This window comes from Balaenoptera ricei, chromosome 14, assembly GCF_028023285.1.
Source record: "Balaenoptera ricei isolate mBalRic1 chromosome 14, mBalRic1.hap2, whole genome shotgun sequence".
NCBI lineage: Eukaryota > Metazoa > Chordata > Mammalia > Artiodactyla > Balaenopteridae > Balaenoptera > Balaenoptera ricei.
The window spans coordinates 66,534,634-66,678,812 of NC_082652.1; the positions used below are offsets into that span (position 1 = coordinate 66,534,634).

The window sequence follows — 144,179 nt, forward strand, 5'->3', positions numbered from 1 at the left end:
GTAAACCTGGGTCCAGAGGGCAAAGAGAAGTAGACTAGGTCATGGAGGAGTCAGGGGCATGGCTCAGGCTGACAGTCCGTCCATTTGTAGATGTGCCAGGAGGGATGTGAGGTGTGGGCAAGCAAGCATCTAAAGCAGCCCCTAATTAAACCTTCTTGCTCTAATTCCATTTCTAGGTCTCTAACCTGCATATTTCTTGGAAATATCAAATATACCCATATGTATGGGTGTGTGTGTGTGAGCGGGACCTCTGTTCTTTTGTCTGTAGTCTGTAGTTTTGTCTGACTGCATGTCTGTCTATGAGAACCACAGCCCTACCCCGACATACTTCTGCATTTATCTCCAATGAACAAAGACACTGTTGGATAATCACAGCAAAATGATCAAATTTAGGAAATTTAACATTGATAAAATTTTATTATCTAATATATAGTCCATACTCAAATTCCTCCAATTGTCTCAAAGTGCGTCGTAACAATTGTTTTTCCAATCCAAGATCATACATTGTATGTAGTTGTGTCTGTCTTAATCCAGTTTTTGATATCTGATTCTGACCATTTTGCCTTTACTGTTTCATTAGACCCGCATTTCTAAGTCTATGAAACTCCCCCCACTCCAGTTCAGCTGTCTGAGCGAGTCCAGTCAGGGTGGCACAGACCTAGGGACCATTGCATATATAGGTCCAAGCCCTGCAGAGTCACTATCCTTTGCCCAAAGTTCTGCCCTGTGGGCGGGGGAGGGGGAGGTGCTGTACTGTCAATAGATTCGCCTTTGCCTATACTAAATTAAGAACTCATGACCTTGGCAGGGGCTTGAGTTACCAGCAGAATGGGATTAGCTATTACAGCTTCTGCTCCTTGGGAAGCATGTGAAACTGAATATTGGGTAAGAAGTGCAGCTTGAATGAAAAGATGCTCCTCATCAAATGTGTCTGAAGCTATTTTAAGAGAAGACTGAGGATTGTGTGTGGATGTCCTTGGAGCCTGTTTGGTTGCCAGGGGAACTTGTTCTTGTGAGTTATCACAGGAGCACGTGACAGCTGGCTCACCATAGTCTGGCTCTGACCCTGTGCCAGGACTGCTGATGCCCAGGCTTTGAGGACACACCACTCAAAAAGGCTGCTCTGCCAGCTTTATTTAGTACTATGATGCATGGATGTCCTTCTCTTATTAGCACAGCTTCCTCTCACATTGTGCAGGTTTATGTTTTCAGGTTTATCTTACAGTGCTCAGATCTCATATTTACAGTTTTCTTTTAATTCTGCAGCAACAGCTGTGGGCTGACAGCCTGCCTCCACTGCGTTGGGAGGGAGAATTGCTGTATTTTCCACAGCATGTTCAGACACTGAGCATAAAACCTGGCTCTTATACTACCTAGCAATGTGACCTTAAAGACATCATGTAAACTTAGGTATCGAATGGATATGAGTCGCCCTACCTGCCCTGTTATTTGTTCTTTCACTTATTTATTAACAAATTTTATTAAATACTATGTGTTGGGTACTGAGGCCACAAAGATAAATAAGAACTTCCCCTCAATCTCAGAGAGGCAGCTTATACATTCACAGAATATCAGACTGGAAGTGATTGTTCAGTCCAAATTTTAGTCTTATAGACAAGGAAATTGAGGCCCAAAGAAATAAAATGACTGCCCAGATGTCACACCCAGTCACTGACCGAGTTGGGATGGGAACCCAGATTGCTTATTTCCCAACCCAAAGATCTTTCCTCTGTATCACCTACTTTTGGCTAAACCATAATAAGTCTCAATTTCCCTGCTTAGCTTTCTTTTTTTTTTTAAATAAATTTATTTAGTTATTTATTCGTTGCTGCACGCGGATTTTCTTTAGTTGCATCGAGCGGGGGCTACTCTTCGTTGGGTGCACGGGTTTCAGTAGTTGTGGCACGCGGGCTCAGTAGTTGTGGCGCAGGGCTTAGTTGCTCCGCGGCATGTGGGATCTTCCCGGACCAGGGCTCGAACCCATGTCCCCTGCACCAGCAGGCAGATTCTTAACCACTGCGCCACCAGTGAAGCCCTCCCTGCTTAGCTTTTAACTACTTTAGAAATCTAGACTGGGGATGCCCAAGCTCCTCAAATGTTAGAAAAAAAAAATTTCCTTAAGAAAATAACAAAAAACTCCAAACTACTTGTAACCACAAAAGTTATACCTGTTTAATACAAATAATTCCAACAATTAAAAAGTATATAAAATTTGAAGTCTAAGCTCTTTCCTACTCCTAGCCCCAATTCTACTTCCCAAGAGTAACTGACTACTTATTCTCTACTATCATTAGAGTGAATCATTCTAGACTTTTATCTATGCAAATCCAACATGTACATATATATATATATTTTAATATTTATTTATTTGGCTGCATCGGGTCTTAGTTGGGGCATGTGGGATATTTATTTGTGGCATGCAAACTCTTAGTTGCAGCATGTGGGATCTAGTTCCCTGGCCAGGGATTGAACCCGGGCCCCCAGCATTGGTAGCTCAGAGTCTTAGCCACTGGACCACCAGGGAAGTCCCCATATATTTTTATATTCTTCATAACACTGTAGTATTTCAATGTACAGATATATTATACTTTATGACTTTCAGATGGCTCCAATTCAAAATACTTTATAAACATGAAAAATTATCAGATATTCCCTCCCCCTTTAGCGTTGTAAAATTAGTAACCAATGATTGAGAAAGTATACAATAACAAAAAGCTAATATTATTCAGAAATTAAGACTTTTTATACCAATTTGAACTTATTCATCAAACAGCAGCTCTAGATATTTGAAAAATAGTTGTCATATATGTGTGTGAGATATGGTATATATTCAGCCTGAAGCTTTTTCTGTGTGTATGTATAGATTCTGGGTCCTTTTGATGACTTTGTTGCCCCTGTCCCATCCCCTGTTCCTTTGTTAGGGGCCACTGCTCTAATGCTGCCAAGGATCATTAGCACAAGTTTATACTGTAGTACCAAATGCTCTCTATCGGCCAGCAGGTCCCTCTGAGCCATTGTGTTGGTTTTGAATTGCATTTAGCTGCATATAACAAAAAACACAAAGAAATGGCTTGTCTCTTTCTTGTAAAATGCCAGAAGCAGGCAGTTCAAGGTAGAGATGGGGACTTCTCTAGTCATCAGGGAAATCGGCTCCTTCTTTGTGGTTCGCATGGTTTTAGCACTGGTTTCTATCCTCAAGGTCACCTCACAGTCATATGATGGCTGCTGTAGCACCAACTTTCATGTCTACATCACTTTGGACAATCCTACCTGCAAAGGGTAAGGGGCTGGAAAATGTAGTATTTTTATGGGCACATTGTTGCACAGAATAAATTTGGGTTTCTATTAGTTAAGAAAGAGTGAGAATGAGGATTAACAAGTAGGGACTTCTAGTTACCCACCCTAATTACACACAAAATTCTTTTACCTACCAGTCCTGGGTTGAATTTTCTTTTAGCTCCCATTTTCCTCTTTGTGGAAATAAGATTTCCTTTCTTTTTATTCAGCTTTGTCACTTCTCTTTCTGCCATTTTTGTTCTAACAAAGCTCAATTATTCTTTCTCTTCCAATTTGAGACGTCGAGCTCCCTTCTGTTTGTATTTATTTATTTGTTTGTTTATTTATTTATTTATTTATGGCTGCATTGGGTCTTCGTTGCGGTGCGTGGGTTTCTCATTGCAGTGGCTTCTCTTGTTGTGGAGCACGGGCTCTAGGCATGTGGGCTTCAGTATTTGTGGGCTCAGTAGTTGTGTGGCACGCAGGCTCAGTATTTGTGGCTCGCAGGCTCTAGAGTACAGGCTCAGTAGTTGTGGCGCACGGGCTTAGTTGCTCTGCAGCATGTGGGATCTTCCTGGACCAGGACTCAAACCCATGTCCCCTGTATTGGCAGGCGGATTCTTAACCACTGTGCCACCAGGGAAGCCCCTGTTTGTATTTCTAAAGTAAATCTTTTAGAAATAAATGTGAAATGAATGAGTAAGCAAGTCACAGAACTGTGGATGAGTAGTAATGATGAAATTATTAGAGGGGAGATGATTATAAGAAAAAAGCACATAAATTTGGAATTTTGTAAATGTGAAAACATCATTAATGAAAGGTATAGACCATAGATAATAGTAGGTACAAACTCATGTAAATTTAGTTCAAAGTTTTTGGTGCAATATAATCTAGAATACTGGGTGAGAAATAAATTTGGGCATTACATGTGACCTAAAAATAAATAAATAAGTAAATAAAGTAACTCTTTTTTTTTTTAAGTTAATTAATTTACTTATTTATGGCCGTGTTGGGTCTTCGTTTCTGTGCGAGGGCTTTCTCTAGTTGTGGCAAGCGGGGGCCACTCTTCATCTTGGTGCGCGGGCCTCTCACTATCGCGGCCTCTCTTGTTGCAGAGCACAGGCTCCAGACGCGCAGGCTCAGTAATTGTGGCTCACGGGCCCAGTTGCTCCGCGGCATGTGGGATCTTCCCAGACCAGGGCTCGAACCTGTGTTCCCTGCATTGGCAAGCAGATTCTCAACAACTGCGTCACCAGGGAAGCCCTAAAGTAACTCTTTAAAGAATTATTTCTCTCTTCAACTCTAGGTTTACAAATATGTATTATTCTTAAGTAACTTTTTAAAAAAATTAATTATTTATTTTTGGCTGAGTTGGGTCTTTGTTGCTGCGCGCGGGCTTTCTCTAGTTGCGGCGAGCGGGGCTACGCTTCGTTGCGGTTCGCGGGCTTCTCATTGCAGTGGCTTCTCATTGTGGAGCACGGGCTCTAGGCATGCGAGCTTCAGTAGTTGAGGCTCACGGGCTCTAGAGCGCAGGCTCAGTAGTTGTGGCTCACGGGCTTAGTTGCTCCGCGGCATGTGAGATCTTCCCAGACCAGGGCTCGAACCTGTGTCCCCTGCATTGGCAGGCGGATTCTTAACCTCTGCGCCACCAGGGAAACACTAAGTAACTTTTTTTTGAAGCAGAGCACATATAGCAAAATCATAAGGGTATATAGCTTGATGAATTTTCACACGGTGAACACACCCATGTGCACATCACCCAGATTACGTTGTGTATAGACTATCACCAAGGGACCACTTCCATATGCCCTGTTCCAGTCATTACTCTCACAAAGGTAATGAAAATCCCAACTTCTGTCACACAGATTAATTCACCCTGTCTTAGAACTTTAAGTGAAATCATACTGCATGTACTTGTGTCTAGCTGTTTTCACACATTATATATTTGACCTTTGTCTACAGTGTCACATATTGCAGAAGTTTGCTTATTTTGATTGCTTTAGAGCAGTGATTCTCAATTGAGGGGGTGGTAATAATCCCCCCAGGAGACATTTGGCAATAGTTGTAGACATTTTTGGTTGTCACAACTAGGAGAGTGCTACTGTCATCTAGTGGGCAAAGGCCAGGGGTGCTGTTAAATATACTACAGTCTTCACAACAAAGAATTATCTGGTCCAAAAGAATTATCCGTGCCCTACTTGAGAATACTTCGTTGTTTTATTTATCCATTCTACTGTGGATGGACGTTTGTGTTGCTTCCATTTGCGGTTCTTATGAATAAAGTTGCTATGTATGTTCTCATACATGTCTTTTGGTGCACATATGTTTGCATGTATGTGAAGAATACACCTTGAACATGTGAAGAATACACTTTGAACGTTTGATATGTTCAAATTTAGAAAATACTGAGAAAACAATCTCAAAATGATTGTATTAATTTACATTCTCACCAGCTGTGTGTGAGTTCCAGTTGCTCCACATCTTCATAAATCCTTGGTATTATCATTAAAAAAAATTTAGACCATTTTTTGGGTGGTATTATCCCCCCTGTAGTGTTAATTTGCAATTTCTTGATGACTACTGAGGGTGAAACATTTTCACATGCTTGTTGGCTATTTGGGTACTTTATTTTGTGAATTGCCTGTTTAGTCTTTTGCCCATTTTTCTGTTAGGCTGTTTGCCTTTTTCTTATTGATATGTAAGAGTAATTTATATCTTCTGGATATGAGTTTGTTTGTTTTTTTTATAAATTTATTTATTTATTTTTGGCTGTGTTGGGTCTTCGTTTCTGTGCGAGGGCTTTCTCTAGTTGAGGCGAGCGGGGCCACTCTTCATCGCGGTGCGCGGGCCTCTCACTATAGTGGCCTCTCTTGTTGCGGAGCACAGGCTCCAGACGCACAGGCTCAGTAGTTGTGGCTCACGGGCCCAGTTGCTCCGCGGCATGTGGGACCTTCCCAGACCAGGGCTTGAACCCGTGTCCCCTGCATTGGCAGGCGGATTCTCAACCACTGCGCCACCAGGGAAGCCCTGGATATGAGTTTTTTTATCAGCTATAAGTATTGCATATATCTCCTCTCATTCTGGGACTTGTCGCTTTACTCGTTTAATAGCAGCTTTTGATGAACAGAATTAATGTTAATATCCAGTTTATCAATCTTTCTCTTTTCATTAGTGCTTTTCACCTTCATTTTAAAAGCTGTTTTCACTGGGTTTATAGTTATAGGTTGGCAGTTATTTTCTTTTAACACTTTATTTTTTGTTTGTTTTTTTTAAAATATTTAATTATTTATTTTCGGCTGCGTCGAGGGATCTTTCGTTGCGGCGCATGGGCTCTTTGTTGTGGCACATGGGTTTCTCTCTAGCTGTGGCGCACAGGCTCCAGGGTGCGTGGGCTGTGTAGTTGGCTGACTGAGCCGCTTCGTTGCCCCGAGGCATGTGGGATCTTAGTTCCCCAACCAGAGATCGAACCTGCATCCCCTGCATTGGAAGGCAGATTCTTAACCACTGGACCACCAGGGAAGTCCCTTAACTCTTTAAATATATAATTCAAGTATTTCCTTACTTCCATCATGTATTTGTTTTCTATTGCTGTGTAACAATATTACAGCTAACTTAGCGTCTTAAAACAAAACACATTTATTATCTCACAGTTTCTGGGGGTCAGGCATCTGGACACAGCTTATTCGGGTCCTTGACAGGGCTACAATTAAGGTGTTGGTCAGGACTGGGTTCTCTTCTGGGGCTTGACTAGGAAAAGGATCCACTTCCCTGTTCATTTAGTTTGTTAGCCGAATTCAGTTCCTTGAGGTTGTAGGCATACAGGCAGCAGTTTCTTGCTAGCTACTAGCTGAGGCCACCCAAAGTCCCTTGCCAAGTGAGATTCCCCAACATGGCCACTTACTTCTCAAAGCCAGCAAGGGTGATAAGACCTCAGTAAGAGGGGCACCATGATCTTATGTAATATAATCATGCAATCTCATAATTAACATAATGTACTCACACACGTAATCATGTACATCTTGTCACCTTTGCCTTATTCTATTGGTTAGAAGCAAGTCACAGGCCCTGCCCATACTCAAGGGTGGATGACACAAGGATGTGAACACCAGGAGGCAAGGATCACGGGGGACCCCCTGAGTCTGTACACACATTTCTGCTAAGAAGTCACCTGTGTTAACATTGTTCATTTGAAAGTAATGTGTGTAGTTTTTCTGTGACTGCTTTTGGTTCTCAGCAATCCCATGATGTTCTAAGTGTGTTTTTCTTTGAACTTCTCTTAATTAGGGATCATAGAACTTCTTGTATTAGTGGCTTGATATTTTTCATCTATTTGGGAAAATTCAACCATTGTGTCTTCAAGTACTGCTTCTGCTTCATTTTCTCTTCCCTTTCTGGTAATCTCAATTACCTAGATGTTAGACTGTCTCACTGTAGCTCATATATCTTACATGCTTTTCTGTATTTTCCATTCTTTTTTTCTTTCAAATTTTTTTCCATCTTTTTTCTCTCCTTCAGTATGGATGTTTTTACTAACCGATCTTCCATATTACTAATCTTGTTCTCAATCTGCTGTTAGACACATCTATTTCATTAAGCTCAGTTATTGTATTTTTCAGTTTATAATTTCCATTTTGTTCTTTTTAAAAAACATGTAACTTCCAGTTCTCTGGTGAAGTTCTCCATTTTGTCTTTTCTTGAACACATCAGTCACATTTACCACCTCAGTTCAAATCCTTTTATAGGAAGCAAACATCATCTCACTATCCTGATATCAATTGGGCTGTGAGGTAATACATACATCAGTACATATATTTATAACTTACAGACCTCAGCAACACTTTGAACGTATAAAGTGCAAACACTGTAATTCATCTTTCATCTTCCATTTTATTATTCACATAGGACACCAGTAATAATACACCCATTCACTTCAACACTGGCTAGATGAAAACCTAGTGGGAAAACCTCTGAGCCCTTGGTTCATCTAATAAAATCATTGCCCAAGGAAGAAATTCTGGAGGTGGGGTACCCAGGCTTGCTCTCTGAGCAACAGTGTCTATTTGGAATAAAATGGATTTCTCAGGAAAATTTACTAAGGAGGGTATGACAGCAGCCTCTGGATGGCCCCAAGGACCCCTGCCTTCTGGGATCCTCTGTGTTGTCTACACCTCTCCCTCTGAGTGTGGGCTGAGCTTAATGACTTCCTTCTAACAAATAGAACTCATGAGGCACAGTTATGCTAAAACTTTCTTTGTTGTTTATCTGATATTCAAAGTTAACAAGGTGTCTTTTATTTTATTTGCTAAACTGACAACCAGTGTGTCTTCGCCACTGATAATGTCTCTAAATCAGAATTCCAATTGTGAGTAGCCAACGTTACAGAAATCTTGACAATGGGAGTCACAACTTTGGTCATTTATGCAGGTAAAAATAGAAAGAAATTAGGTTTTGGACTTCCCTGGTTGTCCAGTGGTTAAGACTCCACGCTTCCACTGCAGGGGGCATGGGTTCAGTGCCTGGCTGGGGAAGTTCTGCATGCCGAGTGGTGCGGCCAAAAAAAAAAAAAGAAAGAAATTAAGTTTTGAACCTAGTCCCTTATTGAATTCTCTCATTGTTCTAATACTTTTTCAGTTGAATCTCTTGGCTTTTCCAGATATGTAATTATTTCACATGCAAATAATGATAAATTTACTTCCTCCTTATCAATTTTGGTTCTTCTAATTTTTTTCTCAGGAAGTACTATCATACCAACGTGGTAACAGTAGTAACAGCAAAAGTTTTAGTAATTGTTAATGTGTAATGAACTATCCCAAACGGCATAAAACAATCATGGATTCTGTGGGTGAGAAATCTGGGCAGGGCACCATGAGCATTTTTCATCTTTGCTCCTTACTATCTGGAGCCTCAAGTTGGGAAGATTTAAAGGCTGGGGATGGTTAAAGAGCTGAGGGGTACAATCACCAGAGATGTCTTCAGTCACTGGCCTGGCAGTTTTTGCTGGCTTTGGGCTGGGTCTCAAGCTGTCAGCCTCTGGCTAAAACACTTACACATGACCTCTCTGTGTGGTCTCTTCATGATGGCTGGTTTGGGCTTCTTTCCAATATGATAGCTGGCTTTTAAGAGTGAACACTTTGGGCTTCCCTGGTGGCGCAGTGGTTGGGAATCTGCCTGCCAATGCAGGGAACACGGGTTTGATCCCTGGTCCAGGAAGATCCCACATGCCGTGGAGCAACTAAGCCTGAGCTCTAGAGCCTGCGAGCCACAACCATTGAAGCCCGCGTGCCTTGAGCCTGTGCTCCGCAGCAAGAGAAGCCACCGCAATGAGAAGCCCGCGCACCGCAAGGAAGAGTAGCCCCCGCTCACCGCAGCTAGAGAAAGCCCGTGTGCAGCAACGAAGACCCAACGCAGCCAAAAAAAAAAAAAAAAAGAGTGAACATTTTAACAGAGCAAGCAGAAGTGTAATAGCATTCTTATGATCAACTTTGAATGTCACAAAGCCTCACTTCCATCATTATTGTATCAAAAGTCCACCCACAGAGTCAAGAGAAAGGGACATAGACTCCCTAGCCAGTGGGTGGATTGTCGGGATTACATTCTAAGAAGAGCATGTGGGATGGAAGATATCACTGTGGTCATCTTTGGAAAATACAACCTGCCAAAAGGAACAGCTTTGTTGTGTTCCTGAGTTGAGTGGAGATTCTTCTACTAAAGGGGCTTTACCTTTAAGCCTGGGTTCAGATTTATTTATTAACATGTCAAGGAAGTCCCTCTATTCTGAAATTATCGAGTTTTTAAAAAATAAATAATAGATGGTGAATTTTTTCAAATGCTTTTTCAGCATCTATGAAGAGGCAGTAAAATAAGGTAAAAATGAGTGAGGTTGTGGTTGCTCCCTTTGAGGCAGGTCTGCAGTTCATCCATTCATTCAGTATGTTTCTGAGCACTTACTGTGTGCCAGACACTCTGCTAGACACTAGGATGAAACACTGAACTCAAACAGAGGTGGTTCCCAGCCCTCATGAAGTTTATAGCCGAAACGATCCAGATCCAATTAACTGCCTGATCTGGTTTTTGTGCCAGCAAGCACAGAAAAAGGTGTCCCCTTCTGCTCTCCTACCCTAGTCCCAAACAAACTCAGTAACCCGATCAGCAATTCTCTCATTCCTGTGACAGCAATCTCTTGTCTGGATTGTGTTTGAAGGACATTGGGTATGTACATATATAATTTTAGCCACCAGGGGGCAGTCATATTTTAAAAATACTTTCAAAGGCGAAGAAAACGGACAAACCCATTCCTTGAAAGGCTAGCCCTGGGGTTCTGGGGCCAGAGTCAAAAATCACATGGTGGGATTCACTCCAACTGGGACACAGCACAGCACTGTCCCACTTGAGGCCTGCAGATTGCATCAATTTGTCATGAGGCCCTGGCGCCTTGAGTGGAGGATGATGTAACGAAACCTGACCCAGGTTGTAATGAAGTGGATCAGAGGGTCTCCCAAACCAAACACTTCAGAGGAAGTTAACTGCACAGGAACCCCTGGAGGGAGAGGCCTAGAGCACCTCCCACCCCCATCACCTTTCAAGTCCTCCCTGAAGAGTGAGCATTTACTGAGCACTAGCTCTTCAGCTGCGCAGTCTGTATCGGGCGGGAGAAAAGCAGACGTTCTGGCTACAGAACAAGGCCTCGCTTGCACAACATGATGAGAGAGCAGTAAGGACAGCCGGAGCCAAACAGAGTCCAGTCAGGAGTCCCCCACCACGCCCCCCGGAGAAACACACAGAGCAGCCAGGCCCCAGCTTCTCCAGGGGCAGCATGAGCCCTCACCCGTGGGGTCCTGGCAGCATAGCTGTGCTTCCAGGAGCTCCAACTCTTCTCTGTTCTCTCTGTAGCCTAGGGTGAGGCATCTATTTCCAGTGTATTGATTTGTCTTATTTTGGCTTTTGCTTGTGTCCAAAGTGGTTTATCAAAACCCCACATCCCCTCCCCATCTGGGGCTGGAGCAGCTTTGGGAACAGAGAAGCAGGAGAGACTCTCAGGCTCCTTCCCCACCCAGCCTCCCCCTGTTAGCAAGGCTGTTGCCCCAGAATCATAGCCCTGGCCCTCCCTCGAATAGAAACCAATTGCTCTTATCTAAGTTTTAGGAAAAAGCTGCGAAGAGAAAATAACAGTTCAAACAATCTAGGCCCATTAAATGGTGGAATAACTATAGCTCTTCGTAATGCATTAGCAACTAAATGACACACCCACAGGCGCCATGACAATTGACAATTGCCGTGACAACTACTGGAAAAGCCCATACCAGGGCTGAAAAGGAGAGTTGTATCAGTACCAGGGCCAAATCACACCCTTGTTCTCAGATAATTCATTAATATTCCTCCCACTATTTCCAAATCCCTCCCTTTCACTTGATCCCGCTATACTGTATATTTGGTGTCTCTGCCCTAACTGGGTTGAGAAGTTGATTTCTGAACGAGGTTCCTGTCTCTCCATTCTTTGGCCATTGAATAAAGCTTGTGCTATTCCAGTCTTAGCATCGGTTTTGTTATCGGCTGCACAAATTCGATTGGAAAAAGAACCTCCCTGGTTGAGACAAGGGGTCTCAGCCTGGGCTGGGACCCCAGAGCAGGTCCAGTCAACCAATTTGGTAACACCCCCACCCCCAGGTCAATGAATGCAGAGCCCACTTGAATGAGAAGAAGGAAAAAGGAGGAAAATTGTTAATATCTTAAAAATATTCTCCGTCCACAGGGCTGTGAGAATGCACAAGTCTTAGCCCAAATCTGGTGTGAGCAAGAACTCAATGAGTTAGATGAGTTAGATTAGATGTCTACAATCCCTTACTGGAATTTCCGAAGCCCCAAAGCTCTAAAAACCTAAAACCCTTTCATACTTCATTTGGCAAAACCCAATCTGACCTGAACTTATTTTGTGGCAAAACCTCATCTGAACCACCATGCATCTAATTATGGTCTACATGTACCACTTGGTGTGAGTAATCATGTTTCACTGCAGAAATCTACAGTGTTTGATTAGAGTCCTGTCCCAGACTGCACCGTGGGTGTTGTGAGTCTAAGGTGTGGCTGATTGTCTTTTTGAAATCTGGAACAGTCTGAATCCTGAAACATAACTAGCCCCTGAAACCTGTTTCTGTATGAAACCTAGGTTCTATATCTTATTTCTGCTTTTATCTAGCTATGTGACATGTGATGTGGTGACCCTAAGCTCCATGTCTCTTGCATTTATTCCTGCCCTGTAAGATCCATGCCCTTTGAGTGTGGGCAGGACCTGTGACTTGCTTCTAACTAATAGAATATGGCAAAGGTGAAGAGATTTGGAGGATGTAATTAAGATCCCAAATCAGTTGATTTTTATTTAATCAAAGAGGAAATGATCCTAAGTGGGCCTGACTTAATCAGGTAAAAGCTTTTAAAGAGGGACTGGGCCCTCCCTGGGGCCAAGACTACTCACGTGTCGGCTTTGAAGAACTTGTCATGCTGTGAGAGGGCCTATGGAGAGGCCACGGGCGAAGAACTGTGGGCAGATTTTAGTTGCTGAGAGCACTTGGCTGACTACCAGCGAGGAAAAAAAGACCTCAGTTCTGCAACAGCAGGCAGAGGAAGTCTGCCAATAGCCTGAGGGAGCTTGGAAACATCTTTCCCAGCTTGAGACTCTGATGAGATGGCAGCCCAGTTGATACCTTGATTGCAACATATCAAAACTCTGAAGCAGAGGACCCAACTAAGTCAAGCTCAGACTCCTGACCCATGGAAACCGAGCTAGTAAGTGTGTGTTGTCTTCATCCACCAGATCATGGTTGTTGGTTATGCAACACAGAGAACTAGCACATTAGAGACAGTCCTTAACCTCCATGAGCCCCAGCTGCTCATCTGCACACTGGGGAAATGGGTAGACGAAGGTCACATCTAGGAGTCTTTCCGGCTGTAGCTTTTGGAGACTCTCTGAGATGCTGGGTGCTTTGGTTTGGGCAGAAGGGATAATGGTCCTTTAGTGGGTTAGCAGATGTGAGGCAGGGGGCTGTGGGTTCCAAAACAATGCACAGGCAGAGAAAATGCAGACAGCTGAGGACTCCCCCTGAGTCCCCGGTGACCCACCTGCCAGGCTGGACACTGCCCACAGCTGGCACCACTCCTGGCTGCAGAGGCAATCGTCTTTCAAAAGCAGGAAAAACAAACATCCTCTTTTCCCGGCTCTGTAAGGGAAGCTCCAACACGCTGGACACTGCCCCATCCCTATCAGTTTAGTAAGGGCAAAAGTCCATTCCCAGCAATCTTCATCTCAAGACACCTAAAGCTCTTGGGCTGGTGGCCTCAGGACGGGGAACTCGCAGGGAGCTGAGTCAGGGAGGGCGTCAGGTTTCCTGTGAGTTCTTGGCAAACCTCTGAAGAGGATAAGCTTTAACTTCCGTGTTCTCCCACTGAGCCCACTGGCCATGTGTCCCTGCTCTCTGCACTCCTGCCTCCTGTCACAGGGGCCCCAGAGATGGAGCAGCAGCCTTCCCTCCTGCAAAGACACAGCTGACACTCGCATTTCACTGGCTGAAGCGATGGTCCCTTATTAAATTCCTTGGAGGATGACCTCATTAAGCCTTGTTATGGGTCACTTCTATTTTAGGGAGAATAAATTTGCTGGAATCTTTCTATGTTCATCTAGTTAATTGAAAGCTGAAGTAGGGGTTGGGGGAAGGGTGGGCACGAGTGAGGAGGTGGAGAAAGCCTGAAAGGGTGAGGAGTGGGGAGCTGGTTGGAAGGAGGAGGCAGGGGGTACATATGAGGGGAAACGATAAGGAGGAAGGCACAGGCCGAGGAGGGGGAGGGAACACAAAACAAGCGTTCACTGCAGCCTGATCTGCTGAGATAGCCTCCTAGCTGCCTCGCAGGCCTCCGCGCTCAACCCTGCCCAGACACGTGAGTCCAGACCAGCGTGATACGATAAGGGCCTAGGCCAGGATATGGCAACAGAGATGGAAAAGAAGGAGATATGAGAGAACTTGGAAACAAATTTGATATAGGGCTGGAGGAGAGGAAAGAACCCAAGATGACCTTGAAAGATCCCTGCAGAATGGGGAGAGGTGCCAGAGTACAAGCCCAGTAGAGGCCTCAGGTCAATGCCAAGTTCAGGGCTCTATTGTTTGAAGAATCCCTCTTCACCCACTTCTGAAAAAATGACATTTCCTGTCTCCACTCTCCTGGTTCTTCAGCCATTCATGCATGCATGCAGCTAACGTGAATTCAGCACTTACCAGATTGGACTCAGGCTGAGGAGTGGGCAATGCAAATGCAAACAAACATACTTCTTAGGCCAAGCAACTTGAGTCCATTCAGAGCAGTTAGCGACTCAGAATCTCTTTTGCTTCAATTCGCTTTTCAAACAGTTGTGCTGATCCTTAGGATAGGTGCCGCAGAGAAGCGGATATAAAGAGGGAAGAAAGTTTTGTGTTGGGGACCTTAAAGTCAAGTGAACGTGTGATATGTGATAGTGCTGGAAGACAGGTGACCACTAATTAATTGTGTGGCTCTTGGCTGGACTCCAGCCAGGCCTGGGTTCTTTCATCTGTAAAAGGAGGGAGTATGGTTAGACGATTTCTGAAAACTCTCCTACCTTTGTTTTATGCTTTGTTTTTGATGTGAAAGTGTTATGAAAAGTTTGGTTTCCACATAGATGTGATGTAGTCCTTTATTTCAGAAAACAATAATAATGTGAGCACCCACAGAGGGATGTGGGGTGTGACCTGGAACTCTGCTCCTCACTCCTGTGCGTCCACACGGAGGGGGCTTCATGTGAGCCACAGTCCCGGTGTCGCTCTTCGGAAGAAAGACATCTGACGGCAAAGTTTGAGGGAAGGACCTGAGCATGCTCGGCTAAAACCAGCTGTGTACCTGTTATGGGCTGAATTGTGTTCCCCCCAAATCCATATGTTGAAGCTCTAACTCCCAGGACTTCAGAATGTGACTGTATTTGGAAATAGGGCCTTTAAAGAGATAATTAAGTTAAAACGGGGTTGTTGGGTTGGGCCCTAATGTACTATGATTGGTGTCCTTGTAAGAGGAGATTAGGACACAGACAATACAGACTGAGGGGTGACCATGTGAAGACACAGCAGGGAGGAGGCCAACTGTAAGCCTCAGAAGAAACCGAACCAGCTGACACCTTGATCTTGGAATTCTAGACTCTAGAACTATGAGGAAATATATTTCCGTTAAGTCACCAATCTATGGTACTACATTATGGCAGTCCCAGTGAATTAATATATCACTCTCTTTAGGGCCTGCCCCACTGCAGAGAGGGTATATTCTGGGCTGCTCACCAGGCAGTAAATCCACTACTTGGGGGAAGGGCTGAGGTTGTCCAGTCTGTCGACAGGGGCCGTGACATATCATGAAGTCCGCGGGGCCTGCACATTTAAACCGTGTCCTCCAATCTAGGTTTATTTATCACAAGGTTGACACTTAAATGTTCACCTGTTGCCTGTGTCTTATTTCTCAATTGGTTCCAAACTTTTATGCTTTTTTTGGTTCCAAACTTGAGGAGAGGGAGAGAGAGGGTTATTTATTGCACCTCCACCCCCCGACCCTAGCAAGAAAAAAAGAAAGAAAAAACCATCTCAGACCATGTTACAGATAAGTCTTCCTTGGGGATTTTGTTCTTTTTTCTAAACTCCTTTTTCACTGTTGCCCTCATCACTCCCAAATGAGCATTCTGACTCCGGCCAGGCCCACTCATTCCTAGAATGGCTTGGCTCTTTTTGATTCCATTGTGACATCTGCCTAGAAGCCTTTCCTCCTCTTTTCTATGCTGCAAATTCTCTTCATTCTCAGAGTCTTGGTTCAGAGTTCTCCTCCCAGGTGTGTCCTCCCTGGGCACAGGCCAAGTTTGCAGCTTCCTGGTCTCAGCTCCTATTATGACTCTGTGTGCACATTCCCATTATGTTGTCACATGCTTCTAATGTTAGGTGACATTGGGAGGGCTGTACCTGGAAGGGCTTCTGTGTCTTGTGTCCTCAGTGCTAGCACGGTGCTTGGCTGCAAAGCATATGTGCATAAAGTGCTGGAGAATGAATGAGTGGCAGGATTCTTTTTTTTTTTAAATAAATTTATTTATTTATTTTTGGCTGTGTTAGGTCTTCACTGCTGCGTGCAGGCTTTCTCTAGTTGCGGTGAGCGGGGGCTACTCTTTGTTGCAGTGTGCATGCTTCTTATTGCAGTGGCTTCTCTTGTTGCAGAGTACGGGCTCTAGGCTCACGGGCTTCAGTGGTTGTGGCACGTGGGCTCAGTCTTTGTGGCTCGTGGGCTCTAGAGTGCAGGCTCAGTAGTTGTGGCACTTGGGGTTAGTTGCTCCACGGCATGTGGGATCTTCCTGGACCAGGGCTCGAACCTGTGTCCCCTGCATTGGCAGGCAGATTCTTTTTTTTTTTTTTTTTTTTGTGACTTTATTTATTTATTTTTTAATAAATTTATTTATTTATTTATTTATTTATATTTGGCTGTGTTGGGTCTTCGTTTCTGTGCGAGGGCTTTCTCCAGTTGCGGAGAGCGGGGGCCTCTCTTCATCGCGGTGCGCGGGCTCACTGTCGCGGCCTCTCCCGTTGCGGAGCACAAGCTCCAGACGCGCAAGCTCAGTAGTTGTGGCTCACGGGCTTAGTTGCTCCGCGGCATGTGGGATCTTCCCAGACCAGGGCTCGAACCCGTGTCTCCTGCATTGGCAGGCAGATTCCCAACCACTGCGCCACCAGGGAAGCCCGGCAGGCAGATTCTTAACCACTGCGCCACCAGGGAAGTCCTAGGATGCTGTTTTGACATATTAATTTGTGTGTTTCTTATAGTATTCTGCCTGCCTCTTCCATTTCAAGTAGACAGCAAGGTTGGTAATTTCTTGTTTCCGTGATTCAGGTTGGGTGCAAAGCAGAAGGAGGTTGAGGTCAGTGACTTTTCTTGTCCTCTGAAAAAAATCTAAACTCACTGGGTTTCATGTGTGTTGTAGGGGGAGCGGAGATGGCCTTTGAGAGAGAAGAAATCATGGGGGCCTGGAAGGAAAGAGAGGTGTGGGTGACCTCCCTGCACAGCTGTCCATGATGGAGGTGGCCCATTCTCCTTCGTGGAGTGGGAGGCCTTTGGGGTTCCAGCCTTGGCAAAGATTTCTCCCCATGCATAACATGGAAACTGACCCCGGCTACTGCCCACCACTGGGCTTTGGCAAATGACAGATCTATATGGATGGGAGACCAGACCCTATCCTAACTTTCCAGGCACTTGTGGGTCCTGAGTGGGGAAGGGAAATGAAGCTTCAGCAATGACTGACATGGACTTTCCTGCCAGATGGGGCACTTAGAGTAGAAATTAAATTGGTTTATAGGACATAAAGAAAGTGAGCTGGCTACAGATGGCCAACAGGCCCATGAAAAGATGCTCAACATTGCTAATTATTAGAGAAATACAAATCAAAACTGCAGTGAGGTATCACCTCATACCAGTCAGAACTGCTGTCATCAAAAAGTCTACAAATAGGGACTTCCTTGGTGGTCCAGTGGTTAAGACTCTGTGCTTCCACTGCAAGGGGCACGGGTTTGGTCCCTGGTCTGGGAACTAAGATCTTATGTGCTGCAAGGTGTGGCCAAAAAATTAAAAAAAAAAAGAATATTTGGGCTTCCCTGGTGGCGCAGTGGTTGAGAATCTGCCTGCCAGTGCAGGGGACACGGGTTCGAGCCCTGGTCTGGGAAGATCCCACATGCCATGGAGCCACTAGGCCCGTGAGCCACAATTACTGAGCCTGCACATCTGGAGCCTGTGCTCAGCAACAAGAGAGGCCGCGATAGTGAGAGGCCCACGCACCGCAATGAAGAGTGGCCCCCGCTTGCTGCAACTAGAGAAAGCCCTCGCACAGAAACGAAGACCCAACACAGCCAAAAATAAATAAATAAATAAATAAATTACTGTTTATTAGTTTCTTAAAAAAAAAAAGTCTACAAATAATAAATGCTGGAGAGGGTGTGGAGAAATGGGAACCCTCCCTCACTGTTGGTGGGAATGTAAGTTTGTGCAGCCAATATGGAAAACAGTATGGAGATTCCTCAAAAAACTAAAAATAGAGTTGCCATATGATCCAGCAATCCCACTCCTGGGCATATATCTGGAAAACTATAATTCAAAAAGATACATGCACCCCTATGTTCATAGCAGCACTATTCACAATAGCGAAGACATGGAAACAACCTAAATGTCCATCAACAGATGAATGGATAAAGAAAATGTGGTACATATATACAATGGAATACTACTCAGCCATAAAAATGAAATAATGCCACTTGCAGCAACATGGATGGACTTAGAGATTATCATACTAAGTGAAGTAAGTCAGAAAGAGAAAGACAAATACCATATGATATCACTTATATGTAGAATTTAAAATATGATACAAATGAACCTATCTAGGAAATAGAAACAGACTCACAGACATAGAGAACAGACTTGTGGTTGCCAAGGGGGAGGGGGGTGGGGGAGGGATGGAATGGGAGTTTGCGGTTAGCAGATGCAAACTATTATATAGAGAATGGATAAACAACAAGGTCCTACTGTATAGCACAGGGAAGTATGTTCAATATCCTGTGATAAACCATAATGGAAAAGAATATTAAAAGAATGTATATATATATGTATACCTAAATCACTTTGCTGTACAGCAGAAATTAACACAACATTGTAAATCAACTATACTTCAATTTAAAAAAAAAGACTCAAAAAAGAAAAGAAAAGAAATTGAGTTGGAGGACTAGATTATCATCCAACTGAGGGACTTCCCTGGTGGTCCAGCAGTTAAGACTCTGCGCTCCCAATGCAGGGGGACCAGTTTCGAACCATGGTCAGGGAACTAGATCCCGCATACATGCCACAACTAAAGATCCCGTGTGCTGCAACTAAGACCTGGAGCAGCCAAAATAAATAAATAAATAAATAAACATTTTTTAAAAAAAGGAAAAAGAAAGAAATGAATTCTGGATCCTTTGTTTAGGTCCCGATATGTTGCTCCCCCTTCCCCATCTTCCGCTCCAGAATTTTTTTTTCTTTCGGCCTAACCGCATGCTTGCGGGATCTCAGTTCTGTGACCAGGGATTGAACCCTGGCCACGGCAACGAAAGCCCGGGGTCCTAACCATTAGGCCACCAGGGAACTCCCAGGAAATTTTGCTAAGGGCTGAACTGGCCCATAATTTACTTCATCGTCCCCTTACCTGTTGCCTGGAATGTGGCAGTTTGGGGAGTGTGTTATCATTCTTGAGACGGTGCAAGTGCCCTCACAGTAGCCTGGGGCAGCCCCAGAAGGAGAATCCTTCAGCCAATGGATGTTTCCTGCCGGAGACTAACTTTGTTTCGGCCCCAGTGGGGAGGGTTCTTCTATTTTCCCCTCAATGAGGTGGAGAGTGGAGCAGCTGGAGGAGAAGCTCCCCCCGGGGTGTGTGGGGGGGACTGAGCCTGGTGGGGTGGGGGCCGAAGGGGAGGCTGTGCAGGATGGGAGGATCCCTCCAGGGAGCACGGTGCCGGGGACCATGAGACGCACAGCTCTCTCTCCATGCTGAGCCACCTCCAGCCCAGTTAAGACTCCTTAGGAACCGCCAGCACCTCTCTTCTCTCTTCAGCCCCACCTTGTCCCCTCCGCTCTCCCCTCCCTCCATGCAGCGACCGGGCTCCCCAGGGACAGTGTGGTGAGGGAATCTCTGCCTCCCCCCTGGTGGTCGGCCTTGGGAACATACCGCCTGGTGGTGGGGAGGGGAGGGCAGGACAAACAGGAGCAGTCCCTGTTTTGGGGAGAGATAGGAGCTGGGCAGAGGCAGCCCATGAGAAGCAGAACTGGCACTGGCTGGGGCGAGCCCTCTATGTCAGTCTCTTCTGCCCCTACATTCTGGCAGGCCCTCTGGCAGGGAGAGGGTCACCTTGGCAGTGACTGTGCCTCCCACACCCTTGTAGACAGGGGCAATGTCTTTTGGGCCTCCCAGGAAGATAAGCTCTCTCCTAGCTGTTCCTGGCTTTTACAGTTCAACAACGTCAATTTAGGGTTTTGGCTGAGAATACATGTCTCCCAAGGGGCAGTTGAAGGCACGTGATTATACGAAAGGATGTGATCGGCCAGCCTGGAAGCAAGCTTCCTGCAGTCCTTGCGGCAATGGGAAATCCAGTTTGCGCGATATGAGGAGAGAGGCTCTTGAAACTTCTGAAGTTTCAAAAGCCTGGAACATTCCATATTTGTATTCTACCTACACTTTAGACCCAGTCTCATCCCACCACAGAGTGGGACTCTTCCCACACAACATCAATCTTTTCCTTCTCTGAGTTATAGCACTAATAACCAATAGCACAGACTTAGTTCTCAGCTCTCCTCCTATTGTTCTTTCTCTTTGAGTTATTTTTGATCTTTTGGATTGTAAATTCTAGAGCTTCTTGGTATTTCCCAGGTTCCTGGTATACCGGGAATGCAAAAACCGTTGGCTTTGGGGCTCGGTGAGAACACACAGATGACTGTTTGTTGGATTGGCTCTCCCAGGTCATCAGCATGTTGTGATTTGAGAATGTTGAAAAACCTGGTGAACCAAAAATATCTTCCTCTCCCCAACTGACCTGCCTTCCTTTTATGTCACTTCCTGACAGCTTCTAGAGAAGTGTTTATTTTATTTAAACATTCACCTTTTTAAAATAAATTTATTTATTTATTTTTGGCTGCATTGGGACTTCATTGCTGCGCGTGGGCTTTCTCTAGTTGCGGCGAGCGGGGGCTACTCTTCCTTGCGGTGCACGGCCTTCTCATTGCGGTGGCTTCTCTTGTTGTAGAGCATGGGCTCTAGGTGCGCGGGCTTCAGTAGTTGTGGCAGGTGGGCTCAGTGGCTGTGGTTCGCGGGCTCTAGAGCACAGGCTCAGTAGTTGTGGCACACGGGCTTAGTTGCTCCACGGCATGTGGGACCTTCCCAGACCAGGGCTTGAACCGGTGTCCCCCACATTGGCAGGCAGATTCTTAACCACTGTGCCACCAGGGAAGCCCAAGAAGTGTTTATTTTAGTTGGACAAAGTATTCTGTCACCTGGGAGGGGTAATATGTTAGTCAGCTACCACTCTAGCAAGAATTAGGTTCCTTAATTAATTGTTTTTAAGACAAAAAGAGTAGAAGCCTTAGAGACTGAGTCCTAGACCAGGAAGTTTTGGGTGTCAGAAGGTGGGGGAGAGAGGCAAGGAGGGCTAAAGTCCTAAGGCCTTGAGTGGTGGGAAGTAAAGGCACTGACTGGGTCAGGGAGGGTCCTGGACACGAGTAAACACACACCAAAGACAAACTGATTTTATAGTTTCGCCTTCCGTAAGGCCGCCTGTATAGCAGAGGTAACTCATTCAGGAGACACTGTTTTATCCATTGGTTCTCTGAGGGCAGGGACGGCCAGTATACATCCCTCAGTCTGACCCACGGTACGTGGCTGCATGTTCTCTTGGGTGACAAGAATGGAGCCAGCTTTGCACTGTTCTCCAACTTTGCAAACATACTGGACTTGTGGTGGGCCCGGCTTCACCCAGTGAGGCCTCCCCATTGCCCCAGAAAGGGATCTTGAGATGCCTTCCTGCAGAGCTGGACTCGTACCCTGCTAGTGATTCTGAAGGACTTGTGGCAGAAACCACAAGCAGAATTAAAAAGCCAAAACAGCTCTACTAAGTGCTTTAAGGAACACATTTTTCCAAAAAAGTATAATTAGTAAAAATATACTAGTTTTCTGCAAAACAAGAGGGTGATCTCTAAGCCTCCTTCTTAGGCCTGGTGGTTACTCGTGGTTCCCATTGAATCACAGTTGCTCAAGACGGGGGAGGCCTTTGGAAGCTGCCTGGTGTCCTGTGCTCCCGGGGACTTGTCCGCCTGGTTGGTAGGAGCGCTCCCAGCCTGCTGACACCCCCATAGTTTCTGTAAATCTCTGCTTTGTCTTTCTCCTCGGGGACCCTATCCTGTTTTCCCAAAGCCTGGTGCCTTTGCACTGACTCCTCAAGAGAGGAGTCACATGAGATACTCTGCTTCATTTAATTTTAGGTTATTGTTGCTGCTGTCAGTCTATTGAAGTTCTGTAATGAATGCCTGTATTGTTCTCAGGCCCCAAGCCTTTTTCAAATGATCAGCACATTATAAAACACACTAATGAGTCTAATTCCCCACCCCCCAATACACACACACACACACACAAAATGACACTGCTAAGTCCTCCAGATATGAACGGTAGTGGAAAGAGTCTGGGATTTGGAGGCAGCAGAGCAAGGTCACCAGCACTAAATGGTCATCCATTTAGTGCTGGTGACCTTGGGCAAGTCATTCATTCAGAATAAGCATTTATTCAGAATCTCCTTGTGTCAGTCTGCTACATAATCTCTGCAAAATGTTAACAACACCCGCCCCACTACCTTCCAGGACTGTTTGGAGGAGCTAATGGAGTCATACTTATGAAGTGGTCAAAGTAAACGCTAAACAAGAGTACGTTGACGGTATTAATCAGCAAAAAGATAAAAACAAAATTGGAGCGTGGGGGACAAGGGCCCAAACCACAACACCTGATATATGACTTGTGTGAGAAATACACCTATTCTGCTGTCCGGTGATACCTGCGCTTTCAGAGCCCAGCCTTTCCTCAAGCTGGACCTGCTTTGCCCGGGATACCTTTCTCTACATTTCTGTCCTTGGAAGCCCTGCTCTTTCTCCAAGGCCCTGGTCAAAACTTCCTCTTTGACGAGGAATTAATTTCTCCCTCCCTCATGCCCCTCCTCTGCTTCTGCGATTTGTTTCTAGATGGAGCCCTGTTACTACACTGACCAATGGTCTTGAGGGAGGTGACGTGTTCTCCGCCAGGAATCCTGGCTCTGCCCTTTAGCTCATGTGACCCTGGTCAGGTGCACTGTCTTCTCTGGGCCTCTGTGTCCTCTTCTGTAAAACCTCCCTCCCCTTGCTGACTGTTGTGAGGATTAATGAAATACCACGTTTAGGGCCTACAGTGTGCCTTGTGCTTAGTGGGCAGGCCTCTGATGGATGTCTTCTGAAGGAGACTGAATGGCACGCATACTTTGCTGGGTTCTCCTAAGACATGTAGAGGAGGTTCCACTTAACTGTGTGCAAGTGCAAATGAGGAATGCTAGGACATCCCCACCCAGCATTTGCTTCCTGTACTGCCACCAGGAAAGAGGAATTCCTCCTCAGAGGCACTCCTTTATGTTTCCATACCACTGTGCGAGGCAAGCATTAAACTACTCTGCCTTTCAGAGGCTTGGGGGTGGCCAGCATTGACTGCCAGCAAAGAGTTGGACGTGGTCACAGGGAAAGGAGGTGAGGAGTCTGAAGAGAGATTTGGCCTAGGACTGGTCTTGCTTAATGTCACATGTTTATTTGAAGCCAAATGTAACATATTTATTTAAAGTCAAAGTTTAGGATTCTGTGTGGTTTCTTTTCTGACACCAATTCTCCAACAACCGGGTGTGCAACCGTTCAGTTCAGTTGTGACACTAACTGCCCAGAATTAGTGCAGATCCCACAGGTTCAGGGCTCAGTCCCATGAGACTGTCCCACTTCAGACGCCAGCCACAAGCAGGGGCCCTGGGCTACCCACACTTATATTCTGCAGACTATAAATTCAGGGGTTCCCACGGCTCCTCCTTAAGTTTGATAACTTGCTAGAATGACTCACAGAACTCAGGAAAGCACTTTCCTTACTATTGCTGGTTTATTATAAAGGAAACAAGCCAGGAACAGCCTGTGGAAGAGGAATGTGGGAGTGGGGCTGCCAACCTGGCAGCTCTCTCAACTCCATCACGTAGGGGTTATTATCCAGGTTTTATTATGTAGGCATTGTTAATTAAATCATTAGCCATTGGTGATTGAACTCAATCTCCTTCCCGGAGGCGGGGAGGGGCTGAAAGTTCCAACCCTTTCTCTCTTCAAAGGATAGTTCCTCTGAGAAGCTGCCCCCCTCCTGAAGCTACCCCAGGGGCCCATCAAGAATCACCTCCTTTGCAAATCAACTATACTTCAATTAAAAAAAAAAAAAAAAAAAAAAAAAAGAATCACCTCCTTAGCATAAACTCAGGTTTCTGGCAAATAACAAAAGGCACTCCTATCACCCAGGAAATTCCAAGCATTTTAAAGGAGCTCTGTGCCAGAGACCTGGGACAAAGACCAAATACATGTTTTTAATTATACACAGATCCCCTGATGTTGTTCTCACTTAAATACTGCAGTTTTTGGAGCTGCAGGGGAGAAGGTGGAGGGCTGGAGATGTTCTCCTCAAAGCTGGTGTTGCTCAGAAGCTTTTACAAGTCCTTTCTTCCAGATCATTCTGTGTCTTCGGAATGCATCCTATCTGCTACCCACAGGGAAGGTCCCTAGGGCTGCAGGCCCTTCCCTTCTTTCCTAACACCTTCTTTCTCTCTTGCAGACAGCAGTTCTTGGCAGTTCTCGCTTCTCCCCTCCCTCCCCTCCCGGAGGTCCACATGTCTCCTGCTGTGGTCAGCCTGGGGTCAGTGCTCTCCTTCCTCTCCAAGTTGTTAGTGGGCCATGACAATATGCTTTCTGCTGGCCTTGACTGGAACATTCCCTAGAAGTCTGGTGAGAACTTCGGACCCTGCTTGCCCCATTAGTGCTTAAAAATGAAGCCCAGACTCCTTCCACTCACATTAAGCCCCCGACATACCTGTCGGCCGTCTCCTGCTTCATCCCTCCGCTGTCCAGTCACAGGCAGCCGGGCCCTTGGATTGTTGTCCTTCAAACATCCCAGGGGCTTTTCCACCTCTTGTTCCTTTTCCCTGTTGACTTAAAAAAAAAATGCACAACGTAGGGAGTGGCTGCAGTCTGATGGCTGTTAGATAGCAGGTATTCTTTTCCTTCCTGAGTTCCCTCAGGGCTCACCAGCTCACCATTGGCAGTGGCTGTAATTGCTGATGACTGTGACATCCTTTGTTTACTGATATGGCAGGAAAGATTCTACTTCTCGTCCCCCAAATGTCAGCTTCTCTGCACAGCTGTCCTTCAGTCACAGACATTGATTTCCTTGCTCTGTCAGCCATTCCCTGTGCTGGACACCAAGGGAGCTGTGAGGGAGGACTGCCTAAGCTTTGCCCTTGAGGCACTGACTCTTCTTCCTTTTCAACAACTGTCTGTCAGGCCTCCTGCCCTCCTCACAGCCTCTCACCCACTTGGCACCTGGTGCCACTTCCTTGTTTTGACATCTTTTCAGTTTCCTGTGTCTCCCCAGCTAGAGGCTTAGATGGATTTCCTCCATCCACACCTGTGTACTGAGTGTGTCCGCTACAGAGCAGGACAACATGACCCGGCTCCCTTGCTACTCTTTGGTGTGTCAGATGGATGAGAAAGAATATGCATGACAGGTGCAAAGGAGGGTAAATGTTATGAGGGGAACAAGCAGGTGTGGTGACGGGTGGTGGGTGCTAGCTTAGATGGGGTGTCAGAGGAACTCCTCACCCCTCCCACCCCAGAGGTCCCACAAAGCTATTCTTTTATTAAAAAAGAGGCCAATACATACTTGTTGAAAAATTTAATACTGTCCTTTGCATTTATTTCCATTTTTTAATAGACTTACAGACTTTCCATATAGAAGGGGTGTCACCTGATTGGAAAGAGGAACTTGGAGCCCAAGACAGAGGCGCCTCCACCATCCACCCCAGAGAACTGTAGGGGGGCTGCAGGTGGTACCGCTCCCAGACACCCCTGGCCGCCGCGTGACGCCACCTTCCTGGCATCCTTCTGCCCTGTTTCATTCTGGTTCCGCGTGAACGTGTTGCTCTGGAAATAGGAGTCCCTAGACACGTACTTGACCAGTGTGAGTCTGTGCTTGTAGGAGGTGCTGGCCTGGAGTGTTGCCATCAGAACAACGGCCTTGTTGAGTGTTCTCTCTGAGCCGAGAGTTGTGCTGAGAGCTTTACGCAAACTCATTTCACCCTCACCCCTCGTAAGAACCTGCAAAGTAGTATCAGGTTTCGCCGTGTTTGACAGGTGAGGACGCTGAGGCACAGTGAGGCAGCAGAAGTGCCCAGAGGTCACTCTGCTGAGGGAGGCAGAACCCGGTCCAAATCCAAATCTGTCAGGCTCCAGAGCTCTCGGTCCTGGAGACCATGTCACCTTCCACTACTTGGAATTCTCAGGCTGCTTCCGGATGGCCTTCCATAGGGAGGGCATAATTTAATTCTGTGGAATAATGCTGTGGGGCAGAACAGGTGATGTTAACTCTCGACATGGTGACTTGTCTGCAATTATGTGGCCACCAGGGTCAAGAGGTTCAACATCACCCCTCTCCCCCATTCAACTGTTCAACTGTCTTATAGCAGGTGCTGGGGGATTGTAGTGGATGCTGGTTATGTGGGTGGGAGGGGGGAGGTGAGGGTGGTTACACTGAGGGAGGGGTAGCCTAGAGCTGAGGTGAGGGTTCCATCCCTTGGATCCCCCATTTTCCTTATCTAACGAGTGGTTCTGAAAACAGCATCCACCTTACAGGGGCAAATTTTGGAAGCAGCCTGCTCAGTCAGAGAGAACAGACTCTAGTCAAAGCAAGGCCAGCCACATTGTGATGCTACTGCTCAGGCCACGGTTTCTCACAGGCACCTGCTGCAAGCCCAGCCCCAGCCCCAGTGGTGCATCAGGTGCAAGCAATGAAGCTGAAGGGTGATTCAGATGGGCTCGGCCTTGGCCTCCAGGGTTTATGAAAGAAATTGAGCGTAAAAACACTGATATGATCCAGTAGTAACACTACAGATAGGCCAAGGGGTGGACATGTTGGTAGGACAGTGTCTGTGAGCAGAGGAATCTTGAGAGAAATTTCTGTAGAGGCAACAGGATGGAGGGTGGGTGATGGTGTGATTTTGACTGGGCTGGTTTTATGGGGATGGGATTTCAGGGGCTTGGAGGGCTGAGTATGTACTGCAAAGGCGATTCTAGGAGATAATTCCAAGACAGAAGTAGGATCAACTGCCCAGCCCTTCCTGCTCCTACAGAAGGGGAAGAAGAAAGCAAGTGCCCTATTTAGCAATCTAAATATGGCAGTAATAGGGATGTTAGTAATTAGTATATCAAACATCCCAGACTCTGAAAAAAATCAGTCCATTTACTGTAGGGAATTGACTTGTTGTTATCAAACAGAAGGAGCCAAGATGGTACCTCAGTAGTCAGGGTCCTACTTCAGCATCTCTACAGCATTGATGAGATAAGACCATCGAGGGGCCATTTTAAAACTGAATGTATTTGTCCATATTTATTCATTCATTTCCAGACTGACAGCTGTGATTTTAGTAGTTAGTTCTTTTCTTTTCTCTTTTTCTCCTGAAAGAGACTGGGCTCTTGTCACTACCCCACAAACTCTCAAATTCCTTGAGGACTAAGGAAGCAGGGAAATAAATAAATAAATAAATAAATGAGTGAAATAACATACAGAGACAAAATGTTTATCTGGCACACAGTATGTTCTCAGTGAATTTCAAGGAGGCGGTTGGTCGTGGTGGTTGAGAAGGCAGGCTCCTGACACTTACTGCTGTGTGGCCTTGGGCAGGTCACTTTATCACTCTGTCTGGTTCCACTTTTGTCATCTGGGGCCAGGAATACCACCAAACCCATAGACTTGTGAGGATCAAATGAATGAATCCACTTAGATGCATAGTATAGTGCCTTGTACATAATAGGCATTCAGAGAAGTTAGCTATTAATTGTAAAACTATTTTACCACTTTACTCATTTAGGGATGGAAAATTCCCATGCTTGTAGGCAGTTAGCATAAATGAGAGAAATGGGGGAGCTGGGGGGCCTGATCTAAACGGGAGACTGATGTTAAGGAGAGCGCGGAGCCGGCGCTGTGATTTTCAGAATCTCCTCTAGGGGAGTGTCACCCCAGGTCCCAGCATGGCTCCTGAAAAGGTAAATACCTTTTACATTTTCTCTCCAAGCCCTTATGTATTCAATTATTTCTCAAAACCCTGCTTTTAGCTAGCGCAAAGCCTTGGCCAGATCTTGAGTTGTGAGGTTTGTTCTTTCTCCTTCTTAAGCCCACCTTACCTTTCTTCCGGGGAAGCGTCCAGCACGTTTTCTTCACGATCTCAGACCTCAACGAAGGGCGTCGAAAACTCAGCGCTCGCTGTTGCAAATCAGGAGTGACTGCAGAGGTGGAATTTGGGGCGTCTGCATCGCGCGTAGGGGCGGAGCGGGGTCTCCCTGGGGGACCCTGACTCACCAGCAGGTGGCGATCTGTCTGCGAGGCGTGCAAGGTTCATCCAGAAACTTGAACGGGATGTTGATGCCACTGCATGAGAGGAGCACAACCAAATCTCCCCGAGCCGAGCTGTCGGCATCCGCGAAAAGGTGGGGAGAGAAGGGAGCGCACTCCCTCCTGGAGTGACACCACAAGCTTCATTCGGGAAGGCTTCAGGAGGGGTGAGTACTGAGCAGCGAACGGAAAATGGAGCGACGTCCTTTTCTTAGGGCATTGTCCGTGGCTTGTATTGACTGGCTTTCCGACCCTCTGGGAAATTTCTGGAAGGGAGCTGCCTGAGCAGATGAAGGGAGAGCGGGAAAGAAGCCCAGGAAGCCGGTGCTCCCACGCCCGGCGCTCTGCAGCTGTAGGAGCGCGGGTCAGCCCAGCCAGATGGCGCTGTCTGGCTTTCTCTGGGCCTCCCGCTCCAGTCCCTAGAGGTCCCAGCCGCAGCGGCCCCTCTAGCCGACCGGCTCAGGCTCTGTGGTTCCGGGCGGAAGTGAGGCGCCGAGCGGAACGGCCTCTGGTGACATTTTCTCCGGGCGGTTCGGACGAGTGAAGGGACTTGGCGGTGGAGGCTGCGGAGGCGGTGAGATTCGCTTTGGCCCCGGTGGGGCTCTGACCGCGACCCCCTGCTCGCCGCTGGGGCTTGTGCCGAGGAAGAGAAGGCGGCGGTGGCCGTGACGTTCAGAGTCGCCGCGGCCCGGAGAGACCCGGCCCGGGGGGGTCGGTGTGTGCCCCGACGGGGCGCGCGGAGCGGGCGAGGAGGTGCGGGGCCGCCGCGGAGCGCAGGTGAGGCGGGAAGGGGCGCAGGGTCGCGGCCCGGCTACCGGTCGAGCCGCGGGACCCGGGCTGCTTCCCGGGAAGGGGTCGGGTTGAGTCGGAGGGGTGCGGGCCGCGGGCGTTGCTCTGCGGCGTCTGGGCGTCCGGGTCGTGACGGGCAGGGCTGTCGGACGCCGGGTGTTTGAGCCCGGGCGTGGCGGGAGGCGCGGCCCGGGTGGGGGCCAGCGAGAGGGGCGGAACAGTCCGACCGTTGGCTCGCCGGCTCGCTGGTAACCCTCGCATCCTCCGGGCCCGGCCGAGTTGGCGGGCCGAGCCCCCCCCCCCCCCCCTCTTCCCCGGCCCGGCGGGTTCCTTTACCAGGCGGCGGAGAGGAGGCTGGAGGTGCCGCAGCCCGTGGGCTGCGCGGGGGAGCGGCTTCGTCGCACTGGAGTTGTCTTCACGCAACTTTCCGGCGCCCCAGGTCGCTCGGGGAGCGGCGGCGGCGGCTTTGCCAGCTGCGTTGGCCCCGCGAGCCGGGATCTGGCGCCGACACCTGCCCCGACTCTTGAGAGCCCGGGCGGCCGCCCCAGCACCGCGGCTGCCGAGGCCTAGGAGGAGGGAGGAAGGCTCTCTCCGGCGTGGCGCCGCCTGCGTTTCGGCAGTGCTTCCACTACCTTCGGCCTCCGGTCAATGGGAGGGATGTGTCAGTCTCCAAAATTGACATCTTCTGGCGAGTTTGTCAAGTTTATTTAGAAACCCGGCGAGGATGTAAACTGACGAACCTCAGCTTAAAGATCATCGTCTCCTCTGACTCTTCTCAGAGAGAATTCTCTTTTCCCCAGTAGTACTTCGTACTTTATACTTTATTAATTGTAGCACCGATCTCAGTGTATTGTTGGGGCAGCAACCCCCAACAGAACCTCACGTCATTCATTCTCCCTTTTAAATCGTCCTCTCCGCTGTCACAGAATAGATGCTCACAGGTTGAAGGAATGAACGTCTGTACTTGTTCCAGATTGAACCGCTTGAACAGTTTGTGCTGGATGTGCTTTTCGTTTCTCGCCTGAGCTTCTGCTTTCTGAATCCTTCCACCCAGTAGGATGAAAAACCCACTGATGATGATACTTTGTCAAGGTTGGACCTTTTAATTACATCTGGCAGTTTTGCTTAGGCTGTTATTGTGTAGTGTCGTTGGGCACAAGTTAACAGTTTCAATTACTCCTTTTCTTCTCCTGGGATAGTTTAAGGATGGAGGCTATTAACTTTATAATGCGGTTTTGCTGATCCTGGCAATCAAGATTCCTTCAGTAAGAGCATTGCCTTTTGATTTAACAAGCATTTTTAGAGGCCTACAATTATTACCTGATGTTCTGAGAAGTCACAATGCTGATCTTTTTTAGTAGGAAGTGTAATATTTTGGCCAAATAATCTGGCTAATAAAATGCCTAATTGAGTGCTTTATGCACAGTAGGTGCCGAATAAATAAAACTATGAATTAAATTTGAAATCAGGAAACTAAGATGGTATTTACTGTGATGACCTGTATGCTACTTTATGAAGAACCTTAATGAAATTTCATGCAGTTCCATAAAATGAGAAATACAAATATTTTTAGACATTTCTAAATCAGATTCCTTCAGAGTGCTTTTCAGTAATCTTAAAACTTCAAACCATATCTTTTCCATAATGTTAACAAAGTTTCCAAATAGGTGATAAAATATGAAAGGAAGGGAGAAACTTCAAGGTAATTATACTTGAGGTATCAGCTAAATATGATTTCCTAATGGAAAATTTTTTTTTCTGACATCATTTTGTGAAAAATGAGATGGACTAAACTGGAAACTTACCCTACTGTTAGCTTCATATTAAGTTCACAGTGTAGTTGTTACGTTACTCACTAATTCAGTTTATATTACTCTTAATTGCTTTTATGAAAGTGTCATAAATGCTCTTTGTTTTATAGTCTTCATGATTAAAGATAGGTTTAGCTTTAGATTCTAATTTAATGCAGTTCTAAGAGAACTGAGTGCTCAATGTTTGTCCTTCAAAGATTTCTGTTTCATATATGACATTGGTACCTTAAGTGTCCTTAGTGTATGACTAGTAATTTCTGGGAGGTGGTGTAGTTACTCATTCAAGGGGTTGTTTTGCCAGGATCTTCAGTCTTATGGTTTTATTTTAATGTGTGCATGAATAGAGTTGACATATGGGCAATTAGAATGTTTTTGTTTTTTCTTTTTAAAGCTTGGAACTGGTTGTGTGTGTGTACACACACACACAGTAGAGACCGAGACCGTATGTTTGTAACTTTGGTAAATCATCTTAATTTTCCTCCAGGTAACTAGCAACATGAAAACAGTGTATATTCATGTTTACTGAATTGACAATACTTAAGAAAATCTGTAAAAGGTGAAAAATGTTGTACTATTACTGTGTTTTCTTTTGAACCGCACTGATTTCAGTATTCTGTATTATTTTAGAAAAGAGTTTAGGGCCAAATAAAGTTTCTTGTGTAATTAAGAAGTAAAAACGAAATAGACGTATTGATAACTGAGTAAAAAGCTATGAGACTATAGAAGAGGGGAAGAACTATTGAGAAAACAGACCAAAACATTCAGGTGGAACTTCTTTATTCTCACAACACTAATTGATTGATTGCTTACTGTGTGCCAATAGTGCTCTAGTTGCTGGTGCTCTAGTGGTGAATATGACTGTCAGGTCTTGATGCTAAAGAAACTTACACTTTTTAAAAAAATTTTAAGTTTCATTACTGTTTATGCTTTGTGTTGGACATTCCGTAGGTTTGGATAAATGTGTAATGACATGTATCCATCATTATGGTATCATACAGAGTATTTTCACTACCCTAAAAATGCTCTGCCTGTCCTTCGCTCCTCCACCCCACCCTACCCCCAACAGCCCCTGGCAACCACTGATCTTTTCATTGTTGCCACTGTTTTGCCTTTTCCGTGACGTCATATAGTTGGAATCATACAGTATGTAGCCTTTTCAGATTGGCTTCTTTCACTTAGTAATGCATATCTAAGCTTCTTCTGTGTTTTTTCATGGCATGGTAGATCATTTCTTTATAGTGTCGAATAATATTCCATTGTCTGGATCTACCACTGTTTATTTATTTATTCACCTCCTGAAGGATATCTTGGTTGAAGAAACTTACACATTTAAACCTGGAGGTTGAGATATATTTCCATGTGGGCATTCCAGGCTAGGGAACAGCCTAAGCAAAGTTGTGAGTATCAGTGATCTTGAATGGTGTTTGAGTTTACAGAGGGATAGATGTAAACTCTGTGGGGTAGAGGAAGGTAGGGCCAGGTTTATAAAAGTACCTTAGTCTGCTAGTGAGTTATTAATTTTTTTCTTTAAGGGGAATATGAAGGATGAGGTAGACATTCTTTGAAAGATTTTTCTTTATCCTTAAGTTCACTGAGTAGAAGTTTTGTTGGTATTATTTCTTTATTATGGGTTGATTCTTGATAGCCAGACTAAAGTAATTTGATAGTTATTTTTCTTTAGTTGTCAAATTCCAGTCTTAAGTTTAAATTTGATTGGTGTCGTGAAACTTTTCTCAATCCTATTTTAGCCTTTATTTATTTTTCTTTAAATATTTGTTTATTTATTTAGGCTGCTCTGGGTCTTAGTTGCGGCATGCAGACTTCTTAGTTGCAGCATGTGAACTCTTAGTTGCGGCATGCATGTGGGATCTAGTTCCTTGACCAGGGATCGAACCTGGGCCCCCTGCATTGGAAGCTCGGAGTCTTACCCATTGAACCATCAGGGAAGTCCCAGCCTTTATCTTTAATTGAAACTACTTACCTTACTCTTTCAGCACTAATGATGGAACTTAGGGAAGTAAATGTTTTCTGCTTCTTTGTGGACACCTTCTCTTAGCAGAAGTGGGACTGATGTTCAGTCAGTTTTCACACACAGCCTACCGGTCCTTGTGATGAAAGGAAGGAGCAGGGTGAAACTAAAATTATCTTGCTTGTTTTACTCTCTTATATTCCTAAACTGCTAGGAGAGAAAATGTGTATTATATATATTGTACATATTTATCATATTAGTAGAAGCCAATAATAGTAACTGTGATTTAAAAATGCTGTAAAGTGACCAGTATGACTCAGGTTTGATGGTTGTCTTATTTAAAATTTGTGGCGTTAATTTACAGTGTTTTTTATTGAAGTATAGTTGATTTACAGTGTTGTGTTAATGTCTGCTATACAGTAAAGTGATTCAGCTGAACATATATATACATTCTTTTTTACATTCTTTTCCACTGTGGCTTATCACAGGTTATTGAATGTAGTTCCCTGTGCTATACAGCAGGACCCCATTGTCCATCCATTCCACATATGCTAGCGGACATCTGATAACCCCAATCTCACTCCATCCCCTCCTGCCCCCTTGCCCTGGCAACCACAAGTCTGTTTTCTCTGTTACAGTGTTTGTTTTAAGTTTTGTTTCTATTCTCTTTCATGTCTTTATTCCAAATAGATACCTCATACCTCTTTGCTCAGATTCTGTCACTTAAAATAGCCAATAGATGGTGTAAGTCCTAAGTTACTAATTTGACTTTATTTAATTTAAAAACTACCTGGATGAGTATTTTCTAGTTAAGTGAAGATTAATCAAAAGTAGAAATTTATCCGAAGAACTTAATTTGTATGTGGGGGCAGTTATACCTGGTTAAATTAAAAACCCATTTACTGAGCACTCAGGTGCCCAGGTGGAGATGGGTACAAAGATAAAAGAAATTTCTGCTCAAGGAACTCAAATCTAGGGAACCAGATGATTTCTAAGTTTCTTTCCGGCTCTAAAATGTGGAGAAGAAAAGTAGGCTGTAGGACAAAAAGTACTGTACAAAATAACTAGAGTATGGAGTTAGTTGTTTTCTTTATAAAATAATTTAAAATTAGGTATTGGAAAATAGCATTTTTTTCTTAAATGGGTCTCTAAGATTAAAAGAAAATGATTGGAGACTTGAATGTTCATTTTTGTACTGCCAGTTCATGTATGAAATAACTTTTTCCTCTGCCTGGAATACAAGTCCATGTATTAGTAAATTAGTTCTGATTGTTGTCCAAAGAGCAACAAGATTAAATGTTAGAACTTATTATAGCAGCCATTCCCAAGAATGTGGATAAACTAGGATTGTGTTTAGTTAATCTAGAAATTCAAGTTTTCATTAGCATGGTTAACAATAGGGAAACCAGCTACTGACAAAAGGGATCGGTAGAAGTTATTTTTTACTGAGTTGTCTGGCTTAAAAAAAAATAACTTCTATGATGTTCAGAGTCAGCATTTTGTTAGGTGCCTTATAATTAGAGAAGGGTATTGTTGGGGATAGGGAAGTTGGGTATGGACTAAAACTCTAGGAAAACAGGACTGTTTTCCTTTCTGTACTAAGAGCAAAAACCTCATGTGGTTAGGATTTTAAGCAGTATCTTGTCTGCCTTAGTTTTAACCTAGCATAGAAGCATAGTTTAGTCTTAAATCAGCATTATATCATCAAGGGTTTCCCATTATTTATGTCCACTGCGATCCACTAAACAATTTGCTATGAGCCTGAGGTGAGGGCACGTATAGTGGATAGGATTTGGGCAATATTTATTTTGGGGACCTCAGATCCCAGCATGTGGTGACCCCTCTTTATTTGTAATGTCTTCTGAGGGAGATAGAAAATGGCCAGAGAGAAATCTTGGAGGAAATCTAGAACCTGTGTTTTAAATTATTCTTGATTTACACTGATGGTGCTTTTGAGTCTCTCATTAGCAATGGTGCATTCTTTGCATTTGGTAACTTCCTTGACTTCTTACTTGATGCTAGTTTATTCACAGCCCTGGTGCTAGGCCAGGTACTCGTCAGTAGTAATATCCGCAACATGAAGTGATTTGAGCAGCCATTATCACTCGTGGCCTATTTATAGAGCTTATATCAGTGGAGAAAAGGTTGGCTGGCAGGCAAGCAGAGCTGCTCTCTTCCCGTGGTTGCAGTCTTGCAATTTATATTTCAGTTCCAGGTAGGCCACACCTATTCATCTGCATTAAGTTTTAGTGTTCCCTTTCTGTACTCCAACCCTTTTGCACTCCAGTTTCTTTCTTTCTTTTTTTTAAAAATACATTTATTTATTTATTTATTTTTGGCTGTGTTGGATCTTCGTTGCTGCGCGCGGGCTTTCTCTAGTTGCAGCGAGCGGGGGCTACTCTTCATTGGGGTGCGCGGGCTTCTCATTGCTGTGGCTTCTCTTCTTGCGGAGCACAGGCTCTAGGCCCGCAGGCTCAGTAGTTGTGGCCCACGGGCTTAGTTGCTCCGCACGGGCTTAGTCACTCCGTGGCATGTGGGATCTTCCCGGACCAGGGCTTGAACCCGTGTCCCCTGCATTGGCAGGAGGGTTCTTAACTGCTGCGCCACCAGGGAAGCCCTGCACTCCAGTTTCTTAGTCAACTTTACTCTTGAAGGAAAAAACAAAATAACTTATCACACTGAAAAATAATTAGCAAAAATTTCTTAATAGCATATGATATTCAACGTTCACATTTCTCCTATCTCATAAATGTGTTTTTACAGTTATTCAGATTGAGTCAAATAAGGTCTGTGCATTGTTTTGTAATGTATAGGTGACCCCCCCATTTCTTTTTCCTGGCAAATTATTTGTTGAAGAAACAGTTTTCCCACAGTTTGGATTTCCAGTTAACATTGCTAGTGGTGTACCAGTCTCCTGGGGTTCTTGTTAATTGACATTAGGTTTAGAGGCTTGATCAGGTTTGATTTCTATAACGTATTGTCTCTCGTTTTTTATTTTTTTTCTTTGAGGGGGCAGAAATACTTTAAAGGTGATGCTGAGTGCTTGCATCAGAAGGCACATAATGTTTAGTTCTCTGTGATGTTAGCAGCTGATGATGCTCATTGCCTTGCTCCATTAATTAATTACTCATCATTCCTTACTCTGAATGCCTTTCATCATTCCCAGTTCTGAGTCTTTTATACTCTATCTTGTTTATAGTTATAGCCTCTTCAATCTCTTCCTTTTGAGAGCTAAGGGAAAGGAAGAGATGAGTTGCTGTGGAGAAAAGGGCTATTTCCACTGTACTGTAATTCTGTAGATGTTTTTATTTCAGTTTCAATTTTTGATTCCTGTATGGTCCACAGTATCCATGCTACAACTTCTCAGTGGAAAAACTTACCCTGAATCCTGACAAATAATTGAAAGAAGACCTTCGAAAGCAGAATGTTTTGAGATGGTGCTTATTTAAGATAAGAATACTGTTGTCATCAAAGTATTTAGTATTTATGTATACAAATTAGAAAAGAGGTTAATTTTTCTATTTCAGACGGTTTGAGAGCATCACTGTTAAAGATGCATAGAATCTCTTCCTAGAACTGAATATCTGGGGAGAGGGGGCTTCATTTTGATTTTTGATAAGATACTGCTTTTTACATTATTTGTGTTATGTAGCTTAAGATAGTTTCTGGTTTTGCATCTATAAATATACAAGCACTCTATATAGTGTTCTCAATGTAAGGAAGCAGCTTTACTAGGCTGTTAGCAGTTGTGTCTGTGTGTGTTTTTTTTTTTTTAGCACCTTTAATTATTATTTATTGATTGATTTATTTGGCTGTGTTGGGTCTTCGCTTCCGTGCGAGGGCTTCCTCTAGCCGCGGCAAGCGGGGGTCACTCTTCATTGCGGTGCGCGGGCCTCTCACTATCGTCGCCTCTCTCGTGGAGCACAGGCTCCAGACGCGCAGGCTCAGTAGTTGTGGCTCACGGGCCCAGTTGCTCTGCGGCATGTGGGATCCTCCCAGACCAGGGCTTGAACCCGTGTCCCCTGCATTAGCAGGCAGGTTCTCAACCACTGCACCACCAGGGAAGCCCATTTGTGTCTGTTTTGTCATATGATTTTTTTTTTTTAATTTATTTATTTAATTTACTTATTTTTGGCTGTGTTGGGTCTTCGTTGCTGCGCACAGGCTTTCTCTAATTGCGGCGAGCGGGGGCTACTCTTTGTTGCAGTGTGCAGGCTTCTCATTGTGGTGGCTTCTCTTGTTGCGGAGCACGGGCTCTAGGCATGCGGGCTTCAGTAGTTGCAGCACGTGGGCTCAGTAGTTGTGGCTCGCGGGCTCTAGAGCACAGGCTCAGTAGTTGTGACACACGGGCTTAGTTGCTCCGTGGCATGTGGGATCTTCCCAGACCAGGGCTGGAACCCATGTCCCCTGCAGTGACAGGCAGATTCTCAACCAGTGTGCCACCAGGGAAGCCCTTGTCTTATGTTTTTATCTGGAAAGATAAAAGGGGAGTTACTCTATCAGGAATCATGCTGATTCTATGTAATGGAATATATATATTTTTAAAACTTCCCTATTTAATTAAATTAATTAATTAATTAATTGGCTACCACGTAGCATGCGGGATCTTTAGTTCCCCCACCAGGGATTGAACCCATGCCCCCCTGCAGTGGAAGCACGGAGTCTTAACCATTGGACCACCAGAGAAGTCCCTGTAATGGAATATATTTTTATATACAAGTCACTAGTACTATTAAACAAACAAGGTATGTGTTTCATTAGTGGTCTTGGTGATATTTAAAAATGATTCGGTTCATCAATTCAACCAATATTTATTAAATATTATGTGTTAGGAACTGTGAGCGAACCGAAGACGATAAACATAATCTCTGTTTTCAAAGAAGATTGTAATATAATGGGGCTGAGGAGGGTGAGTAAAACATTTATACCAATAAGTTGTATCTTTTTAATTGCTTTCCTCATGGTGTGTTATTTCCCTTCTCCCTCATGTATAAGGTTAGCTCTTAATTTCTTGGGGTTAAATGTTCTCAGTCATTGTGTGTGTGTGTGTGTGTGTGTGTGTGTGTGTATGTGTGTGTGGTTTGCTTTAAAAATCACCCTCTTAGAGCAGTGTATTTGTGTGCCACAGTTAGAAAATTCAGGTAATAATTGTTAGGTGCTAATTTTTTTTGATGATTACTGGTATTGTGATTCTCTCCCACCATTAGAATTAGATTGTCACAATGTCTATTTTGATATTGAACTTGTCTAACACTGTAGAATAATATTATAATCTTTCTGTGACAGTTGCCCACACCAGCAGGAAGTAGGCACACAATACTGTTTGAAAGCCTTGCTTCATTCTAGTTTTATCTTCACAGGTTGCAATTTGTCCTGGTCCTGGTCTCCTGTTCTTGTTTATATTTGAAAAACAAAACCAAGCAAAACTTCAGAACTCTTCAGGACTTTTTTTTAAGTTTCTGGTGTAGAGTAGGCAAATTTTGACAAAAACCTAAGAGAGTGGTTTTAAAAACCCATGACTGATTGTCATGGATTTTTTTTTTTTTTAAACCTTGGTCCCAGTTACATACTAGGGAAGTTACTACTGCTTAAAAAAATGAGTTAGCAGTAGACGCAAGCTATAATCTGTTTCATATCATAACTGTCGCGAAAGCAGGAACTTCTGTTATCTTAGAGTTAGCTACATTCTTATTGGTGGTTTCATGACTTTCTTTAAGTCTCATCCTTATAAGAAGTAAATATTTTAACAAAAGTATAGAAACAGTCCAATTGATATGATTTTTACTGCTGGGAGAGTGCATCATTTTTGAATCGTAAGTTCAGTAATAAACATGCATAGTTGAATATTTGAACTGTAAGGCAGCTAACAATTTTTAGATTTTGAAGCTAAGCCTATTTAAAAAAAAAAAATTTAGAAAACTTGTTTAGGGACGTCCCTGGCGGTTCAGTGTTTAGGACTTGGTGCTTTCACTGCTGTGGCCCTGGGTTCAGTCCCTGGTAGGGGACCTAAGGTCCCGCAAGCTGTGCAGTGCGGCCAAATAAAAATTAAAAAATAAAAGTAGGGACTTCCCTGGTGGCGTGGTGGTTAAGAATCCGCCTGCCAATGCAGGGGACACGGGTTCGATCCCTGGTCCGGGAAGATCCCACATACCATGGAGCAGCTAAGCCCGTGCACCACAACTACTGAAGCCCGCACGCCTAAAGCCGGTGCTCCGCAACAAGGGAAGCCACTGCAATGAGTAGCCTGCGGACCGCAACGAAGAGTAGCCCCCGCTCACCGCAGTGAGAGAAAGCCCGCGCTCAGCAATGAAGACGCAATGCAGCCAAAAATAAATAGAAAATAAATTTAAAAAAATAAATAAATAAAAAATGTGTTTAGACTAGATTGCTGTGAGGCTATTTAAACTGCAACTCCTTTGCTTCATAATTCCTCTTTTCCCTCCTTACATGGCATAGTTTTTACTTTCATTGATTAACCATTTCACATCATTGGGCATAACGTTAAGTAAATGCGTATGGAAAACTATACCATTTTCTTCAGATATAAAGATACCAAAGAAATGGTGGTTGTGTGGTTTCTGTAAGATGAATCAAAACAATGGATGTTTTGTTTTTAGGGAGAACTGTCAAAGGAGCAGTCTTGTGTACCTTCTTAAGTGTAAAATGTAGATATACCTTGATTTACACAAAAGATGTATATTTGTGGGCAAAGCCAAATTATGGAGTGGCTTGGGTTTTTTTTTTTCGGCTACGCTGCATGGCATGTGGGATCCTAGTTCCCTGACCAGGGATGGAACTCGTGCTCCCTGCAATGGAAGTTCCTCAGAGTCCTAACCACTGGACTGCCAGGGAATTCCTGGTATTTGTTATTTAAATATTTCTAGCTTGTACTAATTGAGCCATAGATCTAAGCAAAGATATGGCATGCATTTGCATATCTGGTAGCTGCTGTTTTGAAAAAATAAATCATTTCTAAAGCCTTGTATCATTATTATGCATATCTGAAAGGACACATGCTATGCTAATGATGCGTTTGTAGTTAAAGTCAGTGCTGAAGTAACTGCACTGTAGCAGAGTTTGTACTTAAAAGTTTTAAATGGTTTGGACGTTATTAACAAATATGTGAGATTTTAAAATGTCCACTTAAAAAAAAATTAAGATGTCCTTAAGATTCTATTTTAGTAAAACATTTAATTTTTAAGTGATATGGGACTTATCCACAGGGCCTAGCAAAATGTCTTTTGCTTAATAAATACTGACTGTAAATATATGTTCAAGAACGGGACTTCTCTGGTGGTCCAGTGCTTAAGACTCCGCGCTTCTACTCCACGGGGCACGGGTTCCATCCCTGGTTGGGGAACTAAGATCCTGCATGCCGTGTGGCACAGCCCCCACCCCCCAAAAAAGTATATGTTCAAGAAATATTGTGTCTCCTGTGTGTTGGGTATTTTTCTAGCGGTGCTGGTATAGTAATCAATGAGACAAAATCCTTGCCCTCTTGTGTCTTATATTCTATGAAGCAGGTAGGCAATAACCTAGACACATAAATAAGCAAGATAATTTTAGACACTTAAAAAAAAGAATAATGGGGTATGGTGAGAGGATGCACTTAATGCATTCAGGGAAGGCCTTTGTAATGTAAATTTGAATTGATACCTGAAATATGAGAGCCAGCCTGAAAAAGAGCTAGGGGAGTGCTTTCCTGGCAGTGTGAACAGCAAGTGCAAAATACCCTGAATCAGAAAAATTGAAGATTTTGGAGCCTAAAGAGACAAAATGATGCTGAAGTGAGGATTGAGCAAGACATACCTTGTAAGCCTCAAAAAAAAATTCAAATTTTATTCTAATCGTAAGGAAATGTATATAAAGAAACTGGGGGTCTAAGCAAGGAGCAGTCTTGTTTACCCTCTCCAGTGTAAAATGTAGATGTGCCTTGATTTACACAGGAGATATATTCTTGTATATTTGTGGGCAAAACCAAATTTTAGCACCAGGTTCCCCACAAATGTGTGTGTGTGATGGGTGGCCTTTCTGGCTGCCCAGAAACAGGTCATCTACAAGTGGTTTAGCAACAAAAAATGAATTTTAAATATCAGGCTTCAAATATATTACAAAAACTTGATTTAAAGGAATCTGTATTAAAACCTTATCTTTTAAATATATAACCTACTTTATCTTTTGTAAAGATCCACGTGTTCAGAACTTTTATTTCGGTTAAAGGAGGCTACTTGTGTAGCATGATCTAGTCTTAGGTTAAGAAGCAGGTTGGAAATTTGGAAACAGTTCTAAATATATCTGTCTAAATATATCTAAATATAACTTGGCCATTGACCTACATATTCTTTTCTTAGAAATGAGGATTATACATTTCAGGTTAACTATGAGCAATAATTAATAAAAATAATTAAAATGCTCTGAAAACCTAAATAGAATTGTTTAGGTAAGTTGTCAGTGTGGGTAGACCACTTATTCTGTGTATCCTTTTAAATTACAGCTTTTATAAAAGCCTACAAATAAGCAATAAAATATTTATCAATTTCTTTTTAAAAATCATTAGTGACTGAAAGAAACATTCTTTTAGTGGGTTTTTCAAATGGAATTGACTCTATCTTTTTAAAATAATCCTTGAAACTTTTTGAAAACATTGAGGTCTTGGCTAATTCATGGTTGAGTATTTTATGCTGTGGCTAAAATTGACCAGCAGCACCCGTAGTGCCACTTGGAGGCACTAGTTTTCTGATGCTGAGAAGCAAAGGCCAGGGTAATGCAGATTGCGCTCATGTTAACTTTTCCATGAAGTCTACAAGGAGAGCCACTAACTACAGGGTTTTCTATATGCTGTGACCCTAGTTCCTATGAAGCTGTTTATTCAGGAGATGACTATAACATGTGGGTGTGATCATACGCATTTTTTAAAAAGCAAAAATGAGATTTAATAGGTTAATTTAACTGTGGTAACTCCAGTGTGCAGCTGGCCTAGCTGAATCTAGGAGTTCATTTGATGTCATCTGGGCACTGTTTTTCTCTCCTGTATACTGGCTCTTTATTGCTTTTCTTTGTGGGCTTCGTTTCCAGCCAGGCTTTCCTCTCATGAGGACAGAGTTGGCCCCCTCAGCAGCTCCATGCCAACAAGTTTCCTCAGCATTAAAAAAAAAACCGAATAGACTTTATTTTTTAGATCAGTTTTAGGTTTGCAGAAAAATTTAACAGAAAGTACAGAGAGTTTCTTTAACCCGCCTCCCCAGTTTCTCCTGTTATTTATTAACATCTTGCATTAGTTTGGTACATTTGTTACCATTGATGAGCTAATATTGATACATTGTTAAAGTTCAAGTTTATATTAGGGGTCACTCTGTGTTGAAAAAGAGATACTCTGTTGAATAATGCGAAATAACAGTTCTGTGGGTTTTGACAAATGCCTATCCATCATTATAGTATCTAACAATAGTTTCACTTCCCTGAAGATCTCCTCTTATTAATTCCTCCCTCTTCTCCACCACCCTCTGGCAACTTCTGATTTTTTTTTTAAACAGACTATTTAGTTATTTAATTGACTTAATTTTTTAAGAGCAGTTTTAGGTTCACAGCAAAATTGAATGTAAATTCAGAGATTTCCCATGTACTCCCTGCCCCATACATGCATAGTCTCCTCTATTATCAACGTTCTCCCCCCACCCCCGCTCCCCCAGTGGTACATTTGTTACAACTGAGGAACCTACATTAACACATTATTATCACCCAGAGTCCATAGTTGACGTTAGGGGTCACTCTTGGTGTTGTTTATGGATTTGGATAAATTTATAATGACATGTTTCCACAATTACAGTTTCACTGCCCTGAAAATCTTCTGTGCTCTGCCTATCCATCCGTCCCTACCCCGACTCCCTGGCAACCACTGATGGTTTTACTATCTCTCCATAGTTTTGCCTTTTCCAGAATGTCATACAGTTGGAATTATACACTATGTAGCCTTTTCAGATGGGCTTCTTTCACTTAGTAATATGCATTTAAGTTTCTCCAGTGTCTTTTCATGGCTTGAGAGGTCATTTCTTTTTAGTGCTGAATAATATTCCATTGTCCAGATGTAACAATTTATTCATTCACCTACTAAAGCAGCGGTCCCCAACCTTTTTGGCAGCAGGGACTGGTTCGTGGAAGACAGTTTTTCCACTGATGGGGTTGTGGAGGGGATGGTTCAGTAATGTGAGCGATGGGGAGCGGCAGATGAAGCTTTGCTCGCTCACCTGCCGCTCACCTCCTGCTGTGTGGCCCAGTTCCTAACAGGCCATGGACCGGTACCAGGGGTTGGGGACCCCTGTACTAAAGGATGTCTTGGTTGCTTCCAGTTTTGGGCAGTATATTCTTAAGCATTTTTGGCTGAAAATCAGTGTTAAAAGTAGAATTATAGCAGAAGCACCCTTTTTTTTTTTGATTATTACTATCACCAATAGTAAATATTTATTGAACAGCATATTATTTTAAGGTATAGTGCTAGGTGGGTTATACTCTGGAGTGATGAGTAGGGAAGAACTTGGACTCTGGAGTTGCTTTGGTTAAAATTCCGACTCCAGTATTGGCTCTGTGAGTTTGTGCAAATTGCCTAACTTTGTACCTATCTGTAAAATGGGTTAATAGTACAGTTGATCCTTGAACAACATGAGTTTGGACTGTGGGGGTCCACTTATGGGTATTTTTTTTTCCAGTAGTAAATATTACAGTACTACATGAGCCAAGGATACGGAGATCCCGAGGATATGGAAGAAAGGAGTATAGGGAAGGCTGACTATATTATACTGGATTTTTGACTGCGAGTAAGGTTGGCACCCCTAACCTGTTGCTCAGGGGTCAACTGTATTTACCTTACAGAATTATTGGGGGTGGGTTATGCATTTAAATGCTTAGCTGATTTTCTAGAGAGTAGAGAGTGCTTGATTTTAATAGTTACTGAGCATATATGCACACATCCACACCCCCACCCCCCACAGATATATTGTATCCTTGGCCATCAGTCGATCCAGTCATGCCAAAGGCTGAATTATTTGCAGTTATTTTTACAAGAATGTAAGATTAGTACTAAAATACTACTAAAACAACTGTTCTGCTTTCCTACACACATACAGGGTATATATTGAGAGGTGTCTGAGCTGTGTAGTGCTTTAGACTTTTTAAAGCATTCTGTAAACATTGTCATGTGTACATGTTTGTTGCTCTTAATAACCATTAGAGTCTGTATCCTTACTCCCTACTTCTTCTTTTTTTCTTTTTTAAGGCTTGTAGATTAGGAACTAAAAAAAGATACTCATCCTTATTTATGCAGTTAATGGTAGACCTAAGATTAGAATTCAAGTTTCTTAAATTATTTTTCTTCTCTACTTTGCTGCCTTTATTTTTCATCTGTCATTACTTTTAAGTATGATGAGAGTCAGCTGCAGAGAAATAGAAGAAAATGGTACTGATTCTCAAAGATTTGAATTTTTCCAATTCATGATTTTGTTTCATGTTTTCTTAGGAATGCCAAGGATATTTTAGTATTATTGGCAGGAAAATTCATCCGCGCCTCTCCCAAGCATTAGATCTAAATATTAAATATCTTAGTGCCTCCTCAGCATTTCTTTACATGTCTCAAAGGTACTTTTTAAAAAAATTGAAGTATAGTTGATTTACAATGTCTTGTTAGTTTCAGGTGCACAGCACGGTGATTCAGTTTTATATATATATATATATATATATATATATATATATATATATATATACACACACACACACACACACACATCTATTCTTTTTCAGATTCTTTTCCCTTATAGATTATTACAAAATATTGAGTATAGTTCCTTGTGCTATACAGTAGGTTCTTGTTGGTTATCTACTTTATATATTGTAGTGTATATATGTTAATCCCATCCTCCTAATTTATCCCTTCCCCCACCTTTCCTGTTGGTAACCATAAGTTTATTTTCTGTGTCTGTGGCTCTATTTCTGTTTAGTAAATAAGTTTATTTGTATCTTTTTTTTTTTCAGATTTCACATATAAGTGATACCGTATGATATTTATCTTTGGTTTACTTCACTTAGTATGATAATCTCTAGGTCCATCCATATTGCTGCAAATGGCATTATTTCATTCTTTTATATGGCTGAGTAATATTCCATTTGTGTGTATATGTGTGTGTGTGTGTGTACCACGTTTTCTTTATCCATTCATCTGTCGATGGACATTTAGGTTTCTTTCATGTCTTGGCTATTGTAAATAGTGCTGCAGTGAACATTGGGGTGCATGTATCTTTTCGAATTAGTTTTCTCCAGATACATGCCCAGGAGTGGGATTGCTGGATCATATGGTAAGTCTCTTTTTAGTTTTTTAAAGAACCTCCATATCAAAGAAACTTTAAACTCCCTATGCCTAATATTAAAGTCTTGATGTCCCTTTCCCCTCTCCATTCACTACACAGGTCTTTCATGTTCCCTTAGTGATTGGTTCTACCATCAGTCTAGTTGCAGAATCTCGAAACCAAGGACTTTTCGTTGATACCTGCCTTTATTGATTGATTGATTGATTGTATTGGGTCTTCATTGCTGTGAGCAGGCTTTCTCTAGTTGCAGCAAGCGAGGGCTACTCTTTGTTGCGGTGCGTGGGCTTCTCATTGCAGTGGCTTCTCTTGTTGCAGAGCGCAGGCTCTAGGCATGTGGGCTTCAGTAGCTGTGGCTCGCAGGCTCTAGAGTGCAGGCTCGGTAGTTGTGGCGCACGGGCTTAGTTGCTCTGTGGCATGCTCTAGGCGTGTGGGCTTCAGTAGCTGTGGCTCGCAGGCTCTAGAGCATAGGCTCAGTAGTTGTGGCGCATGGGCTTAGTTGCTCCACGGCATGTGGAATCTTCCCAGACCAGGGCTCAAACCCGTGTCCCCTGCATTAGCAGGCGGATTCTTAACCACTGCGCCACTTAACCGATACCTGCCTTTTTCACCTCCCGTATTTGCTCTATGATCTCTCATATTCACTCATATCTCTCTGTTGCCACTGCGGTCAGTCTAGAGTTACTGAAATTTTTAGCCTTGCCTTTGAATTGTTCAGCTGACATTTACTCTTACCTTTTCCATCCATTCTCCACTATGCAGCCAGAGTGGTCTTTCTATATTTATTTATTTATTTGTTTATTTATTTGACTGCGTTGGGTCTTTGTTGCTGCTTGTGGGCTTTCTCTAGTTGTGGCGAGCGGGGGCTACTCTTCTTTGTGGTGTGTGGGCTTCTCATTGCGGTGGCTTGTCTTGTTGCGGAGCACCGACTCTAGGTGCGCGGGCTTCAGTAGTTGTGGTGCACAGGCTTAGTTGCTCCGTGGCATGTGGGATCTTCCTGGACCAGGGATTGAACCCGTGTCCCCTGCATTGGCAGGTGGATTCTTAACTCAGAATGGTCTTTTTAAAGTACAAATCAGCTTAAATCTATGTCTGCCTTCCCTATTTGAAACAGTGAGTTCCTATTTATTCCTCAGGAAGCCTTCCTAGATCTCCTAGTCTATGTTACATTCCTCTTCTTTTTCTCCTTTCATGGTGCCAACATACCTTTTCTCTGCTGGACTTATCGCAGAAATAAATTTAATATTTGCGTGATTATTCACTTGTGTGATTATTTGATTGTCTCTCCCTTAGACTCTAAGTTCCATTAGGAATGTACCATATATTTCCCAGTGCCTGGCATAGTAGCTAACACTAGGTACTCAATAAATATGTGTTGAAAGCCTGAATGAATCCTCATGACTTTGGTTGTAGAGAAGTGACTTGTTTGTTCTGTGATGGACTTGAAGTAAAGAGGAAGAAGAGAGAATAAAAATACTAAAAAACACTATTTCTTGAAATTTGACTTTGTGCTTGTTATGTACTAGGTGCTTTAAGTGTCATTTATTTCATCCTACCAAGAACTGAAGTTTTACAAACAAGGAAAACCAATGTTAGAGAACATCAGTAGTTTGCCAGTGGACACAGCATTTCCCTTTTCTCACCTTAAGACTGGTGTTTTTATGAACTTTTATTTTCATTTTTGAAAGACATTGCATCACCATATCTCATGACTATTACCATATTGTGTTAGTGCTTAGAGTGACATTGATGAAAACTGGCAGCAGTTTTGTTTCTGTAGGATTACTGTCTTTGCCAGAATAGACCTGTCATCTAAATGTAATCAACTTTTAAGGTAACTCAAATGAAACTTTGAAGTTCCTTCTTGGGTTTTAAGTCAAGTAAGTGTGACCTTTCTTGTTTCCTTTGATTTTTTTTTCCTCATGTCTCTCATTATGGAATTTAGGTTAAGATTTTGTAGTAGCCCTTTTACTCTTGTTTTTATTTTTTATTTTTTAAATAAATTTATTTATTTGTTTTTGGCTGTGTTGGGTCTTCGTTGCTGTGCGTGGGCTTTATCTAGTTGCCGCGAGTGGGGGCTACTCTGTTGTGGTGCCCAGGCTTCTCATTGCGGTGGCTTCTCTTATTGCAGAGCATGGGCTCTAGGCGCGCGGGCTTCAGTAGTTGTGGCTCGCGGGCGCTAGAGTGCAGGCTCAGTAGTTGTCGCGCCTGGGTTTAGTTGCTCCGTGGCATGTGGGATCTTCCCAGACCAGGGCTTGAACCCGTGTCCCCTGCATTGGCAGGCAGATTCTTAACCACTGCGCCACCAGGGAAACCCTCTTGTTTTTATTTATTGAAATCATTCTTATTTTTCCAACCCAGTTAAATTATGATCCTCTTTGTAGACACTTTTTCTAGTTTTGATCTTATGAATGTCCAGAGTTCTTTATACTTTCCTGTAGTACTTACTTAATTCTGTCCTACTTGTACTCAGCCAGTTCATTTGTGTGAACTACTTACTGTCTTTAATTGCCCTGAAACATTTGAATAGTAGGTTTTCAACAGATCTTTATTTTTTTTTATTTTTTATTTATTTTTAAAATTTATTTATTTATGGCTGTGTTGGGTCTTCGTTTCTGTGCGAGGGCTTTCCCTCTAGTTGCGGCAAGTGGGGGCCACTCTTCATCGTGGTGCGCGGGCCTCATTATCACGGCCTCTCCTGCTGCGGAGCACAGGCTCCAGACGCGCAGGCTCAGCAATTGTGGCTCACGGGCCTAGTTTCTCCGTGGCATGTGGGATCTTCCCAGACCAGGGCTTGAACCCGTGTCCCCTGCATTGGCAGGCAGACTCTCAACCACCGCGCCACCAGGGAAGCCCCAGATCTTTATTTTTGATTACACTTGAGTGTGAGTACCGTGACTTTTTCATTTTGTAATCCCAAAGCTAGCATGTTGCCTGACACAATAAGTACTTAATACATATTAGCTGAATTAAATAACATCTGTCCTCGTCTTTTAAAAATGGTTTTAGTACTTTGAAGAGTTTAACCAGAGGTATAGCAAGATCAGATTTTCATTTTTAAACAAAAACAATTCTGGCTGCAGTTGTAGTATGTCTTTTGCAGGGCAGAAGTTTTAAATTTTAATAAAGTCTACTCATCAATTTTTTTCTTTCATTGGTTGTGCTTTTGGTGTTGTATCTAAAAACTCACTGCCAGGACTTCCGTGGTGGCGCAGTGGTTAAGAATCCACCTGCCAATGCAGGGGACACGAGTTTGAGCCCTGGTCCAGGAAGATCCCACATGCCATGGAGCAACTAAGCCCGTGTGCCACAACTACTGAGCCTGCACTGTGGCGCCTGCGAGCCACAACTACTGAGCCCGTGTGCTGCAACTACTGAAGCTCGCACGCCTAGAGCCCGTGCTCCACAACAAGAGAAGCCACCACAATGAGAAGCCCGCACACCGCAACAAAGAATAGCCCCCGCTCGCCGCAACTAGAGAAAGCCTGCGTGCAGCAGCAAAGACCCAACGCAGCCAAAAATAAAATAAAATAAATAAATTTAAAAAATAAAAAAAACAAAAACTCATTGCCAAACCTAAGTTCACCTAAATTTTCTCCTTTTTCACCTAGAAGTTTTATAGGTTTGCATTTTACATTTATGTCTATGATCCATTTTGAGGTAACTTTTGTGAAAGGTGTAAGTTCTGTATCTATATTTTAATGTGGATATGCAATTGTTCCAGCACCATTTAAAAAAAAATTTTTATTGGAGTATACTTGATTTAAAATGTGTTAGTTTCTGCTGTACAGCAAAGTGAATCAGTTATACATATATCCACTCTTTTTTTAGACTATTTTCCCATATAGGTCATTGCAGAGTATTGAGAAGAGCTCCCTGTGCTATGCAGTAGGTCCTTATTAGTTATCTACTTTATATATAGTAGTGTGTATGTGAACCCCAGTCTCTCAATTTATCCCTCCCCAGCACCATTTGTTGAGTAGACTTCTTTCTCCATTGAATTGCCCTTGCTGTTTTGTCAAAGGTCAGTTGACTGTTTGTATGGGTCCATTTCTGGACTTTCTATATTCTTTTCCATTGATCTATGTATCTCTTCTTTGGCTAGTACTTCACTATCTTGATTACTGTAGCTTTATAGTAAGTTGGGCAATGTCAGTCCCCCAGCCTTATTTATTGTGTTGACTATTCTGGGTCTTTTGCCTTTCCTTATAAACTTTAGGATCAATATGTCAATATCTACACAATAGCTTGTGTATTAAGGAATACACTTAACCTGTGGATCAAGTTGGGAAGAATTGACATCTCAACAATAATGAGTCTTCCAATCCACGAACATGGAATATTCCCCCATTTGTTTATATCATAAAGGTTTAGAGCAGGCAAAGTTGATCTGTGGTGATAGAAGTCAGAATAATGGTTACATTTGGGGGGCAGTTAATGACTAATGGTGGCATGAAGGAGGCTTCTGGGATTGGGGGAATATTCTGTATGTGATCATGGATATATTCATTTTGTAAAAATTCAAGTTGCACGCTTATGTGTACACTCCTCTATGGAAATATTTCAATCAAATATTTCTTTAAAAAAAAGCCCCGAAACTTAGAGGAGAGTCTGACTGCTTTGAATTAAAGAGCGGAGAACCCAGTACCCAAATTTGTTTTTTAGTGGTCTGATGCCTATGTACTAGTTTTGAAAATTTGTGGGTATAGATGTTTTTGGGGGGGAGAGAAGTGACTAAAAAAATCTAACTGTTGAAATTAAGAGCAGACTGACATGAAGATTGATCTTTATTGTGTTTCTTGTAGACTGTTTTTATGTTGGGTGGTTTTGGGTCACTGATATAGATAGCTTTTTAGTATCAATTTTAAATAAAATGAATGGCTGCAGTAGACTAAATCTTGGAAGAAAACGTTATAAATTCTATTTGGAACATAGTGATCTCTCAAGGGAGGTTGGTATAAGCTCTATCACTTGGTACTTGAAGCTAGATTAGATAAGACAGTAGGTCACCTGTTTGGACCAATCCTGCATTGTAGGACTTTTTGTTTTAAACTTAAATTTCTGTGACAGGGAAAATATTATAGCCTCTACTCAAATGGGCAGAAAAGAATTCTTGTTTTGTCAGTAAAACATTGACAAACTTGAAACAACCCTCTTTAAAGTTGCTTTTTTGTCTAAATAGAAAGCTGTTTGTTTTGTGCAAGAGAGCAAAGTGGGAATTCATGAATTATCTAATGCTATGGCTTGTACATGTCAGGAAGCGCAGTTTAAGTTAACTGGTTCATCTAGCTCATGTTTGAGGCATTACCTGCTTGTGTTTCTTAGAGTTCTAGGGTGGTGATATGAAATAAACTGATGCAGGAGTTCCCCATTTTGTAGACTGTCGAGCAAAATCTTGCCTAGAAGCAGTTTCACTTAGTGGGCTGTGCTTGTGTCAATTTGTGGTTTCAACGGAAAAAGTGCCTGTAGTAACAGTAAACTTGTAACAGCAAATGACTTCAGTTGGCATTTGCCGTTTCAGGAAGGACAATACAGTGTCAGTTTATTCATTCATTTTTGTGTCATTTCATGCAGTGGTGTTAAAGAATGGTTAACGATGGTTGTTCACAGGGCTTAAATTGAAAAGTATGAACGGCAAGACTTTCTTATGTTAGGTGCTTAATGATTTTATGCATAGCTATGTCAAAATCCTCAGGAGGGTTCCCTATAGTGGTCTCATCTTAGATAAGACCTCACTTATCATGGCCCTTTCTCACAACTGTAAGTGTACTGGAAGTTGTTAAACATCCAAGAATATACTGCAAGAAGGAAGACTTTCTCCTGTGTGTTTTATGGTTGTCTTTGTGGTTTTTTTTCTTCCAAAGATAATTTCTTACCTACCAGTTTATAGACTAAAGCAGCTGGTTCACACTTTTTTTTAAAAAATTATATATTTATTTATTTTAGTTTTGGCTGCTTTGGGTCTTTGCTGCTCACGGGCTTTCTTTAATTGCGGCGAGCGGGAGCTACTCTTCGTTGCAGTGCGTGAGCTTCTCGTTGCGGTGGCTTCTCTTGTTGCGGAGCACCGGCTCTAGGCGCAAGGGCTTCGGTAGTTGTGGCACGCGGGCTCAGTAGCTGTGGCTCACGGGCTCTAGAGCGCAGGCTCAGGAGCTGTGGCACACGGGCTTAGTTGCTCCGCGGCATGTGGGATTTTCCCGGACCAGGGCTCGAACCTGTGTCCCCTGCCTTGGCAGGTGGATTCTTAACCACTGCGCCACCAGGGAAGCCCCTGGTTCACAATTTTTAAAAAAGACTGTTAAAGTCCCTTCTCTGTTCACTCTGTTTTCTCCCTGGATGAGCTGATACATTCAGCTGTCTCCTCTGCGTATATTGATAATGTCCAAGTTTGTATTTCTGTTTTTTTTTCTTTGAGACCAGTATTCCTATGAGCATTTATCTAATTCAAATCAAAGTTGATTACTTCTCTTTTTACTTTTCGTATAGCCCGCATCTTAGTTGGGGGTTACACTGTACCCAGCTGTATATGCCAGTAACCACCGAAGGAGTGGAGTATTATATGTGTCTTACGGGTTGAGTTTGTGAATAATGTTCAAAACTTCTATATTCTTGCTGATTTTCTGTCTAGTTTTATCCATTTAGAATGAGGAATTGAAATCTGCAGCTGTTAGTGTTGAATTATCTCCTTTCTATTCTGTCAGTTTTTGCTTCGTGTATTTTGAACCTTTGTTAAGTGCATATATATTTATAAGTAATGTATACGTTTATAATTTTTACATTTTCCTGGTATAATTTCCTTTGTATTGTTATGAAATGTTCCTCTTTGTCTTTAGCAATATTTCTTATCTTAAAGTCGATTTTGTCTGATGTTGTTATGTTTTAGCTTTCCTATGCTTGCTCTTTGCATAGTATAACTTTTTCCATTCTTTTCTTTCAACCTATTATATCTTTGAATCTAAGATATGTCTTTTGCAAACTGCATAAAATTAGATATTTTTTATACAGTTTGACAATCTCTACCTTTTGATTGGAGTGTTTAGGACATTTATATTTAATGTAACTATTAATATGGTTGGATTTACTTTTGCCATTTTGTTATTTTCTAATGTCTCCTTTTTGTGGTGTTGTTCCTCTGTACCACTTTCACTGCTTTTTTTTGGGGGGGGGGTGTTTTTAAACTATTTTTGGAGTTATTTTCTTAGTGGTTCCTCTGAGGATTAACATGTGTATCTTCATTTACTGTATTCTTCTTCAGATTAATACTTAATTCCAACAATATACAGAAACAGTACCCCAGTATAGGAGAGCTCCATCTCCTCCCTCCTTTTTATGCTATTATTTTTATACATGTAACATCTACGTATATTATAAATCTAGCAGTACAGTGTTATAATCATTGCTTTGTACAGTCTTGTATTTTTTAAAAGAAGGTAAGAGAGAAGTAAACATTATTTATATCAATAGAACCTTTTATGTTAACTTACATAGTTATCACTTTTCATTGTCTGAATTTCTTTTTGTGGATTTAAGTCACAGTATGGTGTCATTTCTTTTCAGCCTGAAGACTTTCCTTTATTATTTCTTGTAAAGCAGGTCTGCTACCAATGAAGTCTCTTAGTCACTGTTTATCTGTGAATTTTCTTTGTTCCCTCCCTCCCTCCCCCGCTCCACCTTCATTCTGAAGGAATAGTTCTGCTGGGTATAGGATTCTTAGTTAATAGTTCCCCCACTTCCCCCCAGCCCTTTGAATATTATTCTGCTACCTTCTGGCCTCCAGAGCTTTGGATGAAAAATCAACTGTTAATCTAATTGTGGTGTCCTTGTATATATAATGAGTTATCTTTTCTTGTACTCCTTTCAGTATTTTTCTCTTTCACTTGTTTGACTATGATGTGTCTGTGTGGACCTCTGTTTATTTTACTTGAGATTCGTTGAGCTTCTTGGATGTGTGGAATAATGTTTTTCATCAAATTTAGAGGAGATTTTGAGCTATTATGTTTTAATATATCTTTTCTATCTTTTTCTTACTCTCTTTATGGGATTCCTATTGCACACACGTTGGCATTCTTGATGTCCCATAAGTTTCTGAGGCTCTGTTCATTTTTCTTTAATCTTTTTTATTCTTCAAATCGTGTAATTCCTTTTGAGCTCTCATCATATTCACTGATTTTTTAAAAAATTTATTTATTTATTTATATTTTTGGCTGTGTTAGGTCTTTGTTGCTGTGCGTGGACTTTCTAGTTGTGGCGCGCAGGCTCAGTAGTTGTGGCACACGGGCTTAGTTGCTCTGCGGCATGTGGGATCTTCCTGGACCAGTGCTTGAACCCGTGTCCCCTGCATTGGCAGGCGGATTCTTAACCACTGCACCACCAGGGAAGCCCCTCACTGATTCTTTATTCTTCCATCTTGAATCTGCTGTTGAGTCCTTCTAGTGAATTTTTCCTTTCAAATGGACAAAATGTCCATTTGGTTCTCTTTCAATGACTTGTCTTATTGAGGTTCTCTGTGGAATCATTGTCATCATACTTTCCTGTAATTTTTTAAAATAAATTTATTTATTTTATTTATTTATTTTTGACTGCATTGGGTCTTCATTGCTGCGCGTGGCCTTTCTCTAGTTGCGGCGAGCGGGAGCTACTTTTTGTTGTGGTGCGTGGGCTTCTCATTGCGGTGGCTTCTCGTTGCGGAGCATGGGCTCTAGGAGCGTGGGCTTCAGTAGTTGCGGCACGCGGGTTCAGTTGCTCTGCGGCATGTGGGATCTTCCCGGACCAGGGCTCGAACCCATGTCCCCTGCATTGGCAGGTGGATTCTTAACCACTGCGCCACTAGGGAAGCCCCTTCCCTGTAATTTTTAAATCATATTTTTCTTTAATTCTTTGAACATATTTGAAATAACTTTTGAAGCCTTTGTCTGCTAAGTCCAACATCTGGGGACACTCATTTTTCTAGTGACTTTTTTTTTTTTTTTTTTTAAGGCTGCACCACGCTGCTTGCAGGATCTCAGTTCCCTAACCAGGGATCAAATCCGGCCAGCAGTGAAAGCACCGAGTCCTAACCACTAGACCGCCAGGGAATTCCCTCTAGTGACTTTTTATCTCCAGTGTATGGGGCACATTTCGTGTTTCTTTGAAAGTCTCTTCATTTTTTGTTGAAAACTGGACATTTTAGATAATATTGTAGCAACTTTGGATTCTGATTGTTTTTCCCTTTGAAAATGTTGCTATCTCTTTATTTAGATAACTGGGGTAAATTTGTGAAATCTGTCTCTCCTGCAGTGTGTTGTTGCTTATGTCTCTGCTTTTTTGTTTTTGTTTTTTCCTGTTTAAAATTCACAGCCTGGCCTTTTAGTGGTTGCTCTTGTCCTTTCTAGCATAGCTTATTGGCCAGCTAATGCTTGGGCAGAGTTGTGCTCAAACACCTAATTCCAGGAAGGATTTTTTTTCTTTGCTGATGGATCTATATGTGGTTGGGGGAGTGCATTTTAAAGTTCAGGCCATTTTCAAGTCTGCCTGGGCTTTTACTTTCTGTTGGACCCTTTGGCATCTCCTCTGCATAATCATGCAGCCTCAGCCAAGAATATGCTGGACTCATTTATGACTACATCCTCAGGTTAGTAGAACCCATTACTGCCCTGCTTGCCTGCTGCTGAGATTGTCACTTGCACCTACAATGCCCAGGGCATAGTGTGGCCATCCACTCCAAACTGAATGAGGCCCCTTTGTTAGTGCAAACTGGCAGATCCTCAGGGCATGCCCCATCTCAATCGGTAGAACCTACTGAGCTGGGAGGTGGGGGGAAATGGGAGCAGCCTCAGGCAAGACAGATTTTCACTGTTCTTAATTAAAATTTTGCAGGTTTTCAAGCATCAACACTTTGGTTTGTGTATGCTTTTTGAGTGATTTCCAGAGCACTGAATTGGCTGTTTCTGTCAATTTTGTCTTGCTTTATAGTTTTATTTTGGGGAGATTTGCTGACCCCATCACTTGCACATAGCCAGAAGTCTTGCCCTAACAATACTTATGAAACTCTGTACTCATAATCCATCACATCTCTTTCACTCAGAGGTAACCACTGTCCTGATATCTTGGTAACAATTACCTTGCTTTTTAAAGTAGTTTTATTGCACAACTAAGTATCCATATATAATATGTCATTTCAGTTTGTCTAATTTTGCACTTTATATATTGAATTATACTGTAAGTTTTTTTTGCAATTTCCTTTTTTATTTTTTTGCTTACTGTTGTTTTTGATATTCATCCATGCTGATATAGTTGTGTAGTGGTCTTTTATTTGTTTCACTGCTATATATGCTCCTTCATTGGAGGAATTTACCACAATTTATTTTACCGTTCTGTTGTTAATAGATGTTTGGTTTTTGTTTTGTCTATCACAGAACAGTGCTTTTATGACACATATGTTTCTCTAGACAGTGTTTTTCAAGCTTCAGGTTGCCAACTATTAGTTGTGAAATCATTTTACTGAGTCATGACCAGCACCAAATTTTTTAACTATATAGAATGGAAAGAAAATATCTGAGTGCTTTACATAAGTTTTTTGTTTCATGAATATCACAAGAAGCTCCAGACTTCTTAGTCACCCCGTTTCCTGCACTCTAATCTCCAGAAAGCACTGCACATTCCCTGTTCTGTTTCTTCCCCTCTGTCTTCAGCTTCCTTCCACTTTGGTTTATCATCAGCAAAGTCACCAATATTCTCAACCTCCTCTCTGAACTTTCCCTTTATCTTCTGATACTAATAACAGTCTGGCTTTCCCCTGAGGGCACTGCTTCACCTTGCAAGGGGTGGCTGTGCTTTCTTTTTTGTTTCTGTTTTTTAAAAAATATATTTTATTTATTTATTTTGGCTGTGCCAGGTCTTTGTTGTGGCTGGGGGATCATTTAGTTGGCGGCATGTGGGCTGGGCACGCGGACTTCTTAGTTGTGGCATGCATGTGGGATCTAGTTCCCTGACCAGGGACTGAACCCGGGGCCTCTGCATTGGGAGCGTGGAGTCTTAACCACTGTGCCACCAGGGAAGTCCCGCCACTGACCCCTTATATTGTGATGATTTTTGTTTCTTGCTTAGTGTCATTTTGTCCATTATTACTTTTGTCTTAATTCTTGGTCATTTCAATATACGCACAGATGCTTCTTCTGACACTGCCCACTCAGTTCCCATAATGGTTTTGTTCTCTTCCCTACCTCAGCCACGTATTTCCATAGTCATACTCTAACCTATGTTTCTCAAACTGTCTGTTGTAAAGGGCCATTACATTTTTATTTACAATCCATCGTTGGTGGATTTTTTGGGTAAAATACAGTCAAAATCAGATACTAGGAAATCGAAATGCTCTTTGGTTGTCAGGACAATATCAAATTGCTGTAAATTTCTAATCAGTTACTCTTAATTTCTACACTTCCCTCATTGCAGGCAGTCATTCAAGGACAGCACTTTGAGTGCTATTTTAGATCTTGTTAGTTACCAGTAACTGCAACCCTTCTGTAATCTCAATTTCATTCACAGTGCTCTACCACCTTCTATCTTTCCAGTTCAGTGTATACCCTTATTCCACTGGGATGTCCATTCTATTGGTCCTACCACATTTTCACTACCCTATACCTTCTTAATGTGATCATTTAAATCATATTCTTGTACACACTTGCTTTTTCTTGCTTTGTTCTACTTGCTTGGCAAAACTACAGTTCAGGTTAAATCCAACGTCTACCTCCTCTGCACTTGGACTTATACAGCTGAACTTGAAAGGAGGAGACACATCCATGTATACCAGTTGCACTTTAAATTCATGGCTATAGCCCTTAGAGTGGGCCCTTATTATTGTCTGGAAATCATATACTGTACTTGCCTAGTTTCTTCACTTTCTCACTATTGTTTCACACTTGGTCCTCTGATCAGCCTCACCACCATCTTACTTATCCTCACTCTTAACTGATGACCTTGCTTTCTACTTTCTTGAGAAACTTGTAGTCAGAAGAAAACTTCCACAGATTCCCATTATGTTTATCTTTGGGCCATGCAAGATTAGAATGACACCTTTTGTTTTGATGATAATTCTTGCATTAAGGTCTCTTTTTTAAAAATAATTAATTAATTAATTAATTTTTGGCTATGTTGGGTCTTCGTTTCTGTGGGAGGGCTTTCTCTAGTTGTGGCAGGTGGGGGGCCACTCTTCATCGCGGTGCACGGGCCTCTCACTGTCGCGGCCTCTCTTGTTGCGGAGCACAGGTTCCAGACGTGCAGGCTCAGTAGTTGTGGCTCAAGGGCCTAGTTGCTCCGCGGCATGTGGGATCTTCCCAGACCAGGGCTCGAACCCGCGTCCCCTGCATGGGCAGGCAGATTCTCAACCACTGCGCCGCCAGGGAAGCCCTAAGGTCTCTTTTGCCTGTTAATCATACAGACAAATCAGTTGGGGGGGGAGTGGTTATATAATTTTCTGTTATTTTCCTTTAAACCTTTGTATGTCCTTACGTATGGGGGATGGACATTAAACAATGACACAATTACTTAACTACAGTTATGCAAAGTGTCCTGAAGGAAAATAGGTGTGTAATATGTATATAACAGGGATCTTATTAGTCTGTAAGGTACCCACGCTACCCCCAAGGAAGCAGTGTTTATTCTGATAACCTGCAAAGAGTAGCCAGCAAGAGGTCTGGCACAAAATGAGTGTGAAAGGCCAGAGATCTGAAAAAATTGTTTTTGTGACAGTTTTTGTAGCTAAAGAGAGCTAGGGTGTGAGTGGCCCAAGATGAAACTAGAGATGTGGACAGAGGTTTTGAGCGGGGAAGAGCAATCACATTTTACCTCAAGTTTCTGTTAATGGTTTCTACATAGTTTAGAAATTGAGTATTGTGAATTCTTTTTAACCCTGTGTAAATCATTGTACTTAGCAGTTTTATTCTTTGTCAGATTTTCTGTAGCGTATGTTAAACCCTTTTCCATTTTTCACAAACCCCCAAACCTGCCTTATTTTTCACCTTGTATTATGCTTTGCTGACCAAGAAGGAGGTCTGATATGATACAAACTCCCTCCAGATTTTCCCAGTAGCCTGATTTACTCTTATACTTACCACTTCCTTATCTCCTCAGAGCAGGCAGTGTACTGCTTCCTTACCATGGTTTAACTTTTCTTCCTGTCCTCAAATTCTGTTGTTTTAGTTTCTTAATTATTACAGGACTAATAAAACGCTGCATTTTCATTGTCCAGAATTGACAGCCAGGTTTTGAAAATTATTGCATGTAATTCTTTTTTTCTCTTTTTCCCTGCGTTGGGTCTTCATTGCTGTGGCGGGCTTTCTCTGGTTGCGGCTAGTGGGGGCTACTCTCCTTTGCGGAGCATGGGTTCTAGTCATGCAGGCTTCAGTAGTTGTGGCACGTGGGCCCTGGAGTGTGTGGGCTTCAGCAGTTGTGGTGCGTGGGCTCAGTAGTTGTGGTGCATGGGCTTTGGGGGGCGCAGGCTTCAGTAGTTGTGGCTCGTGGGCTCTAGAGCTCAGGCTCAGTAGTTGTGGCTCACGGGCTCTAGAGAGCAGGCTCAGTAGTTGTGGCGCACGGGCTTAGTTGCTCCGCGGCCTGTGGGATCTTTCCAGACCAGGGATCGAACCCGTGTCCCCTGCATTGGCAGGCGGATTCATAACCACTGCGCCACCAGGGAAGTCTGCATATAATTCTTTTAAAGAGAGAGGGAAAAACATCAGATAAAGCTCAAGTTGCCTTTTTTTTTTTTTTTAAATAAAGTTATTTATTTTTGGCTGCATCGGGTCTTAATTACTGCATGCGGGCTTTTCTCTAGTTGCGGCGAGCAGGGTGCTACTCTTTGTTGTGGTATGCAGGCTTCTCAACTGAGGTGGCTTCTCTTGCTGCAGAGCACGGGCTCTAGGTGCACGGGCTTCAGTAGTTGTGGCACGCATGCTCAGTAGTTGTGGCTCGCGGGCTCCAGAGCGCAGACTCAGTAGTTGTGGCGCATGGGCCCGGTTGCTCCGCGGCATGTGGGATCTTCCCGGACCAGGGCTCGAACCCGTGTACCCTGCATTGGCAGGCAGATTCTCAACCACTGTGCCACCAGGGAAGCCCTCAAGTTGCCTTTAACTACCCTCTCCTCTTGGTCAACCCCCACCCCCAACCTTATAGGACATTTTAAAAATACTTAACAGAAAGTATGTGAAGTCTTAAAAAAAATACTTTCTCATATAAACATGTCATATTTGCCTTGTAAAGGTATTGTTCTGCCTGTTCTATGGAGAACAGGTTGGTGGGTAGGAGCAAGACTGAATATAGAGAGACAGGAGTTGACTCTCAGTCATTCCATTGAAAAATAAGTGATGGAGGTTATGTTTAGAGTGGTTGACAGTGGAGATAGAGAATAGTGGACAAGCTAGAAATCTAAGGACGTAGGATTGATAGGAATTAGTGATTGATGGGATGCAATGAGGAAAGGAGAAGGCATTGTCAAGTATAACCCTTAGGTTTTTGATATGAACAACTGAGATAATAGTAGTGCTATTAACTGAGCTAGGGAAAGCTAGAGAAGGAGCAGAGTGGGGTAGTTCAAAGATTGATGTGGTGAATTGGTTGTCTTTGTGAATCTAAATGACATCAAGTGGATATTTGAGTGGACTGGTATAGAGCTCAGAGAAAGTCTAAGTTGGAGAAACAAAATCACTAGGATAGGGATGGTAGTGGAAACTGTGAGTGGAGAATAGATCACTTTGGTGGGTGGGAAGAAGACGTAGCCCAAGGACTAACTACTGAGGGGTTTGGGTAGAGTGTTAAGCCTACAAAGTAGGCTGAGAAAGAGCAGCCAGAAGAATAGGGAAACCTGGAAGCCAAAGAAAGACAGTTTAAGGAGGAGAAAGTGTGGTTAGGCATAGAATGCTGCTTAGACATTCAGTAAGATGAAGGCCAAACTCTGTCTGTTGGATTTAGAGATATGGGAGTCATCAATGACCCTGGTAAGAACTGTGTTACCGGTTTGATAGATGTAGATGTCAGGTGGGATTTGGTTGGAGAGGGAGTGTGAGAGGTAAGAAAATAGAGGAAGGGAGGTTAGACAACTCTCTTAATAAGGGTGGCTGTGAAAGAAGAGAATAGTACCCGGAGGAGGAGATGTGAGGTTGAAGTAGTAGATAGAAGGAGGATTTTTAAAATTTTTTAATGAATGAGTGAATGAATGAATGAATGGATGGTCTAGATGAATGTGAGAGGTTGATGAGTGCCAAGGAATAATCAATAATGTAAGGTTCTAGGGAGATGAGGGGATGAGTTGTACTAACATATACATGTACGCATATATACATATACACAGAAGGGGATTGCCTTTAGATTGGAGGGAAGAACAGCATGGGAGGAAATGCTGTTCTAATAGGATAAATGCTATCTTGTATATTTCATACTTGAATGTAAATTCACTGTGAACATTAAACCAGAGGGTTGAGAGACTTTTATCTCAAGGATGCAGCTCCCATTTGATAGTTTTATCATTTCTACTGCCAACTACATTTGACTACCTCTACCAGGAACATCCCACTTTTCCCCCTGATCAAAAACAATATATGCAGTACATAATCTGATTGTTTAGGAAGATTAATCTGTACTTCATTTTTATTCCATTGCAGGGAGTTTTGTCAGAGCTTGTATTTCTATTTCCTGTGACTTTTTTTTTTTCTTGTGTTTTATGAATTACAACAAAATTCCACTATGGGGGGAAATTCTAATAGAATTCACTGACTAAATTTGACCTAAATAGTAGTTGCTGTCCTGAGCAGAAAAAAACACAACTCCTTTTTTCTTCAGAAGACTTTTCAGTAGACTTTTATGTTAGAATGGAGTGTTGAATAGGTAATAACTTATACGGGATACAGAATTCAAGAGGTACAAAACTATATACAGTAAAAAGTCTTTGACTCCTGTTCCTTCATTCACTCGCTTTCCTTGCCAAGGCAGCTGGTGTTACCATTTTCTTAAGTATCCGCCTAGAGATTTCTGTGCATCTATAGACAAACTCATATATAATTTTGTTCTTTATTGACACAAACGGTATAATGTATCTTTTTTGTTCATTTAACATTATGTGTTGGAAATTGCTCCATATTAGTATATGGAGAACCTTTTCATTCTTTTTTGCCACATAGTATGGGCATACCATGATGAGCTAACTGATGTCCTATTTATGGTTGATGCCAGTGTTTGTGATTGATATGGGCATATTTAAGTGGTTTTGACTGCAATACTGGTTGTTTTTTAGGCAGCAGAAGTCACTGTAAATCTCAACACTTAAATTTAAGGAAGTTGAAAGGTAATCGATTGACGTGTCATATTGAAAGACATTGATAATTGTCATGTTTTCTTAAAGGAAAAACAGACTAGATTCGTTTGTGCTACTCACATAATTTATTTAGTTGAAGAAACAAGAGTTTTAAGGATCATTTTAACAAATTTTTCATTTGAGTACATTTCTCAGACATTTCAGCTTTAAGAAAAATTTTATTCCAGAATATAACTTCATTCTCTACAAAAGAATCAACTCTCATGTTTATTCAGTTAGAAAATCTGTTTTATTCCTCATACCTGGGGGTATTGCATATCTACGAATATTTTATTTCCTGTTTTTTTTTTTTTTTTGTCGACATGCTTTATTTAAGACACTGGCAGTTTGTTGGTTTAACTTTTACTCCGTCTGTTGGCTTTCAGTGGTGTTCCATTCCTTTTGGAATGGTGTTTGGAATGACGTTTATGCTTATTTTCTTTTAGCTCAAAAATTAGTAATGGTACAAATACGCTTATGAAATATACTACACATGGGATTTTTTTTTCCCCCCTTAATTTTATTTATTTATTTATTTATTTATGTCTGCTTGGGTCTTCGTTGCTTCGTGCAGGCTTTCTCTAGTTGAGGCGACTGGGGGCTACTCTTCGTTGTGGTGCGCAGGCTTCTCACTGCGATGGCTTCTCTTGTTGCGGAGCACAGGCTCTAGGTGCACGGGCTTCAGTTGTGGCTCGGGGGCTCTAGAACACAGGCTCAGTAGTTGTGGCACACGGGCTTAGTTGCTCCGTGGCACGTGGAATCTTCCCGGACCAGGGCTCGAACCCGTTTCCCCTGCATTGGCAGGCGGATTCTTTTTTTTAAAATTATTTATTTATTTATTTATTTATTTATTTATTTATGGCTGTGCTGGGTCTTCGTTTCTGTGCGAGGGCTTTCTCCAGTTGCGGCAAGTGGGGACCACTCTTCATCGTGGTGCGCGGGCCTCTCACTATCACGGCCTCTCTCGTTGCGGAGCACAGGCTCCAGACGCACAGGCTCAGTAATTGTGGCTCACGGGCCTAGCTGCTCTGCGGCATGTGGGATCCTCCCAGACCAGGGCTCGAACCCGTGTCCCCTGCATTGGCAGGCAGACTCTCAACCACTGTGCCACCAGGGAAGCCCGGCAGGCGGATTCTTAATCACTGCGCCACCAGGGAAGCTCCATGAGATTGTTTTTAACTTATGTTTCCAGTGGCCATGAATGTTCTGGTTTTCATGAATGTGTTAAGGAAACCTCATCAGAATGCTTGTTTTATCAGCAGCTGAGAACAGGACCTGAAAGAAACCCAGATATATAGAACATTTATGTTTATAGTAAGCAAAAATGTAGGCTTGTCATGTTAGATCAATAAAAGGATTTTTCAGATATCTTCTAGTTGCTGTCTGTCATATAGTGAACTATTAAGTAACTTGATGGAATGAAGTGACGGAGATGTCTTATTGTACCTTACTGACATACCATCTAGTTTAATGTTTGTGTCTGTCTGTGACTTATGGCACATTATGATCATTGCTTTCTTTAACATCAGTTGTTCAGGGTGAGGTATTTACTTGCTTTGCACATTGTTAGCATCCTCTTAAAAAACCACCAGTTTGCACTGCATAGGTCACAACTCTTGTGGTTAAAGATTATGTCCTGTTTCTCTGTGATTAAGTGGAGTTGTAGCACACACAGTGGGGGAAGGATATTAGGTTCTAAAGTTAGCATAGGAGGTGGAGAATGTGTGTAGGGGGTTTTCTTTTAAACCCCTTAAGTCATTCACAGAATAGAGAGTATTAGGTTTTCTGGGTTCACAAGGTAGTTAATCTGTATTTAGTGGCTATTGTTTTTTTTTTTTTTTTTTTTTTTTTTCTCTTTTTTATAACAGCTTTATTGAGATATACTTCACATACCATAATTCACCTGTTTGAAGTGTACAGTCCAATATTTTTTATATTTTACATTTAAAATTCCTTTAAATTGTGGTAAAATATATAGTGGCTATTGTTTATGAAACAAAACATATGTTTAAACATTAGACTCATCATATTCAGCATGATGAGAGGTTTCTGGGAATTAGGAAGAACTGAGGAAACAGCAGATTCAGGTTTTTCATCTTAATGCCCCTCTAGAGCAACTCCTGTTGAGAGGAATGACAGCTTTGATGCATGTAATTACTTTTGTTGCTCACTTGCCAAATGCACTTAATTGATGGGGTTTTTTTTCCCTTTAACATAAGTGTACATTTGATGTCACTCCACTGTAACTCACTCCCTGGCTTCCTTTCTTTGAGGATTTGAATGTAAAAGTAATCATTCCAGTTCACTTGTTGTAGACCAGTTTTTTTGGAGCATTCTTTTTCATTTATATTAAAGTTAACATACATGCTAACTATATCAAAGTTTTGAGGATCCTTTTCTTGAACAGTTAAATAAAGTTTTAAAGTTGAAAATCCTTGTTTGGTTGCTTGCTGGTCTTGCAAGTTCAGTAATAGAAGATTAATATTGTGCCATTTTTAGTAGCTGTGTATGCCAGTATTTTGGTCGTATTAAGTCCTCTGAATTTGACTGTTGTTCAAGCAAATAATAGATACATGTATTTTAAAGGCCTATATGATGGTAACTTTTGCTGCCCACTTAGAAAGGTAGGAATGTTGTGTTGATTAAATAATCTGCCATTTCTTTTTATTGATTTTTGTGTGTTTTTGTACAGGTTGCTTTCCCGTTGCATCTTTGACGTAGTTTCCTAGACTCTGCTCCATGATTTAACTTGAAAGTCTGACATGAAGATGGAGGAGGCAGTGGGAAAAGTTGAAGAACTCATTGAGTCTGAAGTCCCACCAAAAACATCTGAACAAGAGACAGCTAAGGAGGAAGATGGATCTGTAGAACTGGAATCTCAAGTTCCGAAAGATGGTGTGGTGGATTCTACAGTTCTTTCTTCAATGCCCTGCTTGTTGATGGAACTGAGAAGGGACTCTTCTGAGTCTCAGTTAGCATCCACGGAGAGTGACAAGCCGACAACTGGCCGAGTTTATGAGAGTGACTCCTCTAACCACTGCATGCTTTCCCCTTCCTCTAGTGGTCACCTGGCTGATTCAGATACACTGTCTTCTGCAGAGGAGAATGAACCCTCCCAGGCAGAAACAGCGGTAGAAGGAGACCCTTCCGGAGTGTCTGGTGCCACAGTTGGGCGCAAGTCTCGCCGGTCCCGATCTGAAAGTGAAACATCCACCATGGCTGCCAAGAAAAACCGGCAATCCAGTGATAAACAGAATGGCCGAGTCGCCAAGGTTAAAGGTCATCGGAGCCAAAAGCACAAGGAGAGAATCAGGCTACTGAGGCAGAAACGGGAGGCTGCTGCACGAAAGAAATACAACTTGTTGCAGGACAGTAGTACCAGTGATAGTGACCTGACTTGTGACTCAAGCACGAGCTCATCAGATGATGATGAAGAAGTTTCAGGGAGCAGCAAGACAATCACTGCAGAGATACCAGGTAGAGGATGTTTTTTAAACTGACTGTAGAGCACCTGATGGCATTTCTCAGCTCTCAGGCTCAGTTAGATGAGTGACACTTGAAAAAATCCAGGAGACCTGCAGCTCTGTGTAAATTTGAAGACTGCAGTGTATTAACAAGACATGGCCAATTTAAAAACCTGTTCTGAGGTTTCCAGTGCACTTTAGCACATCAGCCAAAAAAAATACTTAATGGTAGGGACAGCATTATTTTTAAGTAATGGAATTTCTCACAAGTTTCTCTCCATAACACATTACCTGAATTCCCATCATTGCCTTTCTAGCACTACTTAGATTTAATACTCACTGTTCAGCATTATTACTAAGTACGTTTTCCTCAGGAATAGGCACCTTCCTTTATTATATAGCCACTGCACTCGAGCTTATGGTGTCTGAAATAACATGTTCTACCTTTCGTTAAAGGTTTCTAATAACTATTCCTCCTGAAACAGTAGTTTTATGTGCCCCCCCCCCCAATTCAGTGCATGTTTAGCTAGTTGTCACTTGCATTGAGAGGAATGTTTTTTGCAAAATTTCCCCCTTAACGCCCCCAAGTTTAAAAAGTACAGAAAAATCTGCTGTTCCACCTCTTACTGGTATAAGAGTCTGTAATTTATTACATGTTTGACACATCTGCTTTCTCCATATTACTACGTCTGGTACTGTTGTATGTACTATGAAGGCAGTCTTGAGATTTCATAGTGGAAGAAAGATGAGGTCTGAATGGTTCTTGGGTGAATTCTCGTTATTGAAGAGACTCTTTCAATTAGGAACATTCTGTAAAGTACGTGGCATTTAATAGATCATGACAGCATTATTTATGGCTACGTTAAAGGGGGAAGTTTTGGTTTTCAAAGTTTTATGGGTGACTGTGTTTTTTCCTCCTAGTTTTCTGAAATGGTTCTTTTTCTATACGTCAGCATATTGCTGATATACAAAGAATATTTCAAGAAAAATCATATTGGTTAATTAAACCTATAGCTAACCAAACTTACAGAAACTCAGTAACAAGAATGATTTTATAGGTGTTCAACTTAAAATAAAAGCATTATCCATATAGTATATTAAATATGAGTTTTTAACAATCGTTAGAAATGCTTACTGTTTTAATGTCTATTGAATTCCTTTGGTAGTTCCTTATGTTAAAATTACTGGGGGAGGGGATTTAATTGAAGCTCATCAGATGACTGCATGAGAGAAGCAAACTTTGGGGTTGTTCTAAGGCAGGTTCTGGGTGTATTTCAGATTTACATTTAATATTTTAAAGAAAGCTATATTAACACCTATACAATTGTTTATGCATTCTTATGTCCTGTTCTAATCTATTAATAAGGATCATGATAGATCTCTTGATATAGTGCTTACTTAATCCCACTCACTAAATAGATTTTTATGTAACTGCCCAATACTTTGTCTTTTTATGGAAAGGGAGAAGGTGGGTGAACAAAGTGCTCTTTGAAGATAGACCCCATTGTAGAGGTGGCATGAGAAATATCTTCATGGGCATTCTCCCTGTTTGGCTTAAATAGGTTAGGTGTGCTTTGTTCATATTTTCCAAACCTCTTTGCTAATTGACTACCTTGACCAGTGTCTAAAACTTCTAACTAAAACATCAGTCTTCTGTTTCTTGTCTATTCTGAATTGTATACTAACCAAAACACCAAAGTAAATTACCTGAATCTGTAATTTAGTTTCTGTTGTGCACAACACTTAATAAGTTGGTGGATTTTGAAAATATGTAGAGTTTTCTAAGGTAATAATGGAGAATCAAATGGGAGGTAAGCTGCAGGGCCACTGTATATAACTGCCTAGGCTGTGCACCACAAAGTTTCAGAAGGCGCTGTACACATAAGGAGCTGTGAATGGTCTTTCCTGGAATTATGCAAAGCAGCAAAGATAGAATATCCTAAGTTTAAATATTAGGAAGTTCACTTCAATTATCCACATTGTTACCCCGAAAAATTTTGACATTTTTCATTTCTGATGTCATAATTATGTATACCTCAGTTTCTTGAATCACATTATAACTTTGGGGCAGAGGGGATACACTCTACCTTATAGCAAGGCAGTTGTTGAAAAGTTGTATAGATTGTAAAGATAGGATAAATTGTGAACTGACTTAGAAGATGAGTGCAACACCATGGACATTCAGGTGAACTTAAACTGGATGTACCTAACAGCGAATCTCTTGGAATTTGAAATTTGAATCCAGCTGTTTATACAGAATGGAAACCAAGAGGAAAAGTAAAAACTGAGATTCTTGCTATATGCTTTCATCAAGGTACAACTAATTTAGTAATTCAGAATTGCTGTATTTATAAACTTTTGTTTGGCAGCAGCTTAAACATTGAAGGAATTTTGCTAAATATTCACTTATGCCAAAGAGTTGAACAATTAATGCATTTTCTTTTATAGAGTGGAAATAATTAATGCTGCAGACTTATATAGTGCATGGTGATGCTTAAAAATTGAGTTTGATATTTGGACAGTAGATGTTTATGAAGTGGTTTTGTTGTTGCTTTAGTTAACAGTTAACTGACAGGCAGCTTAGTATCCACATTAGATCATTCTTTCCTTGAAGTTTTTGGAACTATATTGCTCTTTTAAGAATCTGGAGGTATCATATCAAGATGATTCTGGCAGTTCTTTCATTTGGGGGACTTAGAGATGAGCAAAAATGGAGTATTTTGTAGTGGATATTAATGTGAAAATACTATGTGGTAGTCTTGAGTATTCAAGGCTTTTATTGAGTGTCTCATTTATAGATGATCTTTTTGTATTACTAATCTTCGTACTTTATTATTAGAGCATTATTTCTTCGGGGGTTGAGGGGTCAGTTTTTCTGTAAAATCACTTTGAGACTAGAGCTGTAAAGGCTGCTCTTGCAGGGAGTTTTTTTTTTTTTTTTTTGGCCATGACACACGGCTTGTGGGATCTTAGTTCCCCGAACAGGGATTGAACCTGGGCCCGCAGCAGTGAAAACTCAGAGCCTTAACAATTGGACTGCCAGGGAATTCCCTGCAGGGAATTTTGATTAAGTGAATGTGAATAAGTCTGTGACATCAGACTTCAGTTCAAAAATTCTCTGAACAGACCAGATTACATGCATCATTGTAGGTGGGCAGCAGGGAAGAGTTTTTCCAGTGACCGTTGTTTTTCATAAATATTTAGCATAGAATAAACCTCAGGGTAGCTTCATCTTGTCTTGACTATAATGACCTGCTTTTGTGTGGTTTAATAGTCCACCATGCAAGTGCCCACTCAGACTGAGGTTCCAAAAATAGTATCCACCTTGGTAGGTAAGGGTCAGTTGTCTTGGCTGGTTTGCATTTTAGAAAATCTAATCGATCTTTGTTGGAGAATGTCAGGGAGGCTGTTGAGGACACCTGTTTAAGATCATCTGAATCCTCAATCCATGTGGCCAGGCGCAGCTCAGTCCTACTGAAGCTAGGATCTCAGCACTCACTACTCACCACACACAATTATACAGTGAAATTCCTCATGATAAGCTATCATTTTACCTTACAGTTTTTCTGAGGTAGAGACTTACTACGCTTGATCAATTAACTCTTACTTGGAAATGAAAAAAATTTCTTTAGTAAATCCTTTGTAGGAAATTTTGAAAATAGAAAAATGTGATGTATAAGATTAAAATCCTGCTTTTGTTAACATTTAAGTATATTGCCTTCCATAATATGTAACAAAATTTATCATACTATGTATACTTCTTTCTTTCCCTCTAACATTGCATTTTGAGCCTTTAACCAAAATACAATGGTCTCCCTAAAACCATGTATGGATTTTGAATAATTTAGCTAACTATAAAATAACTTCCCTACTCCTGGCCCTTTGGGCTGTTTTTAGTTTTTGCTATTATGAGGAAGGGTATGAACACTTTAAGGCTCTTGACACATACTGCCAAACTACTTTTTAATACTTTATTAAGTTTATTCCATCCAGGAGCTTGAGTATTTGTTGCATTATATTCTTTCTATTGAGTGTTTATAAAAATGTTGCTGGTTTGATGGATGAATTGTATCTTTGTTTTAATTTGCATTTCTTTGATCACTAATGAAGTTGAAAAATCATATTGGCCATTTGTATTCTTTTGGTAAACAGTCTATTCATGTTCTTTGCACATTTTCCTCTTGCTACACTTGTTTTTTTTAATTGATTTGTGAGGATTCTTAACCTACTGGGGATTGAATTACTTGAAAAATATTATTATTAATTTAAGCAGTAGCAACTCATGGTAGAAGATAAGACCCCCAAACCCATGTTAGGAATTCCATGACCTTTTTCCTATATTGAATATGAAGTGACTAAAAGCCCCATGTCCCCAATTTAAGCCTCTGTAATCTGATTGTATTTTGGTAGCTATTTAGGGGACTCACTAAATACATTGATAACAAGACACCGAGACTGAGTAATCAGTTGAAGACTGCCTGAAAAGTGATTAGTAAATGCAAACAAAGCAGGTAATATCTGTGCAGTTTTCAGTCTGGCTATATGTTAGAATCACTTGTTGGGGGGGTGGGAGCATTTAAAACTTATGATGCCCAGACCCCACTGCAGACCAATTAAATCAGAATCTCTGGATCTGACCCAGGCTTCAGCATTTTTCTCCCAGCTTTTTTGAGATACAGTTGACATATAACATTGTGTAAGTTTAAGGTATACAACGTGTTGATTTGATAAATGTATATATTGCGAAATGATTAGCACAGTAGGGTTAGTTAACACGCCTCTCACTTCACATAGTTATAATTTGTGTGTTGGGAGGTTTTAAGATCTGCTCTCTTAGCAACTCTCAAATATACAATACAGTATTGTTAACTATAGCCACCATGCTGTATTACATCCCCAGAACTTACTCATCTTATAACTGGAAGTTTGTCCTATTTGATCACCTTCACTCATCCTTGCTGCACCCCGTACTCTCCACCAAACTGCTCTGTGTTTTTATGAGTTTGGTTTTTTTAAGATTCCACATGCAAGTGAGATCATACAGTATTTGTCTTTCTTGGACTTATTTCACTTAGCATAAAGGCACCAGCATTTTTAAGCTCCCAGGTGATGGCAGTGGGCAGCCAGGCTGAGAACTACGCAGTGAATCAAAGTGATATGTTAAGTCTCCCATAGCTAAATATCATTGTAAAACTGGTAGTCTGCTTCAGTTAAGTTCTGAACAGTGGCATCTAGTTTTTAAATATGTTATTAGTAATTAATAAACATAAGCACCTTTAAATTTTACTCCATTTAAGTGATTATTTTAAAAGCATGCATTGTTTAAATGTGGTTTTCTCTATGCTACAGTGTCTGGATAATGTTACCTTAAATTTAGAAGCTTTGAAATCTTACTGGTGGGTATCCTTTGGCAATCTCTAACGTTAAAGCACCAAGGTATTATTTTCAGCCTGCTTTTCCTAGCTTATTTCCTAAAGTGAGTGCCTTTAAAAACTTTGTGTATGCAAAAGCATAAGCTTTGCTTTTGATGTCTTTCTCAAAGTAGGATATATTTTAGTGTTAATAAAAGGACATATGTGTGTTTAAGGTAAGAATATGATCCCTGGTTGTTGTTTGCTTTTTTTAATGTGTTTTTTAGAGCAGTTGTAGGTTCACAGCAAAATTAAGTAGAAGGTGCAGAGATTTCCCACTTATTCCTGTCCTCACATGTGTACAGCCTCTTCCACTATCAACACCCCCACAGAAAGGTACATTTCTTATAATCGATGAACCTAGATTGACATATTATCACTCAGAGTCCACAGTTTCCATTAGGGTTCACACTTGGTGTTGTGCATTCTGTGGGTTTTGACACGTATAATTGGGTCCTCTTTTTAAGACTTCAAAATGTCTTGTTTTCAGTATTTATTGCTGGTAGTCATCTTTATGAGGCTGCAACTTATCTCACTGTCCTTAGCATAAGTATTCTCACACCAGTTTTTTGAATTCAGCTTTTAAATACTCATTTTCCAGTGTTTGTTGAAAAATAAGCAGCGCCAGAATCTGAAACATCAAAGTAGTCATATCATTTCCTGTCCTGTACACTTCAGTTTACCCAGCACTTATAATGGGGATAAACTGTTTAAAGAAAGTTTAGTGTTCTTTAAATTCCATTTAGACTTTCCATAAGCTAAATATGTTACACTTTGGGGAAAGGTATGCCCTTCTTGAGGAAGTTTACTTATAAATAAGGTGGTTTTTTAAAAAATAAATTTATTTTATTAATTTATTTTTGGCTGCGTTGGGTCTTCATTGCTGCTTGCAGGCTCTCTAGTTGTGGCGAGTGGGGAGGCTACTCTTTGTTGTGATGCGTGGGCTTCTCACTGCAGTGGCTTCTCGTTGCGGAGCACAGGCTCTAGGCACGGGGGCTTCAGTAGTTGTGGCTCATGGGCTCTAGAGCACGGGCTCAGTAGTTGTGGCGCATGGGCTTAGTTGCTCCGTGGCATGTGGGATCTTCCCGGACCAGGGCTTGAACCCATGTCCCCTGCATTGGCAGGCAGATTCTTAACCACTGTGCCACCAAGGAAGCCCTTGTTTTTTTTTTTTTTAATGTGAAGAAAGGGGAGGGAATGGAGTAATCAGGGGAGAAGGAATGAAATGAAGTTAGAGGGAAAGTTGATAACAATAAACTTAATGAGGTTTTTGTTTGCTAGGTAGAATTGGGCTAAAAATTTGTCCCATAGTCTTTTAGGCATTGAAAAGAGGTGGCATGACATAAGCAGTTCTCATTTTCTAGGAGAAACACTTCTTTTCTTGATACTGAGACCTGGGAAATTTTTCTTTTGTCTATTCATAAAAAATCACTGTGAGATAAAGTAAACCATATTTTCAGAAATACCCTGAGATAAATACAACAGAGCATTTCATAGGGTAGTTCTTTTTTTTTTTTTAATTTTATTTATTTATGGCTGTGTATGGGTCTTCGTTTCTGTGTGAGGGCTTTCTCTAGTTGTGGCAAGTGGGGGCCACTCTTCATCGCGGTGCGCGGGCCTCTCACTATCGCGGCCTCTCCCGTTGCGGAGCACAGGCTCCAGACGCGCAGGCTCAGCAATTGTGGCTCACGGGCTTAGTTGCTCCGCGGCATGTGGGATCCTCCCAGACCAGGGCTCGAACCCGTGTGCCCTGCATTGGCAGGCAGATTCTCAACCACTGCGCCACCAGGGAAGCCCCATAGGGTAGTTCTTTATAAGACTTCTTGGTATAGGTAGATGGTATAAGGCCAAGATTGATTGATTCCATCAGTCATTCATTCAGCAAATATTTGGGCACCTACTATGCGGCATTGGGAATGCAATAGTGAATGAAAAGTCCCTGCCCTCATGAAACTTAATCTTTTCTGAGGAGACAGATAATAAATGAATTCATCATATGCTATCAGGTAGGGATATACACTATGATAATAAAGCAGGATATAAGAGATGAGATAAAGATGGACTAAGGATGGGGTAGAAAAGCTATTTTAGATATTGTAGTCAAGAGTGGTCTGAGGAGGTAACATTTTTAATAGCTCCCTGAAGAAATGAAGAGTCAGTATAATTAGTTTTATTAGAAACCCAAAGTATATGGGACCCAAACCAAAGCTGATCTGGCCTAGTTCAAGGATAAAACACTGTATGTAGAGGAGCATATCCTAAAACTAGCATCCTATGAAACCACTGTTCTACTTGCTATTAATAGCTGTACACTATTCACACATTTGGAAAGTGCTGGATCATGTGGAAGCAGATTTCTTTACTGCAGGACAACTCGGAGCCGTTAATGTGCTCTCCAAAGTGGGGAGGATATGATTTGTAGTGTATCCCAAACTTAACCACAAAACTTTTTTTTTTTTGAGGCATACCTTTTAGCACCTTGCACAGACCAGGGTTTATAAAAAACTGACCCAGAGGTATACATGGATTATGCATATCCTCTGTGGGTTTTTTTTTTTTTTAATTTGGCTAAGTCAGGTCTTAGTTGCGGCACATGGGATCTTCGTTGTGGCAAGCGGGATTTTTCCTTTTGGCACTCAGGCTCTAGAGTGCGCAGCCTCAGTAGTTGCAGCATGTGGGCTCTCTACTTGTGGCGCATGGGCTCTAGAGCGCGTAGGCTTAGTTGCCCTGCAGCATGTGGGATCTTAGTTCCCCGACCAGGGATTGAACCCATGTCCCTGCATTGGAAAGCAGATTCTTAACCACTGGACCACCAGGGAAGTCCCCTCTATGTGGTTTTTCCATAAGGAAAAAAATTTTTTTAGCTTAAAACAAGAGCATTTGATAAAAATCAATTAGCTGACAATTATTGTATACTGATTTATTATGGGTCAGCTGTCAAAACAACTTTTAGAATTTTAAAGTCATAGTGTGAAAATATTCAGGGATGCAGTGGTTTTCAATCAAGGCTGTACATTAGAATCACCTGGGGAGCTTAAAACAAAACAAACCTCTAATGTCTGGGAGCCACCTAGGTTTTGGTATTTGTTAAACCATTCCAGGTCTTTATGTTCAGCAAAGGTTGAAAACCACTGTTACAGATTAATAGTTAGTTGTATAGTAACAGAATACACAATCCCCCGCAGATTCAGTGAAGCTATGAAAAATGGTAGTATCAATGTTTTGTTTCTCAGAATTACCTACTTTTGTTTGGTTAATTAATTTAAGTGCCCCTTATGAGTGCTATACCTATATGGCTGTTCTTAGTAATGCTTATGCCATTTTCCTGAATAAGCATGTCTTAATAAAAATACAGTTTTCTGTTTTAACGATGTTTTATCAAATGGCCTCAATGTCTTTAAAGCTGACTTCAATTGTGCTGGGAGATCTGAAGGAGCACCCAGGGAAATTCCAGGATTACTTGACAGGGGTGCTGTGTGTGATAGGTGCTGCATAGGCAGTGTCCTAGAAGAGGCCATGAGCTGTTCTTCCAAGATGCAGAGGCAGAAAGAGGAGAAGTTCCTAGTGTGGATGGAAAAGCTAACTCTACTTGACACTGGCGAAGAGAACAAGCAGCTACTGGAACCCAGGGAACTTAAAATGTAACTAGTTGGCCAAAGAATTTCCCCTGTCACCCAATCAGGTGCTTACATGCAGATGCCTGATTCCCAAGAACTGCCACAGCAGCCCTTTGTGACTTGTCACAGTGTTGACAGTACTTTAGAGTTCTCAAAGACATTACAGTTTTCCAATTAACTTTGCTGAAAATGGGAATATTACAGAACAACCTTTGAATCTATCACAAAATTGTGTTAACTCTCTGCTTTTTGAATTGTGTAAGAAAGAATATGCTTTTGCCCATTGTAAGTTTCTTTTGATGATGTTTTAAAAATTATAATACCAAACAGTTTCTTTTTTAAAAATTAGATATTCAGAACAGAGTTTGATAAATTCTAGCTTGAGTTTTGTTACATGTGGTTGGAACATAGAACCATATTTATACGATGGTAGGAGTGATCCTCATCTTTATGCTTTTTTCATGCAAAAATATAAATACAATATAAAATAGGGAATCTTAGTGAATCCAAGGTAGGTAAGTAGTTAATTCCCTGAGAGTCTCTTAGCATTATTCTCTACAAACACTGTTGACTCCCTTCTGATTCCAATAGGAGGAATGATGTAATTAATCCCACTCTGGAGGTCATGAGTGAATATATTGCATGAACGTTTTTATATCATTCTTTCGTATGTCATTTAATGAACTAATTTGTTGCTAGTCTTTAATGAATTATATTAAATAGCCTTTGTATGCAGGAAGAATGAATTACTTTTCGAGCAAATTAATGCTCTGTACCTACTATGCAAGATACTGTAGGGAAAGCGGATTAGAAAGGAGTTTGATTTCATGCATGAGAAAAGTAGTAGTTTTCATTGTTACATAGATAAATTTTTATTTTGAGCTTTAACTTAAAGCTCAGTGCCTGAGCCAATAACCTGGCAGACATCATCCAGTGGAATTGTTTGGTACTCTGATGTAAAGGGTACCTCTAGAGGATACAGATGAAATGGTCACTCTATTAAGGGTGTGTATTGAATGGGTTTTTAAATTACTAGTGACTAAGTGTATTGGCTAATGTACTATCAATTTAATTTTGTTTTCAATCCCTGGACTGAAAATAAATGGCATGTTAAAGAGCCCATGGAGTGTGTCAAAGGGGAGAAAATAGCACAGCATTGAAAGGTTTTGCAACATGATAGATTTTTAATGTGTGGCCTAGGACTGGGAGATACTGGTATTTTATCTTTTCTGGGTTGGTAGGAATATTGTGAGAAAAAGCTAAATTAGGGAGAAAATTTTCAGTAGGAATATATAACTTTGCTAACATTACCTGTTTTCTTTTAATTGTACTTTCTACTGGGTTTACTTATAATAAAAATTTAGTAGTCTTTCCCTTCAAATTTATAACTTAATAGCTTCTCAATATGAGTAAGGTTAATTATTTTAATATTTAATGTAGTTGCAACTTTGGAAAAAATCTAATTCTGTGTTTTGCAAGAGGAAAGATAGGTGGCATATTTGGAGTTTCATGTATAGTTGACACAAGAACAACAGGAGTTTGAACTGCATAGGTCCACTTATATGCAGATTTTTTCACTAAATATGTACTGTAGTTCTGTACGATCTGAGCTTGATTGAATTCGTGGATGCAGAACCACAGACTGTAACACTTTATGTGGATTTTCTTCAACTGTGCAGCGGGTGGGAGCCCCAACCCTTGTGTTGTTCAAGGGTCAACTGTATAAACAATAAAGACCTCTGTTTTATTTTGGTAATTTACCAGTAACTACTCAGAAAAATTGTCACCACTTTTTCTATTTAGTTCTGTATTCAGACATTTATACCTTGTAAATTAACTGTAATAGACTGAGTCAATTTATTTTGCTTTTCTAGTTTTGAAGTGAAAAATGACTATTGTGGTTTTTTTCTTTTTAGAACTTGATATATGAGAATTGGGAGTTTCTCTGAAATGATAGTGCAACACTTGTGAACTACTTCAGCCAATTTTTTTTTAAATTAAGTTTTATGTCAACAGGAAGAACAGATTGGTTTTGGGTGACTGACAGGTTTTTAACTAATCTGTAATCTTTACTTGTAGTTGAGATGTTTTCAGGGAAGTTTGTTCTGTCTTCAACTTCTCCCTGGGATCACAGATTTTACTAGACATGGACTCTTAGATATAAGAAAATGTTAATTTAATTTCAGCATGTTAACATGACTGCTTTTCTATGCATGTATAAACTGCTTCAGGCACTTAACAGGTTTCTTTTTTGTTTCATGATTTAATATTTCATATATTAAGCATGTAGTAGAATGCCTTTTAATTTTAAAATAGAAAATAATTAATGAATCCTTTAAGAATAACATATAGACATATTCCTAGTATTGACTGGGATATATTCTAATTCTTGTTGTTATTAGATAACAGAGTAGGAGGTCTACAGATTTTTTTTGCCTTTTAGAGAAAAATGTGAATTGAATGGAATTATCAAACATAGGTTTTAATAATTGATATTCAAGGTAAAAATAATATTTTGAATATTTGAGCAGGTGTTAATAATTTTGGGAAGCCTTTTCTACATAATTTTGGATAAAGATGTGGAAAGAGAGGTTTTGATGGAAAGAAAAGGAACACCAGAATATATTGATTTAATTCATAGAATATATGCCAAAATATTAAAATTTATTCTGAAGTAAAAATTGACATTTTGTGGTTTGGAGAGTTTAACCTTAAGAATAATTCTATAGCAGAAACATATATACAGATTTCCCCCTGATTTTCAGTTTCTCACAGTGCCTTGAAAATGTGTTGTCGTCTTAAAGAGTATTGTTTTGAAAAACAGTAGTTTTTTTTATATGAGCTGTGCTTTAAAGTGATTATACCTTTTCCAGATTGCACAATTTAAAAATTCTTTTCAGAAAAATTTGTTTTTTGTATTTTGGACAAAGAAGTATTAAGTATTTGAAGTAGTTTTAATAGTTTTTAAAAAACTTGACTGCTGTTGTGGATTGTTGAATTCTCTTTCACTGAGGCAAAGTCTGTATTCCTAAGATTATAGTACTTATACGTACTAATACAAAGAAGTGGGAATTATTTTTGGATTATGTGGTGGCATTTTTATGTAGGTATTGTTTTAGAAGTGCCTAGTGGTCTTCCCTTAACTTCCCTTTAATTCCCTTAATTTTCCTAGAATTTTAAGAAGGATAAGAAATATATCCTGTTTGGACTTTCTGTAGTGTATAAAGGGCTAATGCTGGACAGAAACTTCTTTCAACTTATAGCATTAATCTAGACACGGTCCAAATGCTTTTTATTTAAGAATATAATCCCGTATCTGGATTATGTCATCTCTAATGTGGGTACCTATGGAATTTAGTTGCTGGTATTTAAAAGGGGGGGGCAGTGAAGATAAATGTGTTTTCTAATAATCTGTCTATAGACTGTTTTCTGCCTAGTTTATACTAGTTCAGTGTTCTAGGACGTTAGATTCCTAATCATTTTAAGAGAATTTAATCAGCAGGTTAGAATTATCAGGTTATTCGAGCCACTCATTAGATGATAACTTTTAATTATATTGATGTGTACTTTGTGTGCTTATTAAAACTTGAGTGTAATAAGAGCTCAAATAAAATTTTAATTTAGAACACAGTTCAGTAAAATTAAAATCTTAAAACAATATTTTGCATGAAGTGTTTTTTCTGTTTTTTTTTTTAATTTAGAATAAAGGTTCTGTCATTTTGGGACTCCAAGAGAAAAGCCTGTTTTTTGTTACCAAGTCAAAGGAATAAGCCTAGTCTCAAGAGGGTATGTTTGTGCACGTGCTCGTGTATGTGTACCCACCTTCAGAATTTTGAAATAATTAATTCTGTATTTTTATTAATGTTATAGTTGGCAGGTTGCTGGAGACATAACTATGCAATAGTCTACAGGGATTTTAATGGATTCAGGTCATTAATATATCCATTTATTGCTTCCTAAATGTGTGTTAAAAAAAAGTTGCCCACATACTAGTTAGGGTGATAAAGTTAGAGGGAAAAATTTACTTCTTAGATTATCAAGTAAAGGTTTGGACTGCTTGTTTGTTTCATTAGCCGACTGAGTAAAAGAATATACATGAACTAGTTTATTTTGCATCACTGCTTTTGTCATTCCTTAGTGTTAGGTATATTTAACAGCAGAGACTCTGGTCTCTGGGTCAAGGTATAGCTCAATTTAATTAGATTTATTACTTAAAATTTGTATGCAAGTCAGAATATTAGAAATGAAGTCATTTTAAATATATTAAATCTGCTGTTAATGAAAGAAATGCTATAGTGATTCCTTTTGTTGAGCAAAACAAAGCACCCAGATTGATATTACTGATAATTTTCATTTTTAATATACAGCTAAATTTGCCTGATGGTACAGTTATATGAAAATTATAGGAAAGATGGTGAATAGACTTCATGCTATGTATCATCATTTGTTTAGAGTAACATATTACAGGCAAGTTATTTCACAGAAGGTGACTTTTAAAAATAATTACCTGTTATATTTTGTTTAACTTGTATTGATTTCCTCTCTTCCGTTTGTATTATTTAAACGGTACAGTGAGGGCACAATGAAAAAGATTTTGTGGAGTTCCACATGTCAGAAAATACAGTATCAAAACAATTTCAGCAAATTTATTAAACTGAAAATTTATTAATTTATATTAAATTTGTTCTAATAAAAATTGTTCTCAAAGAATAATTTTCAAAATCTTCTCTAAAAATGGTGTATATGCCCTCAATCATTGTACAGATAAGAAACTTGTCTTTTTAATTTGTCTAGAACAGTTGTATGAGTACATTAATTGTAATCAACGTGAATAACTTCCGAGTTCTATACTTTTCATTTTTTTTCTTGATTTCTGTTTTTAATTTCTCTGAAGTTTAGGAAAGTTAGTGGGGATTGAAACCAAACTGTTAGTTTACTAGTAATGAGTAGATCTTTTCATGGTATCTTAAATTACTACAACTTAAAGTAGAAGATATCCTAAGAAATGAAGGAATAATAATCCACGAGGAAATGTATTCTTTGGTAATGAAGGTATTCATATTATAACTTTAAGATTTGGGAAGAATGTTATCAAATTACTGTGATTTTAATTTTTATTGCATTTTCTTTATATCTTTTACCTATCTCTGCATTTGAAGTGTATCAACTAACCTAGATAAATAAAAATTTTAAAAAAGAAATGTTTCTTGTTACTCTATTTAGGATCATATTACATTTAGTTATAGTGATTCCCTGCCAGTTAATTCACATTAGGTGTTCCTGAGTCAGGAAACCTGCTTTTCCATAAGAAATGAATGGCATTAGTTTGTAGGTATCACTAATAATAGATTTTACATGATGTTTTTCGGATAATTTTCAGGTTTTTTTGTAGTTGGTATATCAAAAAAGAAAATAACAAAATACCAGTGTTAACATAAAAGGTGGAGATTCTTCTCTTTTATATGTCCTTCTAAGTTATCCTATTAAAAATTGAGGAATATTTAGAAAATATCAAAATTGAGACTACATTGAGGAATAATCAAAAAGCCGGAATGGATGTGTCTTTTGCAGGGTACATAGACATGAGGATGTAGCTAAAGTCATATCTAATTTTCATCTTCTTCCTTCGTGTATGTAGTGCAGATATTTTAGTTTTGTTCTCTATAGATCTGAATCCTCAAAGCAGTAGGTTGTGGATTTGTCCCTGAAATACAAAGATAAATTGAAAGATGGTGACCTCTTCAAGTGCCCTGTTTTCTGTATTTAATCTTGAATATTTCCTTTTACCTCTTCTTTGATACTTTCAAAGTTAACTCTTCATCAGTATCATAGGTAACTTTTCTGGGTGGGCAAAATGACCTGTTTTTTGTCAGTATGATGTAAGAACAGATGTAATCCTTAAAACTTTATTCCTCCCTTGGAAACTATAACATCTAAATTTTTAATAATTGAGATGAATATAATGCGAAAAGTACAGAATAGTTATTGACTCGCTTTTATTTTTAAAATGTTTTTTTAACTCTTAAACATAAAATTTCAGTGCATATTGCTGCATTTCATTTTCATTTAGCACTATCGTCTTATTTTTCTTTTTGCTAAAATAGCTTTATGATACATTATAAAGAAAAGATACACAGTTTTTGGTATTTAAAGTTGTTTTTCTAGAGATGGCCCTTTTCTATATAGATTTTTTGTCTTTTCTGGTTGATGTAGTTATCTTTTCCAAGAGACGCTTTGAAAATGACTGTTTTCTTTTTATTCAAATTGTTCTCTCTCCATGTGTGTATATATATTAATATATATGTTGGTTGATAGTAATAAAATACAGCATATGTATTCTCAAGTATTTTTTCTCATTTGCAAAATAATCAGTTTTCATCTTGGTAAATATTTAGATGTGTAATGAAAAAGCTGTTTTCTTATTGGGTGGGTTCTACCAAAATGCAAATTCCCTTCTGCAACTCTTGAGGTTTTCCCCTTTCTCTCAGTCCCTCAGGCCCACACCTTATTTCCCCTACACCTCTTTTCCTTAATTGGTCACCACACACATGCTCCTCCTTCTTAGACTCCTTGGCTAGGTAATTTCTAAGAACTCTTCTTTCAGATGTAACTTTTTTTGAATCTCACTATCTGGATTGAGGCTGAGTGTGATTTCCACCCCCTCCCACTCTCTCTAGATGTTGTAGATAATGGCACTGGGTTTATTAGGCCCTTTAATGACTGGGGCAACAGAACCTCTATGGGGTCCTTTGCAGCAAGGTCGATTTTTTTCTCTCCTAGTGAGGGGTTTTGGGAGATTGGCTGTAGTAAAGAGGAGAGAAGGAATTTATTCTGGGTTTTATTGTATATTACTATAGCCATTGAAATGGGAATTGAATGAGCAAACACTGTATTTGTCCATTTGCCCCATCTTTTCTTGGGCCTAAGACTTAGCAATAGAGAGAGAAGGAGGAGTGATGTTTCCAGATGTCTCTGGGATACAAGAGGAATTCCTGTTTCCTAGATCTGATTAGATTTCATACTGGGAGACTGACAAAACTTGTGTTAGTGGAAGGGCTCTCTCTGTAGGCAAGAATGATGCCAAATATGAAATAATCCCAAATGATCTCTATTTGGCTTTGAAACACTTTCATATAAATACATCCAAGCTGACATTTCACTTCAAACAAAAATAAAAATACGAAAGCCACATGTGTGATGACCTCATTAATCCCAGCAAAGCATTTACTTAACAAGTGGGTTAATCTATGACCGATAGAAGGCACCATCCCAGTCAGTGATGAGTTCTCAAAGCTTCTTGCATGCAGGCTGTGTACAGCAGAGTTTACACACAAAGATAAGCAAGCAAATAATGAAGTAGGGTAGGTGCTAATTATAATGGAAAGGTGGGGCATTGGACCAGTATTTGAACTACTGTGTTCTGTGTTATGTCTTTAACCTTCACCATAACCCTGTGAACAAACTGGGTCATACAGTTAAGAAGTAGGCAGGACTTTAACCTACGTATTTGCTGCCAAAAATCAGTGTACTTCCTATGGTGCTCCCAGTCTCATCCTGTATATTTCCCATTCCCTCACCACTGATAACAACTGTAAACTATTCTGGTTTCAGCTACCGAGGACTCAAATTTCTCATCTGTAAAATGAGACTGATAAATTATGTATTATATAGTTCTAAAATTCTGTGCTTTTTGTTGTTAACTTTGAAAAGAGGGATTTGTCAGAGATAAACGTAGTAGAGGATGTTAGGCTTTGTTTTGGTTTGTTTTTTTGTTTTTGTGATTCAAATTTTTTCCATGAGATTTAGAAGAGAACATATTTGAATAAAAGGAAACTAATTCATAAAATTAAACATTTCTCGATAATAATACAGAAGGTTTAAAGTCACACAGAGGTAAACTTCACTGTATCAGGAATGTGTGATGAACAGATACATCTGTATTTTGGTATTTGAAAAGTTAGAACCTGTTTATAGACTAGGAGGTCAGAGAGAGGACACAAACCTATCTAGCATAATATAGACAAGTTGATGTTCTTAAATAAAACATAGTCGGTGGATTGCTTGACCTTTTATTTTTCTTCCCTTGTAATGAGCAGCAAAAATTTCAAGATATTTCAATCAGGAGAAGAAACAGCACTTGGATTAACTACAGACCAAGTAGTTATTAAATAATTGTGTTAAATTTACCTTTATAGAGAGATGCTCTTAATGACTATAGAAAAACTAGTAAGTTCATCATTATAAATTGATGTTGTAGGATTGACAGATACCAAATGGGAGAATGTACGGTTTGGATAACCTTTTATGTTGTAAACATGGACTGCTTAGTGACTACATTTTAAATTGGAAATGTTTCCATGTGTAATTTTACTTGAAGTGACTATTTTGATGTTTTTGAAAGTCAAAATAATCTTAGTAGCGGCGCAGTTGTTTTAACAATCAGCGAGAGGAAGGACACAGTAGCTTCATGTTTATTCCATCCTGTAATGAATTGGTAGAGTCAAACTGGAAGTGTAGATAGCTGCTTCTGTAATATGCTGAGTTTTTCTAGCTCCTCCTCAGTGGTTTGATTTTATTTTTTCCTTCAAGAGATACTTATTTTAAAAGGATCTTACCTGTCTCTTAATTCTGCTGCGTAGCAAGAATCGTGTTTTAAAAGAATATCATAAATTGTCCCCATCAGTTAGCTAATATTCACACTTAGTGGTTCAAAGTCCAAGCCCTGAGGCTAAGTGCTTTAAACATATCTTATTTAATTTTGGTTTGCTAATAATAAGTGTAAGGTGACCTTGGAAAACAAGATCCTTAATTGTGGTTTCTTGTTGGAAGGCAGAGTTGGAAAGGCAACCTTTCCTTTACTCTATTAAAGTTGGTTTAGTACTGACTTGTCATTGTTTGAATATACTAGATATAAAAATTGACAGTGATAATTTATTTTAATTTTTAAGTATAATTAAAATGTGAAAATATTACTGTCTTTGTTTATGATGAATACTAAATTTAAGCTAAGCTATAAGGTGTGCTGTTTGGAAATATGGAAGATACAAGAATGAAGCCAGATAACAAGTTTATGCTTGTATATCCTACTGATGAAGACTTTCAGACAAGTTATTTCCATGGGTAGGTGATGTTACTCTGCATGTACATATACACTTATACTTTTTGCATGATTTCACATGTAGGAGTGGTACAATTTTGACTTGACTGTTGACCTGTTGCCTCAATTTGGTGGTTGTGGTGGGGGGAATGTGAGGGCAAGAGGTTGTGAATGGTATTTGTGATATAAATTTTAAAATAAATCACTTTTTTTTTCAAACACAAAACACTTAATAAAGCCCTTTTAAAAATAGAACATTTGGTCAAATAGTCAATATTGTACTTGACCCTCATATCTTCTGCAACCAAATATTTGGACATCACACAGTATCTTGATTCCATAATAATCATTTTGAACTCTGACGAGAACTCCATAAATGTTACAGCTTTCTTTTCTTTTTTAGAAAAGAAAAACCTCAGACATGAACCAGTGTTTTGCTATTTGATCTGAAACCCATTACTAACTGATACTGAGGCCACACTGTTGAATTTTATGAACATGATTTACCCTTTTGGGAATTGGAAATTATTCTTAAGTAGTCAACTGAAATTGTCATGATCGTCAGAATTTCATATTGTGATATGTCTGTTCCTTATACGGTGGCACTTAACAACTCATTTACTTTTATGTTTGGTCATTTTTTATTTTAAAAATGTTGCTACATAAACCTATGGTTTGGGAACTTAGTCTTAAGGGATAAGTACCCCAAGTGTGTGTTCCATGTTTTGTTTAGTGACAGTTTACACAATGGATGTTTGTATTAAAACAGTAATCCTTCATTCTGTTCTATTTTAATGATTCGTTGGCATATGTATTCCTTCATAGTCAAGAGTTTAATAAAATAGGTCTGTTTAATGTTAATTTGTTGGATGATATTAAAAAATCTTTATGGAAATAAGTGATTTGCTTGCACTTCATAAATAGCTGTTGGGGGAGGAAAAGCATTTTATTTTAAAATGGCAGTAGTAAGGGATGTGTTTCATAGTTGACTGAAAACTTTATTTTTGCTTTTATATTAGAAAAGGGTAGCATTTTAAAGCATGTATCTATTCTACAAGCATGAATATTGAATTATTTTAGCATGAATCACTGCAGTGTAATTACTTCAGAGCTCCGCTGCCACTTTCAGCTAGCTAGGGTGATTTGGAGGTAGAAGGGATCTCTTTTTTCTAAGAATTTTAATATCTTCCTCTCAAATAACCCATAACGTTGTGTATCATTTCCTTGGAGTGTGAGCTGGTTGTTTTTCTCAGGGAAAAGAAAATAGAAATATCCCTCATAAGACATCCAAAGCAAAATCCTGAAGATGGATTTCATGAGCATTATCTTTTTGTAGAATATTGTAAGATGCATAACATCCCTATTATTATAAAAGAGCTTTACTGGAAATAGATGTCAGTCAAGTAGAGCTCTTAAAGTAGGAAAATATATATTTGATTTTCTTCTCTGAATCTATTAGGGACTTCTAGTATTAGCTACTAAGAGGAAGAAACTAGATTCATTCTCTTAAAATATAAATTGAGCTTAATAGTTTGCATCAGTGTTTTTCTTTAAAAAATCAGTTTCACTTTCTCTGTAGAGTCTTCTCCTTTTTCTTAATCTTTTGCTCTTTAGGAGAATGACAGGAATTCAGTGTAACTTTTGTTCAGTATAGTCTTGTCTTTGTTCTTCATAATAACACCCTTTTTCCTTCTTCCCAAATGTGTCCCTCATCTTTGTAAGCTCGGGTTATCTCTTTCATTTTCATATCATGTACAAAATATTAGATTGTATAAAGTGCAGCTTTTCTGACCATGTAGAATCATAAGATAAAGACAACTGGCATTTAGGGGGCTCTTAGTTGCAGAAGTATTTTTCACCCCACAAGTTAGATACAAGTATACATTTTCTTTCCTCCCTAGATGGACCTCCAGTTGTAGCTCATTATGATATGTCTGACACCAGCTCTGAGCCAGAAGTGGTAAATGTGGACAATTTATTGGCGGCTGCAGTAGTTCAAGAGCACAGTAATTCTGTAGGAGGCCAGGACACAGGAGCTACCTGGAGGACCAGCGGGCTTCTAGAGGAGCTGAATGCGGAGGCAGGTTGGTCTCCCTTCCCCCTCACCCCTTTCTCTGATGGTATAGTATGCATGTGTCCTGGCAGCTATTTTCCTTGCTGAGGAGAGCAGGCCAGCTAAGAGACATCTGGCATTAGATGATTGTGGCTTCCAGGGTGCCCTTTATAACAGAAAAGATTTGGGTAGCATGTCATTCGTCTTTCCTAATCACAAGAAAGCAAAAATGAGAATATCTAGGACAAATTGTAGGCATCGGTAGATTTCAGTATATGTACTTCTTGAGTTAAAAATGCCTAACATGTAAAAATTACCCAGATGACCTGATACTACCTCCCACCCCCACCCGCAATCCCATCCCCACTTCTCAGTGGTTTCACTCGCTTATGGACCTTGTAGTTTGGGGAGGGAGCTGTTACAATTTGCCCTGTGAGGCTGTTGCAGTGCAGTGCTGCACTGTTTCTTCTGCCTCTCAGTGTGCAGTGTCCCTGTTAATTCCTTTACAGTTGTTCTCATTTTGTCTTTTCCAACTCCTTTCTTTCCGTTGCTGTCTCTGTTATCTCAGGAAAATCTCTCTCCGTCTTGCATTGTTTATCTTGCTTCTGTGATGATTCTTAAGAGTGATATTTTATTCTCTAAGAAACCTATTGCTGTTACCTTTGAAAACCTTGCACAGTGCCTCCAAGTCTCCTTCATTATGTTCCTCAAAACTTTCTTCCAACATTCTTTCTAATTTAAACCTTTTTCTAAAAGTACTAGTGCTTTTAGAAAAGTTTAGGAAAAGAGGTAGAGGGGATTGAGAGACAGACTGCTCATGTAGTGTGTATTTTCTTTAGTGTCATAGAAAGATTATAGTTTTCTAGTTAAATTATAAATTGTGTTGGCTTAATAACTACCTAAAATATTATTTTTATGGGAAATGAGTTTTGTATTACAAAAATAACAGTGGGTTATAATTTAGAACTTTTTATATTGAAATTGTTAGGAAGTAAAAGGGGAGACAGAACTCCACAGATCATTGTCATTAATTCTTCATTTCATAATCTTTGATTGAAACTGAATAAAAAAGTTTCTCTTATTTGTTGAGCTTCTGATTAATTTATTGTGACTAATTTTGGAACAGGACCTGGATTTAGTTTTAACTGTGTTGTGACTGCTAACTGCCTATTTAACCTTGGATAAGGTGATTCTCCTCTGGACTTCAGTTTTTATATGTATAAATACTTAATTTGCCCAACAAGGATCTTTTAAGTATTTATTAATGTGTATAAGTACTTTGAAAAGAATTAAGTAGTAATACTTTATATCAAAGGGGAGTAGTTTATCTTAATTTTCATCCATTGACAGTTAAGTGATCCTTTCTACTTCAGTTTTACTACCCTGTTTCCTTAGTCTTGCCATGAGATGTAGACCACTTTATAGTAAATTCGTAGGAAAAATATGAACAATTACTTTTTGTTTTTTTCTTTTCATACAGAGAATTTTAATATTAGTTTGAACTATATAGGATTGTTAATATTTGACTTTCTCATCTACAACAAATTTAGCAGTTTAATATGAGTTAACCTAAAAGTGCAAGGTTTGGGGTGTTACAGTATCATTAAAGTCACTAGCATTGGGTGGGGGGAGCATCACATTTTCAGATTCAAGTAATTGTTAGCTTGATTATTTAAAAATACCACCAGGCTTTGGTGCTTAGCTCTAAGCTCTAAGAAATGAAACATGGCAAAAATATTTGAGGAGGGAAACAGCCCCTCTCTACTCCAAAGCTCCCCTGAATTTTCTGTTTAATGTCTGGTATTCCTGTGTATTCCTCCATACTTCTACTGCATTTGTTTTGTATCTGTAAACAAGCATGTTTTAATACTAATTAGTATTACATAGAAGGTAATCATTTGCAACTCGCTTTTTTAGTTCAACATGTTGTGAAGTTTGTTCTTGTTGATGTGTTGCTATAGTTCATTTACTTTTTACTGCGATTTAGTATTCCAGTGTATGACTATATCATAATAGACTTACCCAATCTCTTCTTGGACATTTAGGGTACTATTCCAAATGATGCTGCCATTGACATTTCCTGTACATGTCTCTTGGTACATGCGTAGAGAAAGCACATGTGTGTGCTTTCTCTATATATTACAAATCATGTGTAGATTTTTGTATATTGTAGGACATGGACGTCACTGTTCAAGAGATCCCCATGATATTTTCTTATGAAGCCATTTATTGGCTCATTCAAAGTTTTTTTTTTTTTTTTATATCTAACATGCAGGTCTGTGAGTAATAAATAAAACTTAATAATACACTGTAGTCTTGATGTAATTGTCATAGTGGGAACCCATTTTGTGAATTTGAATATACTTACCATATCATAACAAAATGTTCATAGAATTTATTCTCAATTGCCAGTTTATAGTTTTGATACTTGGAGTATTAGTATCAATTAGATGGTCATTCTTGAGTTTGGAGTTTAAGATAAATGTTGTAATGGTTAATCCGAGTCTTCCTTCTCTCCCTCCCAATAAAATAAAAACCCAGTCACTGAACTAATTAATTAATAGCAGCAGTGGCTAATTGATAGCAGCATCTCAGACCAGGTCTACAGTCCCACTCCATTTAGAATCACATAAGCAATCATTAGGGATAGAGTAGCTTATCTCTTTTTCTAAGCAATTAGATGATGTTCTTGTATGCAAAATAGTTTTTACTGTTTAGTTTTAGTTTCAACCAAGGAAAAAGAGTTGAAATTAGGAAAGCCATTGGTCAAGAAATCTTTCTGACCCAGAAAAGTTTCTGAACTTTCCATTTCAGCTCTTGCCGTATGTTTACTCTTTCTCACTTGATGCTAGAAGTGGACAGTATAGTGGGTGGCAGCCTGCTGCCAGCAAACAGCCTGATTTTGAACCAGCAGCCACTTGCAGACTGTGTGACTTCAGGTAAATTATGTAGAGCCTCAGTTTTCCCTATCTACAAAACTTGGATAAAACTAGTATCCACCCCAAGAGGTTATTATACTGTTACGTGAAATAACATAATGTGCTTCATATAGGATGAAGTACACAGCAGGCCCTCAGGAATGCTAACTGGCATTATGTTAATATATTTAGGCTGAAGTGGACTAAGGAAGTGATTAATGGACCCAGTCAGTGGATTTCTAATTTATTCTCCTGCCCTGGAATGAGTTGCTCTTGCTGCAGTATTTCCTAAACTTTGGCCTGAGCATAGAAATTACCTGGAGTGCTTATAAATATTCAAACTCCTAGATTTCTCCCTGAAAATCTTGTAAATAGATCTGAAATGGGGTCTGGGAATCTGTTATTAATAACTTTTGCATCGGACATGTTTAGGAAACTGTACCAGTATATCTGAAAATAGCTTAATTTTTGTTTATTGCTAATAATAGCTCACTGTAAACATAAATGTAGATGAGGCCAAAAGAAGCAGACGTCTGAAGTACTCTTGGTGTGGAAGGCTTATAATCATTACACTAAATTTATTTAGAGGTCCTCCCTCCCTGGAAATTAAAAATTCTAAACAAATGATCTCATTTTTTCCATCAGCCTTCTTATTAAGAAGGTAGACTATGAGCATTTTCCCCATCCTTAAAATAGGTCTGGTAATCTTGATTTGTCCGTAATACAAGCTTAGTTGTAGTGAAGAGAAAAAAATCTTGGGTTTCCTGTTCTTAGAGTAGGGTGTTTTATGGTCAGACCAGAATGACCATGTTTCTATTGTTAGCACTATTATTTTTTAATATGTTTGTTTATTTATTTATGGCTGTGTTAGGTCTGCATTGCTGCACGCGGGCTTTCTCTAGTTGCAGTGAGTGGGGGCTACTCTTTGTTGCTGTGCGCGGGCTTCTCATTGTGGTGGCTTCTCTTGCTGCGGAGCAGGGGCTGTAGGTGCGCGGGTTTCAGTAGTTGTGGCATGCGGGCTCAGTAGTGGTGGCTTGGAGGCTCTAGAGCACAGGCTCAGTAGTTGTGGTGCATGGGCTTAGTTGCTCCACGGCATGTGAGATCTTCCTGGATCAGGGCTCGAACCTGTGTCCCCTGCATTGGTAGGCGGATTCTTAACCCCTGCACCACCAGGGAAGCCCTCTATTGTTAGCACTTTAAAATCATTGTATCAAGTCTTGTGAAGGAGATCAAGTTTCCTCTTGTTCAGCTGGCACATGTGGACTGTAAGATTTTAGATTTCTGATCTCCTTTTCTCCCACTTTTTAAAGTTTTTAATATTTTTGTTGAAAAAATTTAACACACGGTAATAATTTGTTTGCTTTAAAGCTAAATGAGTAGTGATTTAAGATAGTAATCCTTTTTATAGCTAGCATGCCACTGTCATCCAGTATGTAGTGATTTTATATACTTCAAATAGTCTTAGGACTAGTTCTTAGTAGATATATGATTTAAAAAGAAAATGTTTGCCATGATAATTTAATCACTACCTTTTCTACTTTTTGATTTATTTATGTGTTGAAAAGATCTGTAGTGGGAGGACAAAAATTTAGAATTTTCTTATAGAGTGAAAGCAGTTATCTTTCCAAAGAGCTACACAGGGAAAGACCTACACAGAGACAACCAGCTGCCACAATAACTAAATATAAATCCTTTGCTTTATTTTCAGTTTAATATATGGTAATTGTGGTGTTTACACTTTTTCTACAGAGCTTATTCTTGTTCTAGAATAGGAGTAGATTGCCACCACTGACAGTACTTGAAGAACCTTATAAACATCTTTGACTCGCTTTTGTGTATGCTTTAGGCACTGCTCTGCCATTGGATTCCTTTGAGGTCAAGGGGGGCTGGTGCAGTGTGGGTATGGCCCAAAGGCCAGAAGAGTGTTGGGCTCTGCACTAGAGCTTCCAAAAGAATGTGTGACTTGCTGAAGAGGGTTACATTGAGAGAAAAGGACTAATTGTCCTTGTCCTGGCTCTGAAATAGAGGAGGGGATGCATTCCTGGCTGTTGGAGAATGCCATGGTGTCTCTTATAGAGCATGGGATCCCCCAGATTTGGTGTGGATCCCAGCTGACTTGTTACCTGAGTGGCACATTTTATTTAATGACTCTGAGAGGAAGTGTGGTAGAACACTCACACCATTAGTCTAGAGTTGTTAACACTCACCAGGAAATTTGTACCCTCCCACTCCATCTCACCCCCCGCCCTGCCCGCCTCCCCTGTTTTATCTTATACTGACTTTTAGACCAAGCAATAAAGATAATGGCTAGAAGAGCAGACCCTGATTTTAAGTGATCAGTTTTAGAGCATCATACAGGTTCTTTAACAAAACTAAATGCCAGCAAGTTTGGATTATAAATTTTATGGCCAAAATTGCACTGCCAAAATGGTTTGGATTGATCTGATAATGTAAAAGCAATATGTAAATTATTAGTTTCTGAATACATAATGGATGAATAACGTTAGAAGAATCTTAATTTTTGGTGATAGTTAACTTGCTTTTCCTTTTTTTTTTTAAGATTTAAAAAAAATATTTATTTTATTTATTATTATTTATTTTTTGGCTGCGTTGGGTCTTCGTTGCTGTGCGCGGGTTTTCTCTAGTTGTGGCGAGCGGGGGCTACTCTTCATTGCGGTGCACAGGCTTCTCATTGCAGTGGCTTCTCTTATTGCAGACCACGGGCTCTAGGCACGTGGGCTTCACTAGTTGTGGCACGCAGGCTCAGTAGTTGTGGCTCGCGGGCTCTAGAGCGCATCAGTAGTTGTGGTGCACGGGCTTAGTTGCTCCGAGGCATGTGGGATCTTGCCGGACCAGGGCTTGAACCCATGTCCCCTGCATTGGCAGGCAGATTCTTAACCACCGCGCCACCAGGGATGGCTTTTCTTAAGATACAAAATTATGAGCAAAAGTAGCATCGTAATTTTTCATTTTGTCCCTCTTTAAAAAAGAAAAAGGCAGAGTGATGATACTTCCTGATCTGAAATGAGGCTATGTAGTTGATAGGGTCAGGATGAGGGGCCTAATCAATGAAGACTCGTTATTTGGAAATATTGATGACTGAGACATTTCACAGAACATTCCACACATTGGAATTATAAATTAGAACTGTGGAAATAGAGCTGGGCACAGAGCTACTAGGAATTAATTAATTCTGTCATATTCTTGTTGTGTTTTCTTAATTTCTGTTGTTTAAAAGCATTGAATAATCAAGGAAGAAGAGTTTGGTTATAGCAACCATGACTTCTTACAATTTGCCTTTTTAGGTTGGTTTAATTCAATTAGCTTCTTTATTTTTAGGCTGGTTAGGGCTGAGCCCCTTGCTGTGAGTCTACCACAGGGGGTTTTAAGTGTCTCTTGGGGCTCTCTACTCTTTGCTTTAGTGAGTAGGCATGGAGAGCTTGGGGATGGCTGTCCATACAAATAATGAGCATTCATATAATAATGAGTAATAGTGATAGCAGGACTTAAAGTGGAGAGGGGAAGGAGAGAGGTGGAAGAAAGAAAGAAACTAAGTGCCAATAATGTTTCACATTGAGTGAAACTTCTAGAGTGAAAGGAAAACTTCTTGGAAGATAAGGACTGCTGGTGTTGGTACATGAGGATGGAGGACAGTAATTTGTAAGTGATCCTGATCCCCAACCTGAGGTGTAGGAGTCAGAGGCCTGCAGGGGAGGCAGCATTTTCAGGAAAGTCAGGTTTCCACAAGGAGGTGAAGAGAAGGTTCAGTGCCGTTTTCCATAGAGCTGGCATTCCAGAGGGCAGTGGAGTGGGAAAATTGTAGGAAGGGGAGTAGTAGGTGGCTGGAGCAAAGGAGAATAACAACTGAGTAGGGGACAAGACAGACAAATGGATGGTCCCAGAGGGTTGTATATTTTGTGGGTGGCGAGGAGAGTGGAAGTACGTTTTACTTCTCATAACCATTGGTTTTCCTCCTACCTCTTCCTAATGCTTTCTCATTTCGCACTGGTGGCGTTTTTGGACTCCTACTGTTACTCCCACTGCACTATTCCTCTACCTCATTGAACCTATCACCCAGTCCTTTTTCAGCTCCCCCTAGCTGCATTTCTTTCCCTATCTAGCATATGTTAAGCCCAACTCTCCTTTACCGATATCCTCAGCTCCTCGTATAGTTGGCTTTCCTGTTGTACCCATCTGGCCACGTCTGATCTCTGGATGCACACTCACAGCCTTTATCCACACTGGAGATGATTTTTCATGTAGTTGGAAAGTTGTGGGTCATATTAACTTCTTAATCTGCAATCTCATCCTGGCTCTCAGTGCTGCCCAGCACCTTCCCCCTTTCCTTAGGCAGCATTCTTTCTTCACAGTGGCTACTTCACTTTTCTAAACCGACTCTGCTGCCCTACCCACACCTGTGCTCTGCAGATGGCCTTTCTGCATTCTTTACAGATCAAGATTACCTCAGCTTTCTGCCATCAAAGCTATTCTCTGCCTTTTTTTCTAAATATGGCCAGTAAAAATACTACATGCACATACGCATCCCCCTCCCTCAAACCCATATTCCTCTCAGTACCGTCTATTGCCTTTTCCTGCATAGCCAGACTTCTTAAAATGTGTCTGCTCTTCCTCCCCTTCCGTCCTTCTTCGGCTTGCTTTGCTACATTAGCTTCAGACCCATCATTCCTCTGAGGTTCCCCTGGCCAAGGTCATGTATGGTCATCTTATCACCAATTCTAGTGGCCTCTACTTAGTTCCTCCTCTTATTGTGCCTCTGTATTGGGCATTGTTAAGCACTTCTTCCTAGAAATGCTCTTTTTATGGTGCCCTGGCTTCATGTCTTCAGATTTTCTTTCTCTGTCTCTTGCTGAACTTTGGTGAGCTCCTCTTTCTGTGCCCATCCCTTAATTATTGGTGTTTATCAAGGTTCTGTTCTAAGCCCCCTTCACTCCTCTGGATGACCTTTATCTCCCCACCTATTGGGAGGACTTACCAAATCTGTTATTTCCTCTCTAGACCTCTGACCTGAGCTTTAGAACGGTAGTACCTTCAACTGCCTATTGGACATCTCAAAAGCACATCATCATCCTAAGCAACCACCCTCACATGTTCATTGGTGCACTGAATGGCACTGTTTCCAGTTACCTAAATCAGAAACCTAGGCATCGTTTTTACTTTGCCTGATTCCCAACATTACTCACCCTTTGTACTTACAGAAACACAATATTCCTCCTTTTGTTTCTTTTCTAGTTCAGCCATAGTCGTTTCTCACCCCGGAAACTATAGCAGTCTGTTTTCCTTGCCTCTAGTATTTCTTGCCCTGCTACTGGTTCCATTTCCATACTCCAAAAGGAAAAATTTCAAAATACAAAATCAGATCATGTCATTCCTCTGCTGAAATCCTTCATTGGCTTCCTACTTCTCAAGGTCAAGTCCAGGCTCCTTACCCATGATCTGACCTCTGCTGACTTTGCCAGCTCATTTCTCATTACTTTTTTTTTTTAACTACCATTATCCCAAATTTCACCAAACTTCTGTACCCTCAAGGGCACACAGTGTTGCTTATGGTACTTCCCTTCACCTGTGCCTACTCTTCCCCGAGAGCTCAGTGTCCTTGATTATCCTCAAGTCCAGGAAACATTCCTTTTCTCTGTGCATCCAGGGCATTATTATTTACCTCCCTATCAGACTAGTTTTCAAGCCATAATGCAATGGACTGCTTTTTATTATCCCTGACTATATTGTAAGCTCGTTGAGGGTGGAAACTGCCTCCCTTGTTTATTCCCTGTAGTATTCCTGGCACTGAGCACAGTGCACAGCATATCATAAACAAGTATTTATTTTAGAAACAAATAGATAAAGTAGACTGTTATAGCTGTGCAAAGCAAGGCTGCTCGAAATACTGAATATGGACAGGTTGAAGGTTTGGGAAAAAGGGAGTCTATCAATTTGTATTCCTCCATAGCAGTGCAGTAGGAACCGTGTGCATGACGACAGTCTTAACTACAACATTGAAGTAGAAATTGGATAAAAGACTTGGCCGCAAGCAAAGTATTGGAGTCAGAGCAAGAATCTAGGTATACCAAATCCAGACTTAACCAATTCCACTTAAGTAACCACCCTAGATTTAACAAAACTGGGTTTTGTCTGGTGGATGCCACCTTTTGTATGCTTGTAGGGTTCAGCACCACTGCCCACACCACGTAGAATCCTATCTAGATTATTTTTTAATACAGAAGGTTAACAAGCCTATGCAGACTGTAATACAATCTCAATCACCAGTTGTATCTAGAAGCCTTTTTAATCTTCTGTTTTCTCATATGTGCATCATTTTCAATTGAAGAAAAAAAGTAAAAATAATATTAAAGAATTGTAAAAAAGACCCACAATCATATTCAAATTTGATTACTTTTCATAGCTTTTAACTAGCCCATACATATTTTTATCTTGTTATATGTAACTTTGTATGCTGTACATACACTTTTCCCAAATTTCTACATAGCACTCCAGTGACTATCGTTTGACATCATGACACTTTGCTTATTTAAAGTTTTTTCTGTTAGGCTAAATTCTCAGAGATGGGATTACAGGGTCAGAGAGTGTAAAAATTGTAAGGCTTTTGCTTTGGGATGTCCATGGTTTTCCAAAAGGGTTATGCTAGAAGTTGGCAGGAGCATGAAAGTACAAGGTTTCTTAATGACCTTGAAGCATTGAAGTGAGTGAGGTGAGAGCGGAAGAGAGAGTTGTGTACATAAAATCTTATTTATATTGGTTTAGCTTTTATGATGTGTCACAAGGGATTATTTTTTTAAATAGGGAGAAATAATTTTGTATCAGATGACAATATATTCAAATAAAAATAGCCTTTAAAGAGTAAATGAAAATTTGTACGTGTTGCAACTGTGTTTATTCCATGTTAACTCCTAGATATTCTAAAATTCATCCTTTTAAGTCAGAACATTCAAGAGCTGAGTACATAGGTTGAATTTTAACCCTTTTTTTTTTTTTTTTGGCCCCAACCAGGGATTGAACCCACACCCTCAGCAGTGAAAGCTTGGAGTCCTAACCATTGGACTGCCAGAGAACTCTCTTGGGTCCGATTTTGTCAAATCTACATTCCTTAAGAGAAAATTGTTAAAATTGTTTAAAATTGAGAGAAGATTGTAAAGTCTTTCATAAGGCATCCCAGTATAAATATGATATTAATGATTCTGTTATTTACTCCATTTGTGCCTTTGAGCTTTTTAATTAATTAATTTATTTATTTATGGCTGCGTTGGGTCTTCGTTGCTGCGCGTGGGCTTTTCTCTAGTTGTGGCGAGTGGGGGCTACTCTTCGTTGCAGTGTGCGGGCTTCTCATTGCAGTGGCTTCTTTTGTTGCGGAGCATGGGCTCTAGGCACACGGGCTTCAGTAGTTGTGGCACATGGGCTCAGTAGTTGTGGCTCGCAGGCTCCAGAGCGCAGGCTCAGCAGTTGTGGAGCACGGGCTTAGTTGCTCCATGGCATGTGGGATCTTCCCGGACCAGGGCTCAAACCCATTTCCCCTGCATTGGCAGGCGCATTCCTAACCACTGCACCACCAGGGAAGTCCCCTTTTGAGCTTTTCTGGTTTAGAATTTTGTTCTATTAAAATGATAAGCAGTAGAGAACCCCATTGACACCTCTAAGTGGTGGCAAACCTGTCATATGCAGGTCATTTAAAAGCAGACTAGAGTTGAATGCAAAAAGCATTACAGAATGAAGTAGAGTATAATTACAGTTTATATATACCTATAGCTGGCTATACATATTTGTCAGAGTACTCCAAAGTTTTTTCTCCTAAGGGATGCGAGTAGAAAGTGAGAAACTTGAAGTTCTTACTTTTATATACGTCCATGTTGTTTCAACGTTCATTTAACAATGTGCATGTATTCTGTTCAATAATTTTTTTTTTTTAACAGAACACTGCCCAGTTTCCTTGACATGGGTAACAGTTTCGCGGAGGCAAGCTTTCATGAGGAGATTCTGTTTCAGTGATTAAACTGGGAGGAGAAATCTGTCAGTGAGTTGTTCCTGCTGCTTATAAGGAGTCAAAATGTAGTGCTTATTTTTTTCCCTTTCTCTCTCAGGTCATTTGGATCCAGGATTCCTAGCAAGTGACAAAACATCTGCTGGCAATGCACCACTCAATGAAGAAATTAATATTGCTTCTTCAGATAGTGAAGTGGAGATTGTGGGAGTTCAGGAACATGCAAGGTAGGATATTAATTGGAGAGAAGAAAATGGTATGGCATGCCATGGCATGGCTGGCATGAATGGTGGGGCTATTTCGCAAATTCCTGTGGTTTAAGAAATACATTTTGATTATAGACACGTATGAGCTTCAGAATGTGTTGCATATTGTCTTATATCAAGAACATCTCGGTCAAACATGTATGTGAACCAGAACTAATGTTTGTCTCTTATTTTTAGCAAATGTCTAGGTGGCTTGACTGAGTTTTCTGTTATGGCATAAGTATCACCGTACTCCCCCCCACCCCCAATCCATATTTTCTTGCCTTTCACTTTATCTTGAAATATATTGGGAGCAAATAATTGAGAAATCTGCATTCGACATCATACCTCTTCCTAGAGCACCTCTTTTTTTAACATCTTTATTGGAGTATAATTGCTTTACGTTATTTTGTTAGTTTCTGCTGTATAACAAAGTGAATCAGCTATATGTATACATACATATATCCCCATATCCCCTCCCTCTTGCGTCTCCCTCCCACCCTCCCTATCCCACCCATGTAGGTGGTCACAAAGCACAAGCTGATCTCCCTGGGCTATGCGGCTGCTTCCCACTAGCTCTCTATTTTACATTTGGTAGTGTATATATGTCAGTGCCACTCTCTCACTTCTTCCCAGCTTACCCTTACCCCTCCCTGTGTCCTCAAGTCCATTCTCTATGTCTGCATCTTTATTCCTGTCCTGCCCCTAGGTTCTACAGAACTTTTTTTTTTTTAGATTCCATATATATGTGTTAGCATATGGTATTTGTTTTTCTCTTTCTGACTTACTTCACTCTGTATGACAGACTCTAGTTCCATCCACCTCACTACAAATAACTCAATTTCGTTTCCTTTTATGGCTGAGTAATATTCCATTGTATATATGTGCCACATCCTCTTTATCCATTCATCTGTCGATGGACACTTAGGTTGCTTCCATGTCCTGGTAGAGCACCTCTCTTTATCTTTCATGAAAGGTTGCAAGTTACTTTGGTCAGTTCCTAACAGTGTATTTCTAGTGATGTTTGTGTGATTTAGGGAATCTTGTTTCTTAGGAATTAAAAAAAAAAGCCACAAGACATCAAATTAGTGTACAGTATTATGGAAATAATTTTATAAGGTTTGTCATTCTTTAAGGTAGTGGTGAGCAAACTACAGCCCATGGGCCAGATCTGGCCTGCTGCCTGTTTTTATATGGACCTCAAGCTAAGAATGGTTTTTACATTTTTAAATGGTTGGGGGAAAAAAATCGAAAGAAGACATGTTTTGTGACGTGAAAATTATATGAAATTCAAATAGAATTTATTTATCCATAAATAAAGTTTTGTTGGAATAGAGCCATGTTTGTTCACTTACATATTGTCTATGGCTGTTTTGCACTCCAGTGGCAGAATTGAGACGTTTCATCAGACACCTTAGGGCCTGCAGAGCCAAAGATATTTACTGTCTAGCTCTTTGCAGAAAAAATTTACTGACTCTTGCTTTAAGATACAGTCCTAAGAATTAGTTACACCCCTCTCAGAGGTATACCTGAGGAACATTTAAGACACACACATATATACACAACAAAATCTAGTCTTTGGAAAAATCTGTATTCTATGTAGAATTTTTCTCCTATGCCACAAGAGTTAAGTTGTGATTTTGTGATTTCCTCAAGTAGGTATATAACATCGTATCTTACCTTATTCTTAGATCTGATTTTAATCTTTGGTTAGGCAGGTAATAAGACATTCACCAGCATTCTTCTGTTGCTTATTTAAAAGGTGAATTTAGGAGTGGAGAGTGGGGGCAAAATACACATGCACATAAATTGAGGATGCCTTCTTCTAATGAGAACTGATTATACTTTCTGAAAGCATTTTTTAGTTAAACAATTGGGACTTTAAGGATGTAGATTTAAGTCATAATTTAACATGCCATCTCCCCAGAAGTGGCTAGTTCTTTATCAGAACTAGTATTGTCCCAGCACTTCATCCTCTATCCTATATTTATGCTGTAAGTATGCCTGCATAGCTGCTTCCTTTTTTCTTTCTAAGTGGTTATTTCCCCTATTCTGGTGGGAAAGAATTTTCATTCTTTAATCTTTCCTTTACCTCATTCTTTTTTCTCTTTTTCTGCCGTAGTCAAAAACTTTTTCCTATTAAGTTCTCTTTCATTTTCCCATCTATTTCCTTCAAGCTGACTTATCCATGAGATGAAGAAGAAAGAACTCTTGTTTTTTTCCTTTACTTCAGTATACGTTTGTCATTATTTTATTTCGGCATTATATAAGTATAGAAGACATTATTATACTTTTAAGCCCCATGCCAAGATCTTTCTAAAATATTACAGTATTTTTCATTTCAGACTGTGTACTATAAAACTTATTCTGCATATTGACTGATAGATGATGTAGGTAAATTATCTTCAGTTGTGCCAGGAGCACATTATCCAGTTACCAACTTCCTCTTGACTTACTTTTCAAATTTTAATTCAGTGTTACTCATGTGTTCCTATTTAAGTAGGAAAGAATAGATTATAACCTGTGTTGTCTGTCTAATCTCTTACTCTGTTCTGAGACATATCAGTGATATGTATGGTCCAGTTCTCTATTAACTCCTACCGACTCGCCCTTCTTTATTGCCTCCTTGTGCCTAGAAATGTTACAGAGTGAGCTACCCTTCTTTACAGATTCTTTGTTAAACTTTCCTTCCATAATGATATCTTGAGCTTCTTTGTCTACCAATATTTTTGTTATCTGGAGTTGAAATTATTATATTTCTATTAAAACTTGGAAATTTAAATTCCAAGTTTCTCTCACCTCCAGCACACACACATGCACACAGATTATCTCTAGTACACCCTTCTCTGAACTTGTTAAAGTCTTTTATCCAGATTGTCATTTTACCCTATAAATATCTTTGTTTCACTCTTAACTAAGTCAGGTGACTTTGGGTACATCTTAAATAACATGCTATAACATTACTTTCAAGGACTTTTTCTTACAGGTTCTGAAGCATAAAGATGTGGTTTTTTGGGTTTTTTAGTTCTGATCCTTTAATTTGAATCCTGGAGAAATCATATCTTGGAGGTGACAGATCTATCTTGAAATCTCAGTGGTGGTTAATAACTGTCCATAAAATGGAATGTAGAGTTGACAAATTCTGTTGGAGTACTTTGAATGGACTCATGTGTCATTTTGAGGGGATCTTTTACTTTGGCCCTTGGGTCTAGGACTGAGTAGGATCTCACTGACTCTGCTGTGTCTTTCTGAAAAATTTTTCAGCAGTTTCTTTAGTAGAAGCATGATAATCTTTCAAACATTGAGATTAAAAAGCTGAGAAGCAGGTCAGGGGGAGAGCCTTTCTTGTTGGTTGCTTCGGAATTGCCCCTTTAGCTGCCTGTGTCTCATCTGGAATTTATTTCTTTTACAGGTCTAGGGTTGCAGTTATGAAGTATTGATGGGCTTCTGGCAGGGTTATCGCTTGGAAGAAGGTTTTAGGTTTTGATCCGCATCTTTTTGTTCTAATTCGATTTGCATGCATAGATGTTCTGTTTGGATTTAGTTGTCCTGTTCTTATTTTTCCTTTTGGTATTCTACCTTGTGGGCTTTCTGAGAGCTTTAAAAAACTCAGACTTGGTTCTTGAGTTGTTCTCTTGGGGACTGTGGTTGCTCTGACTTGCGTTTGGGTGCCATTTTTCCATATTGGAAGCATTCCGGTTTGTTGACCTTTACATCAGTAATTCTAGTTGTGATGTGCCTCTTTTTTTTTTTTTTTTTTTTGTTAAACAGTTGTTTTTCTTTTCTTGCATGCTAACATCTTCCCCTGCTCTTTTCTTTTAGATTTTGATATGTTCACTTAGCTTCTGTGTTTCTTCTAGTCATAAACTAGAAGGCATGCTTTCCTAACTAATGGTTGAACGCATCTTTTATGGTTGCCTTGGATTGCTGTGATGAACTCCTGTCATTACCTAGATGTCATTTCTAGGTGTTAATTTTTGGACAGTCCAGTTTCACAAGATGCTCTTTGCCAGTGAGATGGAGACTTTTCCATCATCTCTGGTTCTTCTGTGCCCACTTAATTTTGCCATAAGTTTTAACTTATGACCCTGTTGCTAATATTTTTCTTTATCCTTGTTCCGTTTTCCTTCTTTTCTTCTGCAAGCTTCATTGGTAATTGCCCTAGGAAGATGAATGCATGTATCTTTATGTTGTGGAACTGTGCTGAACAGTTCTTTCAGTACCTGTTCTCTGAAGCTTTTATGAATAATCAGACCCATACCTCCTTTCACATGGTCCTATGGTCCATTGGTTAATGTTGGTTCACCCCTCTGCAGAAGAATTGATGTGGGGAGGCTTTTGCATTTAAGACTGATTGCTGCTTAGAACCAATTGCTAACATTAACCCTAAAAAAAGCAAGGGAGGCAGATAAGCATTTCCCTGAAGCTACAAGGATTCACTCTACCTTCAGTTAGGAAAAATAAGTAGGAATGTTATCTAAGAGGTCACCTTCAGAATCTGTAAATGAGAGCAAAAGTGATTAATTTTTAATGTTGTTTTCTTAGAATAGTAGGTTAACTGTATCAACAGCTGATCATCAGAGCCTGCCCTCTTTTTGTGTTTTTCTTCCTTTCTACTCTGAAGTCTCCTTTTTTTGGTTTTAATATATGAAGAGCAGGAAATTATTCTATCAAAACTTATTGTTTATAAATAGTGGATGGGGGGGGCGGTCTATGGAAGTGAGGCCTAAGCAGTTTTTCTTGGTTATAGTACTCAAAATGTGGCTCTAGTTTGTGCAAACCTATTGCCAGTCATATGCAGATTAAATGCTTTGTGAGAAAAAGGCTTGCGTCTGCACTAGAATCTGTTGGACCAATTATAAAACAGCTGAGTATGTTCCCACCCCGTATCTTTCATAATAGAAAAAGGATATGTGATAATACATGAAACTGTGCTTTGTTAGTTGCCTTACAAAATTTTGAGCCTCTCACATCCTTCTTTATAGGGCATCTCTGTAGGGCTTATAACAATTGTTGTAGTCCCATTTCCTCCTGAAATTTTTTCCCCCTCTGCATCTGGTATAAGTTATTCTGTAATAATGTACCATCTTATAAAATAGAGCTCGACCTTTTTTCCCCTGTACTTAAAAAAAATGTGTTAAAAGCCTTGTTCTGTCCTCATCCATCTCCTAGCTACCATTTTATTCAAGGTGGCTGAGGTCATTAAATCATAAAAAAAATTTTGAATGTTTTATTGGCTTATAACACACACAGAAAAGTAATAAGTGTACGCTTTAGCTTTTGTACCCATACCCAAGTAACCAGCTCTCAGATTAAGAAACAGAAGTCCCTCTTGGCTCCACCTTGCCTCCTGTAACCACTATCCTGACTTCTAACAGGATAGCTTTGCCTGTATTCAGAATCTTATTAATATTCCTGACAGATGCCCCAGCAATTGCTTGAATGTTTAAAAGGCAGATTATTCTATTTTGTAGTGGCTGTAATTGTTGTGTAGTAATGATCATCCAAAAGTTGCCTTCTAGAAACTGATTCATGGTTGTTATTCTGCTCTCAAGATCTCTGTACTGGTGAAGGAGCTGCCTTCCATGATGATTCTCACTTCTTTGGCAATTGCCCTTCCAGTTGCAGTTAATAGGAGACAGGAATGCTTTTGACCAAAGATAGGATCATCACATTCTCCAGAGAATCTAAAATTTTGAAGAGAAACAGACTAAGGATTGGGGCTTGAGTCAAATGAATGAGGCCTAGTTGTTCCAGCATCGTTAGGTTCTTTGAGGTACTCAAGTAAAGGTGCTTTTCCAGTAAATTTTCTTTTTTGCTTAACGTAGCCCAGTTTGGTTTCCAGTAACTGGAACTATTTATAACCTCTTTCAACCATTCCTCATTAGTAAATACCATCTCTAAACCTCTCACTCTCCTACTCTGGACACTTTCTAGAATCTGCTTTGCTCTTTATTGTACTACCCCCAGGGGCTAGGCAGTTCCCCTTAAAATCAAACATAGTGTATAGTACTTTGGGAGCAGTCTGAGAAAGACGTAGTTGGAAATAAACTCCCCAGTGGAGACCTGATTTTGTTCTGGTTCCATGCTTTACTTTCTTAAGACCCTGGGCAGTTGTCTTTTGGTTTTGGTTTTCTCTTCTGTAAAATGGGAAGATTGGATTAGATCCCTTTTAAAGCCACTACCTGATGTCCTGATGTTACATTGTATGATTACTTAAGGAGCAGTGCAGAGTAACAATTGGGACTAAATAGTGCTTTTATTTCAGAGTTATTTCTAGGAATTCTGTCAATGATTACATTGACTTTTTTTGGTAGTCATTCATTCCCTGATTTTTCTAAGTTTCTAACCAGCTTTACTTCAGTAACTACTTGACAGATGAGCTTTTGAACTGTTGAAGAGCTTTATATTTTTAAATTGTTGCTCTGGGCCTGTCTTTGCACTCTGCTGACTCTTGCCGTGTTTTTCCTTACCGCATTTAATACACACGTTTGTAAAGCAACAACATGATGTGGAAAGCATTGGACCAGAAATCAGACTTGGCCTGAAGTTCCTTTGCCTATACTTTCAAACAGTATGACCCTGGGCAAGTCATGTAACCTCTTTAATCCTCAGTTTCCCTGTCAGAGTATGGATAAGAACTTCCACATCTACCTCATAGGTCTGTCGGGCGTGTCAGATGAGGAGAAACTGCTTAATAATTTTAGTATTCTGTTGTCATCAGTCATCAAAACCGTTTCTTTAAAATGTTGGATGGACTCATTTGGCTGACATTGTTCCGTGACTGCTTGGTCATTTAATCCGAGTGTATTTAAGGGGTGGACAGATTTGGATTAGACTTTGGACTTGTTTTCCTTTTTTTTTTTTAAAGGTTTAATTTTATTTATTTTTGGCTGCGTTGGGTCTTTGTTGCTGCGCTCGGGCTTTCTCTAGTTGAGGCGAGCGGGGGCTACTCTTCGTTGTGGTGCACAGGCTTCTCATTGCGGTGGCTTCTCTTGTTGCGGGGCACGGGCTCTAGGCGCGTGGGCTTCAGTAGTTGCGGCACACAGGCTCAGTAATTGTGGCACGCAGGCTCTAGAGCGCAGGCTCAGTAGTTGTGGCGCACTGGCTTAGTTGCTCCGTGGCGTGTGGGATCTTCCTGGACCAGGGCTCGAACCCATGTCCCCTGCATTGGCAGGCGGATTCTTATCCACTGCACCACCAGGGAAGTCCCTGTGTGTCTTATTTTAATGCTTTTTACTAGCTAATTTTGAAAATATGGTCGCCTCTGGGTTAGTAGCTACTCTTAGCCCATTTCTGAAAAGATGATGGCCCTCTGGTACTGTAACAAATCTGCATCCTACCCCTACTCTGGCCCCAAGGGATCTGTTTTTCGGCACCTCTCTTGGTAAGGGAGACATTTTCAGGCTAGCCTTTGTAGGAGCAGGGCCTCTTTCCATAAGCTTAAGGGTCCTTAAGGGCAGTTCTGCAGCTAAGCCTTGTCTGTTGTTACTCTGATGTTTTCTTTTGAACCTAGAGGTTCAGGTAGCATGGGGTCGAAGCTGGAGTTCTTAGGTGATTCAGCATCACTCATCATATACAGCTGTTGTCAGAACAGCTGCTCATGATCCATTGTAGTAGTTTGTGTGATTAGAGTCATGCCACTTGTCACTTCTCACATATGCTGCATGGAGACAGGTCTATAATTTAAATGTGTGGACATCAGGAGCAGTGATAGCTTGAGCTGCCTGCCTTCCTCTCATATGAATCAAAACTTACTCAGTGGTTCATCCTGGAGGTTCACAGTTCTATCATTTGACTGGAATGTAGAATTCAACATGTAGGTATTTCTGAAACAGTTCTCTCCCAAACAATGAACTCATGAGATTTGTCAGCAAGGCAGTTCTGTCCCTCTTATAGGATACTTTTAGAGAATCTAAACTGAGTACTTCAGCCTTGTTATTTTCACTGAACTAAAGCATAAGTGGTTGTGATGAACTAACCAGGTGTTTCTCTTGTCACCTTCAGGTTGAGGGAAATTGGTCTTTAACTCATGACCTAGTACTTAAAGACGTTTAGACATCTAATCTGTAAAAGGGGTATTACTACTTCTGTTTTTGAAAGTACTATTAACAAATATGGGACAGAACTTATTTTAAGAACAAGTTTCACCTGTATTTCTTACTGTTTCATTAGCTGAGACTAAGATTGTCTGGGCATCTTAATTTTGCTCAGGATTTATATGCTGCCCTATCCTGAAGACCCCAGAGGCTTAAATGAATTCAGAGAAGCATCATCTTATCCATTTTCAGTAACAGATCTAGACATAACTCAGGACTTTGTGGCTGAGACAAGAGTCTTGGCCTTTTTAAGGCTAAACTGAGAGAGGTGGGGAGACAGACAGACAGACAGACATGGAGGGAAGGAGGAAAAGGGGGAAGGATATTGGTTATGGGTTTGATGAACTTGCACAGTGGGCTTATCTTAGTAAAAGTATTGGTCAGTACAACTGAAGCTATATTGCCTTCTGTAGGATTAACCATGCTTTTGCTCTTCATTTCAATTGCAGGTGTGTTCATCCTCGAGGAGGTGTGATTCAGAGTGTTTCTTCCTGGAAGCATGGCTCTGGCACGCAGTATGTTAGCGCCCGGCAAACACAGTCGTGGACTGCTGTGACCCCCCAGCAGCCCTGGGCGTCCCCTGCGGAAGTCGTTGACCTTACGCTGGACGAGGACAGCAGACGCAAATACCTGCTGTAACGCAGCGCCCCTGTGTTCCCTCTGCGCCTTCCCTTCCACTTACTCCTCCTCCTCTTTGTGACATGGAAGTTCATGGTCATAGCTTCAGCTTCAGAAGCTGTTTGTGGCATTCGTATAATTGAAGCTCATGGAAAATTGCCCCCTTCCTTTTTTTTTTTTAAATTAAAAGAAGTCACTTAGGAAAGTAACTTATCACAGAAAAGAATTTCTTCTTTCCCTCAGTAGGAATCTGAGAATGATGAATTTTATTAGACAGCTTCATTTTACTTGGTGACTTTCAATCTTAGGAAACTGCCTTCCTTTTAGAATGATATTTTAATTACCAGGTGAAATGGATTTCAGTTTTTGAATCTTGTATTTATTTTTCTGTGTAATAAAATTAATATGTAGACTTGACCACTGTCAGCCCACCCATTGGCACTCCTACCTTAGGGCATTTGCACACATATTAGTCAGGTCCTTTTTGGCACCTAGTAGGGCATGTGCATTGAAAACCTGTCCTTAAAAATAGAAGACAGAAGTGTTACTTTTCTTTTAGCTTAAGTCTTCTGCCTTCTTTCCTGACTTTGCTCCTGGCTGAATTCCCACAACACAAATAATTGACATGACCCTTTGTGTTTATAAATACTGCTAAGGTGACTTAGTTGATCTCCTTGTTGCAATAATTCATAACTCTGGAAAATATCTCCTTGTGGGGCAGAGGCATTTCAGATAGATAACCCACCATGAGGTTTGGGCATCTGAGGAGAGCATTGAGAGATCCCTTTTCTCCCCCTGGTTTCTTCAAATAATGGGAGAAACATAGAACCTGTTACTTAGGTAGAATATGAAAAGTTGTGTGGCTTCTAAGGCTATGGGCACTTGAAAAATCTGAGAGGGCAGTGCCTTCTTCTATAGCTGGTCTCTCCATAAAGGATGTAATGACAACTGTTTGATACTTGAGTTGAAGTTGACCTGTTGCTATATTTGGGTATTTTTCTCCTCTACCTTCTAAAAGTGGAAAATTCAAAATACATCATAAGAAACCAGATGCAAAACACATTAATGGCCCTGTAGGTTTTACAGTATCTAACAAGAATAACAAAGGGTAGTAGGAGCATCAGGGAATTCAGGAAATGCCGGTGTTGGAGTTTTGTGGCATTAGTTACTACCTTTTTTACTATAACATTGTAGTTACTAGTGAATTATTTTACAAGCAATACCTAGAATTAGAACACTATGTACTGTGCACAGGGAGGAGTGAAGTAATGCTGGCTCAGAAGACCTCACTTTTTGTTTTTCCACAGTTTTTGTCTGCTTTTTTGTTTGCTTTTGTTTCCATTTTTACCATATAATGGGGCTCTAGCCCTTTGCCTCCCTTCCCAAATGCCTTGGTGGCTCTTCCTTATCATAAGAGCATGAGAACTACCATTTTCAGTTTCCACTCAGCGGACACACATTTATACCAAGTGCCTGTTCTGCCTAAGGCGCTGTGGTGGTGCTGTGGGGCTGCTGCAGAGAACAGGACGCCCACCGCACGTGCGTGCGTCCGGCTGCCTGGCTCCGGCTGCCTGGCCTTGTCTCCTGTGTGTGTAAAGACTCGCTTATTCCTTCACCCTTCTTCCTGCTGCTTTCGTTCGTCCGTACACCTCTTCCATGGGAGTGTATTTAAGGATGTGTTCTTTCACCTTCTCTGATAACATCGCATTTGATCTGGCCTCTGTTCTTCATCAACTTTTAATTTTCCTATCATTCTGCTTTTAATAGATCAGGCTTTTAAAGAGATCGTGAATCTCTGGTTTTAGCACCTCATGTCTCAAGTCTCTCACGTGGCCACAATTCTAGACAAAAACCAAAGACCCAGAGGCCAGAGCAAAATAGGACCTTCTGCAGATTCACTACTGGTGTATCCTTGGACCTTCACATTTTACTTTAGGATTAATTTATTGAATTTTACTGTTACACGTTGTTTTTGACTTGAATTAAAATGCTAGACAGAGCAGAAATGTACAATTTCTGGTCTATATTTTCCAGGAAAATCATTAGGGAAAGAATAGAGTGGATTATATGACTTGAAGTTTTTGCAGCTTACTTCCCCCCCCACTATCAGGGCAGAGCCCCATTTTAAAGAACATTCTTGCATTACCTGTTCTTACGTTAGCAGTATGTTTTGTCCAATTCCTTATAGCAGGGGATTTCCCAGGACATATTTTCTTTAGTCCCTAACAGTCATCCTCTAAGGAGAATTCTTTGGGTGTGCTGTGTGCACTGTGGGTTGGGAGCGGAGAGCGGAGTTGTAACCAAGCTCTTTTCTGGCCTTTTGCTTTTATATTGGGTTACACTTTGCCCTCACCTGTCCCTTTTCCAGCACCCTGACTATCTGGCTTGATGCACCAGAACAAAAATTAATATGCAAGAAGCGGGGAGGGGAAGGGATGGTAGAGATAGCTTTTCTCCCTACTAGGTTGGGACTTTTCCACCTACTAACTAACTATAGAGAGACTATGTTTCAACTCTTCTTTCATTGCCAGATCCAGGAGAGTAGGGATGTGGTTTCTGGCAAGGTATTAATGATAAAATTCTGTGGTAAATTTAAAATTCTGACATTTAAAGTTTCTTTTAAGGGGGTCTTTTTTTAACCAAAGTTTTGCATTTGGTAGCATAGACACTTTATGCTTCACCGTCTCTTCAAAGTAATATCTCCACTAAAATGGTACACTTGGGTCGCAGATTGGTTTATGGCACTAACTTGGTTAAGTGCCCCCCTTCCCCCAATTTGAAACCACAGAGCGGTAACTTAGCTATTGCATCAGTACAGCAATATTGATACGTAGCTGTTGCTCGCCAGTAGTTGTCTCTTCATTTTGATGGAAGGGGCCGGACTGAATGGACTCCATTATTCGTAACAATTGAGCATCCCATAAACTCTGCTTTTATTATTATCAGTTGTGAATATGAACCATCTGATTTGCTAATTTAGTCAATTTTTCATTGTTACTTTTAGCAGATTAGCACCATAGGCAATTTAAAAATGCATTTGTTGCCTGCTTTTTATACTGTGTCACAAGGTTTTTGAAAAAGCTGGGAACACAGTATTGTCTTTCAGTTTAAAGGTTTTTTTTTTTAAAGGCAAAGAGCTCCCCTCCATCCCTGTTTTTCAGTATGTGTATGATGCGACTTCCATGTATATATAAAAATGATTGCGCCCTAACCAAACTTCCTCAGATTGTGCACTGTTTGTTTAAAATAATCACATATTTTAGTCCAATGCTGTTGTATTTTTTCATTTTATTTAAAACACTACGTACTTCTTATTCTTTTAACAAGTTTCAAAGGGTAGTGATCTTAAAAAAAAAAAAACCACTGGATAACTAGGAAATATTTTTGTTGTTTAAAGAGTACAAAAGTCATTGTAGCCTTTTGCTCCTCTTACCGTGAAAATGAAATGTTAGCCATTGTATGGCTAGGAACCAATGCACTTGGTGGTTAACAGATCTGCTGTTGCTGGAGTGTGAGCGTGGACTTGATGCAGTGACGACAAATCATTGCTTAGAATTAATGTTTTAAAATGTGTGACTCTAGTTTTTAAAACAAAATTTGGTTCTTCTTTACATTCATTATTTAGTTTTTGTTTCCATTTAGTATTTAATGGTCTTTGGAGAAAAAAAATAATAAAACAGAGTGTTATATATATATTTTTTGGTGCAAGATAAGATTTTCTGTTTTTTGAAATAAGTCTGTAGCATAAAGGTTAAACTATTTTAAGACAAAATAAAATAGAGTGTATTTAAACAAAGATAATTTCTGAGGATTTTTTTTTTCTATCTGCTTCAGTTAATTAGATGGTGCCTGGAGCAGCTCCCAAGTTAGCTTTTGGATGTGAAAGTGAATTACATTTTGTCATCAGATCTTATTGTTAAAGTTGCCTGATTTTTTCCAAGCAACAGCTGTATCCTACTCCTAGAATGTTTTGCAGGTGGCCTTTGGTGTGTTAGATTTAGATAAAAAGAGTTTTGCATTAGCTTTCCTGTAGCCCCCACTTCCCTTTCCAGTTAGAACCAGTGAGATTTCAAAGCTGGCGAAAGGCTCCCTAGTGCTAGGCCCCTTTGCTCCTGGGAACAAAACTCAGCTGACAGTTACTTCCCAGAGACCAACGTGCCAGGGTAAGATGCTGTGACTGTGTGCACTTTGCTCGTGGTTGAAGCAAATACAGGGTGTTTCAAAAATAGCCCAAAGAACTTTCCTCCTAATTTGGTTCTATTTTCAGGTTTTTTATTTGGTTATCAAAATGACAGGAACTACTGCATTAACATCTCATGACTTTTGTAACTTACTTCATGTAAAGGAGAATGAGGAACCAGACTGAGTAAAGCCTGTGTTTATTAAAATACTCACTCCTGGATCTCTCTATGTTCATCAAATTTTTAGTCCTACCTGCATTGGAAAGAGATCTGTTAACAATTAGGAAGTACACTGTTAACAGTTAGGAAGTGTTTTTAGTTTTTGGAAATGGTTCTTTTATGCTACTTTGTATCTGAGACCTAGACATGTTAGTGCCTATGAGAAACTTCTTTTCTTGGGCTCTAGAAGAAAATTTTTTACTTAGGGTCTTGTTTTTGAACCCATTTGCCCTTGGATGCTGCTTTTGAAGAATAGACAAAGCATGAGTAAGTAAAATAATCTGTGGCTAGTACTTAATCTCATTCTGGCTTCCTCTTTCTATTCTTTGCTGGCTTTTGGCCTTGCCTTCCCTTGTTTGTATGTTTTTCACAGTAGATGACAGCTATTTATAACTTTAGTCCAAACAGAAAAATTACATAAATCTTTACAAAATATATAAACATCTCTTCAGCTCCAATTTTGCAATTGAAGTAAGGTGAATTTCTTCTAGGTTTAGGTTTTGTTTTAACCATATTGCTGATCTATGGAGTGATCCTCCTAGGTCACTGGTAGTTACGATTTTCTTTACTTTCTTGGCTCAGTGTTTGAGAGCACTGATTTACAGAATTAGAGAAGTTCCTGGGCTATACAGTGGAGCTTTGGCTGGGAGAATATGCCTGGAGCAAAAGAAGGCAGTGTCAAATATTGGAGGGAGCAATGCGCTCAGAAAAAGATGCGGGTGATGGTCATGAACATGATAGTGATGTGGAAAGAGCATCCATTAGCCCAACAGAGGCTGTGACACTGTTGGCTCAGTTCCACTGCCATTGCACTACTTTGCGGGTAGCATGCCTTCTAGGTGGAGATGGCTTTAGGCAAGGATCCCTTTGTGTGATGAGGATTCACCATTTCTTTCTTTCCTTTCTGCCAAGCCTTGAGATCCCATTTGGTAGGTGGATGTTAGTAAAGGATGAGAGCGAGTGCTGGCAGTGAAGTCAACCCTCAGAAAGAAGGTGGCGGCAGCAGCTTGTGTGATCTGCTCATAGATCCTGGCCTTCAGGGTGGGAACACCTCTTGGTTGTAAATTCTGTTGATCTAACTTCTTATTCTTTGGTAAAGGAAACTATTTGGTACCAGTTTTTTCCTTTGTGCTTTGATAATTGACACCTCGAAGGAGTCATTTGTTTCCTTTCCATGGCTGCTCTGTCCTAAGAGTGGGAGGGTGAAGTGTTGTGGACCACTGAGCCCTCACTCTTGTGCTTGAGTCTAAAGCAGGCAAGTGTGACTTTAGGATGGATCTTGGCATCTGCAACAGGAGGGAAATCAGACCAGAGGGTAGAGGGACTGATGTTTAAAAAGCCTGAACCAGAGAGGAGGAGACTCCAGAGAAAGACTATCTGACCGCTAAGGGATTTGATTTCTATGCCTTAAAATGGAGAATTTCTAAGATTTATTTTCCGAGACTGAAAGACAGGACTGTGTTATTTTAGGGAATAATTCATTGTTCTGCAGAGCCGTCGCTTTTCAGGCAGGAATTGAGGAGAGTGGCTCACTCCAGAAAGCTGTTTAAAGGACTACAGTTCTATCATCTCACTTAAGCTTTTGGAAGGCGTTGGATGACTAACGCCCACAAAACCTTGAATTTCTACAAATTCTTTATTTTCAAAGTTTTAAAAGAATATGTATTTCAAAATTTTCACATGGGGGTAAGAAGTGGTACAGATTGTTATCCTGATTTTGCAGATTGGAAGACTGAGAACAGAAGAATAACATATCCAGATTTACATAGCTCGACTTAGCAAGAGTAGATTTTTTCTATGGTCCAAATTAGGACTTTTTAGCTTTAAGAAAAACAAAACCTCTTTTTTCCACCTGTTTTTTCCTTCATTGTTATTGCTGCTGATTCTACTTTGTTCTGGCCTGAGAAGAATTGGAAGAAGCCTTCCTGAGAAGGTAATGTTTGATTGGTTCCCTTTTTTCTTGGGCAAGTGGTCACAGATTTTAAACATCAGAGCCACACACCTGCATATGCCTCTCAACTCAACTCAGGAATGGCCTTGGAAACTTTTCCCGTAGATGGATTCCCTGTCTCATAGTTTATGGAACAGGAAAATGTGGATGGTCAGTAAACATAAAAAAGATGCTCAGGCTCACTACTAATTATGGAAATGCAAACTTACATTACAGGACACCATTTCACATAGGCAGAATCAGATAGGAATACATTTAAATACAATAAGGAGGCAGGACAATGGCAATTCACTTGTCTTCTTGTATGAGCATAATTTGCTACAATTATTTTGGAAAACAGTGGAATTGTCTAGTAAAAAGCTGAATATGTGTATACCTCAAGCTATGGACTGAAGGTTTGGGTCTCCCCTCCCTCCCATTCATATGTTGAAACTCTGCTCCCCAGTGTGATGTTATTTGGAGGTAAGGCCCTTGGGAGGTAATTAAGAGATCCTAAGGGTAGAGCCCCCATGATGGGGTTAGCGCTCTTATTAGAGGAGGAGGAGACCTCAGCCTTACATGTAAGACACAGTAAGAAGGCAGCTGTCTGCAAGCCAGAAAGAGGGCTCTCATCCAAATCAGACCATGCTGGCGCCCTGATCTTGGACTTGCAGCCTCCAGAACTGTGAGGAAAAAAAAAAAAAAGCCCGTTGTTTAAGCCATCTACTCTGTAGTATTTTGTTGTGGCAGCCGGAGCTGACTAAGACACCCATGACCCAGCTGTTATACTATCTGGGATGATCCCCGTGAGCAACTTTTAAACTGTGGTGGTAGCCTAGGTAGGGAAGTCATGAAATCAGTTCAGTGTCTGTAAACCATCTTTTGTTTATTTAAGGAAATATTAACAACATAGAAATAACAGGAGACAATATTGTTACATGAAACTTTTGTTATATACTGATAAACATCTACACACAAACATATGTATGTGTGCATAGGGTCAAGATATAAAATGTATTTTATTTATTTTTACTGTGGGTTGCAGTAAAAAGATATGGAAAGCCCTGGTTCTAGAGAAACTGGTTTACGTGCTCAGAAATGTTTAGTGTCATTTTTCCCCAGTTTTTGGCTATTTCAACATGGATGTTCATCTATAGGATGGATAAACATTGTGTTTGTAGAAGGTGTAGCCACTGTGAAAATTAATGAACTAGAGCAATATTTATACACTTATATTAGTTATGTCAACATGGATAAACCTCAACACTGTGGAGTGGAAAAAAAGCAAGTTGCACAATCTGTACTACATGATGCCATTTATATGAAGTTCAAAAAGACAAAACAATACTACATATTGGTAAAAAATTGATACACACATAATAAGAGTATAAAGAAATGCATGAGAACAATAAACACCAAATTCAGAGTAATGTTTGCCTCTGGAGAGGGAGGTAAGGAGGGGACACGGGGACTTCAACTTTACTGGCAAAATTTCTTAAGCTGGGTAGTGGGGACACAGATGTATGTTATTATTTGTACCTTTATGTATATCTTAAATATTTCATAATAAAAATTGTTCTCTGTCTCAAGCAGAAGGAATAAAAGCTCTTTATGACGTTCCAGATGATATTAGTGGAAATGAGTAAGATCTGAAGCTGATTCCTTTTAGATACCCTCAATACTTTTTGGATATGTCACCATAAGCAACAACAAAAAATAAATTTGATAAATTGGGCTTTAACAAAATTAATTTTGTGCTTCAAAGGACACCATCAAGAAAGTAAAATGATAACCTGTGGAATTGGGACAAAATATTTGTAAATCCTATATCTGATAAGAGACTTGTATCTAGAATATATAAAACTCTTTCAATTCAATAATAAAAGACAAAAAACCCAATTAAAAAAAATCTGAGTAGACATGTCTCGAAGGAAGATACACAATTGGTCAATAACACATGAGAAGATGCTCAACATCATTAGTCATCAGGGAAATGCAAATCCAAACCACAATGAGATATCACTTCACACCTACCAGGATAACTAGAATCAAAAAGTCAAATAACGGCAACTGTTGGTAAGGAAGTAGAGAAATCAGAAGCTTCATACATTGCTGGTGGGAATGGTCCAGCCGCTTCGGAAAACGATTTGTTCCTCAAATGGTGAAACATAGAGTTTCCATGTGACTCAACCATTCTATCCCTAGGTATACACCCAAAAGAAACGAAAACATATGTCCACACAAAAACTTGTACACAAATGTTTATAGCAGCATTATTCATAATACCAAAAGGAGGCAACAACCCAGATGTCTTATCAGCTGATGATGCTTTATGCTACAGCATGGATGAATCTTGAAAACATGTTAAATGAAAAAAGCCAGTTACAAAAGACCACCACGTATTCTTTCGTTTATAGAAAATGTCCAGAATAAACAAATCTATAGGAACAAAGAATAATGATTGCCAGGGGCTGGGGGGAGATGAAAGGAGGGAGTGATTGCTAATGGGTAAGAGGTTTCTTCTGGGGGTGAAGAAAATATTCTAAAATTCCATAGTGGTGATGGCGCAGCACTCTGAATTACACATTTTACAAGGGTGAATTTTCTGGTATGTGAATTACATCTAACTAAAGCTGTTACTAAAAAAAAATTACCAATTACCTCAGGGTACCATGCTTTAAGCTGCTAATACCTTGGCATGAATGGGTGCCACACGGTGCAGAAAATGGATTTAGATAGTTGGGGCATAATGAGGAAGTTTCAACCCAGCTATGAAAAGGGATTCAGGAGACCAACATGACGGTAATTGAAGCCAGGCACGACCAACTTTCTCACTGGGTGTGGCCTGCCCTGACCCTGAGATGCAACTTTAGGAGGGGATCTACCCTCCGTGGAGAGAGGTGTGGCTTGCTGAGGGTGAAGATTTTTCAGAAAGAAACCAACCGTTCCCCACTGAGATGTAAGTGCTTGCCCTCAAGGCAAGGTCAGGACCATTTCCTGTGAGCTCCCGGGACCTGCCCCTGGTTTTTGCCCAGAAAGTTTACAGCCACCCTGAGAGACCATTTCTGATAGCTGACATCCTGCCAGAGTGGCCCTGACTGCATCGTTTGAGCGGTGAGTCACATGGGGTTAGAGTGGGGGCAGTGTCTCGCTGGACATGCCCCTGCCCCCTGGGAGACTCTGCTGGAACTACTTCCACGCTCTCTCTTGGTTGCCAGCTCCTGAGAGTCACTGTCACTGCTGAGAGTTTGTGGTGTCCTTCAGGGCTGCTGGGGCAGGAAACATGTTAGGACCTTAGTTTTATGCAGTGCTGGGTAGTACCTCTCCTCTTACATCCAGTTGGTAATTTTCCACTTCCCAAAGTAGATGGCTGAATTCTACTGATTAGCTCTTTGGGCTCTTGGCAGAGTCCATTCGTTTGTTGTGACATTAAAACTGTATACCATTGAAAATGTGAACCTTTCACTCAGCGGTGAAATATGCAAACTCTTCAGCACAGGCACCAACCAATCAGAATTAGCACTGGAAGTAGGGCTGGCACAAGCTCCTGTGGCAGGTACAGGATTTACCCTCTCATCGCTAGACTGCAGACCCTGGGGAGCGACCAGGGCGGTGGGAAGGGCACTCCAGGCAGCTCTGGGCAGGGGCTCTTTGCCAACTGTGACTGGAAATGTGGCATTATTTTAACAACTGATAGAACCAAAGTAGTGTATACTGTCAGAGAGTCAGTCTTGCATTCACCGAACCTGTCTGTGCCTCGAGTTCCTAACTCATAAGATGGGGATGAGAGTACCCGCCTTATGGGATTGTCATAAGGAGTAAATGAATGGGGGCCATCAGTCGACGCCATCCATCAGTCTCACCAGCTTTGCACCAGTCAACATTGTTTGGCTAGCTCAGCCGGGAAGCATGTAGACCAAATTAAACTTGTCTGTAGGCTACTAACAATCTTACAGCAGCAAAGTTAAACCCTTACAGCATTTTTTTCAGAAGTGAAATACTTCAGAGAAGGCAATCAGCAGTTTGTTTATGTGATAACTGGCATGGGGTGGTGAAAAATAAAATGTCCCAAGGTCTGCCTTAACTGCTAACAAGCTGTGTGACCTACCAAGGTCATCCTCCTCTCTGGATCTCAACTTCTTCACCTCTGAAGGGCCTGCCACTTGCAGGCCTACCACTGTGGTGGGGTGGGGCAATGAAATAAGGTAATAGAATAGTATAGGATGATTCAAAGCACTTTAGAAGTTTTAGACCCAAATGACTGTGGAAGCAAGGCTGTAATGGAAGTTAGCACATTGGGCCAGACAAGTGGGGGACTGTGGCACACTGGAGAGAGCATATGCTTTGTCCAAAGCGGAAAGCTGTGACTTGTCATGAGAGGATACAGGCTTGATGTTGCCAGATCTGTGGATTTTTTAAGAGAAGACATCTGGATTTTAAAAACGTATATGTGAAATTTCTGATTTATAGACAGTCTTGTGTGGCCATGGTCGGACCTCCTGAGTATACAGCTTGAATACAACTTGGTACAGGAGTACTCCCCTCAGTCCTTCAGGAATGGGATAAAATGTGACAAGCCCGGGGTGGTCCAGTGCACTGACCCTTATTTTGTAGAGGCTGCTGAGACTTCCGAGCTCCAGGTGCATCTCTGTTGTAAGGGACAGAGGATACCTCAGGGAGCTGTGGTCACTTCCCATCCTTGGTCTCGTGCATTGCCTGAGTTCGTCTCTCTGGTTGGCTAGACAGTCAACTGAAGAGAATAGAGGCCAATTTTGTGTCATCAGTCTCACCAGCCCTGTAACCTAAATCAATCCTATTTGATCTAGCTCAGCCAGGGACTGTGTGGGCCAAATAAAACTTGTCTGCAGGCCTGATTTAGCCTGCAGGCCTGATTTAGCCTGCAGGCTGCCAGTTTGCTGCCTCTGTACGATGCAGATTTCACTGGTTCAGCAAATACTAAATACTTGCTATGTGCTAGGCACTGGGCCAGACTCCAGGGACATAAAGGTGACTGGAAGTCAGTCTTCACCCTCAAGTAACTTTGTCTGGTGTAACAAACCATTGTCACAAAGCCTGACAAGTGCTGAGACAGAGCTCAATGCAGTGGGAACAAAAAGAAGGCTCCCTGAGCCAGCTTTCGGGTGGAGTGAACAAATGGAGAAGGAGCTCCTGCAGAAGGTGATGGTGAGCTAAGTTTGCAGGATGGGTAGGAACTATGAGGTCAGGGGAGGTAGAAGGTGGAGGGTGTGGGTGGGTGCTGTTCCAAAGCTCAGGCAAAGCATGGAAGTGAGAAAGCATGGCTCATAGAGGAACTGCATTTTGGGGGAAAGGGGGTGTATGGTGGGGAGTAAGCTGGAGATATAGTTGGGAGCCGCGAGGCAAAGGGCCTTGAATGCCTCACTAACATCTCACAGATGCTCTAGCTGTTGGTCTCCACTACTAGAACATGTATATTACTCTGTAAAAGCCTGCATTTTGAGGCAGAAAATGAACATCTAAACACATACATGCAATGGAGGTGTACCTCTGGAATGATGGGAACACTAAAGTATTGTATGGAGGGGAGGAATAAGAGCAGCTCTTCCTGGCAGTAAAATGGGGAGTGAATTAGAGGAGAATGGAATTGGAAGTGGGGAATATGATTAGGAAGCTTCCGCAGGAATTGAACAGATAAGAGAACAAGGCTGTATCAGGTGGTGGGAAGGAGAAAAGGGAGGAGAGGTCAGAATGAAAAAATCAATTTAAGAGGTTGACTCTGGAGGACTTGGTTACAGAGTGTTGGGGGTACTCAGCATGTGAGTGAGGAAGGAGGAGTCAGGAAGAGAGGCTCCCAGGTTATTACATCCACTGAGTAGGAAATGCAGAAAAGGGATCAGGTGTGGAGAATGTAGCAGAGGTTTTTGGGTGTCCCATGTCACAGACCTCTAAGATGAGGACAGGTTATTGCACTTTGTACTCTATGCCTCAAGAAGGAGACATAGCACTTGGTGGACCTCTTTGGCTTTGGGACACAATACATACCATATTTGGAAGTACCGTGCCCGCCCATTCATTGAGCGACTTAGAGCAAGGAAGGGCTCTGCAGCAAACCCAGGCTACAATGCAAGCTGCGTTGCTGCTTGGACCATTATGATACAGCAAATCCAGTGGTGCTAGAGGCACTCCTGGTGGATTAGAGTACAGTGCGGGGTCTCTGGCAAGCCCCAGTAGGAGGGGTGTATTATGGATCCTACAGGCTTTGGAGCAAGGCTATGCCTTCTGCAGCAGCGAGCTATTCACCATTTGAAAAGCAGCTCCCAGCTTGCTCTTGGGCCCTGACCGTGCAACATCAAGTGACCAAAACATCAGCTGCCCATCATGAGCTGGGTCTTGTACCATTCACATTATGAATCCAGGCAGGCCCAATGGCAGTCCAATCTAAGATGGAAGTAGTGCATCTAGGACTGGGCAGAAGGCCAAGGGGCACAGGTAAGCTGCACAAATAGGCTAGCTGCACAGGCTTCTTCCTCAGACCTCCAAGGCAACCCCCCTGTTGTACAGATGACTCTCCCACAGTTCACACCAAGCATTTTCTTGTGACCAGCTGCTGGAGGAAGAAAGATCCCAGGCCTGGTTCAATGTGTTGGTGTTAGCCAAAAACAGACTGCTGGTTTCACTAAAGCCCCAGTCAGGGTAGCCCTGAAGGACAGTGGTTAGTGGAACCTCTCACAGTGGGCAGAACTTCTAGAAGTATACCTGTCCATCAGTGTGGTCTAGAACGAGAAGTCTGTATTCCATAAGGATATGTGTTTTGAGCAGTGACAAAGGGCTTGGTTGGTCGGTCAGGCCTGAAAGGAAAAAGAGAAGAGAGACAAGGAGGTCTGGGGAAGCGGCATGTGAGTGATCCTATGGGAGTGGGCACAAAGCGTGTGGGTCTTTATTATGTTCCTGCTAATGTTTGTCAGAGAGCACCCGGCACAGAGGAGGTGCTGAACAGCATGATGCCCTGTGGAGGTCAGCCTTGTCCTCAGCCAGCCGGGGCTTGCACGATGAGCCCACGAATAGGGTAGCCGTGGCGAGGCATGGAGGCGAGGCATGGGCCCAACAGCGTGAGCTCCCTCTCAAGGTGGCTCTGGTCACTGCCATTGCTGACTGGTCTGTCAGCACAGACACAGGCCCTGAGTCCTTGACCAGCCAGCTACTTGGCCCCTTCCACCTTGGAAAGAGCAGCGAATCCACCTTCCTGGGATTGATACCTATTCTAGCGTTCATCTGAGGGTTCACAAAGTACCTGATTTATTTACATATGTCGCCTCATAACATCACATCTGACTAAGAGCCCCATCTTACAGCAAAGGAAGTGTGACAACGGGTACGTGATCACAGAATCCACAGGTCTGGTATATACCAAATCGCTGGAAGCCGTGGACCTAATAGGATGATGGAATGGTTTGTAAAAAACTCAGCTAACGTCCCAGCTCAAGGATGACACTAGGGTTAGGTGCTGTCATCCAGAATAGAGCTGATCTATGGCACTGTGTCCCCGGTTGCTAGCATACACAGGTCCAGGAATCAAAGGTGGATGTAGAATTGGTCCCTCTCCCCATCACTCTCAGTGGTCCACTTGTACCAGGTGAGAGGATGTCTGGAACTCAGGAGATTCACTCAGGAATATGTCTAGAACTCAGGGCTTCCATGCCTGGCGACATCAGAAGAATAGGCCCTTGCAACAACTATGGCCTGACAAGGCCAAGTCCATTGAGGTCTCAGCCCTCTCAGGGATGTAGATCTGAGTCACCCCATCAGGCAAGCAACCTAGACCAGCTGACAATGAGGAAAATCTGGAATAGGTAGTGGAGAAGGAAGATAATGATCAGCAGCGTCAGCCTCTAGACCTGCTGCAGCTGTGAGTTGGGTTGTAACTTGTCCCACTAACTCTCCTGCACAAAGCATTTTCATTGGAACAATTATGGCTGGCCACTACCTTGAGGCCTCAGTGACTGAATAGACTTAATGTGGGGGCATAAGTGGGTCCGACTGGTGCAGAGGGCAGATGGAATAGACTATTTGGGGTGCCTTGCATCGCATCCCCTTCATCAGTCTGATTTTAGCTGCAGCCGTGATAGTTCGTGAGCTTAGACTCATGCTGACAGCACCCCCAATTTAAGCACATGAGTGCACCATTCTGATATCTATTCTAGAGCCTTCTTCAAAGCCACAGAGGTCTGTTTGGCTTGCATAGCTCAAACACAGCCCAGAAGTTGGGGGAGCTAATGGCCCTGGAACAACCCTCTGCCGTGGAGGATGGGAGCCAGTGGGGGGATGCTCCTTCCTCACCTGCCCTAGGTGGGGGACAAATGCCCAGACTCACATTTTTTGCGGTGGCGGTTAGACAATTCTGGGAGGCATTCCACATGCTTCTTAGGAGAGCCCAGTGGAACTGAGCCCCCACTGCTCACAGCAGTGACTTTGATGTTGGACCTTGTATTGGCTTTTCCTCCTTTGCTCTCCCTCCTCCATTCCTCCCTCCTGTTTCATGAGACCACCTCCTAATTAAACTGCCTGCACCTGAGTGCTTATCTCAGGCTCTGCTTCTGGGAGAAATCTAAACTAAGATAGGGAGGAAGAGGCTGAGTTCACTCTGAACTTGACATGCTGTAGAGACATCCAGTGGAAATAGGCATCAGGCAGAGGCCGTATGACTTTTGGAGATGTAGACTTACATATTAGCATACGGTGGCAGATAAAAACCACAGCCACCTCTCCCTTCCTCCAAAAAAAAAAAAAAAAAAAAAAAAAAAAGTAAGAGGCCAGTGGAAGAAAGGCACCCTTCTAGGGCAGTGGTTCTCATCCAGGGGCCGTTTGACAACACCTGAGGTCATTTTTAGTTGTCCGCAATGTTGGGGTGGGGGATGGGAGATCGATGCTACTACTGGCATCTAGTGAGTAGAGGCCAGGGATGCTGCTAAACATCCTGCAATGCGTAGGTCAGATCTCCATACAAAGAATGGTCCAGCCCCAAATGTCAATAGTGCTGAGGTTAAGACACTGTTTTAAGAAGCTTGCAAAGGAGCTGTGGTAGGAAGAAAACCAGGAGAGAGCAGTGCTGTGAAAGCCAGAGCTTCCTAGGGCCAGAAGGGCCAGCAGGTCAGTGCTACAGAGGGACAGGAGAGGTAGGAACTGATAATTGTCTATTTAGTTTAGCAACAAGGACATTTACTAATGTAGTTTCATCAGCGATATGGGGGCAGAGGTCAGTCTGGTGTCAGGGAAGGAGGACTGGAAGGCAGTTAGTGAAGACAAGGACAGACTCTTTCCAGGAGCTTTGAGATGAACAAAAGGAAGGGGTGTTGGGATGAGCTACAAGGAGCTATAGAGTGGAGGAAGAGCTATAAGAAGATATTGGAAAGACAAACACCCTGTAGATGCTGATGATAAAGAACAAGAAGGGATTTGGAAAGGGCCATCTGCAGGGGAGAGGTAGTGGGGTAACAGGCTATGAATAACTACTTGTTGATTGATTATATACGGTCATTTAGTGCATTGCGATTTGTATTGCTCTGCTCTCCCGAAAGTCTCCTTGGGGAATTCCCTGGCAGTCCAGTGGTTAGGACTCCGTGCTTCCACTGCAGGGGGCACAGGTTTGATCCCTGCTAGGGAACTAAGATCCCGTAAGCCGCATGGTGCAGCCAAAAAAAAAAAAAAAAAAAAATCTCCTTGGGGAGTTTGTCTGTTTTCTTGCCTGGTAGTTTTCAGAGGTGAGCACAAGGCTATTGAGGATACTCAGGTTCCCCCAGGATGTCAGCTGAGCCCGTCCTCTGTGGAGTGCCTGTGGAAATCCCAAGTTCCCTTCAAGATATTTACGGACTTGGGTTTTAGGTTTTGGGGGTCACCTCTGTCTCTTGGTTCCTGTGTCTGTATGTGCACGCCCTGTTCTGCCATGGATTTAAGCTTGAACATGAACTCCTTCTCTCATTCTACAGAAATCACCCCACACCAAACATTTGGGCGTGTGGCTGCGTCTGGGTTCTTGCAGTGCCCACACCTGCGCCATTTGGTAAGCACCTTGCACTTCCTCTTCCCTTCCCTGCTCCTCATCTGTCTCCTGAAAATTGCCCTCATCTCCAAATCCTTCTCGCCCTGTATACTCAGCCCTCCTGAGCTCCCAAGCAGGCGTAGCTCAGATCATCCTGGTGCACGGTAGACAAGAATGCTTCTCTTAGATTCATCCTCCAGCAGAAAATGGTTATGGCTTAAAATTGTGAAAATGTGCTTTCTGTAAGACTGCAGACTCAGTCTTAGAGGGTTTGGGGACCTCTAAGATTTATGCCCAAACCCACGACAGTGACTCACTCTAAACCAGGAAAGCCCCATTCTTCAAGACTATTGTGTCACCTTGTATCAGCTCCTCCAGCGACAGTGCAGGAGCAAAGCTAGAGGCGAAGAAGAGGCCCGGCTGGGAAAAGAGTCCCAATTACCTTGACTTCCTCCTCTGTCTCCAGAGTGCTGGCCTAGAAGTCAGCAGGCCCAGCTTCTGGAACTTGTTCCTCATCAGCCTCGTGATCTTAAGCCTCGGTGTTCTTGTCTGTAAAGTGAGGATAATAAGGGAGGAACAAAGACTTGATGAAATAGGATCTATGAATATCTGCCTCATAGTAGCTACTTAATATGTTCTAGATGCCACGTCTCCCTCTGCTTTTTGCAATCCATTTCTTGCCTGGGTGCTCAGAATTATTAGCTAAGTGTTTCGTGACCCTAGACAACTTCCTCTCGGGTGGGATGCAAGATCTCAGCGTGCCCCCAAGAGCTTCCACTCTCCCTGGGGAGATGAGAGCGGTCAGAGCACAGGGAAGACAGTATGGGACTGATAACATTTCATTAAATTTTTTATTGAAAATTTTTTTTGTATTTTGAACTCCCATGAGGCAATAGGCGCTGCTTTCCACACCTACTCACCAAGTCAAGGCCAGGCCACCCCCAACCTCACGGAGGTGGAGGCTCCTGGTGCAATACTGGCAGTGCCCAGCAGGGGCCGGCCTAGCTCTTCTCGGGCTGAGAGCCGCAGACGGAGATTTGATGGAGACTCTGCCTCTAAGAAAGGGTTTTGCAGACTTTTTGGACCATGATCCACAGTAAGACATGCATTTTACCTCACGACCCAGCATAGGTCTGCGCACACGTGTATTTTGCTAAACAATACTTACTCTTACTACCTGGGTGCATTCTGATCTAGTTTGTTCAGTTCTGTCCTGGATTAGATCAGTTGAAAAATACCACTCACAGCTACCAATAGATGGAGACCTATACTCTGAAACTCACTGGGAATCTAAGATGGGGGAGTGGGGACAGCATGTGGTGGGGAGATTAGGGGTCACCTAGGAAAGGACCCCTCGGTACAGCCGTTGAAAGTGTGAGCCTGGGGCTGCCACGTGTGATCCCAGCTCTGCCCTTTTCTCCATCTGTGGCCTGAATGACTTACTCCACCCCTCTGTGCTCAGTAAAAGACAGCACTGGTTATAATAACAGCTCCTTTCCCACTCAGAAACAAGGATGGCTGCAGAGTGCCAGTCAAAGCTTGCCTGATGTCTCGTGGGTTCATTGATTTAACATGTGTTGACACCTGTCACTGAAGATAATGGAGTAGAAAGCTCCTGGCCTGGCCAAGGTGGCCAAGAAGCACACAGACGATGACAACAGATGTGATGGGTGCAGAGGTGGTGATGAGCACTGAGCACTCTGGGAACACGTGGGTATCTGGAGGACTCCTTAGCTTAGGGCCTCTCCAAGCGTGATCCCGGGGCAGCAGCAGAGCTCAGGAACTTGTTAGAAATGCACATTCTCAGGTCTTAACCCAGGTATATGGAATCAGAAAGCGGGGGTGGGCCTGGCTATCTGTTTAATAAGCCCTCCTGGCAATGCTGGTGAATATTCCAATTTGAGAAGGACTGCCAGTAGTTAGCTGACTTGGCTGCACCTTAGAGTCATCTTGGGGGCACCCAGAACCAATCTGATCACGTCTGGGAGTGGGAGTCAGGCATCAGTAGTTTTAAAAAAGATTCCCAGGTGATTCCAATGTGTAGCAAAGTAGGGCAACCACTGCCCCCAGCCAAACCTATGGGGTGGGGCATCTGAGAAAGCTTCCTGGAGGGGGTGCCACGTAGGCAGAAGCCTTAAATGCAGTGGGGGCTTGTGTGTAAACTTGGGATGGAGGGCTGATGGGGGTTCCTGGTGTCCATAGAAGTTTCCAAAGGGACCATAATCTAGTTTGAAGAAGCTGGGCTCTGGAGACAAGCCATCTGGGTGTGAATCACACTGCGCACTTACTGGCTAGTGTGACCTCAGGCAAGTCATCCCAACAGTACGAAGTGATGTTTCTTGTATGTGCTTAATCCTCACAGCGACCCCATATCTTGGGAGCTTAGTGTGACAAGATGTGACACTGGAGAGATGGGAGAACAAAGCCACAGTAGGCGCTGTCACCATGCTCTTGACCTGAAGGCCCTGGGAAGCCACTGGAGAGTGTCAGTGCAGGGGAGGCGTGTGGAGATGTGTGTGGAGAATGTGCTAGAGAACAACATGCCTGGAGGAGAGTGGTCAGGGAGGGGGCTCGTCGCCACCACACAGGTCAGACATGACGGTGGCCCGCTGGCCAGAGGGATGATAGAAGACCTGTCAAGATGGTGAAATAGGCAGGACTTGGAGGTGAGGAAATGGCCCATTTCTGGGCTCGACGAACTGGGTGGTCCGTGTGCAGAGTTGGGGCACCCCCTACACCCAGCCCTACCACTAGGCTTCCTATTTGTTCTGTAGACGGAGGGCTGGAGATAGGCATGGTCAGAGTGGGCCTTTTGACACCGTGACCCCCTGCCTCTCCACCCCACCACACACATACTTCCTGACAACGGTTTGGGCATCTTAGAGTCATTCCTTGGCTGAAGGCCGTGAAGGCCCGTCCAGGCGGGTTGACTTCTTGTCACTGAATGTGTCATGCATGTTCCCACCCCCAGGCCGTGGCCCATGCCTCCCCCTCTCCTCCCTCTCAGAATCCTGCCTTCAGTCCATCCTCCTCCACAGACACACTCCAGGGCTTGCGTCCTCGAAGCCCTCCTAAGCACAGAGACTGTCCTGCAAAGGACAGCGTCCCAGACATGCCACTCAGTCCTGTTGTCAGGCCTGCACCTGTGGCACCTGAAACAGAGGCACCTGGAGTCTGAGGAGGGTCTGCACGCCTCTGCCTCTCCCACCAAGACTGGCCCAGTGTTTTGCCGAGCAGATACGCGGGTAAGGCCCCCTGATTGGGTTGAGAGGAAAACACTGGAAACAGAATTCAGTTACTGGCCAGGAAGGTCTTGTTGAGAATTAGATTATCAGAATTGTCAGCTGAGGCCTTGGGCCCTTAGAGGCTCAGTGGGAGAGAACAGAAGGTGGAAACTTGAGAGTGTCATCCTGCTAGGGTCTTAGGGGGCTGGGCACATCCCTCTGGTTTCTGTGATGTGGTCCCTTCTTCATCCTGAAGTGAGAGGTGGAGACAGCTGGGCCCTTGGTGCATCCCTGCCCAGCCCCCTCCAAGGCAACTTCTCCCAGCTGCTGGCCATGGAGGTGACGGATGCTGCCAGCTCCCAGCAAGGGACAGAACCAGGGGCAGTGTTCAAGAAAGACCAGTTAGCTGCTAAGGACCCACTGACTGTGCCTAAGGCCATGTTAGGTGCTGCCCAGGAGGTGCCAGAAATATTAAGACCAAAGTTCCAGAAACAATAACAGAATGGTACAAAGTGAAGGGCTAAATTGTGTAACACAGATGCTAATACCTGGGGGATAGGAAGTGAGAGCTCAGACTTTGGACCCAGACAAACCTGAGCTTGTTCACCAGCTAAGGGATACTGAGCAACACAGGAACCTAAACTTCTCTAAATCTCAGTTTCCTCATCTGCTAAATGGGGGTGATAATAGCACCTGTTATTCAGGTGATTAAAAGTTTAATTATATATATTCAAAAGTATGATACAGTGATTAATTGATACACATGATAAAGAATGTAAAGTCTTTTAGCCAAGTGTATGGCACAGAACAAGTTCTAATAAGTGGTAGCTATTGCTATTGCTGCTGTTTCCTTCTGGTTATGAGTCATTACAGGAGTTCAGGAAAGGGCGAATCCACTGAATGATCCTGAATGGCCTGAAGAGGCAGGACTTGTAGGATGGGTTAGAGAAGAGAAGAAGGACTAACAAGCCAGAGGGAGCAAAATGTCCTGATTTTCAAAAAGAGAATAATGTGGTTCCTGGGACATAAGCTTAATGTCACTCAACAGCATTCTAGAATTATTCAACAGATGGTCTGGGAGCACTTTACAGAGAACCATACTCATTCCAGAATTAATTCATTAAATCATGTCAAACCCAAATCCCCATTACCAAAGGATTTTTTTTCAATCATTCAACATATTTAGTGTTAGCATGTTAGGAAAAGCAAAGGTTATCTTGGCAAGCACTGAGTGAAGCTTCCCTTGCTGTCCGTGTGGACATGAGAGAGACACGTGAGCAAGGTGAGGCAGAGTGAGGTGAGGTCTGTAACAGTATGAACAGTTTTGCCCCAAGAGCTGGACCAGTGGATGGCTGTCAACCTGGAGCTCTGTCCCCGGTGGCAGCCACGGGACTCTGGTCCAGCCACTGAAGAGCCAGAGGAACACGTGGTGGGAGGGAGGACACAGTAGAGTCTTTGTGGCACTTAAGGATTCAGCTAATTAGGAGCAAAAAATAATAGCAGAACAGCAGAGAAATCACATTTTATGTTAAATGTTTTTTTCTAATGGGATAATATAAGCTCATGGTAGAGAATCTGGAAATTATAGAAGATCAGGAAGATGTACCTAAAAGATACCTGTAATTTCCCTGAATGGCATAGTTTAATAGTATGACTAAGAAGAATGATGGTAAGAATGGGAATTCAGGGGATACCTAAGATGAGGAGAGCTCAGGATTGTTGAACCTAGAAAAGGGTTCATGCTGTATCAGTCTTTGAAGAGTGGACAGGCTAACAGGAAGAAAGTGTGGGCTCTCCTGTAGTGTTCCAGAGAGCAGAACTAGAACACAGAGGCTCCCAGAGGCCCATCTCTGCTCACCAAGAATGAAAGCGCTGTCAAAGAAGCGCCCCCCAGTGGACAGGCTGCCTTGGGAGGGAGAGGTTCCCACTCATCGGGAGTATTTAAGCGGAAGCTGGTTCTTAGGCACTCTCTTCTCTGAACGTTAACGAAGACCCCTTGCCCTGCTCTGGTCCCTTTCACCTCTCAGATTTGTGTGTCTAGAAGTGAAGACATGGAGGCAGAAGGAAATGTGTTATCACTGAGAGAAGAGAGCATGTTGCAAAATGCTGTGCTCTCAACTTCGTTGAAAGAAGAAAGTTAAGCATGTGTTCGTTGAAAAGAGATGGCAAGAAAATGAACATTAATGTTTGTACTGTGCTTTGGTTTGTTTTGGCTTTCCCAACTTTTCTACAATTGACCTGTTTAAAATACAGTCAATGTCATGTTAAAGTACAGTAAATGTGTCTCTTACATGTGTGAGGCTACTTTCTTTTTTCTTTTTTCTTAATTTTTTGGCTGCACCGTGCAGCATGTGAGATCTTAGTTCCCTGACCAGGGATCAAACCTGTGCCCCTCACTTTGGTAGCACAGAGTCTTAACCATTGGACTGCCAGGGAAGTCCGAGGCTACTTTCTTTACTGAAACAGTAAACTAGGGAGGAGGTAAGAGGGAAGAGTCTAGATAAATATTTAGGGCGGGGTTGATTGTAGAAGGCCTTGAAAGTCAGGAAGACTGTTTAGGTTTGATGGTCACTACAATGGCAATGACAAGGTCAGCAAATGACTATTTGCTGGGCCAAACTAGGACTGATAATTGGACAGATAACAGCCTATTTGTGGGGATGAGAGGACAGAATACAGTATCTGAAACTGCAAAACTCACAGAAAAGCATTATCACAGTAGGAAGCCTTATGGAGTCCTTAAGGGAGTGATACTCATTTGCTGATTCATTCATTCAGTTGAGTATCATTTATTAAGCCCTATCTGTATGCCAGACGCTGTGCTATGTGCCTGATGCAGTTAGGTCCTTTGAGAGCTGAGTGCAGGACACACTAGAAGATAACATGGGGATAAAATGTCCTATTAGATGGTCCCTGCAAATCTAGGTGAGATGTTCTGAGTCTCAGGAGTTGGGGTGGTGAGAATCAAAATTCTAGTGATACTTAGAGATAGTCTTTGCTTGCCTTGCAGTTGCACTAAGGGTCTTTTTCAGCACTTTGAACAGGGCAGAGTGCACAGCAGGCGCTCAACAAACATGTGGCAAGTAAATGAGAATGTGGCGGAAGAAGGGCTTGCAGTCACTTCATGAATACAGTCATCCCTCTGTATCCGTGGGGTTGCTCAAATCTCTTACATAAAATGGTGTAGTAATTGCATATAACCTACGAACACCCTCCCATATATTTTAAATCATCTCCAGATCACTTATACTACCTAATACAATTTAAATGCTGTGTAAATAGTTGTAAATAAAATATATTTAAATAGTTGCTGGGTGTGTGGCAAATTCAAGTTTTGCTTTTTGGAACTTCCTGGAAATTTTTTTTCAAATATTTTGATCAGCAGTTGGTTGAATTTGAGGATGTGGAGCCTGAGAATATGGAGGACTGACTGTAGTTAGCTTATTGCTAGTCATGCTGGTGTAGAAATGGCTACTGGGAATATTCCTATGGCTCACTGTGAAAGGTGCAGGGCCAGAGATTGTATCACAATGAGTGTGTCCCCTGAGGCGGGGCTGTGAACACGTGGGCACTGTAGGAGAATAAACTTTGAAATGATGAAGCCGGATGCTAGTCTGGGGAACATTCTTCTGATCTTCAAATGCATAAAATCAAAAACTTTGGTTCTTATCGATTCCTATTCAAAATGGAAGTGCAATCCTAGAATTGATAAAGATTCTCTCCTTGACCAAACGCTAGTCAGGCTCCTCTGAGTTCCCTTATCAACTGGGCCCTGACTATTGGGCTTCTGTGTTTGTCTCTGCATTGCCCAGTTTTAACAAGAAATCTACTACGTCCGTCAGTTTAGCCAGAATCCGCCCCTCCTTATCTGATCACCCTCGTCCTCCAGCATCCCCCAGTGATGTCTGATCACCCTGTCCTGCCTTCAGCAAGAAACCCCTCCCCCTGATGCTTCCTCTTAGTAATTTTCCATCCACTGACCACCACCCTGCTCCTTGGCTATAAATCCCACTTTCCTTGCTGTATTCAGAGTTGAGCCTGACCTCTCGCCCTTCTACAAACCCCATTGTAGTAGCCAGCCCCCCTTGAATAAAGTCTTCCTTACCATCTTTAACAAGTTTCATGAATAATGATTTTTTTTAACATAATACACACCCCTTTTCAAAATGGGAATCACATGAAATAGAATTCATCAGATTTTTTGTGTTTAATTTTTTGGCTGATTTGAGCAAGAAAACTTGAAATGCCCTGAATTCCTATAGTTTACATACAAAAGAAACTGATAGAGGTTTTCCCCAAATTTAGCAACAATCCCAACATTTACATGACAATACCAATAATAATTTGTGAATGTGAACATTTTCTAAGCTATCCATAATCAAAAAACAAGTTTGGATCAGCCACGTTAGAGGAGAGACTAGGCTATCTTTCCATTTTCTCTGTGGAAAACAAAACAGTTACAGAATTGTCTCAGGAAGAGGTATTCAAAGAGTATACAGCCAAAAAAAGATAGAAGTACAGTAGAGAGACTTCCCTGGTGGTCCAGTGGTTAAGACTCTTCACTCCCAACGCAGGGGGACCCGGGTTCGATCCCTGGTCAGGGAACTAGATCCTGCATACATGCTGCAACTAAAGATCTTGCGTGCCGCAACTAACACCCGGCGCAGCCAAATAAATTAAAAAAAAAAAAAAAAAAGAAGTACAATAGAGGTGGATTGGGCTGGAAATTAATTAAAATGTTATGTTATTTTTCTGGATTTTGTGATATTTGTGGTACTTCTTGGCTTTTTTTTCCTTTTTCTTTTTTGTCTGTACCATGCGGCATGGGGGATCTTAGTTCCCCAACCAGGGATTGAACCCATGTCCCCTGCAGTGGAAACATGGAGTCTTAACCACTGGACCGCCAGGGAAGTCCCCTCATGGCTTTTTTTTTTTTTTTTTTTTTTTTTTTAAATCAACTCCCTACCACTGTGGTTCTGTTGTCATTCCTGAGTTTGTGGCACATGGTTAGTACTTTTTTTTTTTTAATTTTATAGCTACTTTATTTATTTATTTATTTTTGGCTGTGTTGGGTCTTCAGTTCGTGCGAGGGCTTTCTCTAGTTGCGGCAAGCGGGGGCCACTCTTCATCGCGGTGCGGGGACCGCTCTTCATCGCGGTGCGCGGGCCCCTCACTATCGCGGCCCCTCCCGTTGCGGGGCACAGGCTCCAGATGCGCAGGCTCAGCAGTTGTGGCTCACGGGCCCAGCCGCTCCGTGGCATGTGGGATCCTCCCAGACCAGGGCTCGAACCCGTGTCCCCTGCATTAGCAGGCAGATTCTCAACCACTGCGCCACCAGGGAAGCCCCCCTCTTGGCTTTTTAATATTTGTAATTTAGTATGCTTTTTTCCTCATTCTAGATAAATTTTCAGGTTTGTACTCATTTTAATTGTGTTTTTGTTATTTTGTATTCTTTTTCTTACAGAGCCCCCCCTTCAACCAAAACAAACGTACAAACAAAATAACCACGTTGTGTAAGCTTCAGGCCCCTCTGTCCCTGCCCCACAGATGCATGACTTTGTGACTCTCATTGGGCCTCCGTGTCTTTCCTCCCAGTGAGGGCTGTTGCCCTGAGCTTCCACCAGACACCCCTCCAGGGAGAATTAAGAGATGAGCCAGATAATCCGGCCGTCAGGCCTCACGCCTACACAGGCAAAGCACATGACATCCAGCATTTCATCTGATCCTTACTGCAAACCATTCGGAATAAAACCCAATTTTTAATTATGGAAATGTTCACATTTACGCACAAGTAGGTGGAATAACTCCAGTCCATGCTATGGGCTGGGCTTGGTGAGGTGAGGGGAGCGCTGGGCTAGGCATGGGGGCCAGAAGTTAAATCTCTGCGGGCTGAATCCTCTTTCTCTGCACCCCCTGCCCCATGCTTCTTGGTGCTGGGCATGTGTGATTATGTGGTCACATTTGCACACTTCTGCCCGGCTTGGAAATGGGCAGAACCTCTGGTCTATGGGAAAGGTGCAAGAAGCCGTAGCAGCCTTGGGGCTCCTTCAAAACATGAGATGGGATTGAGGCTGCTTCTCCCAGGGGCCTGATGGGCACAGATCCCCGGGCGGCAGACCTGGGGACCGGCAGGGACAGCACTGGAATCACCGGGGGAGCTTTTGCCACTTATGTGCTGTGCACCTCACGCAAGCCTATCCTGATACAAGCCGGAGAAGGGAGAGGACAGGGACATTTTGGAAAAATTCGCAGGCAAATCTGATACCCACCCACTTTCAGGATGAGAACCATGGCCTGAGGGGCTTATGGGAGTAACTGGGAGCCTGCGGGGGGGCCCAGACCTGCTCACCACTGAATGGTGCCACCCGCCCCTAGAGGAGCATGGAGTAGAGCTGAAAGCCAGACCGCCTGGGGTGAACGGCTGACCCACCTCCTCGCTAGCCATTTGACCCTGGCAAGTTGCTTGACCTTGGAATCTGCCTGCTTATCTAAAAAATGGAAATAATCGAAGCACCTTACCTTAAATGTGATAATGCGCATAAAGCACTTAGCACCTAAAGAATTAGACACATACCGCTCAAAAATGTTAGCCTCGCTAACATAAATTTCCTTTGTTGACATCAGCCACAGGTGAAGAGAAAGGTGTAAGTGGCGGGCTCTTCTCCCTCCTTCACACCGAGGAGGTAGGAGGCAAGATGCCAAAGGCCAGAGGCCAGAGGCTCATCCTGAAATCCAGTCCAGCTGGAATCTCCTTTCAGCTCTGCTGGGACCACCCTCCTGTCTGAAGCTGGGGAGACGGGTTTGGGGGATGAGTCTCTGTGTCATCCATTCCCATCCCTTCTGTGGGCAGCTGGGGGCTGTCCCAGGAGTGGGGAGAGCCCCCAGACACTCTTCCCTTGTCGGCCAGAACAGGTGGGAAGACTGGAGCCAGAGAAGGGACCTGGGCTGGGGGGTGAGGGGCGGTGGGAACGGTGAAGGAGGCGGTTCTTCACAGGCGTCCCCTTCTCCCCTTTTCCCTCTTGTCTGGCAGCCCTGATCCCCCAGGTGCTCAGGTCTGCACACTACCAAAGTGCCCGCTCAGGAGGAACGGGGCTTAAACTCATTTCATGAAGGTGTCGAGGACCAGATGCATTTCATCTAAGACCAGGCGATGCCTTGGAGTGATTTTCAGATGTCAGCAGAACCCTTTCTTCAAATGCTCTCACTGAAGTGCTCAGACTGGGGAGGGACTGGGGGATTGGTACCCTCCCCGTGGTGCCTCTGGGGGCCCCTAGGGCTGAGGAAGCGAGTTCTACAAGGGAAGGTCTCCTCAGCCATGAGGCCCACTCTGCGCCCTCCCCTCCTGGAGCCAGTCAGGGCAGAGTCAGCACTTGATCAGTACTCTGTCCCCTACTCCTGTTGGGCCCTTGGCAGGTGGGCAGTAGGGACTGAGGCATGGCCTTCTTCGATGCCCACCCTGCCGGGCAGCTCCTGGCCTGTGAGGCCCTCCTGGTTGCTTGGACGTGGACCCAGCACCAGGCCTTCTCTGGCCCACACCCTGGGGTCAGAAGGCCAACACCTCTGAAATTAATCCAAGCTTAATTCGATGGACTTGGACACATGGCAGTCACAGCAGCCATTTGGTAACGCGGCTAAGGAGCTGCACCCTCCTGGAGATTAGATGAGACAAATCTAATGTCCAAGGGCCTCCGGGCTGCGCCCTTTCAGATAACTTACTGCGCCCAGCCCGCCGCTGGGTGCTCACAGGTCCTGTGTGCTGGCCACCAGGCTCCCTGTTCTATCCTCAGATGTGTGTGATGCCTCCCTGCACGCGGCAGCCACAAGTAACAGGTTTGATGTACAGACAGCCAAACGGAGGGGCTCAAAACAGAGCCGAGAGAAAAAAGTCAGAGAGGGAGATCCGTAACACAACCCATTTGCAGTCATTAAAATTATATGGGGCCCAAACAAGAAGGTACATGTGTAAAAAATACGAAATCTGCTAGAAAGCTGCCCTATGCAGAGGAGACAGAGGGAGAAGGCAGTGGGACCAAGAGGAGATGAGAGAGAGAGGGAGAAATGGATTTCTATTGTGTTCAAGCCCCTCCACATCTCAGGTCAGTTTATAACCGCAGGCCACCTGCCCTCCCAGCGTTAGCAGCTTGCACCTGCTGCTGTCTGTCTCACCTTGCATCTCCATAGCTCCCATGGACCTTCCTCGCTGTGCACTCTGTGCTGGGCGCTGGATCCATGTCTTTTCCTCGGGTTGTTCACACTTCCCACTGCCTCTCCAGCTTCTCTAAATCCCACTTGTCTTTCACAGTCTAGTTCAGACCCCGTGTCTGCCTGCAAGCCTTCCCTGACCACTTCAGGTCAAGCCTCTGATAGACTGTCCCTCCCTGCCCAGCGAATCCATGAGTCCCCTCCCTTTCCTGGGTGGAGAGGCGGGGGAGACAGGAATGTGAACCCTCCCCAGCTTGGGATGGCAGGAGTCTCAGGTGGCAGAGGGAAGGCGAGTCCTAATTTTAGCTACAAACCCACAGGTTGTAGGCATGTGGAGGAAACATGACCTCTCGGTAATAGATTACACTCCTCGTGGGTGTTCCTGGGCATGTGCCCCACCCCCCGTCTCTCTCTCTCTCACACACACACACACACACACACACAGATGTCTTCAGGCCCACAAACAAGGCAGCAAGGCCAATTGTGCCTGAAACAGCTGAGCAGTTGGGTCTAAAGAGGTAAAGAACAAAATTCCACCCCCCCCCCGCCCCAACTAGTGTAACCAACTTGGGTACACGAGAGTAGCTGTGGCAGCTGGCAGAACTATGACTCATGGAAGGACACTGGGATGGCCCAGGAAGAGGGCTGGGTGGGAGGGGTCTGAGCTCACCCTCCAAGCCTAGGGGGTAAGAAGGTGCTGGAAAGGGCCCTGGAGCCTGGGCCATGCCCTCCTCTCCCCCAGTCTTTCCCCACCTGTGTCTGTTTGCCCTTCTACGTTTTGGAGTTTTGATACTTTTCTAAAGTTCACCTCCTCTGTGAAGCCTTCCTGGATTCATTAGGCACAGAAGTTCCTCCCACCCTTTTCATGTCTCTATTATAACTCTTAGGACATTGTGTCAAATTCTTCTCTCATTCTAAACTATGATCATCGAGGTGTAGGATTCCTAGTCCCTTGTATGTTGCCTGGCACAGAGGAGGTAGCTGCTACACAGCAATAATAAAATGAGATATCCCTAATATATAAAGAATAAAAACAGAAAGAAAAAAATATTAAAAAATTTTTTTAATCTTAAAAGAATTCTTGAAGATTTTTCTCTGTAGAAAAATGTGCCAAAGATATAAAAGACAATTCACACACACAAAATGATATAACAATAGCCCTTAAACAAGTGAAAGTATTAAGAGAAATGCAAATTAAAACTACACTGAGATATGGATATCATTTCTCACTCATCAGATAGGCAAAAATCCAGTCTTTTGATAATCTGTTCTGTTGACGAGGCTGTGGGGAAATAGGCGGTCTTAGACATTGCTGGTGGGATTGCAGGACGCAAGACCCCATGAAGGAGAATTTGTCACACCGAAGAAAACTACCTACATTTTTACCCCCTACCCAGTACCGAACTGCGGGAACTTACCCTGAACATACACCTCAACCACGTGGAAATACATAAGTACACATGGTTCACAGCAGCATGATTTGTGACTGCAAAATATAGGAAAGTACCTAACTGTCAAAGCACGAGAGATTGGTTGAATAAACTCGGAAACATCCATCCAGTGGATCCACATCCACGCAACTGTGAAATGAGTGAGGAAGATCTCTTTGAACTGATATGAAGTGATTTTCAGGCTCCACTAAGTGATAAAAGCAAAATGCAAAAAAGAGCATACAGTATGCTACATTTTATGTAAGAAAGAAGGGAAAAGAAAACATAATGGTATCTGCTTATTTTTTTCAAAAGACACAAAGGAAAGATAAACTAGAAACTACTGAAACTGGTTATCTACAAAGGGGTGGTGGCGGAGGGAGGCCAGAGGCAAGTTTAGGAGAGTGATGCCTCTCTGAGTGGGAATTATGTTAATATTCTATATATTTAAAAAAAATAGTATTATATCAACCAGGATGGAGGGAGCTGTAAAACTGAGTTCAAATGGAAATAAGTGAGTCCAACTGTATTTCAAATAAATAAACACACTGAAAGAAAGAAGTAATCCATGTAATTTTTGAACAGAGTCGTTTGTCCCTCAGTCTACAGACAGAAAGAACAAGAAATGTCTTAATCTCTTACTAAACTTACTTTTTGTAGTGGTGTAAAGAACACTGGGGCCTGCCCAGCTGCACCGCAATGAACACCAGCACCAAGAAGAGGAAAAGCGACGACACTGATGCCAAGGCGACCACCAGAGGGCTATCGGTTACCAGGGTGTAGTAATTCTCTACAGATGGCTTCAGGACAAAGGGGAGATTGTCTTCAATGGAGCACACCATCTTTGCATTGTTCCCTGAATCTCTGTCTGGAATCCTAAAAACAGCTATGACTCTCTCAGATATATAAATATTTTTCCTTTTTCTCTTTTTGTGAGTGTGTATGCGTATGCTTCTTTGTGTGATTTTGTCTGTATAGCTTTGCTTTTACCATTTGTCCTAGGGTTCTGTCTGTCCTTTTGTTTTTTTTTTAGTATAGTTTTTAACGCTTGTTATCATTGGTGGATTTGTTTATTGGTTTGGTTGCTCTCTTCTTTCTTTCTTTCTTTCTTTATGAATTTTTAATTTTTTTATTTTTAATAATATTTTTTATTTTAATAACTTTATTTTATTATTATTTTTCTTTCTTTTTTTTTTTCTTCCTTTTCTTCTGAGCCTTGTGGCTGACGGGGCCTTGGTGCTCTGGCCAGTATCAGACCTGTGCCTCTGAGGTGGGAGAGCTGAGTTCAGGACATTGGTCCACTAGAGACCTCCCAGGTCCATATAATATCAAAAGGTGAAAGCTCTCCCAGAGATCCCCATCTCAACGCTAGGACCCAGCTCCACTCAACAACCAGCAAGCTACAGTGCTAGACACCCTATGCCAAACAACTAGCAAGACAGGAGCACAACTCCACCCATTAGCAGAGAGGCTGCCTAAAATCATAATAAGGTCACAGACACCCCAAAACACACCACCAGACACCAGGACACAGTCCTGCCCACCAGAAAGACAAGATCCAGCCTCATCCTCCAGAACACAGGCACCAGTCTCCTCCACCAGGAAGCCTACACAACCCACTGAACCAACCTTAGCCACTGGGGGCAGACACCAAAAACAATGGGAAATACGAACCTGCAGCCTGTGAAAAGGAGACCCCAAACACAGTAAGTTAAGCAAAATGAGAAGACAGAGAAACACACAGCAGATGAAGGAGCAAGGTAAAAGCCCACCAGACCAAACAAATGAAGAGGAACTAGGCAGTCTACCTGAAAAAGAATTCAGAGTAATGATAGTAAAGATGATCCAAATCTTGGAAATAGAATGGAGAAAATACAAGAAACGTTTATCAAGGACCTAGAAGAACTAAAGAGCAACTAAAGAGCATCATTTATTGTGATGAACAGCACAATAAATAAAATTAAAAATTCTCTAGAAAGAATCAACAGCAGAATAACTGAGGGAGAAGAACGGATAAGTGACCTGGAAGATAAAATAGTGGAAATAACTACCACAGAGCAGAATAAAGAAAAAAGAATGAAAAGAATTGAGGACAGTCTCAGAGGCCTCTGGGACAACATTAAACGCACCAACATTCGAATTATAGGGGTCCCAGAAGAAGAAAAGAAAAAGAAAGGGACTGAGAAAATGTTTGAAGAGATTATAGTTGAAAACTTCCCTAATATGGGAACAGAAATCGTCAATCAAGTCCAGGAAGCGCAGAGAGTCCCATACAAGGTAAATCCAAGGAGAAACACTCCAAGACACATATTAATCAAACTATCAAAAATTAAATACAAAGAAAAAATATTAAAAGCAGCAAGGGAAAAACAACAAATAACATACAAGGGAATCCCCATAAGGTTAACAGCTGATCTTTCAGCAGAAACTCTGCAAGCCAGAAGGGAGTGGCAGGACATATTTAAAGTGATGAAAGGGAAAAACCTACAACCAAGATTACTCTACCCAGCAAGGATCTCATTCTGATTCAACGGAGAAATTAAAACCTTTACAGACAAGCAAAAGCTAAGAGAATTCAGCACCACCAAACCAGCTTTACAACAAATGCTAAAGGAACTTCTCTAGGCAGGAAACACAAGAGAAGGAAAAGACCTACAATAACAAACCCAAATCAATTAAGAAAATGTTAATAGGAACATACATATCGATAACTACCTTAAATGTAAATGGATTAAATGCTCCAAGCAAAAGACACAGACTGGCTGAATGGATACAAAAACAAGACCTGTACATATGCTGTCTACAAGAGACCCACTTCAGACCTAGAGACACATACAGACTGAAAGTGAGGGGATGGAAAAAGATATTTCATGCAAATGGAAATCAAAAGAAAGATGGAGTAGCAATTCTCATATCAGAGAAAATAGACTTTAAAATAAAGTCTATTACAAGAGACAAAGAAGGACACCACATAATGATCAAGGGATCAATCCCAGAAGAAGACATAACAATTGTAAATATTTATGCACCCAACATAGGAGCACCTCAATACATAAGGCAAATGCTAACAGCCATAAAAGGGGAAACTGACAGTAACACAATCATAGTAGGGGACTTTAACATCCCACTTTCACCAATGGACAGATCATCCAAAATGAAAATAAATAAGGAAACACAAGCTTTAAACGATACATTAAACAAGATGGACTTAACTGATATTTATAGGACATTCCATCCAAAAACAACAGAATACACTTTCTTCTCAAGTGCTCATGGAACATTCTCCAGGATAGACCATAGCTTGAGTCACAAATCAAGCCTTGGTAAATTTAAGAAAATTGAAATCGTATCAAGTATCTTTTCCAACCACAATGCTATGAGACTAGATATCAATTACAGGAAAAAATCTGTAAAAAATACAAACACATGGAGGCTAACCAATACGCTACTAAATAACCAAGAGATGACTGAAGAAATCAAAGAGGAAATTCAAAAATACCTAGAAACAAATGACAATGAAAACACGATGACCCAAAACCTATGGGACGCAGCAAAGCAGTTTTAAGAGGGAAGTTTATAGCAATACAATCCTACCTCAAAAACCAAGAAACATCTCAAATAAACAACCTAACCTTACACCTAAGGCAATTAGAGAAAGAAGAACAAAAAAAGTTAGCAGAAGGAAAGAAATCATACAGATCAGATCAGAAATAAATGAAAAAGAAATGAAGGAAACAATAGCAAAGATCAATAAAACTAAAAGTTGGTTCTTTGAGAAGATAAACAAAATTGACAAACCATTTAGCCAGACTCATCAAGAAAAAAAGGGAGAAGACTCAAATCAATAGAATTAGAAATGAAAAAGGAGAAGTAACAACTGACACTGCAGAAATACAAAGGATCATGAGAGACTACTACAAGCAACTATATGCCAATAAAATGGACAACCTGGAAGAAATGGACAAATTCTTAGAAAAGCACAATATTCCAAGACTGAACCAGGAAGAAATAGAAAATATAAACAGACCAATCACAAGCACTGAAAGTGAGACTGTGATTTAAAATCTTCCAACAAACAAAAGCCCAGGACCAGATGGCTTCACAGGGGAATTCTATCAAACATTTAGAAAAGAGCTAACACCTATCCTTCTCAAACTCTTGCAAAATATAGCAGAGGGAGGAACACTCCCAAACTCATTCTACAAGGCCACCATCACCCTGATACCAAAACCAGTCAAAGATGTCACAAAGAAAGAAAACTACAGGCCAATATCACTGATGAACATAGATGCAAAACTCCTCAACAAAATACTAGCAAACACAATCCAACGGCATGTTAAAAGGATCATACATCATGATCAAGTGGGGTTTATCCCAGGAATGCAAGGATTCTTCAATATACGCAAATCAATCAATGTGACACACCATATTAACAAATTGAAGGAGAAAAACCATATGATCATCTCAATAGATGCAGAAAAAGCTTTCGACAAAATTCAACACATATTTATGATAAAAACCCTCCAGAAAGTAGGCATAGAGGGAACTTACCTCAACATAATAAAGGCCATATATGACAAACCCACAGCCAACATCATTCTCAATGGTGAAAAACTGAAACCATTTCCTCTAAGATCAGGAACAAGGCAAGGTTGTCCACTCTCACCACTACTATTCAACATAGTTTTGGAAGTGTTAGCCACAGCAATCAGAGAAGACAAAGAAATACAAGGAATCCAAATCGGAAAAGAAGAAGTAAAGCTGTCAGTGTTTGCAGATGACATGATACTATACGTAGAGAATCCTAAAGATGCTACCAGAAAACTACTAGAGCTTATCAATGAACTTGGTAGAGTAGCAGGATACAAAATTAATGCACAGAAATCTCTTGCATTCCTATACACTAATGATGAAAAATCTGAAAGAGAAATTAAGGAAACACTCCCATTTACCATTGCAACAAAAAGAATAAAATACCTAGGAATAAACCTACCTAAGGAGACAAAAGACCTGTATGCAGGAAACTATAAGACACTGATGAAAGAAATTTAAGATGATACAAACAGATGGAGAGATATACCGAGTTCTTGGATTGGAAGAATCAACATTGTGAAAATGACTGTGCTACCCAAAGCAATCTACAGATTCAATGCAATTCCTATCAAACTACCAATGACATTTTTCACAGAACTAGAACAAAAAATTTCACAATTTGTATGGAAACACAAAAGACCCCGAATAGCAAAAGCGATCTTGAGAAAGAAAAACGGAGTTGGAGGAATCATGCTCCTGGACTTCAGACTATACTACAAAGCTACGGTAATCAAGACAGTATGGTACTGGCACAAAAACAGAAATATAGATCAATGGAACAGGATAGAAAGCCCAGAGATATACTCACATACATAGGGTCACCTTATTTTTGATAAAGGAGGCAAGAATATACGATGGAGAAAAAACAGTCTCTTCAATAAGTGGTGCTGGGAAAACAGCTACATGTAAAAGAATGAAATTAGAACATTTCCTAACACCATACACAAAAATAAACTCAAAATGGATTAAAGACCTAAATGTAAGGCCAGACACTATCAAACTCTTAAAGGAAAACATAGGCAGAATGCTCTATGCCATAAATCACAGCAAGATCCTTTTTGACCCACCTCCTAGAGAAATGGAAATGAAAACAAAAATAAATGAATGGGACCTAATGAAACTTAAAAGCTTTTGCACAACAAAGGAAACCATAAACAAGACGAAAAGACAACCCTCAGAATGGGAGAAAATATTTGCAAATGAAGCAATTGACAAAGGATTAATCTCCAAAATTTAGAAACAGCTCATGCAGCTCAATATCAAAAAAACAAACAACCCAGCTTGGCAGAAGACCTAAACAGACATTTCTCCAAAGAAGATATACAGATTGCCAACAAACACAGGAAAGGATGCTCAACATCACTAATCATTAGAGAAATGCAAATCAAAACTACAATGAGGTATCACCTCACACCAGTCAGAATGGCCATCATCAAAAAATCTACAAACAATAAAGGTTGGAGAGGGTGTGGAGAAAAGGGAACCCTCTTGCACTATTGGTGGGAATGTAAGTTGATACAGCCACTATGGAGAACAGTATGGAGGTTCCTTAAAAAACTAAAAATAGAACTACCATACGACCCAGCAATCCCACTACTGGGCATATACCCTGAGAAAACCATAATTCAAAAAGAGTCATGTACCACAATGTTCATTGCAGCTCTATTTACAATAGCCAGGACATGGAAGCCACCTAAGTGTCCATTGACAGATGAATGGATAAAGATGTGACACATATATACAATGGAATATTAGCCATAAAAAGAAACGAAATTGAGTTATTTGTAGTGAGGTGGATGGACCTCGAGTCTGTCATACAGAGTGAAGTAAGTCAGAAAGAGAAAAACAAATACCATATGCTAACACATATATATGGAATCTAAAAAAAAAAAAAAGGTTCTGAAGAACCTAGGGGCAGGACAGGAATAAAGACGCAGATGTAGAGAATGGACTTGAGGACACGGGGAGTGGGAAGGGTAAGCTGGGACAAAGTGAGAGAGTGGCATGGACATATATACACTACTAAATATGAAATAGATAGCTAGTGGGAAGCAGCCACATAGCGCGGGGAGATCAGCTCGGTGCTTTGTGACCACCTAGAGGGGTGGGGTAGGGAGGGTGGGAGGGAGGTGCAAGAGGGAGGGGATATGGGGATGTATGTATACATATAGCTGATTCACTTTGTTATAAAACAGAAACTAACACAATAATGTAAAGCAATTATACTCCAATAAAGATGTTAAAAAAAAAAGAGCACTGGGGCAATTTACAAAATTGGAACATAGATTTTAGATTATAAAAAAGAGTTGTATTAATGTTACAAATGTATATAGTGTTTACAATGTATCAAGTCCTCCAAATTTGGTAGCAATAAAATATTTAAATAATAGCTGGAGATGGGAATTGGAAAATAAAAGGCTTAGGCACAGACTAGAAGGTCACGCAGGAAGCTGAGACCACTGGCAGTTGGAGTGGGTGGGCAAGGCTACACAAATGAAATGTGCTTTATACATGACACGGCAGAGGCTGAAGACTGCCTGGCCCATATCCATCCCACCCTTCTTCCCTAGTGACAGAACCCTAGCACAGTGCCCAGTGGGAAAGACTACATTTCTCAACCTCCCTTGTGGTTAGACGTGGCCAGGAGCCTAGCTTCTATCAGTGAGATACAGCCGCTGTGGTGCCTGGGACTTCTGGGAAAGCTTCTTAAGGAAAACTTGAGGGAGGTGTGCCTTTATTGTTCTTCCTGCCTTCCTTCTTTCTGCTTTCAGATAGATGTCTTGGTCCCTGAGGCAACATTGGGTATTGATTGTGCACACTGAGGGCAGAGCAAAAAAGGCAGAAGGAGCCTGGCTTCCTGACAACTTTATGGATTTACCCTACCAGCCCTGGATCGCTCACCTCTAAACTTTACCCAGAGAGAATATACCCTTGGGTGTTTGAGCCACTCTTATTGGGGGAGGATGGGGGTCACTTAAATGCAGCTGAAGCCAACCTTGATACTGATGAAGAGGATTTGGAAGGTAGAGAGCAGAAAGGGCATTGAACAGAAGGGTGGAGAGCAATGGCTGGGAAAAGCCTGGAGAAGGCCAAGTGTGCTGAGTGGAGGCCAAAAATGGGAGATAAACCTGGGAAGGTTAATGGGGGTCAGACTGTAGACAACCTTAAAGGAACCTGAATGCCACTAGCCTGCTGGCAACATTCAGTAAGTTGCTTTCTCTCTCCTGGCTTGAAATTTACTTGGATCAGAAGCTTTTAAAAAAAAAAAAAATTAATTAATTAATTAGGCTGCATTGGGTCTTTGTTGCTACGTGCTGGCTTTCTCTAGTTGCGGCGAGCGGGGGCTACTCTTCATTGCGGTGCGTGGGCTTCTCATTGTGGTGGCTTCTCTTGCTGCGGAGCACGGGCCCTAGGCACGCAGGCTTCAGTAGTTGGAGCACGCAGGCCCAGTAGTTGCGGCGCGTGGGCTTAGTTGCTCCGCGGCATGTGGGATCTTCCCAGACCAGAGATGGAACTCATGTGCCCTGCATTGGCAGGCAGATTCTTAACCACTGAGCCACCAGGGAAGTCTCGGTTCAGAAGCTTTTAACCTGAAGTTCATGGACAGACTTCATAGAGTCCAAGAATCTCCTGCCAAATCACCTAAGGTTTGCATCTACGTGTATTTTTCTGGAGAGAGGCCCATAACTTCCATCTGATTCTCTAAGAGGTAGGTGGATCCCAAAGAGTTAAAAATCACTGCCTCAGATGCTTCCAGCAAGGAAGGTCTCTCACTAACTTAATTACGTGGACTGGAAGGAGCCTTTGGTGTGCTGGGGAGCAGGGGAGTGAACAGGGCAAAATTAAAGTGTTAGGTACCTGAATTTTTTTTTAATCTGGTAACGAATACCTGTAGAAAATGCACTTTAAAAAGCTGAAAAGCACAAAAGAGAAAATGAAAACTTCCCGGTAATTATTCCACCCTGTTAGCATTATGGTATATATCTCTCTCCAAGTTTATATATCTATATATCTGTATGTAGTTATCTCCAAGTTTTATATATGTTTATATGTCATATCTAGATTAATGAAACTTGGATCATATGAACCTACTGCCTTGTAACCTGTCATTTTCATTCAACAATATACAGTATCCGTTTCTGCATAATATGGAGTGTTTTTCTTGGCTGCAGAATGTCATACACAAAAAACTCTGTTCTTTTGCTACAGTGACAAAGGGTTTAAGGGTGGGTGTTGTGGGGCCGCCAGGTCAGTAAGAATCTGACATCGTGCGAAACCCCAGGAGACTTAGACTCAGGGAAGGAAGCCCATTTAGTAGATGAGAAAAACGAGACCCCCAAATGCTAGTGTGCCTTCTAAGCTGTTTTTCAGTCATTGACAGAGGAGTTTGGAATCCAAGTGTTCTGAGCTTCTCCACTACCACCTGTGTGAGGAGTCCTTTCTGGGAGGCAGCTCCCCTGGGGGTCTCCATCTCTGATCCTCAGGCTGTGGCTTGGGGTACCTCCCATCCTGGGACAGTGGAACCCACACTCTCTGGTCTCTCTGCCATGGGAGCTGTGGGTCTCAGCCAGGCTGCGGGGATTAGGGGTGGGGCAATGGGGGTGGAAGGAGTACCTCTCGACCTCCTGGTGAACTTGGGCTGGAGGATTTGCTGCAAGCCCAGCAGAAAAGCCCATTAGGGCTGGTTGGCCTCCCCTCCCCTGCCTCGGGGCCTCTTCACTGCGAGGGGCCAGAGGGGCCTTCAGGCACAGCTGCTCAGGGATGCTTAGGCGACAGGTGGCTGACTGGAGAGGCTGGGCAGGGGACTGGGGTGAGGAGGGCTCAGAGCCCCTGATCCACATGAATGCTGCTCTCTCCCCGCCCCGAAGTGGGGCACCCAGGTGGAGTCAGGAGCTCGAGTCTTCATGCTCCCTCCCCTCTCCGCCTTCCCCCCGAATATAAGGGGCTGGGATGGCTTTACAAAGAAAGAAGTGCCAAGGACTGAGGGTCTCCTGTCTTCCAGCTGGGCAGTATGGCCCAGTGATTAACTCCTGGCTCTACCCCAGGGTTTGGGATGTAGCCTAGCTCTA

General features: G+C 41.6%; 1 protein-coding gene across 6 annotated transcripts; it reads left to right on the forward strand.

Moving 5' to 3' along the window:
- Positions 1-28,614: 28,614 nt before the first annotated feature.
- Positions 28,615-113,460, forward strand: ARK2N (arkadia (RNF111) N-terminal like PKA signaling regulator 2N). 6 transcript variants are annotated; one of them, XM_059895565.1, is made up of 6 exons: positions 29,024-29,329; positions 30,315-30,433; positions 64,479-65,263; positions 85,277-85,459; positions 96,455-96,581; positions 105,148-113,460. In XM_059895565.1, exons 3-6 carry the CDS (start codon positions 64,549-64,551, stop codon positions 105,335-105,337), a joined length of 1,215 nt encoding a protein of 404 aa, XP_059751548.1. In that variant the 5' UTR covers positions 29,024-29,329; positions 30,315-30,433; positions 64,479-64,548; the 3' UTR covers positions 105,338-113,460. The 6 variants fall into 6 exon arrangements, with proteins under 6 accessions (XP_059751550.1, XP_059751548.1, XP_059751547.1 ...); XM_059895567.1 differs by lacking the exons at positions 29,024-29,329; positions 30,315-30,433 and adding an exon at positions 28,615-28,719; XM_059895564.1 differs by lacking the exon at positions 30,315-30,433 and having other exon boundaries at positions 29,025-29,329; positions 105,148-113,459.
- The last annotated feature ends 30,719 nt before the right edge of the window (positions 113,461-144,179 follow it).

Bases quoted from the DNA above. Each gene is read 5' to 3' on its own strand.
- ARK2N (XM_059895567.1), top strand. From the start codon at position 64,549: ATGAAGATGGAGGAGGCAGTGGGAAAAGTTGAAGAACTCATTGAGTCT. The intron at 85,460-96,454 runs GTTGGTCTCCCT...TTTCTCTCTCAG, and splicing joins GGAGCTGAATGCGGAGGCAG to GTCATTTGGATCCAGGATTC. The intron at 96,582-105,147 runs GTAGGATATTAA...TTTCAATTGCAG, and splicing joins GGAGTTCAGGAACATGCAAG to GTGTGTTCATCCTCGAGGAG.